At 44.0% G+C, this 144,179-nt stretch overlaps 2 protein-coding genes across 2 annotated transcripts in view; both read left to right on the plus strand.

The window, feature by feature from the left end:
* scn2b (sodium channel, voltage-gated, type II, beta) overlaps nucleotides 1-1,687 on the plus strand; it is a 62,853-nt gene extending 61,166 nt beyond the window's left edge. Inside the window, exon 4 of the mRNA XM_056282862.1 lies at nucleotides 1,453-1,687. Coding sequence (XP_056138837.1) covers nucleotides 1,453-1,649 — 197 coding nt within the window. The 3' untranslated portion in view covers nucleotides 1,650-1,687. The remainder of the gene's footprint in view (nucleotides 1-1,452) is intronic.
* Nucleotides 1,688-40,192: 38,505 nt separating this feature from the next.
* Nucleotides 40,193-108,300, plus strand: scn4ba (sodium channel, voltage-gated, type IV, beta a). Its single transcript, XM_056284031.1, has 5 exons — nucleotides 40,193-40,421; nucleotides 105,366-105,529; nucleotides 105,930-106,149; nucleotides 106,935-107,064; nucleotides 107,847-108,300. Exons 1-5 carry the CDS (start codon nucleotides 40,328-40,330, stop codon nucleotides 107,938-107,940), a joined length of 702 nt encoding a protein of 233 aa, XP_056140006.1. The 5' UTR covers nucleotides 40,193-40,327; the 3' UTR covers nucleotides 107,941-108,300.
* The last annotated feature ends 35,879 nt before the right edge of the window (nucleotides 108,301-144,179 follow it).

A 144,179-nucleotide genomic window follows, 5' to 3' on the forward strand; every position in this document is an offset into this window, starting at 1 on the left:
TGTGAATAGTACACGTGGACATTGAAACTGTAGTTAATGGTCATGGTAATTTGCATATGAAACAGATCATTGGTTTCGGTCGTTATGCAACTGCGCTGTTGATAAAGTTGGGGATATCAGCAGTCAGTTGAGACTGATGAAGTCACTTATGAGCGATAAAATCTTTCTCCCACTAAACGTTCTGTCAAGATGAACTCATTCAACTTTCTGGGATTTCCTTACCTGGATTCCTGAGCATGCAACAAAACATAATTACCATGTAGAAGTGACCGGTTTAGGATGGTAATAACTGATATAATCAGATAAAATTGCGTACTTCCTAGGAAAGTAGGCACCCAATACTTAGAAACACCTCCTCTATTACCCATCAATTAAAGTTATACTTGTAGTTGTCCAAAGTTTTGTTGGTAACAGCTCAGGTTTAATAATGTACTGTCTAGAAATTAAGAGAATACTTTCCAATATTTTTTCTTACATGGTTATTGTTCATGGCTAGACCCATTTATGGAGGGTTTGTTAAATTTACCTTAAAAACTATGGAACCATTTTTATTTAAGTTGAAAATGGACTTCACCTCTGGTGTCATGGTACATGTTCTTAAATACTGGGTGGGTACATGCTTGCAGATGTTTTTACAATTTACTCAGTGAGTAAGCTGAAACTGTGCTGTAAAAGGAAGCCTTGTTGGTTTCCGTGCTGTTACCATGTCATTGCAATATCTTTGTAATAGATTATTCCATTGTCCATGCAGTTAACAGGAACTTGTACCATATTATACGTTCCACAACATTACTAAGTAAAAGTAAGTAAAGTATAATTGCATACTTTCTAGGAAGTATGCAGTTATATCTGAGTTATTACCAACCTAAACCGGGCACAACTACACGGTACTTAGTTGACTTGATGGGTAATAGTGGAGGTTTTTCTTAGTATTTCAGCTGTAGTTTCTCTGTATTTAATTACTCAATAATATACTATGTTTACCATATACAGTTACCGGGTAAATACGTAGTAACAACCGTATATTCACTGGTTAAACTTAGTAATTAGGGGACTGTAAAAGGAAGGGGTACCAATGAGTCAGCTGTTTTATTTATTAATAACCAACAAGAAGTTGAACTCCCTCAGCATCTTTCAGCATCTCTCCTGCTTTCGCTCTCTCGCATGCTCTCTCTCTCTCTCTCTCTCACTCTCTCTCTCTCTGTCTGTCTGTCTCTCTCTCAAATGGACACACACATAAATACACACACACATGCACACAAACACGCACACACGTACCCTCACAAAGCCATGCCTATACGCCACAGGCTAACTCAGCAGCACTCTTTTTCCAGTAGCTGTTTAATCATTCTGGTAAGCTTTTAGCCAGCATTGCACTTGTCTCCATCTTTCGCTTACAAAATGCTTAACTCCCCCCCCCTTCTCTTCTCATTTCTCCTCTCCTCTCTCTAGTTCCCCCTCCCAGGGACTCAACCATCGCAGTGGCAATTGGTGCATCAGTGGGCGGAGCGTTGTCTCTGTTAATTCTTTCCATGGTCGTGGTGAAATGTCTTCGTCGACACAGGAAACAGGAACTGATGTCAGAGGAGAAAATGGAAGAAGAAGGAAAACTGGAGGCTGAGGGGGTAGCTGAGGAGGGCACTAAGTAAGACCTCCTAAAGTCCTAAATCTCAGTCCTAACCCGTAACTTGACAACCAAACCATAAGCCTTATATCATGAAACTTAATCAATATTTCAAAGCTTGCTTTTTGTACAACCATCTACACTAAAATCAGGCCCAAGGAAAATAAATCTATTGTCCTTTGCGAGCTGTGTCATGTCACATAATTGAAAAAAAAGTCCATAATAGGATGTAACCTGATGACAACATACCAGTTTAAGTTACCAGTCACTACTGCATTCTGACCCTTACATCACAATTGTATTGTATAAGGTCCATCCAAACCAGTCTAGTCAAGTCTTTCCTAGCTCTTGACTTGCAAGTCCTTCCCATCTAAACTGGGATTATTAACAAACTAATTTCTTGTGGTTAAAAGTTTGTTTTTTTTGTCCTCATTATTTGGCATTAAATATGTTGTTGTCTTTTATTGATAGACAGCTATAGCGTGGTCATTTGACTGAACCAGTGACCCCTGGAGTGTTGGCTCTTCCATCTGGTAAATGCCTGGTTCTTCTGACGCAGTGTCCGCCAATCTGGAATGTGATTTCTCTCCATAAACCTTGTAGTTGGCTCATCTCTCCATTGTGCTTTGTTAAAAGTATCTCTCAAGTGTTGCCAACTTGGTGACATTGTTACTAGATTTAGTGACTCGTCAGACCAAGTCCCAGTTATGTGTTGGTTAACTATTCATTTGTCACAAATTTTTACAGATGGATAGTAACACATGCTTTCAAAGTAGACAGAAGACTCATCAACATGCAAACCTATGGAAACAAACCTACATACATCTCATCACCGCAAAACATTATGGCAGACACGTGGGTATTAATTTACCCTGCTGTAGTGCTGGGCAATATAGCTGAAAATGTTATCATGATTTATATTTCTAAAACCAGATAATAAGGATTGTTATCGAAATATTTACAAAAAATCTATTCATGTCAAATGTAATAAGGTAATTTTACTACCGAATGAGCTCAACTGCCCTTAAACCATCTTTCTAAATGCCAGATTTGACTATTTTCCAAATCTGTCCTCGATTATTTCTATAAATACAGATCGATTAAAGTCATTTGTAAAATACAACCAGCAGAATTAAATTCTCATTTAGTCCTTTTTAATATAAACATAACATAATAAACAATACAATTCACAAGTACAATAGTGGAAATAAAATCTTTAAATACAAATAGGAAAGTGGACGTAAAGCGCTATTGTGATTTAGAAAATAACCATTTATAATTGCTTGGAGTGCAATTACAAATAATAAAAAAAGGTCAGTCCAGCTCTTCATCCATTATCTGAACCGCTTATCATGCTCTCAGGGTCGCGGGGATGCAGGGACAGTTTTTTGCTGCTAGCAAGGAAGACAAGCCTGTTAACAGTTTTAGGTTTTAATGCTTATTTCTATTTCTGGCAGGTAACGTTAGCTATCTTTCCCTGTGCCTATGTAGTTAATTTCAATCATTTTAAATTGTAAAGAATATATATATACATATATATCAACACAGATACAGGGAAAAAATTTTAATACATTGCAGGGATATTTTGGTGTATGTTGAGGCAAATTCAGTAGCTTTGTCTAGTAGCTCTTTAGTTATGGAGGGGTAAAACTCACAAATATTGAAGCAACCCCACCAAACCCGAAATAGGTAAACTAAGCAAAAAAATTATCGAAAATATAAATCAGACTATTCTGAAGAGGGTTTCCTTAAACCAGTAGAAGAACACCGACCAAGTATTGAAATGGTTTAAGGACATAGATGACAAGAGCAGACATACGTTCATATGCTTCGATATTTGTGAGTTTTACCCCTCCATAACTAAAGAGCTGCTAAACAAAGCTATTGAATTTGCCTCAACATACACCAAAATATCCCTGCAATGTATTTTTTTTTCCTGTTTCTGTGTGTTGATATTCCACTCCTCATTAGTTGAGCACTTATAACACCATTGACAGTTTCGAAAAAAAATGCTATATATATACAGTGCATCCGGAAAGTATTCACACCCCTTCACTTTCCCCACATTTTGTTATGTTACAGCCTTATTCCAAAATGGATTAAATTCATTTTTTTTCTCATCAATCTACACACAATACCCCATAATGACAAAGTGAAAAAGGGTTTGTAGAAATTTTTGCAAATTTATTAAAAATAAAAAACTGAAATATTGCATGTACATAAGTATTCACACCCTTTGCTATGACACTCAAAATTGAGCTCAGGTTCATTCTATTTCCACTGATCATCCTTGAGATGTTTCTACATCTTGATTGGAATCCACCTCTAGTAAATTCAGTTGATTGGACATGATTTTGAAAGGCACACACCTGTCTATATAAGGTCCCACTGTTGACAGTGCATGTCAGAGCAGAAACCAAACCATGAAGTCAAAGGAATTGTCTGTGGACCTCCGAGGCAGGATTGTATCGAGGCACAGATCTGAGGAAGGGTACAAAAACATTTCTAAAGCTTTGAAGGTCCCGAAGAGCACAGTGGTCTCCATCATTCGTAAATGGAAGAAGTTTGGATTCACCAGGACTCTTCCTAGAGCTGACCGCCCAGCCAAACTGAGCAATCGGGGGAGAAGGGCCTTGGTCAGGGAGGTGACCAAGAACCCGATGGTCACTCTGACAGAGCTCCAGCGCTCCTCTGTGGAGATGGGAGAACCTTCCAGAAGGACAACCATCTCTGCAGCACTTCACCAATCAGGCCTTTATGGTAGAGTGGCCAGACGGAAGCCTCTGCTCAGTAAAAAGCACATGACAGCCTGCTTGGAGTTTGCCAGAAAGCACCTAAAGGACTCTCAGACCATGAGAAACAAGATTCTCTGGTCTGATGAAACCAAGATTGAACTCTTTGGCCTGAATGCCAAACGTCACATCTGGAGGAAACCAGGCACCTCTCATCCCCTTGCTAATACCATCCCTGCAGTGAAGCATGGTGGTGGCAGCATCATGCTGTGGGGATGTTTTTCAGCGGCAGGAACTGGGAAACTAGTCAGGATCGAGGGAAAGATGAATGGAGCAAAGTGCAGAGTGATCCTTGATGAAAACCTGCTCCAGAGCGCTCAGGACCTCAGACCTGGGGCGAAGGTTTACCTTTCAACACGACAACGACCCTAAGCACACAGCCAAGACAACGAAGGAGTGGCTTCAGGACAAGTCTGTGAATGTTCTTGAGTGGCCCAGCCAGAGCCCAGACTTGAACCCCATTGAACATCTCTGGAAAGACCTGAAAATAGCTGTGCAGCGACGCTCCCCATCTAACCTTACAGAGCTCGAGAGGATCTACAGAGAAGAATGGGAGAAATACCCCAAATATAGGTGTGCCAAGCTTATAGCTTCATACCCAAGAGGACTTCAGGCTGTAATCACTGCCAAGGGTGCCTCAACCAAGTACTGAGTAAAGGGTGTGAATACTTATGTACATGCAATATTTCAGTTTTTTATTTTTAAGAAATTTGCAAAAATTTCTAAAAAACCTTTTTCGCTTGGTCATTATGGGGTATTGTATTGTAGCGAAGTTGCTACCACGTCAGAATTGTGCCAATTGTCCTGTTTTACCCATCAGGCACTGCGTGCAGATTGTCAGTTGTTATTAAATGTTTTGTAAGTGTTTTATGTGGTTTTATGTGTTTATGTGATTACTATTTGTTGTGGTGTAATTGCAGTTGTCATTCTGTTGTGTTGCATAACCTTGTAACTGAAACCCTGAACAACTTTGTTGTTCGAGTTGATGACACCCATGTAACGTATCTCATTTCGGTAAGTTTTTGTTTCTGTGTGAGTTCAATAAAGGGGCTGCAAAGTTACCTTTGACGTTTCCTCTACGTACGCCACACTGGTGTCAGAAGTGGCATTGCAGCCAATACCCACAAATCGAAGATGGCAACGTAAAGAAGAAGCTTCGATGTAGAACTCCGGCAGATGGAGGACTTCATCGAGTGTCTGGCAAAAGAGCTTTCCCGGGGAGACAGCATCGCCGCTCGGAAGAAGATGTCCCGCTGAGGAAGGGCGGACGGAGCCAGCGCCCCCAGACCTTCAGGACCCGACACGGCCGGCCGGTTCAGCGATTCGGAGGCGGCAACTGCCGCCAAGAAGTCGCGGCCTACTCTGATTTCAACAGCCGTCATGCCGCCGCCGGCCGACGCCATGTCATCGCCGGCCGCCGTTGTCTCCACCGCCGTCTCATTGCCGGCGCCGGCCGCCACCCATCCACTATCAACAGCTGCCATGCCGCCGCCAGCCGCCACCATGTCATCGCCAGCCGCCGTCTCCGCCGCCGTCTCATCGCCGGTGCCGGCCACGGCCCATCCACTATCAACAGCCGCCATGTCGCCGCCGGCCGCCGCCATTACGTCACCTGTCACCGTCACCACTTCGCTGACCAACGTCACTACAACCCCAGCACCCCCTGCTAATGTGATGCTGCCATCCCCAAGCATCTTCAAGTTCCCACGGTATGCGGGCATCACAGCCCTGGAGCCATACCTAGCTCAAGTGAAACTGGTAGCAAGTCACAACCAGTCGAGCACCCAAGACACTGCTGCTCATGTTGCCCTGGCGCTCGAAGGGAATGCGCTGCAGGTATTGCTCGACCTTATGCCGTCAGAACAGCAGGATTACGAGACACTGGCCGCTGCTTTAGACCGACGCTTTGGTCAACGGGTCTCTACTGACAGCATGCGAGACCGACTGGCCCGCCGACGCCGCCAAGAGGGCGAGACCCTGGGAACCTGTGCAGCAGATGTGCACTTCTTTGCACATCGTGGCTACCCCACCTTTGATCCAGCAGCTCGTGACGAGTTAGCCCTGAGTGCCTTCATCCAGGGGCTCACCCGAGAGAGGTTGAAGGAGCACCTCCGCATCACGGCACCTACAGCCTTCAAGACTGCATTGGAAGAGGCAGAGAGGGTGGAGGCTGTGATGGCCCCACACAACCAACCAAGACCCCGAGTGCGTCAGGCTGAGGTCCACGCAGATGAAGGAGACGTCGAAAGAGGGGTTGTCTGCCAGGCTTGTCCGTCACCACGCCGAAAGCAACCAGGATGACGTCAACCACCCTTCAGACCTTGGTCGCCTCGTGATCCATGCTACCGCTGTGGAGAAGCGGGGCACAAGGCCCGTGACTGCCCTGCCCCTGCACCACGACGCCGTAGCACTCCCCAGTCGGAAAACTAGAATGGGGTGGCACCGCGGGGAGACTGCTACCCAGCCAACCGACCATATCCCCCATTAAGAACTCTTCCCAGATCGGCAGAGTGGCCCACGCACACGGTCTCTATCTTTGTTGCTCCATTGGTAGACACCGCTGCTGGGCCCTTGTGGACACAGGGTCCACCATCTCCATTGTGCGTCCAGGGGTGCTGCCAGAGACAGAGTGGAGGCCCACCACCTGTAAAATCAGAACTGTGACTGGGGAACTAACCAGCATGCTGGGGAAGAGAGCACTGCAGGTGCGGGCGGGGAAAGTTGCAGCCACCCACGAGTTTTGGTTGGCTGAAATACAAGACCCTTCCATCATCGGGCTAGATTTGCTGACTTGCTGGGGGGCTCTGGTTGATGTGTCGAGTAATGCCATTCACCTTGGCACAGAGACCCTGGCCCTCCGGCGCCGTCCAGAGAGGAAGGTGGGACGTATCCACATCCAGCCAACTCCACCTGTCACCATGCCGCCGCCGCCGCCCCCACCTCCACTGCCAACCGAGGGGCTGACGACACTGCCCAGCCCACCAACAATGACGACGACCCTCATTGAGGCTACCATTCCTCAGACACCCTCGCCGAACACTGTTGCCGCCATCCAGGATCTGTATCAGCGGAGCAGTGAAGGGCTGGACCCTCAGCAGAGTCAACAGCTGAAAGACCTGCTCCAACAGTTCGCTGAGATTTTCGCTGCACGTGAAGAGGAGTGCACCCAGACCAACCTGGTGCAGCACACAATTGACACTGGTACAACCCCACCCATTAGACTATGACCCTACCGGTTAGCGCTTGCCAAGCATGAAGCTGCAGAGCGGATGATTCTAGAGATGGCTGCGGCCGGGGTGATTGAGCCATCCAATAGCCCTTGGGCCGCCCCTGCCATCCTGGTCAAAAAGAAAGATGACACCTGGAGGTTCTGTGTGGACTTTCGTCAGCTGAACAATGCAACTCGCAAGGACTCCTACCCCTTGCCCCGCATTGACGATGCTCTGGACCACATCGCAGGGTCACAGTGGTTCAGCTCACTTGACCTACGGAGCGGTTACTGGCAGGTGGAGCTGGCACCAGAAGCCAGACCCAAGACGGCCTTCACCATCGGTCAGGGACTCTGGCAGTTTCGTGTGATGCCCTTTGGTCTCTGCAATGCCCCCGCCACGTTCGAGAGACTAATGGAGAGGGTGCTGGCTCACATTCCCCGCAACCGGTGCGTGGTTTACCTTGATGACCTTCTGGTTCATGCCGCTGACTTCGAGCTGGCCCTAGAGAACCTCCGTCAGATCTTCCAAGCCATTCGGGGGGCGGGCCTGCGCCTGCACCCCAAGAAATGCGACCTCCTTCGACGTGAGACCAAGTTTTTGGGCCATGTGGTGGGGGCAGAGGGCATGGCCCCTGATCCTACTAAGGTGGAGGCGGTCGAGAAATGGCCAGTTCCGCGAAACGTCAGCGAGGTGCGCAGCTTCACGGGGCTCGTCTCCTACTACCGACGTTTTGTCTGCAACTTTGCCTCCATTGCCAGTCCCCGACACCGTCTCACCGAGAAGGGACGGGAGTTCCACTGGGACGACAACTGTGCAGCCGCCTTTGCCCGGCTCCGCACTGCCTTGGTCACTGCACCCATCCTGGCCCTTCCTGATCCTAAGTGCCGCTTCATCGTGGACACAGACGCCAGCAATGTGGGGCTGGGGGCCGTCCTGTCTCAGGAAGTTGCTGGGGGAGAGAGAGTTGTGGCTTACTACAGTCGTATCTTTAGCCGTCCTGAACGCAATTACTGCGTTACACGACGCGAGCTCCTGGCGGTGGTCGTGGCGTTCAATCATTTTCGCCCCTATCTCTATGGTCAGACCTTTCTCCTGCGGACGGATCATGCGGCCCTGATCTGGCTGCTCAGCTTTAAGGAGCCCGAAGGCCAGGTGGCTAGGTGGATTGAGGAGCTGCAGAGCTACGACTTCGAGACCCAGCACCGAGCTGGGCGCCTGCACAGCAATGCAGATGCCCTCTCCCGTCGTCCCTGCAAGGATTGTAGACATTGTGAGCGCCAAGAGGAGCGAGACAGAGCAATCCTCCAAGTGTCCACCACGCGGCAGGTTGAGCCAGAGGATGCGTGGCTGATGGCAATGGACAAGCAGGAGTGGCAAACAGCGCAGGATAGTGATCCCACCCTAGCCAGGGTGGGACAGTGGGTCAACGCCAAGGCACGCCCCCACTGGCAAGCTGTCTCTGCCATGTCGGCGGAGACCAAGGCCTACTTTTCCCAGTGGGCCACCTTGGCCCAGCATGATGGACTGTTGTACCGGGTCTGGCAAGCGCCGGGCCAGGGAAGAAGTGTGTGGCAGTTACTGGTGCCCAAGGACTGGCGCCAACGAGTGCTACGGGCAGCCCACAGCTCGGTGGTGGCAGGTCACTATGGGGTGGCAAAGACGCTGAACAAACTGCGCCAACGGTTCTACTGGGCCGGATGCAGGCATGACATTGAACTTTTTGTGCACTGTTGTGATGCCTGCACTGCCAAGAAAGGACCAACCAGACGCTCCCATGCCCCTCTACAACAATATCAGGTGGGGGCCCCCATGGAACGGGTTGGTGTGGACGTTCTTGGCCCATTTCCCACCACAGACAACGGAAACCGGTACGTCCTTGTGGCCATGGACTACTTTACCAAATGGCCTGAGGCGTATGCGGTCCCAGACCAGAGCGCTGCCACTACAGCCGAGCGGCTGGTGTGTGAGATGTTCTGTCGGTTCGGTGCGCCCGAAGAAATACACAGCGATCAGGGGCGGAACTTCGAGGCACAGGTATTCGCTGAGGTGTGTCAACGCATGGGGGTGAAGAAGACCAGGACAACGCCCCTCCACCCCCAGAGCGACGGACTGGTGGAGAGGTTCAATCGAACGCTCATCACACAACTCGCTATTGTCACCTCACGGCACCAGCGAGACTGGGACTGTCATCTACCCCTGGTCCTGTGGGCGTACCGGTCGGCAGTACAAGAAAGTACTGGGTGTACACCGGCCGCGCTCATGTTCGGGAGAGAACTGCGGACCCCTGTGGACTTAGCCTTTGGCACGCCCCCGGGTAATGACCTTCCCAAGATACCCGCTTTCAAGTACCTGCGGGACCTCCAACAACGTCTGGCCGAGGCACATGAGTTTGCTTGGCAGCATCAGGAACAGGCAGGTGCAAAACAAAAGCGGGCATATGACACTCGTTGTCAGGGCCGCTCCTTCACCCCAGGAGCAAAGGTGTGGGTCTTCAACCCAACCCGGAAGAGAGGAGTCTCCCCCAAGCTCGCCAGCCAGTGGGTGGAGCCCTGTGAGGTGTTGGAGCAGCTTTCGGATGTTGTGTACCGGGTGAAACTGTGTGTCCGGGGGCGGGTGGTAGTTCTGCACCGGGACCGTTTGGCACCTTACCGCCCCTTGGCTGAAGAACCTGTAGATCAGTTTAGCCCACCTGGGACGGTCCCTCCTACACCCACAGGCCCTACCAACCGGACAGACAGTGGGGAACAGGGACCAGTGCCCCCGCGGCGGCGGAGACGGCTTCCCCTTCGCTATAGGGACTTTGTTGTCGGCTGAGGACAGGCGACACGCTGGAGGGGGTAATGTAGCGAAGTTGCTACCACGTCAGAATTGTGCCAACTGTCCTGTTTTACCCATCAGGCACTGCGTGCAGATTGTCAGTTGTTATTAAATGTTTTGTAAGTGTTTTATGTGGTTTTATGTGTTTATGTGATTACTATTTGTTGTGGTGTAATTGCAGTTGTCATTCTGTTGTGTTGTGTAACCTTGTAACTGAAACCCTGAACAACTTTGTTGTTCGAGTTGATGACCCCCATGTATTGTGTCACATTTCGATAAGTTCTTGTTTCTGTGCGAGTTCAATAAAGGGGCTGCAAAGTTATCTTTGACGTTTCTTCTACGTTCACCACAGTATGTAGATTGATGAGAAAAAAAGGAATTTAATCAATTTTGGCATAAGGCTGTAACATAACAAAATGTGGGGAAAGTGAAGGGCTGTGAATACTTTCCGGATGCACTGTGTATATATATATACATAGATATAGATATAGATGTGTGTGTGTATATATATATATATCTATCTCTATAGATGGATATATATATATATATATAGAGAGAGAGAGAGAGAGAGAGAGAGAGAGATAGATATATAAATAGATATTTTTTATTTTTTGTAAAATTTCATATTGCACACACATTTTACATTCACTTGAAAGGGAAAAAGCAGATGTGACCACAAATTGTGTGATTAAATGATATAAACCGATTCTTTGACATTCTGTCACGGCAAACCTGTAAATAACTTTTACATTTTCTAATTTCCTTTTTTTTTTGTCAAGAGTCGTTCGTTCTGCGCAAAGTGAAACTGTTTAAAGGTCCCGTGAAGTGAATAATCTACTCTAATTCTTTTTAGCCCTTCATCCTGCACTAGATTTACATATATTTGACACTGCTGTAAAAACTCACCAAACGAATGTATTATCTCTTTGTTTATACGAATAATGATTTTCTCTTCCTGACGAATGTAATTTTTTTAGTTACAACGACCTGCACACTAACAAAAATGTCCGTCTTACCAAAAAAGAGAAAAAAGGGGGGGGGGACGAAAAGAAAGACAGGCGACGCTTCGGAGACAAACAAGACAAAGTGCTGAGCTGACGGTAATCAACCAAAAACCAAGTTAAGAAAGCATGACGAAGCCTATCTTGCTCTTGGGTTCACAGTGAATGTGGCGGGAGATGAGGAGAGACCAGTGTGTATTTTATGTCTGAAAACTCTTGCAGCTGATAGTATGAGCCCAAACAAATCAAGAAGTCACTTGGAGACATTACACCCCAGTCACGTCAATATGCCACTCGAGTTCTTTCAGAGAAAACATGGTGCATACCGTCAGCAGGGATATTGCTTTGTAAAAGCTGCATCAGTTAACAACACTGGCGCCATACAAGTCACATATAGAATTGCCCAGTGCAAGAAACCACACACAATAGCAGAGGAGCTCATACTTCCCGCGGCTTTAGATATGGTGTCAACTATGTTTGATGACACAAGCGCCGCAAAATGGGGCGGCGTCCGAGTGATGTCACAGCATCGCTGTCGCTATGGACGCGTCACAGGAAGTCAGACATGCGGAGCACGTTAGACAGTTAAGGATGGCTGTGTTTACACCAACTCACGTATATGCTGCCATAAATCTGATAATATTAACCCCGAATGGTGTTCCCGGTGCAAAGATTGAGGTGCACAGTAACCTGCAACTAAAAAGATGTGTAGCGAATTCGGGGGACAACGCAACCACAGGAGCTGCCGCGGCCGGGAAGCGAACCCGTATCGCCCGCACCGCAGGAGACATCGCTGACCGCTAAACTAAAGGGTCAGACTTGCCAGCTAGCGGCCAGCGTGTCTACTAATCCATGCACGTTACAGATGGTTGCAGTGTCGTGGACTGCCGAGGACAGGAAAAAAAACAGGAGTTGATTGAGTGGTTAGTTGAGGGGGTGTATCAGCTGTCACACAGCACAAGGTTTCCCATGTTCTCTTCATTTGGTTATGTAGGCTACTACACACATTCAGATTTGAAATCCAACAATTTCATATGAGGTTAAAGTACAGCTTTTAAGCGTTTAGCTTCTATTATTGACCCTGTCAGTAGCCGACTGGCCAGGGAGCACCGGGACAAAGTACCGATTGCACCCCACCCCCGCTCACGGTTTTATGAACACTTGATTACAGTTAAATTAGTGGACTTGTTTTATTAGCTTTTATTAACTTTTTAATATTTTGTTTTATTTTATAATGTTAACTTGTCCCAATAATTTAAGTGGTCTGAAATACTGGGACTATATTTTTTTTAAAGTGTTAGTTTCTAAATGGTGAATCCAATAATTCATTTATTTATTTATTTATTCGTTTATTTTTGGAAATTCTGTTTATTAATTTTCCATGTTTACAGTATAACAAGAGAGACAAACATAACTCACACCCAGTGCCACAATAAGATATACGTACATCTTACATTATCATTCACTGTACACACACACCACTACACCCTCCTGTAATGACCTGCTTTTCACTCTCACAGACGATAACACCGTTTCTGAATTAGCCGTGGAACTTCGGCATGTTTATTTCGCTCGATGCATAACGTGCACATAATCCGACTGACTCTCGTCTACCTCCCCGCTCCTGTGGCTGCTCTGTTTACTATCCCATAACTCCCTGTGTCCTTAAAGGTGTATTCCCCTAATACTGAACATCACACCTCCCACATAGCATGACTCCCACAGGCCGACATATGGATACAGAGATAGAGAATGATGTTAAGATAAAAATGAAAATATGTAAAATAATTAGTAAATTAATAAATTAAATAGATTTCATGTAATTCATCCACGGATGTGAATCCGATATGTATACAAACACCCTCTAATAAAAGCTGAAAATCTGTACTTTAACCACATATAAAACTGTTTGATTTAAAATCTTTACTTTTGTAGTATGTAGCCAAATGAAGAGAACTTATCCTTTGTACCAGACATTAAGGAAGACACTGTATATTGTTTTAGATTATGTGTGACTTCCATAATACATGTGATTTGATGCATGTAGGTCTTGAACACAGATTTTCTGGCCGAGTTTCTTAGTGAAGCTTTTGTTTACGTTGAGATCTGAGCTGGTGGTGTACTGGCTATTCAATTCAGGATCAAGCGCTGCATCGAAAATGGAAGGGACAACGTAATCGATCCATCCAATGATGATGGTAAGTGGTACCAGATGCAACTTCGTGCAATCCAAGGTCACCAACCGGCTCCTCACATCCCACTGATAACAGGCTGGAAAAGTCTGACGAGTGGCATGGACCTGCCAGAGTCATTCAGTCATGGTCACATCTACCACTGGCTGATAGAATCCATTGAGACAGACAATGCTCTTGACAATAACGTGTCAATGGACTTGCTCTTGACAATAACGTGCTGGAATTGGATCAGGGTGATCATCCGTCGGTCCTTCTCCTCCAACAAAATGCTTGGTACAGATGAATGTCATTTTATGGACTTTCTTAACATTAAATTGCTCGTGTGGACGGCCGCAAGCTCGGATCCAATGTAAACACTTCACCAGCTGCTGCTTGGGTTTCGGAAAAAGAAGGAACCGTACACCCACCATATACACCCACTATCCACGTCTCTGGAGTCACTATTGCATTCCGCATAGCAGCAATGTTTTATGTACACCATGGCACACTAGAAAGACATAGGTGAAAACGGCAAAAAAAAAATTATGCAAAAAACGAATCAAATTACAGCAAACTGCTTTTGTCTGATGTAGTCTAGTGCATCCGATGTCTGACTTCCGTTTGCTGTGAAGCTTCCGCTTCCGCTCGGGAAGGGCTGAAAATAGCTCATGGACGCGGCCCCATCGAAGGCTGTCGCTCTGTCCAATGATACAGTTGCAAGACATATATGCGACATTTCAAATGACCTTGAAGAATGAAAAACTGAAAGACAAACGTTTCGCCTTACAAGTGGACGAGGCTACTGACAGCAATAAAGACTGCTTGTTTATTGCTTATGTTCGCTTTGTCACGTCAGGGTCACTGTGTAAAGATTTGCTGTTTTGCAAGTACGTCCCAAGTAGTGTGATAGCTGATGAGCTCTTCAGGCTTCTTGACTGTTACCTGTCAGAACATGGGCTGAAATGGGAGAACTGTGCAGGCATTTGCACGGATGGTGCACAGACCTTGGCAGGGAAAATGAAGGGATTGCAGGCACTAATCAAGAGGGTCTCGCCAAATGCGCAATGGACGCACTGTCATACACAGAGTAGCGCTAGCATCAAGACAGATTAGCCATGACCTAAACGAGGTTTTGACCGATGTTGTTAGCGTGGTCCATTTCATCAAAACAAGACCCCTAAGAGTGCAGCTGTTCTCTGCACATTATGAGGAGATGGGAGCTGAACATTCAGTTGTGTTGTTTCACAGCGAGGCTAGGTGGCTTTCGCGAGGTAAAGTGTTGTCGGGAGTCTTTGAGCTCAGAGAGGGAATCCGGGTGTTTCTGGAGGCGTATACATGAAGTTGCAAGCAAGTGTAGTGATGAACAATTTCTGATGAAACTGGCCTATCTCAGCGATTTGATCTTGATTTTTGATTTTATTTTATTGGTTTGCACAAAAGGATGTGCTGGTGAGGTAAGAAGCCCAAGGAGGCTTATAATGAAGCCCCATCATATCAGTAAATCTTAATCATGACAAAACAAAAAAATAAATAAGAAATGAAAAATAAGAAAAACAAACAAAATAAAAGTAAACATTAAGATAAAGAAAAAAGAAAGATAAAAGCAGACGCATAGCTGCAAAGCAGATGCCTAGCATCTAATTACCCAACTGAGCACACGACTTCTCTTTTAATTTCCTTTTAAAGATCGGTAGGGAGGGCGTTCCACAATAAAACACCTCTGTAAAACACCTCTGTATTTCATAGAATACTTCCCTCTGGTGGTGTGACAACGGGGACATGCAAATGGAACATGCAAATGGTTTGCTTGTCTCATTGAATAAGAATGAAAATTTGAATTTTTGCACAAATATTGTTGGAAGGGGTCTGGTAGGATGTGGCCTTGATATTTCATCTTGTAAATGAAGATACATGTTAGCAGGCTGTTAATATCAAATATATTTAGTATTTTAAGTTTAGAGAATAGAGGTGAGAGCGGATCCCTGGGCTTTGAACTTTTAGATATTCTAGTGAATCGTTTTTTAATTATATGGAGTTTATGTAGATATGTGGGGTAGGTACTGGCCCATACAACATTGCAGTAAGTAAGGTAAGAATATACTAGGCTATAGCATAAAGTTAACAGGCATGATCTATTGAGAAATTGACTGATTTTCTGAATAATTCCCACAGATTTTGATACCTTTTTGGTCACAAAATCAATTTGTTCTTTCCAACAAAATTTTTCATCAACTATTACACCCAAAAAGCGAGCGGAAGGAACTATGTTGATTTTGTTGTCCTCTGTAAAGAGGTTGGCTTCATCTGGTAGTTTTTTTCCCCTGAGAATATTATAAAATTAGTTTTATATATATATAGTGATAGTTTGTTCTGCTGGAACCATTTGGAAAAGGTGAGGAGACCCAGGTTAGCCTCATCAATGAGGGTTTTAAAATTTTTGTGGGAATGTACAAGATTTGTGTCATCTGCAAATAAAAGGGGAGAAATGGAACTTGATATGGCAGCAAGATCATTGATATAAATCAAAAATAATAATGGACCAATAAATTATCCTTGAGCCACTCCACAAGACAGTACTCTGTCAGACTCACGGTTTTTAACAGAGACAAATTGTTGTCTGTCAATCACATATTATTTTTTTTTATCCAGTTAAAGATATTTCCTTGAAAACCATATCTAGACAATTTTGATAGGAATATAGCATGGTTCACAGTGTCGAAAGCTTTTGAGAAGTCTAGGAAGATTCCTATCACATACTCGTTTTTGTCTAATGCAGTGGAGATTTTGTCAGTAAGTTCTAACAGAGCCATGTATGCAGAGTGATTTTTGCAGAAGCCATATTGATGGTTGTATAGTATGTTATTTGAATTTATATGTTGGAGAATTCTTTTGTAGACTAGTTTATCAAGAATTTTTGAAAAACTGGGTAATATTGAAATTGGGCGGTAGTTTGTAAAAGAGCTTGAGTCGTCTGATTTGAAAATGGGGATGACTTTTGCAACCTTAAGGTCACTGGGGACAACCCCAGTGTCTAAAGAGATCGAAAAAATAAACGTCAATGGATCAGTGATTGAGAATTTTACCTCTCTCACAAGGGTAGTTCTAATTTAATCATGTCCTGCTGCTGATGGTTTCAGCTTGTCAGTGATGCTTAGTGCCTCATTGGAATCAGGATGATCAAATGTATTAAATGAACAAAAATAACCATCAATATAATCAAGGGGACTTCCACCCTGGCTTGTAATTTTTCTCCCAAGAGAGACAGCCACATTTACAAAAAAATCATTAAACTTGTATGCAATCTCACATTAATCAGTAACGGTTTTCCCTCCATCAGAAAAGTAAGACGGAATTTTTAACGAAGGTTTCTTTTTATTTAGTAGCTGGTTTACAGTTGACCAAGTTTCTATGATATGACTAGAAGACTCCTTGAATTTTTCGCTGAAATATTTAGTTTTTTGAGCTATTCTAAGGGGGTGATTAAATGTATTTTTATATAATTTGTACTTCATTTGGTTCGAGGGTGTAGGTGTAGGATTTGATAGGAATTTGTTACATAGTCTGTTTTTTTTTTTTTCCCTTGAGGACTTCTGCAACCCAGGGGTGAACCATCGCTTACAAGAGTCCTGGGTTTTAGATTTTATTCATTTATTTTAGTTTTTTTGCTGTGACTAATGGAAAACATTTATTGAAAACATAATTAAAGGATTGATTAAAAGCTTGGTAGGCACAATTTGCATCAGTCTGTGTATACATATTCTCCCAGGACACACCATCAAGTAGATTTTTGAAACTGGTTATATGTATTTCATTAAACTTCCGATAAATTACATTTCCATCAGATTGTTTTTTGTTTGTTTTTTTATCTTCAAGCAAGGTAAATTGGAAGATTGGGAAATGGCATGAGATGTCAGTATACGGTATACCCGATTGCAGCACTTTATTCAATGAATGTGTTAATATATTATCTATTAGTGTGGCCGATTTGTCAGTCACTCTCATGGGTTTATGGATAATATGATAAAGATAGTTTGCATCTAAATTATTTAGGAAGTCCTGAGTTGATGAGTGTGTTTCACTTTTAAAGAGATTGATATTATAATCACCGAGGATAAAACACATTTTGCCTTCTTTACTTATTTGGTCCAGTATATTTGCTATACTGTCATTAAAGTTGTCAATGTCAGTATCTGGTGGTCGATAGATAACGCCAAACGATGATTTTTTTTGCCATTGCTGGACAAAGATATTTTGATGAAGATGGATTCTATATCCTCACCCTCTGAATGAAGTGACAAGTCTGCTCACTGTATGTAATCACAGTCCCTTTGGATGTAAATTACTAACCCGCCTCCTGCTTTCTTATCTCTGGTAGAATGAACTGAGTTATACTGGGGGAGCTCATATAGACCTTTTTTGTCTTCAGAAAGCGATAATCTGTTAATGCTATATATATATTTCAAAAGCTGAATGAATTAAATCTTCAGCTTCAAGGCAGAGACAAGCACCTTCCTCACCTGGCAGACAAGATCAGTGCATTTACTCGAAAGTTTGAGATGTGGGGCAGGCAACTTGATCAAGGATATACTGATTTATTTGATAATCTGAGTGAATTTGTTGAAACCAGTGATTCTGGAGCCACCACAGCGATTTCATGTCTTAAGAAGCACATCTGTTCCCTGAGAGGATTCTTTCAAAAATACTTCCCAAACAACAGTGCTCAGTATGACTTGGGTGACAGATCCATTCAATGCAGCAGCACCTGCTGATTTCAGCTCTGCTGAAGAGGACCAGTTCATTGAGATGACATCTGACTCCACCCTGAGGCTGAGCTTACAGCTCAGACACTTGGTGAATTCTGGCTCAGTGTGGAGAGGGAGTAACCATTCATAGGACAGAGGGCTGTGGGCATTCTGCTTCCCTTCACCATATTCTATCTCTGTGAGATGGGCTTTTCTGCTGTTGGCACACTTAAAACAAAGTACAGATCTAAGCTCAATATTGAGCATGAGCATTTTGAAAAAATGTGCAATGCAAAACAGGCTGCATTTGTTCTTTTTTGTACAGATTGAACTTTATTGTTACTGTTCTAGCAAAGTGGTTTTTAAATTTTATTTCCTTTTTTTATTTGTTTTTGAAAAAGCACAGACTGATGGAGCAATCTAGTGACAAATGTCACTAGATTGCAATGAAGTGGAACTTGCATTTGTTATTTGCACAACAGAAATTACTGAAAGAAAAGTGAAAGGAATGTTTGTGATCTTGATGTTATTAAGAAAGTTAACCTTGGCCCATTTTGTCACCATTTTGTCAGGGCAGGGGACATGAAAAAGTTTCTTCCTTCAATTGGGGCATGACAGAAAAATTTTGAGAACCACTGCTCTAGGTTGACCGGTGAAAGAGCGGCACTTAATAATAATAATGATAATAAAGCAAAGTGTCACACCCAAGAACAAATGAAACAAAAATGGGGAGGGAAACAAATGCACAGGCAATACCCAAGAAGAGTAGGTGAGAAAGATGTAGACCAACATATGACCAATCAATGGCTCAAAACAGCTGGGCTGAAATCCGTAACAGAGGGCTTTATCATCGCTGCCCAAGACCAGGCCATCAAGACCAATTACTACCGGAGCAGAATCCTCAAAGACCCAGCATGCAGGATATGTGGTCAATTCCAGGAAACCATTGACCATATCGTGGCAGAGTGCCCTGAGCTGGCCAAAACTGAATACCTACAAAGACACAACAAAGCCGCCACATATCTGCACTCGAACATCTGCAAAGAATTCAACATCAACACAAAAGAAAAATGGTACGAGCACGAGCCCCAAACAGTAACAGAAAAAGATGACATCACAATCTTATGGGACATGCCAATACAGACAGATCGTGAGATAAAGGCCAACAGACCAGACATCATCATCAAGAACAAAAAAGAAAAAAGCTGCCTACTCATCAACATGTCCATCCCGACTGAAGGGAGCACCACAGTAAAAGTAACTGAAAAACTGTCGAAATATAAAGACCTTGAAATCGAGATTGAATGAATGTGGGGAATGAAAACCACAACAATACCAGTAGTGATAGGAGCCCTGGGACTTGTAAAAAAAAAGGCATGGAGAAATACACCCAATGGATCCCAAATAACATCAGAATACAAGAACTACAGAAGATCGCACTACTTCGAACATCTCATATCCTAAGAAAGGCACTATCCATCAAATAGTCTTCTACCTCATTCTAACCCTAGGCCCAAGGAATGGGCCCGGTTATGTTGTATTATGGCATGAAGTCAAAGGAAATTTGTATAATAATTCGTTTTATTTGTGGGCGCCTTTCGGAGCACTCAAAGACACCTTACAGAACTCAGTAAAAAAAAAACTTAAAAAAAACAAGCAGCACCGTATCAGACAGCATAAAACCAAAACAAAGCAGGCAATCAATAAAAAGTTGATACAACAGATATGTATAAAGTCATAATTTACACAAAACTCAATGAAGTGTGGCTCAGACTGAATATGCCAGTTTGAAAAGGTACGTTTTGAGAGGGGATTTGAAGATTGATAGAGAGTCAATGTTGGGAAGTTCATGTGGGAGAGAGTTCCATAGGCGGGGGGCAGAGTGACTGAAGGCTCTCGTCCCCATGGTAGTCAAGCAGGCCGATGGTGAAGTGAGTTGGAGAGCAGAAGAGGATCTGTGAATGCAGGAGGTTGTGTGGATATGAAGGAGTTCAGAAAGATACGAAGGACCTAGGTTATTAAGGGCCTTAAAGGTGAGGAGCAGGATCTTGAAGTCAATACGGTATTTAACAGGGAGCCAATTGAGTTGCTGAAGAACAGGAGTGATATGATCTATGGCTATGGAAGAAGCTCTGGTAATGATACGGGCAGCTGAATTCTGGACCAATTGAAGTTTATCAAGACACTTGAGGGGAAGATCAAAGAGGATAGAATTACAGCAGTTAATAGGGGCTGTAACCAGGGTGTGAGTGAGTATGGCTGTGCTGTTAGGTGTAAGTGATGGACAAAGATGATTAATATTGTGTAAGTGGAAGTATGCAGGCCGAGTAATATTGGTGATGTGAGCTCCAAAAGACAATGTGCTGTAAAATGATGACACCCCGACTCTTAACCTGAGACAATGGAGGAACTATAGAATTGTCAATAGTCAGAGAAAAACTATCAGTTTAGGCCAAAGTAGATTTAGTGCCTACTAGGAGGACCTCAGTTTTATCACTATGAAGTTTGAGGAAATGGTATGAAAATCCGGATTTAATATCTAGTAAGCAGTCAGAAAGGGAAGTGGGCAGAAGAGTGGAGGTAGGCTTGGTGGATAGATAAAGCTGGGTGTCATCAGCGTAGCAGTGAAATTGAATGCCAAATTCCCTGTTATTTCAAGATGGCCACCGCGAGGCTGGCCCTGGTTCCTGCTCTGCTGCTGTGTCTTGCAATTTTGTCTATGTTTTATGTCAGAAAAGTATCGTCTCTATGGAAATACAACTGTGAGGAGTTGTTGTACATGGATCACCACCCTGGGGAAATACTCCTAGCACAGGGAGACAGAGAACAGGGGTGCTCTCCAGGTTCAGGAGTAGGCCCTATCGGCCCCCACTACCAGCACTGATCCAATCTAACGTGCGATCCCTCAAAAATAAAATGGATGAACTTTTGTCATTAACACAAACCGACAGAGACTACAGAGACTGCTCAGCCTTCTGCTTCACCGAGACATGGCAGGATCAATCAGTCCCTGATCAAGCAGTAACCCCCCTGGTGTCACTATCTTCAGAGCCAACAGGTCAGTCAAACTATCTCACAAGTCAAAAGGCGGAGGTATTTGCCTCATGGTCAATCAGCGCTGGTGTAACAACACAACAATCCTTCGTCGCTACTGCTCTGATGATATTGAATTCATCAGTTTGAAATGCAGACCATATTACCTACCCAGAGAATTCGCTTCAATTGTATTAGTTGGTGTTTACAGTCCACCACAAGCTAATGCTAACAGCCATTAGCGAACTCTTGCAACACATTTCCCATGTTGAAAACTCCAACCCTGACACGTCTGTCATGGTGTTAGGTGATTTCAACCATACAAATCTTTCCCTCGAACTACCTAACTATGAGCAACAAGTCACTTGCCATAGCAGAGAAAACAAAACATTGGATCACTGCTACATCTCAATTTCAAATGCTTACTGTGCATTCCTGAGGGCTCCACTGGGGAAGTCCGACCATGCTGTGTTACTCCTCATCCCAAAATACAGACAAAAGCTTAAATCTATGAAGAAAACATCCAAATCTGACAAGTCCTCGTCCACTGATGCCATTGAAATGCTTCGAGTGTGTTTTGAATGCACTAATTGGAATATATTTAGTGCAGCTTGCGACTCCCTGCCACAGGGACGTCATTTATCAAGTTCTGCAAGGAAATGTTCATCCCTACCAAAACCATGACATTTTACGGCAATAAAAAACCCTGGTTCTCCAAAGAATTACACCTCCTACACAAAGAAAAGAACTGAGCATACAAAAATGGAAACAGGGATCAGTACAGAGCAGTCAAGTATAAGTTGTGTGCTGAAATAAGGGAAGCAATTCCAGCTATGCAACAAAACTCGAACGACAATTATCTTCCAGAGCAATATGGAAAACACTTAAGGAAATGACAGATTACAAAAAAACGCCCCTGCTCCCCTCCAGATAATGACCATAACCTCCCAAATAAATTAAATAAGGTTTACGCAAGGTTTGAAAAACCTATTCCACCAGCCAACCCCCTCCCTACTCCTAAAGCAATGCCAACCTTCTGTATCTGTGAGGATGAGGTGAGAGCAACATTCAAAAAGCTGAACAGTAGGAAAGCAGCAGGGCCAGACGGCATCAGTCCTGCTTTGTTGAGCCACTGTTCAGCACAATTGGCCCCAATATTTTCCACCATATTTAACACCTCTCTAAGTCAATGTACAGTCCCACAGTACTTCAAACTCTCTACCATCATTCCTGTGCCAAAGTCTTCAAAGATCACCTGTCTCAATGACTTCAGACCAGCTGCCGTAACATCTGTGGCCATGAAAGCATTTGAGCGCATCATTTTGTCACACTTGAAATCTTGCACCTCCCCAATGATGGACCCATATCAATTTGCCTATCAAGCCAACCGTTCTGTTGAGGATGCAGTTAGCATAGCCCTGCACCATGCCCTGCAACACCTGGAATCACCAAACACCTACGCACTCATCCTGTTCATAGATTTTAGTTCCACCTTCAACTCCATCAACCCATTCAAACTCTTTACCATACTCTTTATTATGAACATTCACCCAGCCATATGCCACTGGAAACGGAGCTTCCTGTGGAACAGGCCACATAGGGTGAGGGTTAATAACCTAACCTCACACCGTCTTACCCTCAGTACACGTGCTCCTCAGAGCTGTGTTCTCTTCCCCTGGCTCTTCTCACTTTAAACCACCCACCTCACATCTACGGACAGTTCTGTTAAAATAATAAAATACGCAGATGACACAACCATTCTAAGCCTCATCTCCAACAATGATGAAACCCAGTACCGCACTGAAGTAGACCAAGCTGTCACTTGGTGCGCAAACAACGACCTTTTGCTTAATACAGCCAAAACCCAAGAACTCATTATTGACTGCCGATGCATGCCAAATCCTAAACCACCGACTCTTTTAAATTCCTTGGAACATACATCAGCAATAACCTGAAATGGAAAATTAACACTGAACACATTGCAAAAGCTAAACAACGACTTTACTTTCTTAGGCAGCTTAAAAAATACCGGATCAAACATCAACTGCTCGTTCTGTTTTACTCAGCCATTATTGAGTCCATCATAGCATCTTCCATTACAGTATGGTACGGTGGTACAGACAGTCAAAAATGGAAAAAAATGCAACGGATTGTCAACAAGGCATCCAAAATCATAGGCAACCCACTCCCCTCAGTTGAATCTCTACATACTAACCGGACTGTAAAGCAAGCCAAGAAGATCACCGCTGACCTCTCACATCCTGCTCATCACCTCTTGCAGCTCCTTCCCTCAAGGAGGCGCTACAGGTCACTGTCAACCAAGACTAAATGCTTCGCAAACAGTTTTTTCCCCTAGCCATAAGGACTCTGAATTCCTCCCTATAGTCCCTCCTCACATACCACTGGCATAAATACCACCTGTATGCCTGATATGTTTATTTTTTTATTGTGTAACTGTATTGTTCGTGATAATATGTGGAGTGTCTGTTGCTGCCCATGTATGTATTGTGCTGCAGAGTGTAAAATGTAAGGTGTACCAAAAACAAATTCCACCGGCCTTGGTTGTGTGGCTAATAAAATTATCTATCTATCTATCTATCTATCTATCTATCTATCTATCTATCTATCTATCTATCTATCTATCTATCTATCTATCTATCTGAAAATGTGGCCAAGAGGTAGTAGGTAAATAATAAATAGGAGGGGTCCCAATACAGAGTCCTGGGGAACACCTGGTAGTAACAGGCAAGGACTGTGATCTCAACCTTTTAAGTTGGACAAACTGAGTGCGGCCAGAGAGATATGATCAAGGGGATGTCAGTTATTCCAACGGAAGCCAATCTTTCTAGGAGGATGTTGTGCGAGATGGTATCAAAGGCTTCACTCAGATCAAGAAGGACAAGTATGATTAAGAGCCCAGAGTCAGCTGCCATCAACAGATTATTAGTGATTTTTGCCAAGGCTGTCTCCGTACTGAGCATGGAGTGAAAACCAGACTTGAATTGTTCAAACAGATTGTTGTTAGTCAAGTGAGCGTGTACCTGAGATGCGACTGTTCTTTCAAGTGTTTTAGAAAGAAATGATGAATTTGAGATTGGGCAAAAATTATTCAAATTGTTGGGGTCTGCATCAGGTTTCTTGAGTAATGGAGTTATTGCAGCTGTTTTGAGAGATGAGGGGAAAAAGACCAGAGGTAAGGGAGGAATGAATGATATTAGTTGGTTGTTAAAGAGGATAGAGAAGGTAGACAGGCTCAAGCGTCAAGGATCGGCTCTGAACCCTTTCTTGTTTGCAATGGTGATGGACAGGTTGATGGACGAGATCAGGCAGGAGTCTCCGTGGACTATGATGTTTGCGGATGACATTGTGATCTGTAGCGAGAGTAGGGTGCAAATTGAGGAGAGCCTGTAGAGGTGGAGGTATGCACTGGAGAGAAGAGGAATGAAAGTCAGTAGGAGCAAGATGGAATACTTATGTGTGAATGAGAGGGGGGACAGTGGAATGGTGAGGATGCAAGGAGCAGAGGTGATAAAGGTATATGAGTTTAAATATTTGGGGTTAACTGTCCAAAGTAACAGGGAGCACAGGAGAGAGGTGAAGAAGAGAGTGCAGGCAGGGTGGAATGGGTGGAGAAGAGTGTCAGGAGTGATTTGCGACAGAAGGGTACCAGCAAGAGTTAAAGGGAAGGTTTATAAGATGGTTGTGAGACCAGCTATGTTATATGGTTTGGAGACAGTGGCATTGACGAAAAGACAGGAGGTGGAGCTGGAGGTGGCAAAGTTGAAGATGCTAAGATTTTCATTAGGAGTGACAAAGAAGGACAGGATTAGGAATGATTATATTAGAGGGACCATTCAAGTTGGACGGTTTGGAGACAAAGCAAGAGAGACAAGCTAGAGATGGCTTGGACATGTGTGGAGGAGAGATGCTGGGTATATTGGGGGAAGGATACTGAATATGGAGCTGCCATTGAAGAGGAAAAGAGGAAGGCCAAAGAGGAGGTTTATGGATGTGGTGAGGGAAGACATGCAGGTGGCCGGTGTGACAGAGGAATATGCAGAAGACAAGAAAAAATGGAAACGGATGATCCGCTGTGGCGACCCCTAACGGAAGCAGCTGAAAGTAGTAGTAGTAGTAGTAGTAGTAGTAGTAGTAGTAGTAGTAGTAGTAGGGAAGGTAGATAGGCTTTTACTAAATGAATAGGAAGGGGGTCTAACTGACAAGTAGATGACTTTGATTTGCAAATAAGACCAGATATTTCAGCAACAGTTGGGAGTTTAAAACTAGATAGTGAAGAAGAGAGGGGAATATAGAAGGGTGAATAAGATGAACTGTATGCAGTATTGTGTGACAAGGTCAATTGCCAATGAACTTATCAAGATGGCTAGTGTTAGAGCAAACATCGGAGAGATTCAGCCACTAAAATCAGTGACTATGAGACATATCAAAATGGTAAGTGTAGTTAGCATCTTTTATTTGTTTGTTGTTTGTTTGTTAGTTTGTAACAGGCAGAGGCTGACACAGCAGTAGCTTTGAAACATACACTATATCTATGATGTTACAGTATGTTCATGTAATGATATCGAATGACTAGACTTGCTAGCCGGTTGGCTAACGGGTCGGACCCTTTAGTCGACTGGTTAATGTAGTCGCCCGTGGTGCGGAAGACCGGGGTTCGCGTCCCAGCTGCGGTGGTTCCCGGTTGCCCCCTAAATTGGCTAAATTTACATTGTTATTATGTAATTATATACCAGAGGTCTAATCAAAGTTGGCAGAAAGATATATTCTGTCTGGCTGAGATTTGTATATTATGTGAAGTATCTGTTTATCTTGATCGCCAACCAAGTTTGCTTGGAAACTGGCTCATTGACAGAAGTCTAAAATGCAGAACTGCTCGGACGTCAGGGCAAGGCGACCTGCACCACACTTAAGTGTATGGTTCCAAGAATTTTGTTTTGGACCAAGCCTGGAAAGCACCGGAGGGGGAAACTCCTACTGCCGACGGCTCCCGACACCGCTGCCGTCATGCAGTTAGCGCCTGAACACACTATAGTGGACGCCTCTAGTGGTGCTGCCGGAGCAGTGGGGACCCACGTGAGCACGGTTTGGATTGAAGTCCTGACTAGAAAAGAGGTTTACATTGTACACCGCACTGTTTTTTGGATGAAAGACGACGCACATTGGGCTGCTGTCATCGCTTCATATGGCTGAACTTTGAAATGTGAATGCTATAGAGCATAGTTTACCGTTTGACTATTACCAAACAACTAGCAGTAGCTAGCAAACAGCTAACATAGTTAAATGCTATTTATAAGTCATATGTTACATGCAGAAAGCTTTCATTTAACTTTTGATTTAGTAAAATACATATATAACATACATACTGACTCATGTTTGCTGTCGCAGTCCTAGTTGGCATAACATCAGACTTCAAAAGTAATTTCTTGTGAAAACCAGGTGACTTTTGCATTGCAGATATGCAGTCCCTCCAGATTTGTAGGTATGTGAGCCTGACGTCTGTAAATGAATTCCAACCATTTCAGCAGTATCAGGACTTTTTGGTAGACAGTGGAAAGAAGCTCCAGGTCCGGAATGCATCCAAAAATTGCACACTCTACCATGTTTGCTGCAAAACTTCCACAATTAATTCATTCATCATCAGCCGCTTCTCTGGGGTCGGGTCACGGTAGCAGCAAGCTAAGTAGGGCACTCCAGACATTTCTCTCCCCAGCAACACCCTCCAGCTCCTCTTGAGGGATACCAAGGCGTTCTCAGGCCAGATTGGACATGTAGTCCCTCCAGCGAGTTCTGGGTCTCATCTCAGTTGGCCATGCCCTGTAAACCTCCAAAGGAAGGCCCAGGAGGCATCCTAAGCAGATGCCCGAACTACCTCAACTGGCTCCTTTCGATGCAAAGGAGCAGCGGCTCTACTCCGAGCTCCCTCCGGATGTCCAAGCTCCTCCCCTATCTCTAAGGCTGAGCCCAGACACCCTAAAGAGGAAACTCATTTCAGTCGCTTGTATCCGTGATCTCACCCTTTTGGTCACTACCCAAAGCTGATGACCATAGCTGAGGGTTGAAATGAAGAATGACTGGTAAATTGAGAGCTTTGCCTTCCGGCTCAGCTCCCTCTTCACCACAACGGTCCAGTACAATGTCCGCATTACTGCTGATGCTGCACCAATCCGCCTGTCAATCTCCCACTCCATCCTACCCTCACTCGTGAACAAGACCCCAAGATACTTGAACTCCTTCACTTGAGGCAACAACACATCCCCAACCCGGTGGGAGCAATCCACTATTTTCTGGTAGAGAACTATGGCCGCAGACTTGGATGTGCTGACTCTCATCCCAGCCATTTCACACTCAGCTGCAAACCACCCCAGTGCGAGCTGCAGGTCGAGTTCTGATGAAGCCAACAAAACCACATCATCTGCGAAGAGCAGAGATGCAATTCTGAGGTTCCCAAAATGGACCCACTCTTCATCTTGGCTGCGCCTTGAGATCCTGTCCATGAATAGCACAAACAGAATCGGAGACAAGGGACAACCTTGGTGGAGTCCAGCACCCAACGAAAACATGTTTGACTTTGTGCTGAGAATGCGGACACAGCTCTCACTTTGGTTATACAAGGAACGGATGGCTTGTATTAACTGCCCCGGGGTACACGGTCGTAAGCCTTCTCCAAGGCCACAAAACACATGTAGACTGGCTGGTCAAACTCCCATGCCCCCCTCAGCACTTCCGCAAGGGTAAAGAGTTGGTCCGTTGTTCCACAGCCAGGACGGAATCCGCATTGTTCCTCCTGGATCCAAGGTTCGACAATCGGTTGGAGCCTCCTTTCGAGCACCCTAGAGTAGACTTTACCAGGGAGGTTGAGCAAAGGGATGCCCTGATAATTGCAGCACACTCTCTGGTCCCCCTTTTTGAATATGGGAACCACCACCCCAGTCTGCCACTCCACAGGTACTGTCCCCGACATCCACGTGACACTGAAGAGGCGTGTCAACCAAGACAGCCCAACAATGTCCAGAGCCTTTAGCATCTCAGGGTGAATCTTATCCATACCCGACGACTTGTCACTGAGGATCTTTTTAACTACCTCAGAGACCTCTGCCAGGAATATGGGTGGGGCTCCCGTTAGTCTCCAGACTCTACCTCCTCCACTAAGGACGCGTTAGCCAGGTTCAGGAGCTCCTCAAAGTGTTCTTTCCACCGCTCGACAACATCCTCAGTCAGGGTCAACAGTTCCCCTCCCTGGCTGAACACAGCCTGAGTCAAGCCCTGCTTCCCCTTCCTGAGTCGCCGGGTGGTTTACCAGAACTTCCTGGATGCCAACCGAAAGTCCTCCTCCATAGCCTCACTGAACTCCTCCCACACCTGAGTTTTTGTTTCCATGACCGCAGAAGCAGCAACCCTTCTGGACTCCTGGTACCTGCCTGCTGCTTCAGGAGACCCCTGGGCCAACCAAGTCTGAAAGGCCTCCTTCTTGAGCCTAACGGCTTTCCTCACTGTCGGTGTCCACCAACAGGTTCTTAGGTTGCTGCCTTGACAGGCACCAATGACCTTATGACCACAGCTCCTGCCTGCCGCATCTGCAATAGAGGCTTAGTCAATAGAGGCGGGGAAGGCTGCTGAACAGACCTGGCAAACCCAAACGTGTAGTGAGGGTGAACTGGGAACGTCTGGCAGAGGCCCCTGTCCGTGAGGTCTTCAACTCCCACCTCCGGAAGAAGTTCTCGTGTATCCCGAGGGGAGGCTGGGGACATGGAGTCTGAGTGGGCCAAGTTCAAAGCCTCTGTTCGAACTTCCACTATGCTAATGCAAACTTGATGTCTGTACTGACATGTCTGCTCTACACAGGAAGTTTCAAGTTTCTTTACCCGCCCTGTATTTGCATATTAGACAGCGACTGGCTTTCAGATTTGCGGCGTACCAAATCTAGTTTGCCCGGGGTACATTTGAATCTTCTTCTCCGGTAAATGAATGTGAAAACACCGCTGTAGTGACAAATTGCACAGATACACATCAGTATAGTCAAGGCCAGACATTTTAGGAGACACAAACAAATATTTGAGTGGAGGGGTACTTTAATCCCCAAGGCACAGCAGCCTTCTATCAATAATTCCTTTGTTATCATTTGTCTAAAATGTCCTGTGATGGACTGGCGGCCTGTCCAGGGTGTCTCCCCGCCTGCCACCCAATGACTGCTGGGACAGGCTCCAGCATCCCATGACCCTGAGAGCAGGATAAACGGTTTGGATAATGGATGCATTTCTTTTTTTAAATTACCATGAATTGCCTCCATTCAGATCATCCTTGTCCTCTCTTTTACAACTGAATAAATCATTATGATGTAAATGTATCCATGACCTATTCTGACAACACAAAGGCACTTTGTAGAGCTGCTCACTTTCCATGCACAAGAGTTGGCAACACAGCATCTTTCTTCCAAAGTCTGATCTTTCTTTTACAAGTGTGTTATTGTGTGTTTTCTCTGATTTTGTCAAATATTAAGTAGGTTATGCCATGTTTCCTCCTTCCTATATCTGCTATAGAACCAGATTTGCTCCAGACATAAACTGGACATTTTGGATTATAAGAATATATAAGAAAAACGTATGTGCTTGAATGCAAAGGCAACAAACAGTTAGCCCAGTCACCAATATGGGTGATGTTGACCAGTAATATATCACATAATTGATGTGGATGTAATTTTTGTAAGGGGAGTGATTGAATCCATATCATTTTGATGAAGACAAGTGCGATTAAATAAACACTTTTGCACATAAAGTGTCATTTTATGTCCATGTGATAGCAGATGCTGGAAGGAGATGGTCAGAGACATGATGTACTAGACATAATTATGCCAAGGGCCACTGATATGGGAGTTTGGCTTTGGTAGTTTTTTGACAGCATTTATATTACCTGTACAAATTTGTTTCAAGCATTTGATTAATAACGTAATAATGGGCAAGCCATATGTCAGAATGCTGTTCATCCTAATATGGATTGGTTCTTTATGAGCTCAACTTTGTGAACACCAAGTTCTGTTCTTGGTGAGCTAAAGTTTTTTAGCACTTTCAAGTTTTATACCAAAGAAACTAGTGCTGTTGTCATAGCATAGCCAAACACTTTGTCAGTGCCTGTAGTTGTACCACCTGAGCTAGTGGCTGCTTTGTGTTTCTATTCTGTGGTTTTTAAAAGTAGTACAGAATTTTCCATTTCAAGATGGATAAATGTTGCTTACAATAATTAAATTTAGGATGTTCTGTTTAAAGACGATCTATGGGCTGTCTTTGGTGTTTGGAATGCCATATTAGACCATGGCAGAGTCCAAATCTTCATCCCTGGATGTGTGTGTGTGTGTGTGTGTTTGTTTAAAGTATACCACTAGTATCTATCTATCCCTCCCATTAAGAACATGCAGGAAAGAAGCTGAAAATCTATTTACTATGAAGTTCTGTGTCAATTTACAAGGTACAACCGGAAATGATCTGATGATCACAATCACTCATTTCTGTTAAAAAAAATTTCAGCCTAGCAACTAACTATAAGGTACATCAAACATCTGAAATACTTAGTATATTTTTTTCCAGGTATGGATTGTGTGGTGTAGAGTTTTGCTTCACAGGTCTGTTGTAAAACTCAAGACCAGAGATCTCTACATGGATTGCTGTTGAAATGCCACCACAATAGCTGGAAAAAAATAGACTTTCTTTTTCATTTGAAGAATATAATAAGATCTCTTGTGGGTCTTGATTCCTTTCAAAAATACAGAGACAAGACAGTGTCTCGTTCCTCACATGCTGTGTCACCTCCAAGGTGTTTTATTTACACACATATCCATTGTAAGACACTACAGAATACAGAGGAAATAAAGATAATCCAATAAGCAAACATGAAGAGGGGAGGCTTAGTCTGGTAATTGGGATTATACATCTCCAAAATGTGTTATAAAGTTTGCAGTGCCATCTAAGACAGTTCATATTTGAGGTGCATATTCTTCATGATGTTACAGTTTAAAAGGAAATGTCAACTGGTTGGCAAGGAAGGGCAAGAGTTTTCGCACCAGTCCTCCTGGGGGTAAAAATCCCCCCCCCCCAAAAAACTTACATTTTGATCAATCAAATTTTTATAAGATAAAACTAAACATTATTTCTAGATCAAATTTATTTTCTACTTTTTTTTTTTTGGTCATAATTGACTAATCGACCACTCATTCTGTAAAACAACAGTTTTTCTGTTGAGGAACATCATAGTTTCAGTAAATGTAACCTAACCATCATCTTTGTCTGCAACCGCCATCAACAACCCGTTGTGTTCACCTATACGTTAGCAGCATGAGTGTGAAAGCTTGTCTGTCGTGTTTTGCTACAGTGATGTGAGCATATTTTCTACGTCTGCGTTTTTTGAAGTGCTATTTTCTATATTACCTCGATGACTGATGATGTATTAGTATGTGTGTGTGTGTGTTGTGCCCCAGATCTTTCAGCCTTCTGGTTTAACCTCTAAAAGAGGATGAAACAGCCTTGCATCTGCAAAGCATATTGCTAGCTTTGAGTTCAAGTGGCGATACTCATCCACCTCTTCTCTTCTTTCTTTCTCTTTCAGACATGCATATCCCCTACCTGAAGACGTATAGTGTCTACGGCTTGACTCATCGTCTAGTGACCATCTGATTATGTGTGTATTTGTTTAGGAACACACGCTTGTGGGCGTTGTGTGTGTGTGTGTGTGTGTGTGTGTGTGTGTGTGTGTGTGTGTGTGTGTATTTCTAAATGTATGTGTGTTATGTTTTTCTCAATGAGAGAAGCACACTGACCACACCTTCCCACATCACATATCACTTTAGCAGCAGCTACAGCTAGTCATATACACATATCCACTCGTAACTTGCTCATTTTCCAAGCATGCCATTTTTCTAGTACACTTTAAGACAGGAACTTCTTGACCCAGCATGCCCCCCCCCCGAGCCCTGTCTACAGGAATGACATGTTAGTGCGTCTGAAGATACATTTGTTAAAAAAATAACTAGTTTTGAGCGATACATTTCAGTTTAAGTCAGTGTGAGAGCTCATGCGTTCAACTATCAGTCAGGCAACTTTCACAGTTGTGCACATGTAACCAAAAAAAATCTGAACAACAAGGTTGATCTTTACTCTCTTCAACCTCACTCTGATCCAAATATGACTAGCAATAGTCGCTACCCCAGTCAGGTGTGCTGGCAGATGAGAAATTACCCTTTTGGCCCAATTCTTTGACAGTAAAATAATATCTATATCATGGGCATTTACACCCAAAGACAAATTCATATGAAATATTATGATCATTCCTGCAGCCACCTAAGCAAACTTAAGCATTTATCCATGATGGTTGTTAAAGTAATGAGAATGACATAGGAAATAAACTGTACAGCCTCAGTGAATGTGGGCTAACACAGCAAGGACTCTATACCAAGTACTCAGCCTGACCAATAGCAAATACAACCAAGAGTTATTGAGTTAAAACATACAGATAATGTGATGTGAAACTGTATAAGCTTCAATTCAGAACAATGTGAACATTAACTGCTTCTAATTACAATGTTTATATATATGTTTATATATATAAATATATATACATCCATTATCCAAACCGCTTATCCTGCTCTCAGGGTCGCAGGGATTCCGGAGCCTATCCCAGCAGTCATTGGGCGGCAGGTCGGGAGACACCCTGGACAGGCCACCAGGCCGTCACAGGGCCTATAAATAAATATTTGACATTTATAATATATGTAATGAAATGTGAATTATCCATTATGAATGAATATAAACATTATGAGATGTTTATGATAAAGAAATGTAAAATATCTATGCGAGATGTATGTAAACCATTCGTTTATAATGGCAGAGGTAAAGACAATACGTAATGTCCACGACTAAGATTTAAACTATATGAGATGCCTTTGAAACAGCTAATACATTATTTTGGTTATTTATTGTACATGATGAATGCGTTGGAGCAAAATGACAAATTTATTATTACACTTAAAGAATGTGGAATGTTTTTGACAACAAGACTTGAACCAGTAAATAACGGTGCAATCGTTGTGATGGTGAAAATAATTGATTATGCGCCGATGGTTCATGTAAACTATATGCATGTCAGAGGTCTGCCTGGATTATCTCAATGTCCCCAAGGTTTGAACATATGAGTACACCAAATGTGCCAAAAAAGACCACATTTCTATTAATTTCAGCCCAAGCAAATTAGTATCCAAATTAAAGGTGTCGGAGGTATTTTTAAGCATACGTCAGATGATAAAAGTTCCTGAGAAAACCATTGTACCTCAATAGCAATACTTCAAATGTGTTAATTTTACACAGGGTACCATTAAGAACGAAAAACAATGTGGTATGCGTATACACAAATGTTGGCACATTGACTCTAACTATGATGGAGAGCACATGACAGTAACCTGAATGGGACTGTATGGTCGTTGTGGTTACTTTGCAGCCATCATAACCAATAACCTATTGACCCGGTTGTGTATCATGCTAAACAGGGAATGGTTGTTAATGCATCAATTTGATTCTTCAGTCACAGCACCCTGACTGATAGGAACGGTGTCTGGATAGCAATTTTTGGTTTTGGTCCGTGCTGTTAATATCCATTTCACATGATCCGGCACGTCTGATTTGATTATCTCTCAATGTCCGGTATGATTATGAACTCTACTGAGATGGAAAAGGCCAGGGAGCTGCACTGGCTAAGACTCTGTGCACTTTTTGGAGTTTAACGTGAGGGAAAATACCCTGAAGGTTAACCTGATGAAATTGATGGATTGCCAAACTGATCAAAACTGTCGCCTCTAAGCCATACCTGAATGGGAGACTCGGGTGATGTTTGCGGTATCTGCTGAGCTGCACCATGTCTGATGATACTGGCCAATCCCATGGAGCTCTAGTTTATAGTATTGACTCTTCATTTGTGTCCCAGTCAGTGTTATTCATTTGATTTTTGATCATTTCTTTTTGTGTTTCCTGGAATCTGGTGATAAAGTAATGTGTGGTTTCTTGTAAATTCATTAACACATCTCTGACATTCTGGCATCACAGAAATATATCCATGGTCACTCATTTGTTGATGTTTGATGAAAATTAGATTGAAAGTGTTGATTTAGAAAAATTGCAATTCAGAAAAACAATTAGTTGCTTCATCAAAGCTATTTGATAGACTAAATTGTTACAATTAAGCTGTGGCTTTAGTTCAGGGGAGCCCTGGTGGACCCGGCCTCTCTGTGTTGGGTCGTGCATGTCATGGCTGCAGGACCGGTGTGCCGGGATTAAAGGTGATGGCAGCTAACCGTTTGGGGCAAATCTAGAGCAATATTCCCCAAGGAAGGTTTCGCCCACAATGAACAATAACATATCATTTTTCATAATCCAATGCTAAGCACATTTATACCCAGAAAATGTGGAGAAGTGCTGCAGAAAAACAAAACAATCCAACAATACATTTATGACAGACTGAAACGTTTCATGTTGCATATATGAGATTGGTTTTTCCTGATGCTGTGGTCACACCGTGTGCCCCCATGGCTGCTTAGGTGGTTTGCCCTAAACTGTTATTTGCTTATCACCTAAAAAAAACAGAAAAAAAACAAAAAACAAACAATAAAAACAGCAACAAAATGCCAAACCAATGCTTGCACAGTGCTGCCTCTACATAAGCGGCTCTATTCACGTTATATATTTTGAAATAAAGATGATTTAGCACATTGCTGCTTTTTCACCTTGCATTATTTTGACTTTCTGAAAGCTGTGCACGCCCCGGCTCGACCACGTCATTCATTATTATGACTGTAGCAGTCTTTAGTGACAATAGCCTGCTGTATTTAGCCAGTGAATATTTTGATATTTACAGAAATATATTGTATCCATGTATCGATGGTGTTATAGGAGTTTTGCTTGATTAAAAAGCAGCCTAAAACAGGACTGACATCTGCTCATCTTTCCATATTAGTAAGTTCAGATAACCAAGTCATCGCTTCCTCTCCAGTCTGAAAACCAGAGACACGTGGTGACATCATACACTATGTGATATGGCCTTTTAAAGCATGCCTCTGCCATATGTTTCAGAAAGACACAACGCTTTCTTTTTTTCTTTACGGACACTTTGGCACCAAAGTCAGCCGACTGCTCTTAACTGATGCAGGAGCATCTGTCACTGGAAGATACCAAAGTTATGAATTAGCAGCAAAGTCAAGTGTCATTTGTTTTTGTTTTTTTCCCCTTTTCTTCCCAATTGTATCCGGCCAATTCCCCCACACTTCGGAGCCGTCGCGGTCGCTGCTCCACTTCCTCTGCCGATCCGGGGAGGGCTGCAGACTACCACATGCCTCCTCCCATACATGTGGAGTCACCAGCCGCTTCTTTTCACCTGACAGTGAGGAGTTTCACCAGAGGGACGTAGCGCGTGGGAGAGTCACGTTATCCCCCCCCCCCCGAACAGGCGCCCCGACCGACCAAAGGAGGTGCTAGTGCAGTGACCAGGCACATACCCACATCCGGCTTCCCACCCGCAGACACGATGGCCAATTGTGTCTGTAGCGACGTCCGACCAAGCCGGAGGTAACACGGGGATTCGAACCGTTAATCCCCGTGTTGGTAGGCAACGGAATAGACCACTATGCTACCCGGACGCCCAGTCAAGTGTGAGTTTGAGGTGATGGATGAGAAACCTCAAAGAACACATGACACTATCACTAAAATCATGGATCGCTCCATTAACCACAGATGAACATGACATTAAATGCACATTGTTTGTTTAGAAAACCGAAACAAAATCCAACAAATAATTTAAAACATGAACTTGGAAAAGCAAACTATTCAATTGAAAGAGTTCACGCTTGATGGAAAACCTCTTCAGCAACTATTTGCAGTGTAATAGCCGTGGCTGTATACGGAGACAGATGCGTGCACAGACAGAAGCAAACACACACACACACACACACACACACACACACTTAGATATCACTAGCCAATAATTTGTAGTGGGTCGCGAGTGTTCCCCTTCATCACTTCACTGGATTCAAACGTCTTCAATTTCGTCCCAACAAGCCACATGAATTCAAACCCTGGTCAGCACCAAGCCGCAAAGCCACAACTGAACACAGCATAGCCAGACTCACATTGCCCTCTAATTCTCTCAGCCAAATTAAACTGAGACAACATACACACAACATATACACGACATACACACAACATACACAGCTGCAACAGATGAAAACATGCCTCGCTGCCTCACCCGCAGGCTTCCAACACGTGACCTCCACCGGGAAGTTAGCTGCCCGTCCCCAAATCACACCAGCTCTGACAACAGCCATCTAACCGACACACCAGCTCCACACCGAAGCAACCCTGGGTGTGTGTGTGTGTGTGTGTGTGTGTGTGTGTGTGTGTGTGTGTGTGTGTGTGCGTGTGGGTACAGCAGAGCTGCTCTTAACCTCTGACAGGACTCACCTCTTGAGGGTTTCCTGTTCGCCACTGACAGATGGATGGACAGACAGACAGACAGACAGACAGAGACAGACAGACAACAGCAGCACAAAAACCTCAAGGACATGGAAGAGGAGAGGAAGAGGAGAGGAAGAACAGAGAGTTGAGAGAAAATGAGAGTTAAGAGGACAGAGCTGTATGGGCACAAGCTAAAAAAAAAAGAAAAGAAAAAAGAGGCGGAAAAGCTAGACATAAGTACGGGAGAGAGAGAGAAAAGGGTGGGGATGAATGGACCAGCTGAGAAAAAGTAGAAAGGGAAGAAAATATGAAGAAAGGGATGTAGAGAGGCCCACCCCTGTTCTCATCTTCCACTCAGGATGGTTTCTGAAATCTGCTCACTCACTGGCTGGCGCAGAGAGACAGAGGGGGGGGGGGAGAGGGGGATAGTGGGAGGAGGGAGAGAAAGAGTGATGTAGTGGGGTCATAGCTAGGGGAAAGGCGGTTAAGTGAATGGGGAGCAGCGGCAGGTAGGTGAAAATGGTAGAAAGGTATGAAAAAGATGGGTAGAGGTCGGAAGGAGAGGTGGCAGAATGCTCAGCGGCTGTGCTCCGACCGGGGGAGCTCCAAAAGACCACACTGCAGCATTTCACTGCCTCTGCCATCCCATCCCAGAAACAGACCCCCCCTCCCTCCCTCCCTCCCTCCTACCACCCCTCCCTCCCTTCCTCCTCCTCTCATCTCACCTTAGCTCGTTCGCCTATTCCCTTTCCATTCATCCTGCATCTCCACCAAGCCTTTCTGCCCCCCCTTCTCTGAACTTCTTGCCCTGCAACATCCCTCCTTTGACATCCCTTCTTTTCTTCTCCTCTGTCTCTCCTCCAGCCCCCCCCCCCCCATCTCTCCAGCCCTCATCAGTGTAATGTCCTGCGTGGCTCCGCCTTCCTTCGACATACAGGCTCCAAGGTCACCCTGTCCAGAGGCAGGTGTGTGTGTGTGTGTGTGTGTGTGTGTGTGTGTGTGTGTGTGTACTGTAAATATATGCAGAAATCTGTGCATGATAAACTGCTACTCATGTTCTTATTTTACTCACACACACACACACACACACACACACACACACACACACACACACAGACGAACACACACACACATATATATATATATATGACAGCAAGTTTTAAGATGGATCCTCTGACAACATCAGTGTGTGTGTGTGTGTGTGTGTGTGTGTGTGTAGTTGTGTAGCTGCGAGTGTAATTGTGTAGCTGCGAGTGTAATTGTGTGGGTGAGAGTCAAACATGATAGTTCCAGTAAGGTTAAAAAAAAAAAAAACTATCTATCCCTGTAGAAAAAGAAAGATTTTTCTGCCTAGAAACGAACAGTTATCTTGCTCTCGAACACGTAAGACCTTCTCAGAACCCGTAGTGCATATGTGTCCTGTCACTCATCTCGCTCGGCTGTGGTCTCGCGTGCGGCGCGTGCAGCTGACGCGTCACATTAGACGCCGCTTCTCCAACATGCCAAGCATACCGACCTCATAGCCTGAGTCCGCCCCATCCCAGAGCATGCTATATCCTCGACCATACATCCTGATCCCCAAGACACGCACACCTCTCTCGTCCTCCCGGAACCCCACATTTACTGTGTCCAACTGCATCCCGTGTCTAGTGGAAGGGCCCAAAATGTGCAGTGAAGAACTTTTTGCGTTTTAATTTTGAAAGCCCTTCAGAACAGCCTAGTTCGGTGCATTTCATTACGTCATTATGCACTGCACTGGTATAACAAGCACAGGTACTCGTGATACCTCATACGCGTTACGTTCTGAACATTCGTGTGCCTCACAAAGCATTTCAGATAAAACCGTAGAAGAACGAGAATTTGATTTTGAATATATGAAATTAGATTTCATCATTCCCTCTGGGAATGTACCGAAGTCCGGGCAGTTATCATAAGTCCGTTTTCTAAATCCTTAATGTCCATTCGGTGACTTTATTAAATCTATTTTTTTCTCTTTTTCCCATGAACCAACCAGTCTGCTCCTAAACCCTCACTTCTAACACAGGACACGTTGAAAAAGACCGTAGAAGGGAGGTGGGGGGGAGACAGAGAGGAGAAGGGAGGAATTTTGACAGCGACACTAATTCTGATCATACTCTAATACTTCATGCTGTCGGTCGCCTGCAAGCCTAGAAACAATTCCAGAAAGGAGAGGTGAGTGAAGGAAGAGTGGGCAGTATAGACCAAGGGGTATGGCGTGTGTATGTGTGTGTGTGTGGGGGGGGGGAGCCCATCCCACGATCTGAGACCCTCCAAAGTAAGGCTGACTCAGCTTTACTGGCCGCATTGGCTGCCTCTGTGTGTGTGTGTCTTTATGTGTATGTGATGTTTATGCATTTGTGTGTGTGTGTGTGTGTGTGTGTGTGTGTGTGTGTGTACATGCTTTTGTGCATGTGAGGAGCTGGCAGTTATAACCCCGTATTTCACTCTCAGTTCACCCTCCCCTCTCTGTATCTACCTCTGCACCGTGTGGTGTCAGCCGGGGGAGACACGCTTGCTGCTATTACGCCTGACTGCTAGCTCTGCGTCCAGGCATTGAGGCTTCTACCCTCCCTCGTCCGCACCCCCCCCCCCCCCGCCAAAAAAAAAAATCCTATGACTCCCCCTTCTGGGTGTTGACGGCCAGCCTGCCTCCCTAGCCGCTGCCGGGGCCGTGGGGCTGTCTGCTGCCATACCGCCTCGCAGTGACGGCTCTGCCTCCGCTCTCCTCTCCGCCGCTCACTTCGCCTTCTGCCTTGCTGGATAAACGCTACCGGCTCTGTCAGAGACAGGGGGAGAGACAGAGAGGGAGAGAGAGAGGGAGAGAGAGAGAGGGGGCGGGAGAGAGAGAGGAAGGGAGGGAGGGGAAAGGCGGGAGAGAGAGAACCCGCACTGTTCATTCAACTGCTGCATTCTTCCATCTGTTTCTGTCTCTCTTTTCTTCCTTCTGTATTTCTGGAAACCGGCAGGAAAGAGACAGAAGGAACAGCTGGAAGGGGAAGAGCTTCCTAAAGGAATTTATCCACCTCCCTCGCGCCCTCTGTGTGTGCGTGCGCGCACACGCGTATGTGCTTCCCCCCGCTGTTCATTGCTGGGACAGAGTGGGCGCAGAGAAGGTGAGAGGAGGGACTGAGTGCATGCAGGACTCCAGTCTCTGATTGCAGCTGCATGGGGCTCAGAGTCCCACCTCGACCAAGACACACATAAGAAACACACGCGCACGCACACACACACACGCATATTTACACAGAGCTGGTCTTCAGGGTGGACTAACTGGCAAACAGTAGGACAGACTTAAAAACTGAGAGACGGAGTCTCACACACCTACGGAGAGAAAGAGAAACAGACATACAGACAGACAGACAGACAGACAGACCGGCACACAGACAGACAGACAGACGGACAGGTGGTGTCATGGCGTCGGTAGACAGCACTGGTTCGAGTATCTCCAGTCGGCTGAGATCAGGGGATCTGCTTCATGCTGGTCTGGCAGTTACACTGCTGCTGGGTGAGTTATACTTCTCTTTCTTCCTTCAACTCTCACCTCATTCATCTTCTTCTTTTTTCCCTACTCTTATACCTTTGTGTTGAGTCAGGAGCCTGTGCGACTATCCCCCTGATATGCAGTTAATGGCTGTCAACTGCTGAGAGAAATGCTCAGTTTGTCGATACTTGTGCTCCCTCTGTGCCTTCCCTCGCTGCCTTGTTGGTTTTGTGTTTAACGCCAAGCCAACTGGGACGCTCACTGCTACAGCTTTCAACGACTGCATGCATTTTTACTGCTCCGTACCAATCTCAGCTGCTCTACCTTAAATATGCTCGCTCTCTCTCTCTCTCTCTCTGCCCCCCCCCCAATAATCTCTCTTTCCCCACTTGTAAGGCCAAAATGCGTGGCGATGTCAGTGGCGTGTCGTGTGGTTTATTTATCACCGTGTCGGGACATCATGGTCAATAACAGTTCTGAACTGATGTGAACTTGGACTTGTTGGTTTACTGGCAGGCTAGCAGGGTAACACAAAGGATGGACTGTTGTCGTCTGACTGCATCTTTGGTTTGCCAAATGGCTGGTTGGCTGACTTTTTGGTTGGGTTGTATACGTACGTAACTGATCTCTTCAAAACGCCTGAAGGTCCAAATGTGGACCAGCTAACTGTCCTCTGCAGATCATGCCATAGAAAAATGTACAACACTTGAAGTGAACACTTAACACCCATAAAAGTGTGTACACATACTACACGTCCTTGCTCACAGCGATTTTCAAACTTATAGATGTGGAAAATAGCCTCTATAACATGTCATGACTGTATAAACATTTATTTTTATTCACCAATGCCAAATAAAATTTGACAAGAAATTGTATTACTCATAAAATATGTATTAACAAAATAATTCAAGAATTCATTTGAAACTGTAAAATTACATCGAAGCAGCAAAGGGGTGTGTGTGCGTGCGTGCGTGTGTGCGTGCGTGTTGCAATAGTTTAGGTGGTAAACCAATCAAGAACATAATTTAATAGATAAGACATCAACTGCGAACCTGATGTGAAGTCTGAGCAACTAATAAATAATAGTGTGTTAATGTTAATGAGTCTCTTTTGTCACAGTAATTTCCCTGAAATCAAAAAAAAAATCTATCTGTATTTGACAACTTCGCAGATATTTATAGAATTGTCTTTATACTAACAGAATTAAACAAATTATTAGGTAATTATATGAATAAGTGCATTTTGTGTTGTGTGTAGTACAGCAGGAAGAGCTGATTTACTTGCTCACGTGACAAATGAAGCACGTCTACTTATTTTTCACATAGCTTTTTACATTTAATAATATTGCGAGTTAAACAGTAACCTGGAATTAATAGATTAAAATTATTTACAAGGGAAAATATGTAGTATTATTATATGTTCTTTTTTATCATAAAATATGAGTGAAATAGTTGAAGCCAAGACTTGGCTTGTTTATAAATAATATCAACAATTAATACACACATACATACATTCATACAGTTCGATACGTGTCAGGATTCAGGGCTCACGATTTCAACTAAATGGGATACAGCGGATGCCTTGGTAAGCAAGAGACTAAACACCACTGCAGTTCTCTATTTTTCCTTTATTTTAAGAATTAGGCCCAACATGCAAGTGGGAAAGTTCTAACAAAATCTTGTGCCATCTTTTCTTGTTGTGTAACACAACTGCTTTACTTTAAACTTAAAAACTACTAGAACGACCAAGGCAGTCGTTTTGACCATTTTGGATTTTCAAAGTTTAATAACTTTGTAAAAAAAAGAAAAGATACAGACCTGCCGCTCCCTGAATGCTCCTAAAATTGTATACATTTGCATTAATATGAGCTTCACATCAATTGCACAAAGAAGTTATTATTAGATCTACATAAAACGACCATGAGCGGTCAAAATGACAGCGCGTCATTGTCACTATTTATGACATGCATTGTTCGCGTCATTTCCTTCGCAATGTTCAGTTTTGTTTTATACATTTTAAATTTCGTAGACCTTGTTACATTTGTTAGATTAGCAATGTGTGTTTTCCGTTTAGTTTTTCGGGTATTATTTCAAACATGTCTGGGTACAGCCGCCGTTTCAGACGCACCATGACTACCACTGAGGCATTGCTGTATTTACAGGCGTTGGACAGCGGCCATTTTAAATTGTTTGAAAAATAGTATTGTAACCATCATGGACGTGTAGACCGACTAGCCCGTTGGCTAACGGGTCGGACGGTTTAGTCGACTGGTTAGCACAGGCACCCGTGGTGTCCCAGTACCATATTGAGGCATGATTGCGATCAATGAAAAACTTAATATGGTGTATATATACACTGCTCAAAAAAATAAAGGGAACACATAAGCAATGCAATGTAGCTCCAAGTCAATCACACTTTTGAGATATCAACCTGTCCAGTTAGGAAGCAACACTGATTTGTGAATCAATTTCACCTGTTGGTAAATTGTCTAATTTCCACCTTGTGGAAATTAGACAATTTGCAAGACAACCCCTATAAAAGGAATGGATTTGCAGGTGGTGGCCACAGACCATTTGCCTGTCCTCATCTTTTCTGGCCGATCTTTGGTTAGTTTTTCATTTTGCTAGTGCCCTCACCACTAGAGGTGGCATGAGGCGGTATCTGCAACCTACAGAAGTTGCTCAGGTAGTGCAGCTCATCCAGGATGGCACATCAATGCGTGCTGTGGCAAGAAGATTTGATGTGTCTCCCAGCACAGTGTCCAGAGCATGGAGGAGGTACCAGGAGACAGGCCAGTACACCAGGAGACGTGGAGGGGGCCGCAGGAGGACAACAACCCCGCAGCAGGACCGCTATCTGGTCCTTTGTGCAAGGAGGAACAGGAGGAGCACTGCCGAAGCCCTACAAAACGACCTTCAACAGGCCACTAATGTGCAGGTTTCTGCTCAAACAGTGAGAAACAGAATGCATGAGGATGGTATGAGGGCCCGACGTCCACAATTGGGGCCTGTGCTCACAGCCCAACACCGTGCAGCCCGATCGACCTTTGCCAGAGAACGTCTTGGTTGGCAGATTCGCCATTGGCGCCCTGTGCTCTTCACAGATGAGAGCAGGTTCACACTGAACACATGTGACAGACGTGAGAGAGTCTGGAGACGCTGTGGAGAACGTTCTGCTGCCTGCAACATCCTCCAGCATGACCGGTTTGGCGGTGGGTCAGTGATGGTCTGGGGAGGCATATCCTTGGAGGGCCGCACAGACCTCTACGTGCTAGCCAGAGGTACCATGACTGCCATTAGGTACCGGGATGAGATCCTCAGACCCATTGTCAGACCATATGCTGGTGCAGTGGGCCCTGGGTTCCTGCTCATGCATGACAATGCTCGTCCTCATGTGGCCAAAGTGTGTCAGCAGTTCCTGTATGTCGAGGGCATTGATGCTATGGACTGGCCTGCACGTTCCCCAGACCTGAATCCAATCGAGCACCTCTGGGACATCATGTCTCGTACCATCCGCCAACGCGATGTCGCACCACAGACTGTCCAGGAGTTGACCGACGCCCTGATCCAGGTCTGGGAGGAGATCCCTCAGGAGACCATCCGTCGTCTCATCAGGAGCATGCCCAGACGTTGTAGGGAGTGCATACAGGCACGTGGAGGCCACACACACTACTGAGCCTCATTTTGAATCGTCTTGAAGAATTTCCACAGAAGTTGGATCAGCCTATGTTCTCATTTTCCACTTTGATTTTGAGTATGATTCTGAATCCAGACCTTAATGGGCTAATGATTTTGATTTCCATTGATCATTCTTAGGTTATTTTGCTCTAAACACAGTCCTCTGTCTAATAAATAAAGATTTTCAGCTGAAATATTTCATTCATCGAGGTCTATATTGTGTTTTTAGGTGTTCCCTTTATTTTTTTGAGCAGTATATATTGTGATGTGCATGGATAAATAGCCTCGCTAGCCCTGGGCTAACGGGTCGAACCTTTTAGTCCACTGGTTAACATAGTCGCCCGTGGTGCGAGTTCGCGTCCTGGCTGCGGTGGTTCCCGGACTGCCCCCTGACTTCGCACAAAAAGTAAGGCAATTTGTGTTTGGTAGATTATATCTTTGTTGTAACAATGCTTCTTGGCAATAAATCTTACACCGTTTGAGAGCCTGTTTATTTCCCTTTTAAAAGGAGCCACATTTGTAAGGAACATGCATTTGTGGGATGAGCAGCAGAGCTGAGTATGTGGGTTGCGCCCATAAAAAATTGCCAAATCTTCTCTGCCAATGCCAAACAGCTTATTTTGCTGTTGCTGTTGACTCTTGTTTTGAGCTTCTGGTACCCAAGGGGCTGACAATCAGGTGCCTGATATAAGATTTATTGCCAAGAAGCATTGTTGCAACAAAGAAATAATCTACCAAACTCACATTTCCTTACTTTTTTTGCTAAGTTTATATAATGTAACGATCACGGAGGAATAGGCTCGCTAGCCCTTGGCTAGCGGATCGGACCCTTTAGTCGATTGGTTAACGTTGTCGCCTGTGGTGTGGGAAAACCGGGCTTGCGTCCCGGATGCGGCGATTCCCGAGTGCCCCCCAAATTCGCTACTTTGGTGTCAGAAGTGGGATGGTGAGACCGTGAAGCCATCGGAAGCGCGTATGCCCAGAGGCGTGAGGGAGCGGAAGCCCCAGGTTCACGTCCTGACAAACCCCAGAGGAAGGGGGCAATGTAATGATCACGGATGAATAGGCTCGGTAGACCTTGGCTAACGGGTCCAGCGAATTCGGGGGGGGGGCAGTTCGGGAACCGCCACAGCCGGGACGCGAACCCGTATCTCCTGCACCGCGGGCGACAACGTTACCAGTCGACTAAAGGGTCTGACCCGTTAGCCAAGGGCTAACGTGTCTACTTATTCGTGTACGATACAATGTGTGTGTGTGTGTGTGTGTGTATATACACTACCGTTCAAAAGTTTAGGATCACCCAAACAATTTCGTGTTTTCCATGAAAAGTCACACTTATTCACCACCATATGTTGTGAAATGAATAGAAAATAGAGTCAAGACATTGACAAGGTTAGAAATAATGATTTGTATTTGAAATAAGATTTTTTTTACATCAAACTTTGCTTTCGTCAAAGAATCCTCCATTTGCAGCAATTACAGCATTGCAGACCTTTGGCATTCTAGCTGTTAATTTGTTGAGGTAATCTGGAGAAATTGCACCCCACGCTTCCAGAAGCAGCTCCCACAAGTTGGATTGGTTGGATGGGCACTTCTTTGAGCAGATTGAGTTTCTGGAGCATCACATTTGTGGGGTCAATTAAACGCTCAAAATGGCCAGAAAAAGAGAACTTTCATCTGAAACTCGACAGTCTATTCTTGTTCTTAGAAATGAAGGCTATTCCATGCGAGAAATTGCTAAGAAATTGAAGATTTCCTACACCGGTGTGTACTACTCCCTTCAGAGGACAGCACAAACAGGCTCTAACAGGTACTATTTAATGAAGATGCCAGTTGGGGACCTGTGAGGCGTCTTGTTTCTCAAACTAGAGACTCTAATGTACTTATCTTCTTGCTCAGTTGTGCAACGCGGCCTCCCACTTCTTTTTCTACTCTGGTTAGAGCCTGTTTGTGCTGTCCTCTGAAGGGAATGAAATATTATGAAATATTATCAGATAACGAGTTTGTGTGATGCCTGATATTGACAAAATTGGGAGGTCTGTGGATATTAGTCTGTGTGTGTGTGTGTGTGTGTGTGTGTGTGTGTGTGTGTGTGTGTGTCTGCGTGTGTGTTTGCGTGTATGTGTGTGGGTTATCCTATTCATTAAAACTCTTAATGTGCCTCATTTTGTGAATCATTCATATTGAAAGTTACATATAATATGTAACATTGCAATGCAATTATATAATTAAAAAGGTTGTAGTATCATTGTTGTTAAGGCGGCACTATGGCCCAGTGGTTAGCACTGTTGTCTCACAGTAAGAAGGTCCTGGGTTCGAACCCCAAGCTGTCCCAGGTCCTTTCCGTGTTGAGTTTGCATGTTCTCCCTGTGTCTGTGTGGCTTTCCTCCGGGGGCTCTGGTTTCCTCCCACCATCAAAAAGAAAAAGTATGTTAGGGTTAATACTCCTGTCTGTACTCCTAACCAATGCAATAGAAAAAAAAAAGATCTAGAGTTGGTCCCCGGGCACTGCAGCTGCTCACTGCTCCTATACAATAGGATGGGTTAAATACAGAGGACACGTTTCATTGTAACCTAAAATGAAAAAATAAGGCAGCTTTCTTTCTTAAGCCACAAATGTAATCGCTTACCTGCATTCTGTAAAACGCAATGTGCTATAAGCTACATCCAACAAATCCACCATTTTAATTTTATAACTAAGTGTAATATATATATATATATATATATATATATATATATATATATGTGTGTGTGTGTGTGTGTGTGCATATATATGTATGTATGTTTGTATGTATGTGTGCATACACACACACACACACCTATACATACATACACACACACACACACACACACACACACATATATATACACAGTACATCCGGAAAGTATTCACACCCCTTCACTTTCCCCACATTTTGTTATGTTACAGCCTTATTCCAAAATGGATTAAATTCCATTTTTTTCCTCATCAATCTACATACAATACCCCATAATGACAAAGTGAAAAAGGTTTTGCAGAAATTTTTGCAAATTTATTAAAAATAAAAAACTGAAATATTGCATGTACATAAGTATTCACACCCTTTACTCAGTACTTTGTTGAAGCACCCTTGGCAGCGATTACAGCCTCAAGTCTTCATGGGTATGAAGCTACAAGCTTGGCACACCTATATTTGGGGTATTTCTCCCATTCTTCTCTGCAGATCCTCTCGAGCTCTATAAGGTTAGATGGGGAGCGTCGCTGCACAGCTATTTTCAGCTCTTTCCAGAGATGTTCAATGGGGTTCAAGTCTGGGCTCTGGCTGGGCCACTCAAGGACATTCACAGACTTGTCCCAAAGCCACTCCTTCGTTGTCCTGGCTGTGTGCTTAGGGTCATTGTCGTGTTGAAAGGTAAACCTTCGCCCCAGTCTGAGGTCCTGAGCGCTCTGGAGCAGGTTTTCATCAAGGATCTCTCTGTACTTTGCTCCATTCATCTTTCCCTCGATCCTGACTAGTCTCCCAGTTCCTGCCGCTGAAAAACATCCCCACAGCATGATGCTGCCACCACCATGCTTCACTGTAGGGATGGTATTAGCAAGGTGATGAGAGGTGCCTGGTTTCCTCCAGACATGACGTTTGGCATTCAGGCCAAAGAGTTCAATCTTGGTTTCATCAGACCAGAGAATCTTGTTTGTCGTGTTCTGAGTCCTTTAGGTGCTTTCTGGCAAACTCCAAGCGGGCTGTCATGTGCCTTTTACTGAGCAGAGGCTTCCGTCTGGCCACTCTACCATAAAGGCCTGATTGGTGGAGTGCTGCAGAGATGGTTGTCCTTCTGGAAGGTTCTCCCATCTCCACAGAGGAACGCTGGAGCTCTGTCAGAATGACCATCAGGTTCTTGGTCACCTCCCTGGCCAAGGGCCTTCTCCCCCGATTGCTCAGTTTGGCTGGGCAGCCAGCTCTAGGAAGAGTCCTGATGGATCCAAACTTCTTCCATTTACGAATGATGGAGACCACTGTGCTCTTCAGGACCTTCAAAGCTGTAGAATTTTTTTGTACCCTTCCCCAGATCTGTGCCTTGATACAATCCTGTCTCAGAGGTCCATAGACAATTCCTTTGACATCATGGCTTGGTTTCTGCTCTGACATGCACTGTCAACAGTGGAAACTTATATGGACAGGTGTGTGCCTTTCTAAATCATGTCCAATCAATTGAATTTACTACAGGTGGACTCCAATCAAGATGTAGAAACAGGATGAACCTGAGCTCAATTTTGAGTGTCATAGCAAAGGGTGTGAATACTTATATACATGCAATATTTCAGTTTTTTATTTTTAATAAATTTACAAAAATTTCTACAAACCCTTTTTTACTTTGTCATTATGGGGTATTGTATGTAGATTGATGAGAAAAAAAGGAATTTAATCCATTTTGGAATAAGGCTGTAACATAACAAAATGTGGGGAAAGTGAAGGGGTGTGAATACTTTCCGGATGCACTGTATGTATGTATGTATGTGTATATATATATATATATATATATATATATATAGTACTGTGTCATAAAGAATTTACTTAACTCACTGGATTATTTTGCTCCTTATTTGTTGAACACTTTCCCTACCATTGAGTGTTTCTTTTAACAAAGTTAAATGTATGGATGGACAGAAGTATTGGGACACACCTCTTAATCATTGAATTCAGGTGTTTCATTCAGACCCATTGCCACAGGTGTATAAAATCAAGCAGCTAGCCATGCAGTGGGTCATTCTGAAGATCGCAGTGAATTTAAGCGTGGTACTGTCATAGGATGCCACCTTTGCAATAAGTCAGTTCATGAAATTTCTTTCCTGCTCTATATTCCAAGGTTGACTGTAAGTGGTATTATTGAAAAGTGGGAGTGTTTAGGAGCAACAGCAACTCAGCCACAAACTGGCAGACCACTTAAAGTCACACAGCGGGGTCAACGGTGCTGAGGTGCATAGTGCATAAAAGTCGCCAATACTTCGTTGACTCAATAACTGCAGAGTTCCAAACTTCCTCTGGCATTAACATCAGCACAAAAGCTGTGCACCGGGAGCTTCATGGAATGGGTTTCCATGGCCGAGCAGCTGCATGCAAGCTGCACATCACCAAGCACAATGCCAAGCGTCGGATGAAGTGGTGTAAAGCACGCTGCCACTGGACTCTGGAGCAGTGGAAACGTGTTCTGTGGAGTACCGAATCACGCTTCTCTGTCTGGCAGTCTGATGGACGAGTCTGGTTTGGCGGATGCCAGGAGAACGTTACCTGCCTGACTGCATTGTACCACCTGTAAAGTTTGGTGGAGGAAAGATAATGGTATGGGGTTGTTTTTCCGCCCATACCATTATAACCCTAACCCTAACAATGTCATTGTAATGAATGAAAGGTCACGTGTTTAACTTGACCTACTCACGGGTGTACGTGCAGTGCGTGTGACGTATACAGGAAGTGAGAAGCGCATGTTATGAAGGGTATGTCGGATGAACGCTAGTAAAAGCTACGCAGTTAAGAACCTACGAAGTCGGCTCGTTCTTGAATTATTCTTATGTCAGTAAGACAAGGCGTCTACGGACATTACATGGTGTCAGAATAGTCTGTGTATCTGAACACGAGCGGTCATGCCGAAGTTTAATCCGCCGAGTGAATTCAAGTTTGACTGCCCCGTTGAATGGCCGGAGTGGAAACAACGGTTTTCGCGCTTCAGGCTCGCGACAAAGCTGGATAAAGACGACGGGGAGATTCAAGTGAGTTCGCTGATTTATGCAATGGGCAGCGAGGCTGAAAAGATATTCAGCTCGTTTGACTTCGCGGCGGAGGGTGATAAAGTGGACTATGATATCGTACTGAAAAGGTTCGATGACTACTTTATTCCCCGCCGTAACATCATACATGAGAGGGCGTGCTTCTATCAACGTAGCCAGCAGCCAGGAGAGACAGCGGAGATGTACATCCGGACATTGTATGAGCTGTCTGAACACTGTGAGTTTGGGGACAAGAGGGATGAACATATCAGAGATCGTCTGGTAGTGGGCATAAAAGACAAAGGGCTCTCCCGTCAGTTCCAGCTCACAGCGGACCTTACTCTGGTGAAAGTCATTGAACAAGTGCGCCAGGCGGAGGCAATAACAAAGCCGCTCAGCCTCCAAGCTAACCAACCAGAGGCCCAGCTGGCTAACGTCAATGTTGTCCGACTGCGGGACGAACGCCAAAACAAAAAGGGCGGACAGCGTCATGGTGGCAGCAGACCTGCAACCAACAAAGTAGATGAATGCGGGAGGTGCGGCAAGACGCAGCACACCGATGAGCGGAAGTGTCCTGCAACGAACAGTAAGTGCAACAAGTGTAATAAAAAGGGACATTGGGAGCGTGTATGTCACTCTAAAGCGGTGAGAGAAGTCACTGAAGAGGTTAAACAGCTGTACTTTCTAGGAGAAGTTGGCAAAGAGAGCAGTCAGGAAGATTGGACTGTTAGTTTAACAATAAGTGATGTACCAATAACCTTTAAAATTGACACGGGGGCTGACGCTACTGTTATCAACCAAGGGACATTTAAAAAGCTGAAGCCAAACATAAAACTGGGACCTCCTGACACATGCTTCATAAGCCCAGGTGGAAACATCAGCTGCATAGGACAGTTTCAAGCCACAACCAACTACAAGGAGAAACAATACTCCTTTCCAGTGTATGTGATCAAGCGGAGAGGCAGCTGTCTGCTGAGTCGTCCAGAGGCAGTGGAGATGGGTCTAGTGAAGCGGATGAATGAGGTCAGTGGAGTTTTCGGTTCAAGTGGACTGCTGAAAACAGACCCAGTGAAAATAGCTCTGGTGGAGGGTGCCCAGCCATACGCGGTGCATACAGCCAGACGGATACCGCTGCCACTTGTACCACTGGTTAAGAAAGAACTGCAGCGCATGGAAAATGAGGGCATTATTGAAAAAGTGACTCAGCCCACAGAATGGTGCGCCGCTATGGTGCCGGTGCTGAAACCGAACAAGAAAGAGGTTCGCTGCTGCGCTGACCTCAGGAGGCTGAATCGAGCGGTGAAACGTGAGAAATACGTGCTGCCCACTATGGAGGAAATAATGCCAAGGCTCGCAGGGTCAAAGTTCTTCACAACGTTGGATGCAGCAAGTGGGTTTTACCAGATCCCCTTGCATGAAGACAGCAGGGGGCTCACCATTTTCATCACCCCATTTGGGAGGTATGCTTTCTGCCGCCTTCCATTTGGTATAACGAGTGCTCCAGAGATTTTCCAGAGAAAGATGGCGGAAACTCTGACCGGGCTAGAGGGCACAGAGGTGTACATGGACGACATCCTTATACATGGAGAGACTGAGGAAATCCATGACCGGCGCCTAGCAGAGGCGCTGGGGGTCATTGAAACAGCAGGTCTCAAACTGAACCAAGCGAAATGCAAGTTCAAACAGAAACACGTCCGCTTCCTTGGTCATATCATCAACGAGGCAGGCATCAGACCTGACCCGGACAAAGTGGCCGGAATAGAGAACTTTCCTCAGCCCCAGAACGTGACGGAACTCAAGAGGTTCCTCGGGATGGTGAACTATTTGGCAAAATACGTCCCAGAGCTGTCCACTGTAGGTCAGCCGCTTTATGGACTGCTTAAAGCAACGACAGAGTGGCTGTGGGGACCTGCACAGAACACAGCATTCCAAGACCTTAAAGCAGCACTCGCCACCGCCCCGGTACTCACCTTTTATGACGTCACTAAGGCTACGGTGGTGTCAGCAGATGCCAGCAGCTACGGGCTGGGAGGCGTTCTGCTCCAGCAGCACAGGGAACACTGGAAGCCCGTGGCCTACTGCTCCCGACGGCTGAGTGACGCAGAGACAAGGTACGCACAGATCGAGAAAGAGTGCTTAGCCAGCGTCTGGGCATGTGAAAGGTTCGAGAAGTACTTGTTTGGGCTTGACAATTTCAGACTTGTCACCGATCATAAACCACTAGTGCCTCTCATGAACAGCAAAGACTTGGATAATGTGCCCATTAGGTGCCAGAGACTGTTAATGAGGCTGATGCGTTTCAATGCAGTGGCTGAATACGCACCAGGCAAAACTTTAGCTGTGGCTGATGCACTCTCCAGAGGCCCAGAGCAGCGCTACAGAGATGGTGCTTCTCATGATGATGTTGCAGCGCACATTGATGCCATCGTGTGCCAGGTGCCTGCCACACCTCAAAGGATGCAGGAGATAAAACAGAGCACGGATGGGGATCTGCAGCTCCAGACAGTGTTGGGCTTCATCAGACACGGCTGGCCTGAGTATGTCGATAAAGTGCCGGAGACAGTCAGAGACTTTTATCAGGTGAGAGGGGAGTTATCTGCGGTAGATGGTTTAGTCATCAGAGGCAGTCGTATCGTCATTCCCACAGAGATGAGGGAGGTGATCTTAGACAGAATACACGACGGGCACCAGGGGATAGTTAAGTGCAGAGAGAGAGCTAGCCAGTCAGTGTGGTGGCCCAAAATGACAGAGCACATTACAACAAAGATACAGCAATGTCAATTCTGCAGAGAACACAAGAACACACAGAGAAAAGAGCCTTTAATGTCAAGTGAGCTCCCATCCAGACCATGGCAGAAAGTTGGTATAGACCTGTGTGAGTACAAAAAGCAAAACTACTTGATAGTGTCTGACTATTATTCCAGGTTTTTGGAGATCCTAAATCTACCAACAACTACTAGCAGTCAGGTTGTAGCTAGGCTGTAGGCTACATTTGCACGTTTTGGTATCCCTGAAATTGTAGTTAGTGATAATGGGCCACAGCTAGTTTCAGAAGAGATGAGGAGGTTCAGTGAGGATTATGATTTCATCCATGTGACTTCAAGCCCACACTACCCCCAGAGTAATGGACAGGCAGAGAGGGCTGTTCAGATAGCCAAAAGCATATTAAGGCAGGAAGACCCTCTCCTCGCCCTGTTGACATACAGAGCTACACCCTCTTCTTCCACTGGAGCCAGTCCAGCGGAATTGCTCATGGGTAGGAGACTCAGAACCACCTTACCCACATTGCAGCATAACCTGAAACCGGCCTGGCCTAAAGAGGAACTGATCAAAACCGCTGACGCCGCAGCCAAATCGAGGCAGGCTTTCTACTACAACCGCAGGAACGGCGTGCGGACACTGCGCCCACTGAACTCGGGTGACGCAGTACTCACCAAACCTGATGGACAGAAAACATGGACAATGCCAGCAGTTGTTCACAGTCAGAGCTCCACTCCCAGATCCTACATAGTGGAGACAGCTCAAGGTGAACATTACAGAAGGAACAGGCGCCACCTGTTGGCCACACCTAAAACACTCACCTTTGTCAGCAGGGATCCTGACCATGTCACTCCAGGGGAGAGTGGAAACACGGATGAGTCCTGAGCAGCAGAAATGCCAACTTCCACACCATATGTTACTCGCTCTGGCAGGGTGAGCAAGCCTGCAATCCGGCTGGATTTGTGAGGCGTATGGACTTGTGTACTGTGGGGGATTTTTTATTTTTTTGTGAAAAGGGGGGTGATATACAGGTTAGAAAATCATCTTAGAGGGGGAGATGTAATGAATGAAAGGTCACGTGTTTAACTTGACCTACTCACGGGTGTACGTGCAGTGCGTGTGACGTATACAGGAAGTGAGAAGCGCATGTTATGAAGGGTATGTCGGATGAACGCTAGTAAAAGCTACGCAGTTAAGAACCTACGAAGTCGGCTCGTTCTTGAATTATTCTTATGTCAGTAAGACAAGGCGTCTACGGACATTACAGTCATATATGTAGTCTTATTTAGATTAACAATGAGACGACACAATAACTCAGATGGATAGCACGTTGATTCAGCTTGGCTCTTTTTACTGAATGGGCTAGACCCCTTAGTTCCAGAGAAGGGAACTCTTAATGCTTCAGCATAACACGCCATTTTGGACAATTCTATGCTTCCAACTTTGTGGGAACAGTTTGGGGAGTTCCCTTTTCTGTACCAGCATGACTGTTTCCCAGTGCACAAAGCAAGGTCGGTTAAGACATGGTTGGGTGAGTTTGGTGTGGAAGAACTTGACTGGCCCGCACAGCCCTGCCCTCAACCCCACTGAACACCTTTGGGATGAACTAGAATGGAGATTGTTCTCATCCAACATCAGTGCCTGACCTCACAAATGCTCTTCTGGATGAATGGGCTAAAATTCCAACAGACGCACTCCAAAATTTTGTGGAAAGCCTTCCCGGAAGAGTGGAAGGTATTATAGCTGCAAAGGGGGGACCAACTAAGTGTAATCGCCAGGTGTCCCAATACTTTTGTCCATACATACATACATACATACATACATACATACATACATACATACATACATACATACATACATACATACATACATACATACATACATACATACATGTATGTATGTATATGTATGTATATATATGTGTATGTATGTGTGTGTGTATATATATGTGTGTGTGTATATATACATATATATATATATATATATATGTGTGTGTGTGTGTGTGTGTGTGTGTGTGTGTGTGTGTGTGTGTGTGTGTGTGTGTGTGTGTATATATATATATATAGTGTTTTTTTCCGAAACTGTCAATGGTGTCGCGTGCTCGACTAATGAGGAGCACAATATCAACATAGATACACAAAAAACCTTGTGAAAAAAAACATTAGCAGCTGATGAGTGCGAGACGCACGAAACAGGCCTGTACTGCTATGCATTAAAATCTTTTTTCCTGTATCCATGTTGAGATATACACTGCTCAAAAAAATAAAGGGAACACATAAGCAATGCAATGTAGCTCCAAGTCAATCACACTTTTGAGATATCAACCTGTCCAGTTAGGAAGCAACACTGATTTGTGAATCAATTTCACCTGTTGGTAAATTGTCTAATTTCCACCTTGTGGAAATTAGACAATTTGCAAGACAACCCCTATAAAAGGAATGGATTTGCAGGTGGTGGCCACAGACCATTTGCCTGTCCTCATCTTTTCTGGCCGATCTTTGGTTAGTTTTTCATTTTGCTAGTGCCCTCACCACTAGAGGTGGCATGAGGCGGTATCTGCAACCTACAGAAGTTGCTCAGGTAGTGCAGCTCATCCAGGATGGCACATCAATGCGTGCTGTGGCAAGAAGATTTGATGTGTCTCCCAGCACAGTGTCCAGAGCATGGAGGAGGTACCAGGAGACAGGCCAGTACACCAGGAGACGTGGAGGGGGCCGCAGGAGGACAACAACCCCGCAGCAGGACCGCTATCTAGTCCTTTGTGCAAGGAGGAACAGGAGGAGCACTGCCGGAGCCCTACAAAACGACCTTCAACAGGCCACTAATGTGCAGGTTTCTGCTCAAACAGTGAGAAACAGAATGCATGAGGATGGTATGAGGGCCCGACGTCCACAATTGGGGCCTGTGCTCACAGCCCAACACCGTGCAGCCCGATTGACCTTTAGCAGAGAACATCTTGGTTGGCAGATTCGCCATTGGCGCCCTGTGCTCTTCACAGATGAGAGCAGGTTCACACTGAACACATGTGACAGACATGAGAGAGTCTGGAGACGCTGTGGAGAATGTTCTGCTGCCTGCAACATCCTCCAGCATGACCGGTTTGGCGGTGGGTCAGTGATGGTCTGGGGAGGCATATCCTTGGAGGACCGCACAGACCTCTACGTGCTAGCCAGAGGTACCATGACTGCCATTAGGTACCGGGATGAGATCCTCAGACCCATTGTCAGACCATATGCTGGTGCAGTGGGCCCTGGGTTCCTGCTCATGCATGACAATGCTCGTCCTCATGTGGCCAGAGTGTGTCAGCAGTTCCTGTACGTCGAGGGCATTGATGCTATGGACTGGCCTGCATGTTCCCCAGACCTGAATCCAATCGAGCACCTCTGGGACATCATGTCTCATACCATCCGCCAACACGATGTCGCACCACAGACTGTCCAGGAGTTGACTGATGCCCTGATCCAGGTCTGGGAGGAGATCCCTCAGGAGACCATCCGTCGTCTCATCAGGAGCATGCCCAGACATTGTAGGGAGTGCATACAGGCACGTGGAGGCCACACACACTACTGAGCCTCATTTTGAATCATCTTGAGGAATTTCCACAGAAGTTGGATCAGCCTATGTTCTCATTTTCCACTTTGATTTTGAGTATGATTCTGAATCCAGACCTTAATGGGCTAATGATTTTGATTTCCATTGATCATTCTTAGGTTATTTTGCTCTAAACACATTCCTCCGCTAATAAATAAAGATTTTCAGCTGAAATATTTCATTCATCGAGGTCTATATTGTGTTTTTAGGTGTTCCCTTTATTTTTTTGAGCAGTGTATATAGCACATACACTCACCGGCCACTTTATTAGGCACACCTGTCCAACTGCTCGTTAGCGCAAATTTCTAATCAGCCAATCACATGGCAGCAACTCAATGCATTTAGGCATGTAGACATGGTCAAGACGATCTGCTGCAGTTCAAACCGAGCATCAGAATGGGGAAGAAAGGTGATTTAAGTGACTTTGAACGTGGCATGGTTGTTGGTGCCAGACGGGCTGGTCTGAGTATTTCAGAAACTGCTGATCTACTGGGATTTTCACGCACAACCATCTCTAGGGTTTACAGAGAATGGTCCGAAAAAGAGAAAATATCCAGTGAGCGGCAGTTCTGTGGGCGAAAATGCCTTGTTGATGCCAGAGGTCAGAGGAGAATGGCCAGACTGGTTCGAGCTGATAGAAAGGCAACAGTAACTCAAATAACCACTCATTACAACTGAGGTATGCCGAAGAGCATCTCTGAATGCACAACACGTCGAACCTTGAGGCAGATGGGCTACAGCAGCAGAAGACCACACCGGGTGCCACTCCTGTCAGCTAAGAACAGCAAACTGAGGCTACAATTCGCACAGGCTCACCAAAATTGGACAATAGAAGATTGGAAAAACGTTGCCTGGTCTGATGAGTCTTGAATTCTGCTGCGACATTCGGATGGTAGGGTCGGAATTTGGCGTCAACAACATGAAAGCATGGATCCATCCTGCCTTGTATCAACGGTTCAGGCTGGTGGTGGTGGTGTAATGGTGTGGGGGATATTTTCTTGGCACACTTTGGGCCCCTTAGTACCAATTGAGCATCGTGTCAACGCCACAGCCCACCTGAGTATTGTTGCTGACCATTTCCATCCCTTTATGACCACAGTGTTCCCATCTTCTGATGGCTACTTCCAGCAGGATAACGCGCCATGTCATAAAGCTCGAATCATCTCAGACTGGTTTCTTGAAGATGACAATGAGTTCACTGTACTCAAATGGCCTCCACAGTCACCAGATCTCAATCCAATAGAGCACCTTTGGGATGTGGTGGACCGGGAGATTCGCATCATGGATGTGCAGCCGACAAATCTGCAGCAACTGCGTGATGCTATCATGTCAATATGGACCAAGCTCTCTGAGGAATGTTTCCAGTACCTTGTTGAATCTATGCCACGAAGGATTAAGGCAGTTCTGAAGGCAAAAGGGGGTCCAACCCGGTACTAGCAAGGTGTACCTAATAAAGTGGCCGGTGAGTGTATATATATGTGCTGTTCAAGGTCAAGCATTCACCAGCCTTACTTTCCTGCAGGTTTAATGAGGAACCTATAGGCCTGCAAGTCTAATGGTCTTTTTCAGTCATTTGAAAAGGTGATTGAATGAACGCTCATGCTCTGCTGCTCTTGTCCCTGACATTGGAAAAGACACATAACTTCTGCTTTAAATGCCCAGGCTTACGTGAGGGGGTCGGTCACAGAGGCATTCATGCTGTTGGTGCCACTTGTTTAGAGTTGTGGCTGTGACATATAGTCACCAGGAGGCTCTGAAAAGTCACAAGATCTACTGATAAAGTAACCAACGTGGCAACAGTAGATGGCCATGATAGCCATCATACAAGCCACAGTTGGTCACTCTTTCTTTGTTTTTGTTTTTCCCTCGCGTAAATGGCAGTCACCTGCAATGACGATTAATGGTATTCGCTTCCAGGTGGCTTTACAGGACTCAACACAGGCAGAAATGTAATACTTGGTGTATGATTGTGAAATGAACAAAAATGTCTACAGTATATTGCAAAAGTGTCCTATGCAAGATACTGATGGTGGTGTGGGCCTATTAAGGGAATTTTGTAATGTACATGTCATACAATTTTTTTTAAAGACCAAATATGGTGTTGGTGGTGATTTTATGCAGGCTAGCACAAAATAGAGGCAATATGGTGCCAAGCACATGAGATTACAAAGGGTATATATTTTTGCCCTATACACAATGGCTTTCTATTGACTTTAAGGACCACCAAATGACCAAGGTTAGTACCACTATGTCAAAATCACAGTAGCTGAAGTTCAAAAAACAGATTTCAGTCCTTCTTGACATTAAATGTTTGTTGTTGGAAGACAATTTCAGGTGTAAATTCCAGGCTAGTGAAATATAGCACTCGCATAAATCAAAAATTTACTTGGGTTGCGATTTACTTACCTAGGCAAACCACTCAAATATGTCCAACATGCACCATGTAAAAGTAGTAAGTTGCATGATACTGCAATATGCAAAGCACTGGCAATGGGTATCTTGTTCACAAAATGTTTCCACCATGAAAGCTGGACTTCACAATTACCTTAACCTCCTATCAGGACATTTTTGGGGTTTCCACCTCATCAACAGCCTGATCTTTTTATATCTATTCAGAAGTAAGGATTTAAATTCCATGATATTTGTAGTATGCCAGGGTTTGTATGCTTGTGTGTGAACATGTTAACGATAGTAAATGTATGTGTACACACGTTTTTTTTCTCCCATGTGCAGCACAGATGTGGACAGCTCCCTTCAGTTTCATAGCTGCTGTTGTGATCCTTTGTCCTGCTGTCATTCTTTCTCCTTGGATAGGACATCTCACTGAGCTTTCTCTTCCTCCCCCTCCCTCTCTCAGACCCTCTGCTTCTCCCTTGTGTATCTATCCATCCTATCTCCATCACGCTCTACCACCTCTATCACTTCCTTCCAGGATGCTTCATACTCATCTCTCCTCTTTCTGGTCCCTTACCTGACCCTTTTCTTCCAAGTCCTCTGTTTCACTCCTCTTACCTCCACATCATCTCTCTCTCTCTCTCTCTCTCTCTCTCTCTCTCTCTCTCTCTCTCTCTCTCTCTCTCTCTCTCTCTCTCTCTCTCTCTCTCTCTCTCTCTCTCTCTCTCTCTCTCTCTCTCTCTCTCTCTCTCTCTCTCTCTCTCTCTCTCTCTCTCTCTCTCTCTCTCTCTCTCTCTCTCTCTCTCTCTCTCTCTCTCTCTCTTCTTTTGCTGTAGGAGGTAATAGTGTCCTCAGTTCTCTATGGGTTACTCAGAAACACATTAACCCATCCCTGGCCTACTTTACACAACATACCTCACCTTGACTGTCAGGCAAGGACACACACGTACACACGCACACGTACACACGCACACACACGTTGCACTTTCTTCATTCCCATTATGTTCAGCATTTCAGATATTGATGTTGTCCAAATGGGGCAGAGATATCTGATAGTGGAGCTAAAAATACCTCACACTTCAGCCTTTTACTGTTATATGTACACACACACACACACACACACACACACACACACTGTGTGTGTTTAGCAAACAAATGTACACAGACTCACATACTTAAGCACATGCACACAAATATAAAATATATGAATACCGCTGGTGTTTTCAGAACAAATGTTTACAACAGAGTAAAGAAGAGGAAGGGAATGGAGAGGAACTGGATAGTAGAGGAGAGACTTTAAATGAAGGAGGGGTGAAGCTATTTTGAGGTGTGAGGGGGATGTTCCCTTCAGCTTTATGAACCTCATGCTTTCAATGTGACTAAAGACAGTGGGTGGGTATGCTACTCTTGAATCTCCTCTTCACTCTCAGTTGCGCTGAAGATAATGGGAAATATTTGTGGGGGACCCAAAACATGTGTCCCGTGTTTTCTGCTGAAGTGTTCCTGACTATTGAATTAACATTGCGTCCTTTAGAGTAACTAAATTCCAGACCATTTTAGTGCGTTTGCTGACATCTACAGGTTAAAAACCATTTAAAGTTTAAAAACATACCCAGCTGGTCTTGGTAATTGTTAGATGGACTGCATTTTATGGAGCACTTTTCTAGTGATGTTAGCATAGCAGGATAAACACAGCTAAATCAAACAAAGTGATTATTGTTATTTGCTGCAGCTGTGCTAATTCTGCTATGTTAATATCACAGAGTATCAAGACCAGCTGGGCATGTTTTTAACCTATAGATTTCAGCAAACTCATTATTATGGTCTAGAGATTAATTACTCTTTAAATATGAACTACGGAGTATTTTCAGCCACTAGTAGCACTTAAGCAAAGTGGGTTCCCACACCTGAGCAGAAACAAAACATTACATGATTTTCAAGCACATGCATGAGGATGCATACACACATACCATTGGATTGGATTGGATACTTTTTATTGTCCTTGAGGGGTAATTTTGTTTGCAAACAGTAGTCAGCACAACCAATACACCATAAAATAAATAAATAAAAGACAAACACATATAGCATACAGTAGATGTGAGAGGCATCGTTAAGATCTTGAAACATTGGGGGCTCAGTCCAGTCCAGAAATCTTTATATTTTCACCTGATAATTGCACCATTTTCCAGTTATTTCAGAGTGCAATTAATACAATATGTTAGACACTGTGCTCTACCAAAGGGTTTCTGTCAGGTGCATAGGCTAGCTTTCACATGAAATCAAAAATAAACAAAATGAGTGCAATCTGAGCTCTCATTCAACTGTTTTTCTTTTCAGCAGCAGGAGTAAAGCCCCGAGAAAAAAATAACAGCTTTGATATTAATGACTATGCTACATTGTATGTTGCTAATGCTTTGTTCAATTGTGAAAATTGATCAACCCTGATCATCGCCGTGGATTGGTTCTTGGACTGCCTTCATACCACCATCAATCTGGTGGGTGACTCACTTTTGGAGCACATTTCCCGTGGAGCTGCGAAGTCAGGACGCTGAGCTTGACAACTCCGTCATAGAAGATAATCAAAAAAACCTACCAGCTCATTTGCCAGGAAAATTACTCCTCGAAATTGTCGTCCCCCCCCCCCCACCCAAACGGCGGTCCACATAGCCAGACCAGTTCATTTCCAAACATTTCCTCATAGTTTGTTTACATAAGCGTGTTTCAATTCACTAGAACTGCAGGTGGATTAGCGCCCCACGCTTTAAAGAGACTGACATGCCCTTTCTAAACACATTTTTTTTAACACTGGGAGTTTGAATCATAACCGATATAGGTGTGGTTTTAGGAATTCAAAGCTATTGGCTACCGTCTTCCTGGGTGTTCTCGTGGGTGGGGCTCGGTACCACTCGTCACTTGCCGTAGGAAAAAAAATGGTGGTAGGCCGACGGCACGGCAGTACAATACAACTTGGCGAAGAAGATGTTCAATGATACAAATAACTGTTAGATATATAGGTGATAGATGTTTAGATAATTAGATAGATAGATAGATAGATAGATAGATAGATAGATAGATAGATTGCAATACGTCGTATCAACATCGATAATAAAGTCTCAGCAAAATCGCACAAACTCAATCCAAGTAGCTAGCAGCAGTAGAAGAACGGCTTCTCCGTGGTTTTATAGCATCAAGCTATGGACACACCCTCTATGCAAATTGACTGGTGTCTACGTATCCACCGGCACAATTTGTCATTGGACACCATCTACAGTCAACCACAGATCTCTCTCGAGTGGCCGCAGACGCGCTGTTTTTGGCCACTGAATTTCGCCGTGGTCACATTCCAGCTCGGAACATAGCCTATCAATAGCAATTTTCAGATTTTGATGTCAGTATCACTTTAAACAAACATGCGCAACCGAAACCCTATTATGCACACACACACAAACAGCACCAGTCCCACAAACAGCAGGACTAATGAAGGCGCTTCCTAAATCCAACAGGAAGAGGGGTGTCTGAATGCAAAAGCAAAGGTTGCAAATCGTTCATCCGGGTAGCACCTTTCAATGCAAGAAAACTGAGAACAGATGACAAGCGTCTTGAACTAACTCGCAAACAATTTCAACAAATGCCATATATGTATACTAGGCATAGTCAATCACAACATAACTCATGAAGATGACCCAGTCGTCATACAACTCGATTGCACGCTTATAACAAGAGCCTGGAGGAATTCCAACGGAGCTGCTTCTGGGGTGTTGGAGTATTAATAAGCAACAGCGCAGAAATGGCACTGGCTGAAGTGAAACCCGTGAACAACAGACTTCTGACCATCAATCTCAGTAGCAATCCTAACGCCACAATAGTTATCAACTATACACCTACAGAAGGCAGTGAGAGGGCTGAGAAACATTACGAAACATTGACAGATGTTGTGAACGACATCCCAAAACATCACGTCATAATCGATTGTGGAGATTTTAATGCTCACATGGGAAAAGAAATAGCGCAGCATTCATTTCATAATCAAATCAACAGCAATGGAGACTACCTACTTGAACACGCAACACAATGTAACCTACATATCACAAACACAATGTTTGAGAAAAAGAGAGGGAAGAAATTGACATTCCCATCAGACATGAATGGAAGCAAGTCACAAATTGATTTCATTCTGATTAACAAAAAAATGGAAAAATTCTCTGCACGGCTACGAAGGATATAGTTGTTTCAATAGTATGGGCAGTGACCATAGAGTAGTAACGGCTAAAATATGTCTGAGTCTCCGTACGAGCAAAAGTCCAGCAAAGAAAAAAAAATACTACAAATGGTCATCACTCAGAAATACTGAGCTTCGGGCTCTTCTTCTGCCTCTTCTTTTTTATTGGCGAATTGCAACCAGATGGAACATTATCGCCATCTACTGTTACATTAAAGAGTTCTTAATTTATATCCTTCCCATCAGGCCAGTATCCTTGAGAAAGGTGAACATATATTTAAGTAAATCATTCCCAGTGTTCCTTGTGAAAATTGAGTTTAGGTCCATGTGCATAATTCCTTTTTGTTCCAGTATTCCAGTATAGTTTGTAGTATGAATCTCTCTCTTGCATATGTTCGGCAAATAAATACATGTTCTACAGTCAGGGCAGCATGGTGGCGCAGTGGTTACAGCAAGAAGGCACAGTGGTCACAGCAAGAAGGTCCTGGGTTCGAGCCCCGGGTCGTCCTCTGTGTGGAGTTTGCATGTTCTCCCCATGCCTGCATGGGTTTCCTCCAGGGGCTCCAGTTTCCTCCCACAGTCCAAAGACATGTAAGTCAGGTGAATTGGCTATACTAAATTGTCCCTAGGTATGAATGTGTGTGTGTGTGTGTGTGTGTGTGTGTGTGTGTGTGTGTGTGTGTGTGTGTGTGTGTGTGTGTGTGTGTGTGTGTGTGTGTTTCGGCCCTGTGATGGCCTGGCAGCCTGTCCAGGGTGACTCCCCACCTGCCGCCCAATGACTGCTGGAGTAGGCTCCAGCGACCCTGAAAGCAGGATAAGCGGTTAAGATAATAGATAGATGGATGTTCTATAGTCTGGTTGGCGGCAGACATCACAGTTCCCAGTTTGATGTTTTGCGATGAGTTGCGATGAAGAATTTAGTCTTGTATAACCTAATCTTAACCTGCTAATGATGTTCTGTTCTCTTCTGCTCTTCCCCCAACATCTTCTCCTACCCTTTTCCTTGTAAAAATTAGGCCTATGTCTTATATCACAGTGACAGATGGAGTACCCCCCCCCCTTCATTTCACTGCATGTTTTACTTTGTATTTCTGTGCATGTGACAAATAAAGTGCTTGAACTTGAACTTGAAACTTGAAGTCCTTTCTACTCCTACTTCCTGTTGGATCTGGTACAGATGTCTTCCTTTTGAGTATTGTCCCATAATTCCTGCCATTGTGCCTTGATTTTGTGCCTTATAAATGATTTTGTTTCCGCTTTGCTGATTGGTACTGACAGTTCTACATGACTTGCTTTAATCTGTTTTTGGCCAGTTGCTCCACTGTTTCGTTACCCCTAATACCTACATGAGCTGGTGTCCACATAAACGGAACATCTATTCCCAAGCTAACAATCCTGTATATTAGCTGTAATATTTCATAGGGAATATATTTGTTGACAGTTTGAAGATGTATTTTTAAGCTATTTAATGCTGCACTGGAGTCTGAGCAAATTAAAACTCGCCTAGGTTGAATTTCTTCTACCCACTGAAGAGCTAATGAGATAGCAAGCATTTCTACTGTATACACTGCTAAGTGATCACTCACTCGCTTTTTCACTCTGACCTTTAACTCAGGAACATAAAATGTATGTTTCCATTCTCTGTATTTTTGGATCCATCAGTAAATATATGTATATATTGTCCTTATATTTCACATATAACAGTGTTCACATAAGCCTGCACATTGATTGCATTTCTTTTTGCATGTAAACGATCCAATATAGAGAAGTCTACTACTGGTTGAGGTAGTAACCATGGTGGAACAGCTGATATTAAAACAGTTTGACTAATATTCCAGTCTTTGATTCCGGATTCCTTACATATATCTAAGATACCAACACAAAACACTCTTTTTAAGTTTGGTGCTTTCCCAACTAATATCTAAAATCTGTTTTGGAGGATGTGAATCTTTATGTCCCTGCAGGATTGCCCAGTAATTAGCCATTAACTGTCTCCTCCTTAAATAAACAGGCATTTCTCCTACTTCTGCCTGAAGTGCTGAAACTGGGGTAGACTTGGCTGCTCCACAACACAACCTTAATGCTTGAGCCTGGATTCTGTCTAGCCTTTTTAAATAAATACATGCAGCTGAACCAAACACAATAAAACCATAATCTAGGACTGATTTAATTAAAGCCGTATAAGTGCTCATTAAAGCAAGTGTATCAGCCCCCCACATAGTGCCTGCCAAGCATCTCATAACATTAAAAACTTTTTTTACATTTATCTTCTATTTTATCAATGTGATTTTTCCATGTGGCCGTCTCATCCACCCATATTCCAAGGAATGTAAATTCTTTCATGTTCCTTAATCCTTGGCCATAGAGTTTTAAACTAACATCTTCCCCTACCCTTTTCCTTGTAAAAAAAAATACAGTTTCTGATTTTTCTACTGACAACTTAAACCCCCTTGTCAGAGACCAGTTTTCAACTTCTATAATTGCCTCCTGAACTTTTTCCACAACACATTTTATATTCCTACCCCTTTTCCAAAGTGCTCCATCATCTGCAAAAAGTGACTTACCAAAATCTGGATCTGCCTGCTTATATACACTACCGTTCAAAAGTTTGGGATCACCCAAACAATTTTGTGTTTTCCATGAAAAGTCACACTTATTCACCACCATATGTTGTGAAATGAATAGAAAATAGAGTCAAGACATTGACAAGGTTAGAAATAATGATTTGTATTTGAAATAAGATTTTTTTTACATCAAACTTTGCTTTCGTCAAAGAATCCTCCATTTGCAGCAATTACAGCATTGCAGACCTTTGGCATTCTAGCTGTTAATTTGTTGAGGTAATCTGGAGAAATTGCACCCCACGCTTCCAGAAGCAGCTCCCACAAGTTGGATTGGTTGGATGGGCACTTCTTTGAGCAGATTGAGTTTCTGGAGCATCACATTTGTGGGGTCAATTAAACGCTCAAAATGGCCAGAAAAAGAGAACTTTCATCTGAAACTCGACAGTCTATTCTTGTTCTTAGAAATGAAGGCTATTCCATGCGAGAAATTGCTAAGAAATTGAAGATTTCCTACACCGGTGTGTACTACTCCCTTCAGAGGACAGCACAAACAGGCTCTAACCAGAGTAGAAAAAGAAGTGGGAGGCCGCGTTGCACAACTGAGCAAGAAGATAAGTACATTAGAGTCTCTAGTTTGAGAAACAGACGCCTCACAGGTCCCCAACTGGCATCTTCATTAAATAGTACCTGTTAGAGCCTGTTTGTGCTGTCCTCTGAAGGGAGTAGTACACACCGGTGTAGGAAATCTTCAATTTCTTAGCAATTTCTCGCATGGAATAGCCTTCATTTCTAAGAACAAGAATAGACTGTCGAGTTTCAGATGAAAGTTCTCTTTTTCTGGCCATTTTGAGCGTTTAATTGACCCCACAAATGTGATGCTCCAGAAACTCAATCTGCTCAAAGAAGTGCCCATCCAACCAATCCAACTTGTGGGAGCTGCTTCTGGAAGCGTGGGGTGCAATTTCTCCAGATTACCTCAACAAATTAACAGCTAGAATGCCAAAGGTCTGCAATGCTGTAATTGCTGCAAATGGAGGATTCTTTAACGAAAGCAAAGTTTGATGTAAAAAAAATCTTATTTCAAATAAAAATCATTATTTCTAACCTTGTCAATGTCTTGACTCTATTTTCTATTCATTTCACAACATATGGTGGTGAATAAGTGTGACTTTTCATGGAAAACACGAAATTGTTTGGGTGATCCCAAACTTTTGAACGGTAGTGTATATATAATTTAGCATAATTGAGAACAGAAGAGGACTAATCACACTACCCTGAGAGGTTCCATTCTCAACTACATATCTCTCTAAAAATGAGTTCCCAACGCGAACTCGAATAGCACAGCCAAATAAAAAGTCCCTAATCCAATTGTATACTTTACCTCCAACACCCATCATATCCAATTTTATTAAGACTCCTTCCTTCCACATCTTGTCATAAGCCTTTTCCACATCAAATAAATTAGCTACAACACACTCTTTATTTACGTGAGCTTTCTTGATGTCAGACTCCAGGCATAACAATGGCTCTAAAGTGTTACGCCCTCTTCTAAACCCACTCTGACATGAAGTGATTAATTCATTCTTTTCTATGTAATATGTCAACCTTTCTGTAACCATTCTTTCCATAATTTTGCATATGTGTGATGTCAAAGCGATAGGCCTATAACGAACTGGAGTGGTGGGTCTTTCCCAGGTTTTTTGACAGGAACAATGACAACCTCTTTCCACACTGTTGGAAGCTTGCCTTCCTCCGAGATCTAAATGTAGAGCTCCAACAGCCTTCCTAATACAAAATCACTTAATTTAGACAACATTATATAACATGCATTATCTTTCCCAGAGGCAGTAATTTTACACTTATTTAGTGCCCTTCTCAACTCATGAATCAAATCAATTTTATTTGTATAGCCCAATATCACAAATACAAATTTGCCTCAGTGGGCTTAACAGCAAAAGGTACATTTAAAATACTCTGAGATACATTTCTTTTCTAATATAAATTTGGGGTGTTCATCTAACATTTGCTGCTGCTTGATCTTACCTTCTTCTGTTAAATTATCTGAACTATGGACTTTAACAAAGTTCTTGGCTAACATTTCTGCCTTTTCCATATTATCAAAAGCAAGTTCCCCTCCATTTTGTAACACATGTAGATTTCTTTCCTGTCTGATACCCCTCATCTTTTTAATCATTCCCCACACTTGATCTAATGGTATTGTCCTCCCAATATTTGAACAGAATCCTCTCCAACACAACCTTTTTGCGCTTTTACAGTTTTTCTTACCAATGCTTGCACTTTCTTTACAATCTAATACATTCTGTAAGGATTTCATCTTTTTAATTTCCTAATTGACCTGTTTCTATTTCGAATTGCTTCAGAGCATTCTTCATTCCACCATGGTACCATCTTAACACATTTATTAAGCCTACCATTTTTCCTCAATCGCTTGAGTTGCACCTTTAATAACACCTGAAGTAATATGTTAATTTATTTCATCAAAATTTCCTGACATATCAATCTTACCAATCTCTGAATCAGAAATATTAGTAAATTATTCCCAATGTGCCTTACCAAAATTATATCTCTTGATACCATCTAGCTGAACCATATTACTCATATCAAGCTTGATTACAATCAGATAATGATCACTGCCAATGATGCTATTTGTCAATACTTCCCAATTACTGGCAGTAGCTAGTTCACTAGAAACCAAAGTTAAATCCATAGCAGACACTCTTCCATTTCTAAAACCAAGCCTAGTATCTTGCCCATTATTTAAACAAACGAATCCTTTTGATTCTATTAGCTCCTCTACTACCTGCCCATTATAATGTCATCTCCCCTCCCAATAAAGTATTATGAGCACTAAAATCACCACACCATATTACCTCATTTCCTTGTTCAAGCCTTTCTAATTCTTCTATCTTAAGTCTTTTACAGTGATTATATAGATTTATAACAACAAATTTCCTTTTATTCACCCAAAACTCTACAACCACTGCTTCTAGATCAAAATTGTGATTAATGAATAACCTAACATAAGACAATCCTTTGATAAAGATTGCTCATCCCCCTCCCTGGCTTGTCTTATTGAATTGTACCCCCCTAATATTCAAGTCCAAGTGTGGTTTCAGCCGTGTCTCTTGGATGCAAATAACATCTGGTTTCTCACTTAACTGTTGTATATACTATGATTTAAATTCCTGGCCATTCGCAATAAGCCTTCTAGCATTCCATTGTAGAATAAAGAGAACCATTATACTAATCACCAAATTGTGAGAAGCCATCATCGGAATCTAGCATATCATGTAACATTTCTACAGTTAAATCCTTTACACTCAAATATTCATCTGCTGCTTCCACTATAGTCTTCAGCCTTGACCACTTTTTTGTCTGTTGTAAAGTAACATTTACAAATTTCCAATAAAGGTGATGAAGTGGTGCTTATCCATAATCAACGTATCGTCTTTTACTGCACACTTATGTGAACATGTCATAGGACTCGCCTTCTGCACCTGTGGTAGTTTGGGAAAATATCTTGTAGAGATTATGTTTGTGGTTAGCTGTGAATTTACTGCCATGCTTAACGATACGTGCTTTGCTGCTTCAGCATATGACACCTTGATTTGCACTTTGTATATCTGGATTTCCTTTGCTCCTTTTAGTACCTCACACCCTTGAAATACTGCACTATGCTCTCCACCAAAATTCTTACATTTTAGCTTGGCATCAACTGCACATTCATGTTCTCCAGCATATCTATTACGTCTTGATTTGGCTTTACACTGATCTGCTACATGTCCTATTCTCTGACACTTAAAGCATCTCAATGGCTTAGAAACATATTCTCTGACAGGGAAACTGATGAACCCAATCATTACCTTCTGTGATATATTTCCCTCAAACTGAAGGAGAACTGACAAACTGTCGACCAGTTTACCCTGATATCTAGTTGGAAGACGCTTCATTACCAACATTTCCCCCCCTTTAATTTCTTTCCCGAGTTCTTCCAGACTGATATCGAAGGGAACCTCACTTATCACTCTACAAGTCTTCTTATTTGTCCGAGGAACATGACTTTTAATTTGGACTCCATTCAGCGTCTTCATTTTTAATATCTTATTGCGTTGAACGGCATTAACAACACTTAACAACAATCTTCCTTTGTTCAAAAACCTTGCCTGCTTAATAGGCCCAATCTCATGTTGAATAATTTTTGTGAGTTTCACTGGATGTAACTGGCCACTAAAATGATCTCCAAACTCAATAATCACTCTCATCTCCCACCTTCGCTTTTTTCAGACCATTTTGTGTTTCCGACTCACTGTCACTGAACATTGAATTCTTCTTCCTAATTTTTTTCGACCTTACTTCAGTCCATTCTCTTTGATCTTCTTCCAATTCACTAGGCACTGGTTCACTGTTTTCAGTTTGCTGCTCTGGGACTCAAACACGCCATTCTCCCAAAAACCTCTCGACCTGTAGCACCTTCCTTCCTCATCCCTAGCTTCAGAATCTGTACCTTCTCTCTCAAAGTCCAGAAGCAAAAAGAGCGCGGACTGGTGCATTGCATAACTTCCGCCCACAATGGATGAATCCATTACAATCAATTCTCCCTAACACCAAATATCAGCTTTGATATGTGATGCACAAATGTACTTTGTAATGACCTCTGAATTTTATTTTTTGACCATTAAATAACACCGTGTCTTGTAAGGTAAGAAATTAATACAAAAACAAGGGAGTTTACCCACACAATAAAACCGATAGACTTGGCCACTCAACTCCTTCAAAATAAGAGACATCTGTAATTATGTGTGGATCAAAATAAAAGTATTTCCCAAGCAGTGATGGGCAACATGATCCAGAATGGTCGCGGTGTGGGGTGCAGGGGTCTTTGTTCCAATCAAGCAGTTACACACCTGAGTCTACAAATCAAGGTCCTTAGTAAAGACTATTAGTTGACTAATACAATCAGGTGTGTAACTGCTTGGTTGGAACAAAGAACTACACCCACACCAGCCCTTTCTGGCTCATGTGTTGTGGTTTATTTAGACGACATTCTAGTTTTTTCCCGCTCTCTCAACGAACACATCCAACACATTCGCCTGGTGTTGCAGCGCCTTCTGGAGAACCGCCTGTTTGTCAAGGCGGAGAAGTACACTTTTCACACCCCCTCACTGGAGTTCCTTGACCACATTATGGAGGCGGGGCGCATTAGGACCGACCCTAAGAAGGTTCGAGGCAGCGTTGAGTGGCCCAAACCCCAGAACCGGACAGAGCTGCAACGCTTCCTGGGTTTTGCGGGTTTCTACAGGAAGTTCATCAAGGACTACAGCCGCATCGCCATGCCCCTCTCAGCCCTCACCTCCACCCTCCGCCAGTTTGACTGGACCCCGGAGGATTAAACCGCCTTTACAGACCTCAAGAGGAGGGTTCTCCGAGGCCCCGGTGCTTGCCCGACACCGGATCCTACCCGCCAGTTCGTGGTGGAGGTGGACGCCTCTGACTCTGGGTTGGGGGGCGGTCCTCTCACAACGCTCAGCAGAGGATCACCGTCTGCACCCCTGCGCCTTTTTCTCCCGGCACCTCACACCAGGCTGAGCGCAACTATGACATCGGCGACCGGGAGCTGCTGGCCTGTCCACGCCGCCCTGGCAGAATGGAGACACTGGCTCGAGGGGGCGGAGCATCCCTTCCTGGTGTGGTCAGACCACCGGAATCTGGTGTACATCCGGTCAGTTAAACGGGTGAGTGACCGCCAGGCCCGCTGGGTGCAATCCTTCAACCAATTCAATTTCATGCTGTCCTATCATCCAGGCTCACAGAATTCCAGAGCAGATGTGCTCTCTCGGCTCGCACCCGGGGGCGTCTACGAAGAATGGCACCCAGGAGGGTGCCCTGGACATGATCTTGCCTCCGACCCGTGTTGTGGGCGTCGTCACCTGGGCCATCGACTCTCTGGTCAGGACCGCCCAGCGAACTCATCCCAGCCCTGGTAATGTTCCCCCTAACCGTTCTGTTTGTGCCTGCCCCAGTCTGCTCCAGGGTTCTCGAGTGGGGCCACTCCAGCCGCTTCACCTGCCACCCTGGCGCCTCCAGGACACTGTCCTTCCTCCGGCAGCACTTCTGGTGGCCTACCATGGAGGCTGACGTTCGGGAGTTTGTGGCGCCGTGTATCACCTGCGCCCTGGAATAAGACCTCCCATCGCCCCCCTGCTGTCTCCTGCATCCCCTCCCAGTCCCCAGTCGCCCCTGTCACACATCTCCCTCCCTGGACTTCGTGACTGGACTGCCGTGTCTCAGTTCAGGTAACACAGTCATACTCACCATTGTCAACCGTTTTTCCAAGCAGGCCCATTCGTGGTGTCGTGTCCCCAAGCTCCTGTCCTCCGCCGAGACCGCCGAACTGGTTGTCCACATTAATACCCCCTATATATTAACCCAAATTCCAAATTATCCCGGACATTGTTTCTGACCGTGGTCCCCAGTTCTCTTCCCAGATGTGGCAGGCCTTCTGTAGGGGGATTGGGGCCATGGTCAGTCTCTCTTCTGGTTTCCACCCTCAGTCTAACGGACAGGCGGAACGCACCAATCAGAGCCTGGAGTCTGCCCTGAGATGTGTGACCACCAGCAGCCCCTCGACCTGGAGCAAGGACCTGGCCTGGGTTGAGTATGCTCACAACACCATGATTAGCTCTGCCACTGGAAGGTCTCCTTTCGAATGTTCACTGGGCTACCAGCCCCCCATGTTTCCCCAGCAAGAGACTGAGGTGGCGGTCCCTGTCAGCCAGGGATCATCTCCGCCGATGCCGCCGTATGTGGAGGTCTGCTCGTGCCGCCCCTGCTGCGAGCCAACGACCGGTTCCCAACGCTCCTCTAACCAGCATCGCATCCCAGCCCCAGTCTACCAGCCTAGTCAGCGTGTCTGGCTCCTGGCCAATGACCTCCCCATCCCAACAACCTCGCAAGCTCGCCGCTCACTACGTGGGACCCTGCACTGTGGAGAGGATCATCAACCCCACTGCGGTGCGTTTGTCTCTCCCTCCTTCTCTTCCCTCCCTTCGGGCACACCCCGTGTTTCATGTTTCCAAGCTGAAGCCTGTGTCTGTCAGTGCCCTCTCCCCACCTGTCGCAGCCCCGCCTCCTCCCCGTGTACTCCAGGACGGCGACCCGGTCTGGCCGGTCAGGAAGCTGTTGCGTGTCCGCCGCCGTGGGAGGGGCTTCCAGTACCTGGTGGACTGGGAGGGCTACGGTCCGGAAGACCAGAGCTGGGAGCCCCGGTCTTACATCGCCGACCCCGCCCTCCTGTCGGACTTCTACCTGGAACACCCTGACGCCCCTGGACGGTCGCCCGGTGGCTCCCGTAGGAGCGGGGGTACTGTTGTGGTCCAGACGCAAGGCGCATCTCCGCCTGAGTCTACCGACAGGGTTCAATCAGCATGCTCGTTGAGAGCGCAGCCACGCACCAGAGGCTCATCGGAAATCAGCGCACCTGAAGCCAATCTGCAGCCAGCTATAAGAGAAGACATTGACGTGCAATCGGTGCCAGATTGTGCCAACTAGTATGCTAGTTACCAAGTAGATCGCTAGACACTTTGGCTGTGTTTTTCTCCTGCAATTCCTGCGTTGTGATTCCTGAATCTAACTCCGTGTCTCTCTCCCCCGTCCTCCCAGAACCCCCGGTGCTTCTCGGGCTCCGTCTTCCTCACGTCCCTTGTGTTCCCCGGACCCCTCCCTTGTGCTCCCACGCTGCCTCCCGCAGAACCCCTACTCCTGGACTTGCGCTTCACCAGCATGCACACGCACAAACACCCTCCAGTCATTTACATTCCTGCACACACGCACCACACTCGCCCTGCACATAAACACATAGTCTTTTACACACCCCACATCCAGGACTCTAGTTGCACCATACACATCCCGCTTTTCCCTTCCCTGAATATAAATAAACGTGCCTACGGGACGGGCTTGACCCTGCCGGACCCCTGCACCGGTTCCTTTCCGACGTACATCATGTTGCCCATCCCTAAAACAACATCACGCTGCTACATTCACCCCAAATTATTTTACGCTACATTTTGTACAGTGCTCACATCAATACCCTCCTCAACAGAAAAAAACAGAACTTTATTAAATTGCCACTCTGTTGTGTTCTATGCATACACCAGTAAGTGGCACCAATGTTATGAATGCCCTGTTGCCTGTAATGTAAGTCAGAAGAGAAGAAGAAATGCTTGATCATGACTACTGTGCTCCGAGCTTTACTTACTTACTTACTTACTTACACTTACTTACTTACTTATACATACACTGCTTACACAACACGCATCCAAACATTAAAAATTGGCGACGAGTTCTGTGCCCACTCTACTGAAGATAGCTGCAGTTACACCTTTTTCTACACCTTTTTTGCCGTGCCCTGGTGAGCCTCCGCTGCCATTCAACACGTGGTTGAAAATGTTCCGCAACTATCTGCAAGTGGTTGCCATGAACACAGACGACTAGCCGGATACTCGGAAATGAATATTACCTCTACACTGATTGGGGACTGAGGGCCAGAGACTCTTCTATACACTGCCGGACCAAGGTCGGACCCTGGAAGGTGCTGTAAAAGCCTTAGAAGCACATTAACTCCACATCAGAACATAGTGGCTGAGCGTCATGCCTTCAGATAGCGCGCTCTCCCAATGAATCTGTGCTACTGTACGTTGCAGCATTACTTAGCATCTACGTGTGAGTTCGTAAACTCGGATGAAATGCTACGAGATCAGTTGGTGGAAAACGTTTTAAACCATCGCGTACGAGAGAGACTGCTCCTAGAACCAGACTTGACGTTGCGAAGAGTCATTACAATTGCAACACAGATGGAAGCGTTGCTGAGCAAGCTAAGCTCATTGTTGTTGAGCGCTCAACGCCCGTGCAAGTCTGTGTCTGCACGCCGCCGAAGCCTCCATCTGTATCGCTGGCTGCTCCTTCTCGTCCTGCTCTGTCTCGCCCTGCTGCTACTGTTTCTTCTCGTCCTACATCCATCCAGACCTGCTACCGTGGTGGATCTGATCGACATCTTGCAAACGATCCATCCTGCCCCACTGCCTCCACTCAATGTAAGCATTGCAACAAGACTGGACATTTTGTGCAAGTGCGTCGGTCTTCACGAACACGCTCTGTGCACGAAATTGACTTGCCTGAAGTTCAAATTCTCTACTTGCATGAACATACAGCAACTGACGAATCCTTTGCACAGTTAACATTAAGACTACGACTGCTGCAGTGCCTGTGGAACTGACGGTGGATTCGGCCTCCTCCGTCTCTATTTTGCCAATACATATCTACGAAAAATACTTCAAAGGAGAACACCTGCAGCCTCCTACAGTAAAGTTAGTTGCGCAAAAGGATTTGTGCATAAGGTGAAGATCTCAGAGACTGTTCCACTGTACGTCAGAAGTTACACCATCTGCCTTCTGCCTGCTGCCACTGACAAGTTTTCCAAAGGAATTGAATCGAGTGCAACTGGACTTGGTATATATCTGTGAAGACGTTTCGCCTCTCATCCAAGAGGCTTCAGCAGTTCGTGCCTCTCTGACTAGACCAAGCTAGTCTGACTGGCTGGTGATGAAACTCAGATATTTATCCTCTTTGGAGTCGTTATCAGAGCTATTGATGTCCATGGCTCTTTGTGTTCCGATGTTTAGCAACGCCCGTCGTTATCAGAGGTATTGATATGCATGACCATAACTATGACCTGGATGAATGAGAACATTCACAGACATTAACCAGAGTTTGTAGCTTTACTCTCTGCTGCTGGTCTGTCTGCTGTCTCTCCGGATGAGTGCGCTGCTGCCTCTGCTTCCTGCCCTGAACTGAGAGCTTTACACTCACAAATCACGGATGGTTGGCCTCCTTCCTCTGCTGCTGTAAGTACAGTCCTACGTCCATTCTTTTGTCTGTGTGATAAACTGATTGTGCAAGACGATTACATTTTCCGAGGCTTAAGACTAATCGTTCCTGTCTCACTGCATCACACCTTGGTTGGGCTGGCTCACAAAGGCCACCAAGGCACTGTGAGAACTGAGCAACGCCTCCGCGAAGTCTACTGGTGGCCAGGTATGAATGACCTAGTGAACACACAGATTAAGAGTTGCCTGTTGTGCCAGTTTTCAGACAAGACTGCTGCTCCCTCTGCTGCGACGTTACAACCCGTACAGTTTCCATCAGAGCCATGAGAAAAGCTAGGCATTGACGTGGTTGGTCCTTTCAAGACTGCTGCTTGGGACTGCCACTTTGCACTCACACTAACTGATTATTACAGTAAGTGGCCTGACGTAGCATTCATGGCCTCTGCTACTATTGCAAACATCATTGCTTTTCTTACATCAGTCTTTAGTAGATTAGGTAATCCATATACCATCATGGCTGATAATGGATCTCAGTTCTTGTCCACGGAATTCACTGCATTCTTAAAAGACCGTGACATACAGCACATCTGCACTTCAGTGTACCATCCAGCTGCAAATGGAGCAATTGAACGCTTTCACTGTGTACTCAAGTCATGCATCCAGTCCACTATCCTGCAAGAGAAGCCGTGGGAGATTACAGTCACAGACTTCCTACAAGTGTACCACACCACGCCACATGCCACCACCGGAGTGTCTCCGTTTGAGCTAATATATGGCAGAAAAATGTGCACACGCCTCAACATTCTCGCCCCACCACTGACGAACACCAACTCTGATGCGCTTCGTCAGAGAGCGTCCTTTCATCAGGGAAAAGTGAAAGCTTACACTGACTCCAGATGTGGAGCACGATTGCCTGTTTTATAAGAGGAGGGCAGAGTGTGCATAAGAAAGCCTACACATGTTCCTAAGGCGCACCCACAATACACTCAGCTGTTGCAGATTAGAAGATCATTCCACAAATTTCTATTGCTGCTTAGAGTGTTAAATGATATGATTCTCCATTTTTATTATTCTATTCCTAACAGTTACCAATGATATTTTAGAATGTTAACAGTATGCTTCTTTTTATTACTATTCTCATTCCTAGCGATAACGCTTTATGGTATTGAATGCTGATGTTACTTTCGAGTGCTTAAGGTTATGCACTTATTCTTAATTATAAATTATATTGCTAGCTATGCTAGGTTGTAGGTTCTGTTAATAGCATAGTATTATCTACATAAAGGGGGAATATGTTGTGTTCTATGCATACGCCAGTAGGTGGCACCAATGTTATGAATGCCCTGTTGCGTGCAACGTAAATCAGAAGAGAAGAGATTAAGAAACGATTGCCCATTGCTACTGTGCTCCGTGCTTTACTTACTTACTTATACTTACTTAAACATACACTGCTTACATAACACACATTCAAACATAACACACAGTGTCACATGTAACCTGGTGTAATCCCTTCATTCTAAACCACAAAAAGACTGATCAGCTGAAAAGCTTTCATGTAAAGCATGGGTCTCAAACTACCAGCCCGCAAGGCAGTTTTGTACGGCCCCACTATGTTTTTAGATTTATTGAGAGAGCCGGACCGCGTATCCATTTTGCATACTACTTATTTATTTATTTATTTATTTTATTGTTTCTGTGTTTCTAGTACTAAGTACTGTAAATGTTTATGGAGAGGTACAACATTACAGTGACTAATATTTACGAAATCAGTTAGTCAGACAGATGATCCGCTGTGGCGACCCCTAACGGGAGCAGCCGAAAGTAGTAGTTAGTCAGACAGTAGTTCACATTACAGCTGTATGCATTGAACCTGAGCTTCTCCAGTAAAGTTCCGTTTTTGTTAATAAGTTGGCTGCCTATTTGTATTACACACGAGAACACCACAAATACTCATTTAAGATTAATCATAAGGCCAGTTGCAGATGACGTAGCCTAATGTCAGTTTTGTTCTCGTTCTCTCTCTCTCTCTCTCTCTCTCTCTCTCTCTCTCTCTCTCTCTCTCTCTCTCTCTCTCTCTCTCTCTCTCTCTCTCTCTCTCTCTCTCTCTCTCTCTCTCTCTCTCTCTCTCTCTCTCTCTCTCTCTCTCTCTCTCTCTCTCTTCTCTCTCTCTCTCTCTCTCTCTCTCTCTCTCTCTCTCTCTCTCTCTCTCTCTCTCTCTCTCTCTCTCTCTCCTCTCTCTCTCTCTCACACACACACACAGATACACTGTAGCCAGGCAACGCAAGCGCATAAACCCCACAGGCTAGCCCACTGCAAAATATCTCACATGAGCTTGCTAATATAATGTAAATCGTCACTGCTTGCAAGATGGTTTGTAAAAATGTCACTTTCAAAAGCCAAAAGAAAAGTTGACTAGGAGCCTCGACAGTTCCAAGAGAAATGGAAATGTGACTACTTCTTCACTGAATTTAATTTGCTAGGAAAGAGTTGTTATCCTGAAGTATTTCAATCTGAAGTGACTAAACATGCAGAGGAGTATGATCGGTTCAAAGGCGAGCCAAACAAGGCTGATGAATCTGTCAAAGCTAGCTATGTGGCAAGTGTAGTAAATTGAGTGTTAAGGCATGAATGCCTGTAGATGGAAATAGAGGCCTAGTTATACTAGAGTAGACATCTATTGTTAAGCAGTGAAGTAGAGTGTGCGTACATGAACATACTAACGCCCTGTGTTAAGACCTGTGTTGTGTTGTTAGTAAACAGATTTGAGTTTACTTAGGCTGTCCGTGTATCCTTCAGATAGGATATCACAGTAAGCGAGGCAATAGCAAAGGCTCTTAAGGAGGGACAGTTTCTGAGACACTGCATACTGCAGGTAGCGAATATCGTTTGCCCGGAGAAGGCATCTTTATTCAGAAATGTCAGTCTCAGCCCAAATGCAATGGCAGAATGGATCAGCGAGTTGTCAGGTGACATTTACAGATAGTTGTGCACACAAACGATTTCACGCACTATTCTTTGGCACTTGATCAAAGCACAGATGTAAATGACAATGCTCAGCTCGCTATATTTGTAAGGTGTATCAATGACCGTTTTGAGTTAACAGAAGAACTGCTAACTTTATATCCAATGCAGGGAAAGACTACAGCCAATGATATATTTCATGTGCTGTGCAATGCAATTGAGGGTGCTGGTCTACCCTGGAATAAATAGGCTGGAATCACCACTGATGGTGCCCCGTCAATGACGGGGAGAAAAATGGGCTTGTAGCACTCATTCAAAGAAAGCTGATGAAGGAGAATGTAGATCCCGCAATTGCACTGCACTGCATCATTCACCAGCAGGCACTCTGCAGCAAATGCTTGAAATTTGACAGTATGACTGTTGTGGAGAAATGCATTAATTAGAGCAAGAGGTTTACAACATCGTCAGTTCTGTGTGTTTCTGGAAGAAATGGATGCAACATATGGATAAGTGTTGTACTTCACAGACATGTGCTGGTTGAGCAGGGGCAGTGTCAAGTCAAGTCAATTTTATTTGTTTAGCCCAATATCACAAATTACAAATTTGCCCATCTCTGAAACATCATCACACTGCTACATTCACCCCCACTGTTTTACGCTAGATTTTGTACAGTGCTCACATTCACTACCCTCCTCAACCGGAAAAAAAAACAAAAACAGAACTTTATTAAATTACCAATCTTAGTGTCACATGTAACCTGGTGTAATCCCTTCATCCTAAACCACAAAATATTGATCATCCTGATTGTCCTGAGAAGGTTTTTGAATTGAGGGATGCGATCAGAGAATTCATGAAAAAAGGCAGGCTACATGTTTCTGAGCTTGATGATCCCAAAGGGCTCATGTGTCTAGCTTTCTTAGTTGATATCACACAGGCACTTAACACCCAATTTGAAACTGCAGGGGCCAGACCAACTTGTCACTGTAGTATTTGATAATGTGAAGGCCTTCTCTGTGAAACTCAGGCTATGGAAAACACAGCTCACAGAGAAAAGCTTTGTCCACTTCCCAACATCCCAGTCAATTATTAATGATGCTGGCAGTCAATGCTGATAAGTATATGACTGCCACTGACAATCTGCAGCAGGAGTTTAAGCATCACTTTTTTTTATTTTAAGACTCACAGCACCACTTTCCAGTTATTTGCAGATTCCTTCTTCTTTGATGTGAGCAGTGCTCCAAACACATTTCAAATGGATCTCACAGACTTGCAGTGCAACACCGAGCTCAAGGCAAAGTTCAGAGAGACACAAGAAAAGCAGGAGATGCTTGGACAATTTCTCAGAGAGCTTCCCAAAACATTTGCACAGTTGTTCAAACTGTTCAGGGAGGCCATGTGTCTTTTCAGCAGCACTTATCTGTGTGAGAAACTGTTCTCAACTATGAACTTTAATGAATCAAAGCATTGGCCCAGACTGACCAATGGACATCTCCAGGCTGTCCTCGGAGTGTCTACTGCACAGTCCCTGAAAGCAACTATGCCTCACCTGTGTCAGGAGATGAAATGCCAGGTTTCTGGCAAGAAGTAGGCTAAATATGTAGGCCTAGGCCAGACTAATCTATGTATATAATTATCTTTTCATGTCAAAACTCTGAAAAGAAAAAAAACTGCTATTTGCAGCTGTTCCTATTAGGGGTCACCACAGAAGATCATCTGTTTCCATTTCTTCCTGTCCTCTACATCTTCCTCTGTCACACCAGCCACCTGCATGTCCTCCCTCACCACATCCATAAACCTCCTCTTTGGCCTTCCTCTTTTCCTCTTTCCTGGCAGCTCCATATTCAGCATCCTTCTCCCAATATACCCAGCATCTCTCCTCCGCACATGTGCAAGCCATCTCAATCTTGCCTCTCTTGCTTTGTCTCCAAACTGTCCAACCTGAGCTGTCTCTTTAATATAATCATTCCTAATCCTGTCCTTCTTCATCACTCCCAATGAAAGTCTTAGCATCTTCAACTCTGCCTCCTGTCTTTTCGTCAGTGCCCCAGTCTCCAAACCATATAACATAGCTGGTCTCACAACCATCTTGTAAGCCTTGCCCTTAACTCTTGCTGGTACCCTTCTGTCACAAATCACTCCTGACACTCTTCTCCACCCACTCCACATTGCCTGCACTATCTTCTTCACCTCTCTTCTGCACTCCCTGTTACTTTGGACAGTTGACCCCAAGTATTCATACTCGCATGTCTTCATCACTTCTACTCCTTGCATCCTCACCATTCCACTGTCCTCCCTCTCATTCATGCATAGGTATTCCATCTTGCTCCTACTGACTTTCATTCCTCTTCTCCCCAGTGCATACCTCCACCTCTCCATGCTCTCCTCAACCTGAACCCTACTCTCGCTAAAGATCACAATGTCATCCGCAAACATCGTAATCCACAGAGACTCCTGCCTGATATCATTGGTCAACCTGTCCATCACCATTGCAAACAAGAAAGGGCTCAGAGTCGGTTCCTTGATGTAATCCCACTTCCACCTTGAACCCATCTGTCATTCCAACCGCACACCTTACCATTGACAGACTTCCCTCATACATATCCTGGACCACTCCTACATACTTCTCTGCACTCCTGTCTTCCTCATACAATACCACATCTCCTCTCTCGGCACCCTGTCATATGCTTTCTCTAAATCCACAAAGACACAGTGTCACTCCTTCTGGCCTTCTCTATACTTCTCAATCAACATTCTCAAAGCAAACATCAAATCTGTAGTGCTCTTTTGTGCCATGAAACCATACTGCTGCTCACTAATCGTCACCTCTCCTCTTAACCTAGCTTCTATTACTCTTTCCCATATCTTCATGTTGTTAACTTCATGCTGTGGCTGATCAACTTTGTACCTCTGTAGTTGCTGCAGTTCTGCACATCGCCTTAATTCTTGAAAATCGGTCCCAGTATGCTTCCTCTCCACTCCTGAGACATCCTCTCACTTTCCAAGATTGTGTTAAACCATCTAGTTAAAAACTCCACTCCCATCTCTCCTAAACATCTCCATGCCTCCACAGGTATTGCATCAGGACGAACTGCCTTTCCACTCTTCATCGCTGCCCTCACTTCCTCCTTGCTAATCCACTGCACTTCCTGATTCACTATCCCCACTTCATCCAACCTTCTCTCTCTCTCTCTCTCTCTCTCTCTCTCTCTCTCTCTCTCTCTCTAATTTTCTTCATTCATCAGCCCCTCAAAGTACTCCTTCCACCTTCTCAGCACACTCTCCTCACTTGTCAGCACATTTCCATCTCTATCCTTGATCGCCCTAACCTGCTGCACATCCTTCCCTGCTGGGTCCCTCTGTCTAGCTCAGCCATTCTCAACTACAGTAAAACGATGGATCGGTTTTTAAAGAGAAAAGGTGATGGAGGTGAGATGTCTGCAACAGCTAAGATACCGAAGCATGCGGTCAGAAAATACGACCCTGAATACATTACGTTTGGATTCACAATGGCAGGTAGTGATGCAGGGCCGAAAGCACATTGTGTCGAATGTGGCGAAGTCCTCTCACATGAATCATTAAACCCATCAAAGCTGCAGAGACACTTAAACACAAAACACCCCGGATGTGTTGGAAAACCAAAATAATGTTCCCAAAGGAAGCGAGACGGGCTTCAAGCACAACAGAAGCCATGAGTACGCTAACAACGCAATCACAAGCTGTTCCGAAAGCAGTTACCTGGTGGCTGCTCGTGTAGCTCGTAGCAAGAAGGCATTTACAATCGCAGAGGGTCTCAGCTTGCCTAGCGCCGTGGACATGTGCCGACGGGGGGAGGCTGCGGCGACGACAATCCAGACCGTGTCGCTATACGTCCATTTCACGCCGCGGCCATCTTGGATTTTTAAAAAACCAAGCGGTGGGAACTTAGCCACGCCCCCTTCTTACTCAATCGGAAATCAATGCAGCTGGGGCCAGCAGCAAACATGGTTTGGACTACCAACCTCGAGCACCTACCGTCATTTACCACAATATGAAAACTAAGCTGTTTAATCACAATAAAATAAAAAATAAGATACATTTCATTTTTATACTGTACATTCAATATTTATACATTAGATTGTCCCATCTACAATATTTTCATTCTTTGTCCTTTAACTTTAACAAAACTGTTGGTTCATTTTAAACTAAAATATGTTCGGTCAACTGTCATTCTGTTGTAGCAATAAACTGGAACTCGCTACCAACTCAAATCATCAGTTGTTTACTAAACTAAGATAGTGATTGCTCATCTCAAGGTGTGGGCTAAAAAATGGGACTGTACTGAAATTAAGTTAAATATGTTTCAATCTATCTAAGGTTTGTGTGCACTATTTTCTTGTCAGCTGAATTTAACAAAGGTTTAAAACAGTGGTCCCTGAAAATGTGTTAGGAGAGCACACACAGTCCACAGTTGGTTGACTGTTCCACTTAGTGAAAGGGGTATGACTCCATCAAAAATGTGGTACTCCTTTATGCGTCTTATTGACCGTTCGACGTGTATTCTCAAGCCAGCAATACTCTGTGTGTCTGTGAGCTCATCACAGCTAAACTGTCCACTTGGGCCTAAAAATGCAGGGATGACAAGTTTTACATCTATTTCATCGAGCAGGTCTTTGATAAGGAAGCCCTTATTGGCCATGACCTCATCACCTGACTCTAAGAGGTTCAGAACACCTGACCTCTTAGTTATCTCCTTATCAGAAATATATCCTATGTATAGATTACTTACCAGGCTAACTGACCCTGAGGGAGTGATCCCAATTAGGGATTTCAGTGTAGTGTTACTTTTATAATGGGAGTATGTCATGGTGTTCAAAACCTTCGAACTAGCTGTCTCGATGCGGATCTCTGTGCAGTCTAGTATCACTCTTGTGTTTGGGTAGAATTCCCTGAATACTGGTGGCATTAGCTCGTCTACTGCTGCTCTACTAGGCCATATTGGGAGGGTCCCTAACATAAAGAGCAAATAGTTGGCCCACGTCGTACAGTTCCTGCGGACTGTGGCCGGCGACACATTGAATCGTACAGATAAATCCAGAGCAAAAAAGCCCTGCCTCACACGGCACAAGAACAGGATAAACTGATCAATCAGCGATAAATGCTCTGCATGGAAGCCAGACACAGAAATGTGTTCTAGGTTATGGCTGTTCCTTTGCATTTGAGTCCATCGCACCATGGACTCTGCAGTAGGCTGTAAAGCTAGGAAGAGTGCTTTGAGAGTGTGGTAATCCTTAAAACCAGTGTAAAACCTGATCAGATTGGGCGCACACTGGAAGCGTTCTAGACCAAAATGCTCACTTTTCAGCTTATTTTCGTCCTCCAGGAAAGCGATGCGTTTCTTTACTGCGTCAAGCTGATCTTCCACAGAAAGGGGCTTCAGGTCGTAGTCATGATCAGGTAGAGTCGCCCAAACTTCACTGGACACATGAGGATATGTCATACATGTGGGAAGCAATATAAATCCACACATTTTCCTCTTATCAAGATGATGTGTCAGAACAGAGCTATCCACTATTGAAAGATTAGTGAATATGTATATATATATATATACATATTATACAATGCAGTAATCTACATGTTTGAAAAATTGTATTGTACTGACAGTAACAACTCACCTATCTCCCTCATGTTCCTCTTCATGTTCCTCTTCATCTTCTTCCCCTATTAAGTCACCAATGCGACTACAAACGGGAGCAAACATTTTTCAACGTCAAACTTCTGTCTCCCTTCTAATGTTTTAGTCACAGTGAAACTGGTCACCCAAATATTATTTAACTGGCTGTACATCGTGCAACCTCTGCAGCTCAATGCATACAGTAACGTTAAATGTACATGCAACCTCTGCAGCTCAATGCATACAGTAGGCCTACATGTACATAATGTCTGTTGCAATAATAGCAGGAGGAGTAAACATTTAGCCATATGGCATCTTAATGTGTCAGTTGAATTTAGGATGGTACACAGCAGTACGACATGTTGCTTCCAGCAGTGTTTTCAATGAAGTAAGAAGGGGGCGTGGCTAAATTCCCACCGCTTTTTTTTATCCAAGATGGCCGCGGCGTGAAATGGACGTATAGAACGACACAGTGAGTAGGAGATTTGTTGATATAAGCGATGACATCGAAAGCCAACTTCTGGAGAGAATAAAGGCAAGCCCACATTTTACCAAACAATTGGACGAGTCCACTGACGTTAGCAACGCAACTTTATTGCTGGTTTTTGTGAGATACAGCTGGGACGGTAATTTTCACGAAGATCCTTTTCTTTTTCTTTTTTTGCAAAGAGCTTCCCACCAGAACCATGGCAAACGAATGCTTCCGCTGCCTTAATATTACTTCACTGAAAAAGGACTAGTGTGGCGATACACATTTGAGGGTAGAGTCACCAGGGGCCGCTGCTCCTTTTAGTCCATGGGCCAGAGCCTGTGGTGGACACGTATTGGGGACAGAATTCAACCCAGGAACTAAGGGTTACGTCATGGTTGCCCTGGCAGGTTAACGCAGGGTTAAGTTATGGTTGTCCAGCCAGTTTTCTGGTTATTCTTGCCACCTCCGCTCAGTCGAGCTGTGGTTTAGTTGTCTCTCTGATTTACCGTGGATTAAAGAAAGTTGCCTACACGGCTAAAGTGTGAACCTACGGTCTTCTCCGTTCCTTCGGCTCTACACTGGTGACCCCGACGTCGGTTTTCGGATAAGTTTTCTGAAACCACACACATTATGGCTACGAACGCCGTTGCAATTAAACTGCCGGAGTTTTGGGAGTCTTCCGCGGCTACATGGTTCGCGCAGGCTGAGGCACAGTTCGCGCTCAGAGACATAACAGCAGACGAGACCAGGTACTACTACGTAGTGGCAGCGCTGGGGGGCGCTACGGCTTCCAGGATAAGCGGTTTCATAACCAACCCACCGGCCGATGGTAAATACGCCGCACTTAAACATATCCTCCTTGAAACTTTTGAACTGTCAACAACGGAGAGACCACGTCGCCTCTTCGCAATTCAGGGCTTGGGAGATGGCAAACCATCGGAGCTAATGAGCAGGATGTTAAACCTACTGGGTCAAGAAAAGCCATGTTTCCTGTTTATGGAGCTGTTTCTGCGCAACATGCCGCCCCACGTCCAGACTGCGCTCGCTAACTCCACCATCACTGATCCCCGTGAGCTGGCAAAGGAGGCTGACCGATTCTTCGTCGCTACACAACGTTCCTCCCATGCCGGGGTGCTGGCTCCTACCTTCACTGGCCCCCCGCCGACATCGCGGGCGTGGCCCGACGGTGGCGCCACAGCGTCAGACCGCTACAAGCCCTCTGGACTCTGTATGTACCACGCTCGATTTGGTGCGAAAGCTAAACGGTGCCGTTCCCCCTGCAACTACAGGCCGACGGGAAACGAGAGGGCCAACACTCAGTAGTGGCCATGAGTGTTGGCGATACGAGCAGGCTACTCTTCATCCTCGACACCATCTCCGGTCGGCGATTTCTTTGTGACACGGGCGCACAGAGAAGCGTGCTCCCTGCTACTGACGTCGACATCATGGGCGGGGAGCGGGGCCCCCAGTTGGCGACGGCTGACGGCAGCCCTATCCACACCTACGGCGTGCGGTCTGTAGAACTGTGTTTTGGTGGACAACGTTTCACGTGGGAGTTCGTCATGGCCAATGTAACGCTTCCCCTCCTCGGAGCTGATTTTTTGTGCGCTTACGGTTTGCTAGTGGACATTCAGAACAGCCGTCTGGTCGATGCCTTAACCTTCTCCTCCTTCGCATGTACGCGGAGGGAAGCGGCCTATGCAGGTCTAGCCAACTCTCTCTCAGAGGCAGACAAGTTCAACCGCCTCCTCGCTGAGTTCCCTGACCTCACCCAGCCTACCTTCTCTGCACCCACCGCTAAGCATGGGGTGGAGCATCACATTGCTACGAAGGGGCCCCCGGTCTACGCCAGAGCCAGGCGTCTCGACCCCGCCAAACTCGCCATTGCCAAGTCTGAGTTCGAGCACCTGGAACGCATGGGGATCATCCGCCGCTCTGACAGCCCGTGGGCGTCCCCACTCCACATCGTCGCTAAGCCTGATGGAGGTTGGCGCCCATGCGGGGACTACCGCCGACCAAATGACGCCACCACGCCCGACCGCTATCCTGTCCCGCATATCCAGGACTTTTCTGCAAACCTGTCTGGCAAATGCGTCTTCTCAAAAGTCGACCTGGTCCGTGGTTATCATCAAGTTCCCGTGCACCCCTCAGACATCCCCAAGACAGCGGTGACTACCCCATTCGGCCTATTTGAATTCCTACGAATGCCATTTGGACTCAAAAACGCGGCCCAGTCCTTTCAGCGGCTGATGGATTCAGTGCTCCGTGGCCTTCCTTTCATCTTCGTCTATTTGGACGACATACTCATCGCCAGCGCCTCCGAGGAAGAACACCTGTCCCATCTTCATGCCCTCTTCACACGCCTCAGCCAGCATGGGCTGATCGTCAACCCGGCGAAGTGCCGGTTCGGGCTGACAGCCATTGATTTCCTTTGGCACCGCATCACTGGGGACGGGGCAGTCCCCCTGCCCTCAAAGGTGGAAGCGGTGGCGGCCTTTCCGCGCCCCCAAACAGCTCGTGCGCTCAGGGAGTTCATCGGGATGGTGACATTCTACCACCGCTTCATTCCCCGAGCCGCCTTTATCATCCGGCCACTGTACGAGGCGCTGAAAGGCATGTCCCCCAACCAGGCGGTCGACTGGACAGCAGAGCGGGACCGTGCGTTCACCGAGACTAAAGCTGCGCTCTCCCAGGCTACCCTGCTAGCGCATCCTTCACCTACAGCGCCTATTTCCATAACCACGGATGCATCGGACTATGCTGTTGGTGCGGTTCACGAACAGTGGGTGGGGGGGGCTTGGCAGCCTTTGGCCTTTTTCAGTCGCCAGCTTACACCCCGAGAGCGCAAGTATAGTACTTTTGACAGGGAACTCCTCGGTCTCTGGCTCGCCGTCCGGCATTTCCGTTTCCTGCTAGAGGGCCGCGAGTTTACTGCGTACGTGGACCACAAGCCCCTCACGTTTGCCATGTCCAAGACGGCCGAGCCATGGTCCGCTCGCCAGCAGCGACAACTCTCCTACATTTCGGAATTCACTACCGACATCCAGCACGTCGCTGGTAAGTCTAACCAGGTAGCTGACTGCCTCTCTAGGGCAGTGATTGGAGCGGTCCACCTAGGCCTGGACTATGCACAGATGGCTGCTGACCAGGCCACGGACCCGAGCATCCTCCGTCTCCGGACCTCCGACACGGGGCTCCGCCTGCAGGATGTTCCTTTCAGCGACACAGGTGTCACCCTCCTGTGTGACGTCTCCACAGGACAGCCCAGGCCCATCGTCCCGCACAGCTGGCGACGCCCCGTATTTGAAGCTGTGCACGGCCTCTCTCATCCAGGCGGTAAGCCATCCGTGCGTCTGACCTCTGCTAAGTTTGTGTGGGAGGGACTTAAGAGAGACGTGAAAGCGTGGGCCGACTCGTGTGTTGCCTGTCAGCGGGCTAAGATACACCGCCACATTAAGGTGCCCCTGGAACGCTTCGCAGTGCCGGAGAGACGATTTGACCATGTCCACGTCGACCTGGTTGGTCCCCTACCCCCCTCCCATGGGTTCACCTACCTCTTCACTGTGGTGGACAGGACTACGCGCTGGCCTGAAGCTGTTCCCCTGGCATCCACGACGTCTGCTGATGTGGCCCGGGCTTTTATTGGGTCATGGGTCTCACGTTTCGGTACGCCTTCCGACCTTTCATCTGACCGCGGGCCACAGTTTACCTCAGAGCTATGGAATGCTGTGGGTGAGGCTCTGGGCGTCAAGCTTCATCGCACTACCGCCTACCACCCTCAGGCGAACGGCCTATGTGAGCGCTTCCACCGGTCCATGAAGGCTGCGCTTCGGGCTACTCTCAAGGACTGCAACTGGGTCGACAAGCTCCCATGGGTCATGCTGGGCCTGCGGACCGCCCCGAAGGAAGACCTACAAGCCTCCTCTGCGGAGCTGGTGTACGGCATACCGCTGCGAGTCCCAGGCGATTTCATGCCCAATGCAACGCATCCCTGGTCAGCTGTGGACCAACGAGCCTCCTTGCTGGACGGGGTCAGAGCTTTCACACCCGTCCCTACCGCCCAACACGGCGCTCCGGTGTCCCAGGTGCCCCCAGGTCTGCAGTCAGTGGACTACGTGTTCATCCGTCACGACGCACACCGCCCCCCTCTGCAACCCCCTTATGACGGCCCCTTCCGCGTCCTGGAACGGGGAACTAAGCACCTGGTGGTGGATTTTGGGGGCACGGCCAAGCATGTTTCAGTGGACCGAGTTAAACCCGCACACCTGGACTTGACGCAGCCGTTGGAGTTAGCCCAACCTCCTCGTCGCGGTCGTCCCCCGGCTCCGCCTCCTCCCCCCGTGGAGGCCCGAGCTGCCTCTTCTGCTCCTCAGGCCGACCTCCACAGGCCCGCGTCAATGCCTCCCAGAGACACTCCGGCCCCTGTTATCCGGAGCCGCCGCGGACGGCCTGTCGTCCCCCGCGCCTGCCTGACTTTGATTACTAGGGTGAATTCTGGGGGGGCTCATGTGGTGGACACGTATTGGGGACAGAATTCAACCCAGGAACTAAGGGTTAAGTCATGGTTGCCCTGGCAGGTTAACGCAGGGTTAAGTTATGGTTGTCCAGCCAGTTTTCTGGTTATTCTTGCCACCTCTGCTCAGTCGAGCTGTGGTTTAGTTGTCTCTCTGATTTACCGTGGATTAAAGAAAGTTGCCTACACGGCTAAAGTGTGAACCTACGGTCTTCTCCGTTCCTTCGGCTCTACAAGCCCAAAATTTCCTATTTCGGTACACTCAAGGTGGCAAAACTTACTTATAAATTTTGAAAGGATCCATGTCTGTAGATGATATTTTGGTATGATAACCATTCCTGAGTGGCAGCTGTATCACAGTTATCAGCTCATGAAGTTAACCACCCCCTAAAGTAAATTGCATTTTAGACGCTGGTGCATATCCAGGTTTAGCCTCATGGTCAGGACATTTTTCAATGTTCTATAATATTGTCTTTGGTATCATTTTAAAGGGGACCTTCTTAGCTTTCATTCAAGCCCTGTTGTGGATATTTCTCACAAATATAGAGGTCACTTGAGCTCTTCAACCCGTCAATAACACAAATCTTTCTGCAATGTTCGCCTAAACTATATACTTTCTTTTAGCCCTGTGGCATCTAGGAATATCAGGGACACAAAACACAAAAACTGGAATACTCACAGGACTGTAAAGATTCAGGAAATGTATAAGATACCCATACTATTTCATTGTGTGAGGTGACTGTGAACCTTAAATTAGAAGGGCATTATTACTAAGAAACTAACTAGACCAAAGCCAGTTAGTCCATGGGTCAGACCAGATATCGATATCACCCAAGGTGACACAACTTCACTGGTGCCATTTTATTTGGTACACTAACAGAAGTAAAATAATACATGATAACCTTTCCAAATGAGCAGCTATTTCATTTTTCTTTCAGGAAACCTGTTTCTGTGCCTCTCACGATTGTGTATTTGCCCAGATTTTTACAAATATAGCATTTCAACACCCCTGGTACTGATTAGCCTAGCTTAAACTCTGGGACAGTTCTTAGTTGGCCAACAACCAAGGATAACCAGTACTGTGTACTTCCATTCATTGTGCTAAGCTAGGCTAACGTGCAGCCAGATAGCTTTCTACTAAACACATATAGAGGAAACTGGTATCTATCTTCTTGTCTCACTCTGGAGAAGATTGTAAGCTAATTTCCCATAATGTTAGCATGTTCTTTTAATGTATATGTTAATATGATTAGTTAAAGTGGCTACGAGGAACTTTCATCTTGTGTTGATTTTAGCGGCCTCATGTGGACAAAATACAGCTGTTGCATAGCAACTAGGTAATGTATCTATTTGTGGCTATGTAAGATAAATAATGGTAATATGACGCAGGTGAAGCAAAGTAAACTTTGTTTTAGTAGTGTTCATACACCTAAGTTACATGTATTTGTTTGTATGTGGCAGGTGAAAACTGACTGAATATGGCCACTGGTGAACAAGCAAGTTTTTACCCAATACCAAAGCGCCCACGGGTGGAGTGCATTATCCACTGTTCTGATGATACAGATAAGCTGGTTTCACTACAAAGTGTCGACTCATGGAGAACTCTGCTCAGGGCAGCTCAGATACGAAATCATGCACCAGTTTTGAAACTGGCAAAAGACATTCCTGAGGGACAGATTCCAGGAATCTACTACCACAGAAAGTGTCGCAGTATCTTCACTATGAAGCAAATTCTTGATGGCCTCCTTGCAAAAGAAAAGAAAAGTTGTGTCTCTGCTGAAGAGAAACAATCTAAGAGAGTAGCTCGACATGCTCCAAGTACATCTAGGACTTATGATGCAGAGTGCATATTTTGTCAGAAAAACAGCAAATATTGCAAGAGACAGAATACGAGAGAAGTACTGGTGCAGTGTCGAGAACTGCGAGCTGATGCAAAGATCAGGAGTGCAGCCACAAAGAAAAGGGACAGCAGAATCCTTGCCATTGTGAGTAGAGACCTTGTAGCAGCTGAAGGGCACTACCACAGGTCATGCTATAGACTTTACACCAAAGAAGAGGTTTCCAAAGGAGAGGTTGCCAGCAATGAAGATGATGATGCTGCAGCCCAGTATGAAGCTGCTGTGAATAAGGCATACAATGAGCTGTTCCTCTTCATCAGGATGGAGCTTTTTGGCAATCCTCAAGTGATGACAATGACTGATCTCTCTTCTAGACTGGTAGCTTCAATGAACTCCCAAGGCATTGCCCAAGTCAAGGAATCAACCAAGAAGCACATAAGGCGAAACCTGGAGAGTGAGTTTGCTGGAGCCTTGCAGATATTCCCTGATGAGAAAGGAAAATTCCTCCTCTATCCCGATAACTTGTCCATGAGGGAACTTGCCAAAGAAAATCAGTCTCTCAAAAGGGAGCTGCAGACCCTGAAAAGTGTCAGTGCACAAGATGTTATAGCCAAAGCAGCCATCAAATTGAGAGCAGACATTAAAAGTCAAGATGTTCCTCAAACCTGGCCGCCTGAAGTCAAACCAGAAGCAGAATGTCCTACCATTCCAGAGTCGCTCATTATCTTCCTGTACTCTCTCCTCACAGGCTCAAATGATCCTGATCATGCATCCCAGAGAGTGCAGTGCCTTCTGCAGTCATTTGGCCATGACATAGTATATGCAGTGACATGTGGAAATACCAAGCCTTCCAAGCACATTGTTCTGCCATTCAGTGTCAAATCGTTGACAGGAAATGTAGAGTTGATAAACATCCTCAACCGACTTGGTCACAGTGTGTCCTATTCACAGATGGAAGAGATCAACACTGCCCTGTGTCTCCAGAAACTCTCATCATCAGGGAGTGGCATTGCCCTTCCAGCTAACATCCATCCTGGCATATTCACAACTTTAGCCTGGGACAATATCGACCGTCTTGAAGAAACTGTCAGTGGTGAGGGAACATCTCACAGAGTCAATGGGATTGCTGTGCAAGCAAAGCCAGTCAACCCACTTCCTGTCCAACCCATGCCCACTGTTCCCAAAACAAAGAAGAGAAGCATTGATGGACCCCCACCAATGTTACCAACTTACAATGCTGGACAACGGGTAGGGCCACCACAAAGCAAAAAGTCAGATGCCGATACTGCAGCCAATACTACGCTTGCCAGAGAGAAAAACCTTCTTTGGGTCCTAGCACGCATGTCGCAACAAGAAGAACAGTCAGTCAGCAGCTGGACAGGCTTCAACATCCTGACTCGAGGAGAGATGACGGTCATCCCTGACAATATAGGCTATCTGCCTACCATCAATGCTCCAGCGACACAAATGTCTACTGTCAACGAGGTGCTTAACCAGTCACTGAGCATCATGCAGTGCTTAGGCCTGAGGAAGATTGTCTGTGTCTTTGACCAAGCCCTGTATGCGAAGGCTGTCGAGATCACATGGAAACACCATGACAAGTTCCATGATATCATCGTTAGGCTTGGGGTATTCCACACCATCTGCACACTGCTGGCAATAATAGGAAAGCGTTTCCAAGATGCTGGACTCAAAGACCTCTGCATTGAGTCTGGCATGATTGCAGAAGGCTCAATTGCTGGTGTTATGGATGGCCGCAAGTACAACAGGGCAGTGCGACTACACAAGCTCCTGTATGAGGCTCTCATGCGACTGACCTTGAATGGTTTCCTGTCCTGGTTGGAAGAAACTCACAGGAATGACATGGTTCACCTGAATGAGACACTGAAGACCATTGACAGCCTTGGGAAAGAAGTCTCACAACATGCTTTGAAGGAGGTCCTCGAGAACAGCTCTTGTACACGCATCATGGATCTATTTGAAGTCTACCGTGAGTTCCTTAGAGGTGGAAACGGCAGCCTCTCGAACTTCTGGATGTCCTATTTGGACATGGTTGAAATCTTGTTGGGGCTCATCCGAGCATCCAGAGAGGGAGACTGGATGCTACACTTGGCTAGCATTCGAGCAATGATCCCATGGTGCTTTGCTTATGACAGGATGAATTATGCACGCTACCTCCCCTACTACTACGCCCAGATGTCTGAGCTGCCCATCACACACCCAGATGTGTACACAGAATTCATGGAAGGAGGCTTCTCAGTCCAACTGGGCTCCACCAATCCCTTTGGCCGAATCCCTGTTGACCAAGCTATAGAAGAAACGGTGAACAAAGAGACTCAAACAGCTGGAGGGACAAAGGGATTCAGCTTGAAGCCAGGAGCTGTGACCAAATATTATCTCACAGCTGAGTATAGAAGCATGTACCTCAGACAGCTGAGAGACCTGACAGGTCAAGGCAGGTGCAAATGGTCTCATCCAGATCTACAGAGTCCAAGGATCAAGAGAGATGAAGCAGATGTCCAGTCTCTCATGGACCTTATGGAGAATAACTGGCTCAATCCTATGTCCCCTGATGAGATTGATTTGGTTAGCCTCTCCACTGGCAACATGGCTCCACCTGATGTGACCATAGATCTCTTGAGAGCTCTTGAGAAAGGAGAAGAGGCCTACCAAGCATTCCAGCAAACAAGGTTAGATGCAGACCCACCACCTGTGAAATTCCACGACAAGATGACCAAGCAAAGTCTGAAAACATTCTCCAATGTCAGCACAAAACAAGCTCATGGAAAGAAAGCACAGGATGTGGTTCTGAAGGCAGATAGAAACCTTTTCAGTCACATGATCCTGGTGGCTGAAAGCAGGAAGGTGAATCTGAAGGATGTCCTTGCCTACCCATTGGGCCCACTACCATGGGCACTGGCAAATGCTGATGGGTCCTTACGAAAAACAAACAAGGCTGCACTTGCCAGAGAGCTTGAAAAGAATGTATCTCCTGCAGAAGACATCCCAATCCCATCTACTTCCATCATTGATGGGATGAGCCTGGTCCAAAAAATGAATGGCAACAACAAAACCTTTGCACAGGTGGCAGAGTCAGCCTTGACCCAGATCCTCCATGAGGGAGCACAGAGTGGGAGGATTGATGTTGTTTTTGATGTCTATCACCAGACTTCGATCAAAGATGCTGAACGACTGAACCGGGGTGGAGACATCACTCTCCAGTACAAGAATCTTGCAGGGGGACACCACGTCCAGCAGTGGAGAAAATTTCTGTGCAGTTCCTCCAACAAGACCAGTCTCATCAAGTTTCTGGTGGAAGAGTGGAAACTCCCACGATACAGAGCTATGCTGCATGCCAAGGTGTTGTACTTGACCTGTGAGGAAACCTGCTACAAGTTGACAGAAGATGGGTGTGAGGAAGCAGCAGAACTGCACTCCACACATGAAGAAGCTGACACCCGTCTGCTCCTGCATGCATTGCATGCAGCAAATGCGGGCTCAAAGTCAGTTATCATCACAGCTGAGGACACTGATGTCATGGTGCTTTGTCTTGGCTTCCAGAAGGACATCACCTGTCCCATCTACCAGAAGTGTGGGACTCAGAACCGCACACGGTTTGTCGACATCACCAAACTGGCAAGTTCACTTGGAGACAGCATCTGTGACAGCCTAATTGGCTTACATGCCTTCACAGGCTGCGACACTGTCAGTGCATTCGCTGGTCGAGGGAAGCTGAATGCCCTGAAGATAGTGAGAAAGCACACTTCCTGCCAAGAGACTTTTAGTCAACTGGGACAGACATGGAATGTGAGTGATGAGCTGTTCCAGAAAATTGAGCAGTTCACCTGTCGGATGTATGTTGCTAATAGCAGCACTGCTGAGGTGAACAAACTGCGTTACCAGCTCTTCTGCACCAAAAGCGGAGAGGTTGAGTCCAGCCAGCTGCCACCATGTAGAGACTGTCTCTTTATACATGTTCAACGAGCCAACTATCAGGCAGCAATATGGAAGTGCTGTCTGCAGGCTAACCCTGTGGTGCCAAGCCCTACTGAGTATGGATGGACAGACGATGAAGGCAAGCTGGCCATTTACTGGATACGCTCCCCACCTGCACCAGATGTGGTCTTGGAAATGCTAACATGCAAGTGTGTGCATTCATGCAAAATGCCAAGCTGCATGTGCCTGTCAAATGGACTTCCATGCACAGACATGTGCAGGTTACAGACCTGCAGTAACCAAAAACAGCAGGATGGTCCAGAACTGGACTTTGAACTTGGGGAGTCAGATGATGAGAGAAACGAGCAGTTTGATGAATGACAGTGTGATGATTCTGATGGTATTACTGTGGTAGTAGTCTATTGATGCACAGGATGTTGATTCTGGACTTGGTTACCCAGAGCTTGATAACAATAATGTAACCATATTCACATATACCCATTACCCTACCCATTACCATTACATATACCCACTAATGATATGGGATTACATGTATCATTGACTAAGTATATGTAAATGTCAATGTTGTTTAAAATAGTTCATTACCTCACTATGGTATTCCTTTTTATCATGTATTTTGATTGTGTATTTAAACAAATGTATAGAGACCAGTTTGTGACCTAACTGGCTTTGGTCTAGTTCTCATTTAAGGCTCACAATCACCTCACACAATGAAATAGTATGGGTATATTATACATTTTCTGAATCTTTACAGTCCTGTGAGTATTCCAGTTTTTGTGTTTTGTGTCCCTGATATTCCTAGATGCCACAGGGCTAAAAGAAAGTATATAGTTTAGGCGAAAATTGCAGAAAGATGTGTGTTATTGACGGGTTGAAGAGCTCAAGTGACCTCTATATTTGTGAGAAATATCCACAACAGGGCTTGAATGAAAGCTAAGAAGGTCCCCTTTAAAATGATACCAAAGACAATATTATAGAACATTGAAAAATGTCCTGACCATGAGGCTAAACCAGGATATGCACCAGCGTCTAAAATGCAATTTAGTTTAGCGGGTGGTTAACTTCATGAGCTGATAACTGTGATACAGCTGCCACTCAGGAATGGTTATCATACCAAAATATCCTCTACAGACATGGATCCTTTCAAAAATTATAAGTAAGTTTTGCCATCTTGAGTGTACCGAAATATCGTCTGGCCCATGGACTATTTAAGGCAGACATTTTAGAGTGCTGACGTGGGCACTGCTTGGCGTTTCCGGGGAGCCATGTTTGCAGCGGCCAGCGGATAGCAGGTTGCTACGGGGGATTGTGCTGTATCGGTGTTGTTATGTGTGGCGAGTAAATGGACTCGACTCGATCTCTCCGTCTCCTCATTCCTGCACTCCCACGCTACATTGGAAACATTGTATCGGTGTCTGCACGAACGGCGCTGCATCGATAACAGGAATACATCGTGGTGTTGTCAAGCAAATCCAGTAGAGGGCACCGGAGGCGAAGTGGACGCATTGATTCTTACATCGGGAAAATCTGGCTACGAAGAAGTCACCGGCGCTGCATGACGTCATGAATGTGGCTGTGAAAACTGTCCACTACTATATTAAAAAACGCAGTCAGCTCGAGATGTTTTGCTGCTCTGTGTGAGAGAATGGGTGCATATCATGTGCAACTCTTTGTAGCGTGCATGGATAAGTAGACACGTTGGCTCTTGGCTAACGGGTCGGACCCTTTAGTCGGCTGGTTAACGTTGTCGCTTGCGGACTGGGAAATATGGGTACGCGTCCCGGCTGTGGCGACGGTTCCCGGGCTGCCCCTCGAATTCGCTACATCATGTATCACAGTGAAGTAAGGTGGCTTTCAAGAGGACATGTGCTTAATCGCCTGTTTGAACTGAGAAAAGAAGTGCATGAGAAGCAGTCCCCTCTGACAGAGCATTACATCGATGATTACTTTTTGCAAAACTAGCCTATTTATCAGACATATTTGATCAGTTGAATCAGCTGAATATGTCAATGCAAGGAAGAAACGGCACCGTGTTTTTGGTTTCAGACAAAATTGAGGGGTTCAAGAAAAAAACTCATCCTTTGGAACAGGAGAGTGAAAGAGGGACGAATGGATATGTTCCCACTCCTGAGTGAAACTTTGGAAGGTTCTCCTCCTGTTAACATTTCCAATGTTGTCACCCAGCATTTAACTCAGTTGTCAAATAAATGTTCAGATTACTTCCCAGAAGACCCCCGGAATGGAAATCTTTGGGTCTTAGACCCGTTCTCAGTGGATCCTGCATCTGAAGACATGGCCCTGTCCACTGTGTTGGAAAACCAGCTGATGGAACTATCAGCTGACTGCAGCCTGAAGCTTCAACTCACACAAGTTGACCTTGCTTTATTCTGGATACTGGCTGCCAATGAATATCCCTCTCTGTCACAACGAGCAATCAAATTTATGTTGCCTTTTACCACCACATACCTGTGTGAGTCAGGGTTTTCCATTGTGACTGTCACAAAATCAAAGGCTAGGAACAGACTGCAAGTAACTTTGAATGCTACTCTGAAAATCAGCCTCTCACCCATCCCACCCCAGCTTGATCTGATCATTTCTGAGAAGCAACCCCAAGTATCTCACTGGGGGCAAATAGAATATTTAATTCAACCATTGCAGCTGACAGTGACATAGCAATCATTTACAGGTCAGAATACCCCTTTATTTATTTATTTATTTTTAATAAGGTTTTACATTTATTTCGGTATGTGGGCCCTGACTGTCTTGACACATATCCAAGTGAGCCTTGAGTTACAAAAGGTTGAGAACCCCTGGTCTAGCCAATCAGTACAAGCCCTTTTCTCATTCCTTAGTGTCTAACCTCTCATAAAACTCACCATACACCTTTCCCTTTGCCTTTGCCACCTCTCCACCGCTCTCTTTACTTTACGCTGCATCTCCTTGTACTCCTGTCTACGTCCTTCATCTCTCTGACTAGCCCACTTCTTCTTTTCCAACCTCTTCCTCTGTATACAAATATACAGAGGAAGAGTATGTATACTTTGCTGTACTTCCTCATTCCACCACCAAGTTTCCTCTGTCCTAATGACACACCAAGTACCTTCCTAGCTGTCTCCCTCACTATTTCTGCAGTGCTTGCCCAGCCATTCGGCAACTCTTCACTACCACCCAGTGTCTGTCTTAACTCCTCCCTGAACTCCACATATCAGTCATCTTTCTTCAACTTCCACCATTTGATCTTTGGCTCTGCCTTCACTCACTTCCTCTTCTTGGTCTCCAAAGTCATCCTACAGACCACCATCCGATGCTGCCTAGCTACGTTCTCCCCTGTCACCATCTTGCAGTCTAATTAAATTAAAAAACAAAGTGAAGGCTATATAGTCAAACATTTTTTTCTTTATCTCTATTGCACCAGCCCTCGTCCATAAGACCACCTGTCAAGTGGCCCCCAGGTAATTTGAGTTTGAGACCCCTGCTGTAAAGGATCAGGAAAGATAAGGGGTAGCTAATTCCTCACCTAACCATAGAAAACCATGCCATGTACATAGTTATACTCGTGAATTACACCCAAAGTTACCAAGTTCTGTCTAATCCAATAGACAGCGATGACTAAAACAGTCGGTAACTCTCAATATGACTCAAAGGAAGTCAGAGAGCAAAAAACAAAATGAAAGAACGAGAAAAAAATGGCATAAACTTCCTACACTAAGATGATAGTAAAGTCTTGACTCTTTGTTTGGACATTATCTGAATAAACATGTTAAATGGTTTGGAAAGTCTACCCAACCTGGTATGAATCCCCTCCCTTCGAGTATCACCAGATACACTCGACAGTCAGTGGCAGTGGCCGGCTCAGTCTCTCTCACAGTTCAAGTTACTGCTGATGGCCAAGGGGTCCCACAGAATCACAAACGGACCCATTGAGCCAAAGCTCTACAAGTCAGAGTACCAAGTCCAGGAGCTGAGGACTTTACTACAGAGCTCTGCTAGCCGCAAAAGGCAGAAGAAAAAAACAAAGAAGGGCTCTAAGACAGCAGAAAATGCCACTGGGCAGCTTACAGAGGACACAGAGGTGGCAGAATAACCACTGCATTCCCACACATACATATGTACATACATATACACACATACGCAACACCCCAAAGAACGGCAAAAGGCAGCTGAAAGTACTGGTGATGGCCAGTGGGCCCCACAGAATCACAAACGGACCCCTTGAGACAGAGCTCTACAAGTCAGAGTACCAAGTCCAGGATCCAGAGCAGCAAAAGACAAGATAAACAACATCTCCCCAGACTTTTACTTCTCGATGCCCATCATACATTTAAAGGACTGGGATTTCTAAATTAAACTGTTGAGTTCATTATGTTATTGTTGGAATCAGTTTAATATTCAAAAACCCTAGTTTGCCATCAGTGCTTAACCCTTTACTGCATTTGAAAGAAGCATGAACGAAATCCATCCATCCATTATCCAAACCGCTTATCCTGCTCTGAGGGCTGCGGTGATCCTGGAGCCTATCCCAGCAGTCATTGGGCGGCAGGCGGGAAGACACCCTGGACAGGCCATTAGTCCATCACAGGGCCAAAATGTTTTTTTTTCTTTTAACTAAAGATGCCTAATAGGAAATAAAGGCTTTTGTATGTTTTTGCATATTAACGATAATGATTTACCTACATGAAGTTGGCACCCCATGTAATCAGAACATGAATAAAAATATTATCGATCAAAAAAATTACTAAAACCTCACAACCAGGGAGAGTCCAGGGTGTCTCCCCACCTGCCGCCCAATGACTGCTAGGGATAGGCTCCAGCATCCCTGCAACCCTGAGATCAGGATAAGTGGTTTGGATAATGGATGAATGGATGGAATCCTCACAACCCATATAAACATATATATTTTTCAAAGGATTCCATTTGTCCAGAATCTCCTTGACTAAGCAACAGAAGGCTGGCATAGTTCAGCAACAGTTGTGGTCGGCTTCTGCTAACCAGTCAACAGGTCACAGCACTTGTTTTGTAGCGGGGTTCACTCTGTGTTGTGTATTGCCAATGAAAACTCTTTGACGACTGAATAGATGGTGTCATGTTCACCAGCCTGTATTAAAATAATTGTAAGATGGCGATGAATACACAGGTCTCTATCATGAACATCTCTACTGTGCCTTCTCAAAGTCCAGAAGCAGAAAGAGCAAGGAACATTTTGTGTACACCCACCCAGTGAGTGTGACACCAATATATTTAAAATTACATGTACTTTTTTCCTTGAAATATAAACAAAAACCGCTCCAATATTGTGTAAAAAATAGTGTGCAATGCTCCTTTAAACTAAATTAAATTAAATAAAAACGAAATAATATAAACCCAACATACCTGTATTAGAATAATTGTAAGATGGTGATGAATACACAAGTCTCTCTCATGAACATCTCTACTGTGCCTGTTAATCACCAACAACACTACTCTCAATACATGACAGAGCTAGAAATCTTGCAAACGGTGCACCCTCTCACTATATAGCATGACTGGGCAATGACAAGTGCGAAAAGTTCCTTTCATATTTTCTACAAGTTTGATGCCCAGAAATTAACAACAAAGGACATGAGAATTGCATCACAAAACATGAACTAATTACAGTTATCATTAACATTGATGGTAAGTAAGAAATACTATTTACGTAGTAGTTCATAAAAAAAAAATAATGATAATAATAATTATAACAGAACACACGAATGCATACATTCTCTAAGTCCAGATGCAAAAAACAGTGCAGACTGGTGCGTTACATAACTTCTGCCCACAATGGATGAATCCAATACAATAAATTCTCCTTAACACTAAATATCAGCTTTGAAATGTGGTGCACGAATTCTATTTACTTTGTAATGACTTCTGAATGTACTTTTGACCATTAAATAACATCATGTCTTGTAAGAAATTAATACAAAAACAAGGGCAATAAGGCCAATAGACTTGGCCACTCTGCTCATTCAAAATAAGATTCATCTGTATGCCTAGTAGTGCGGATCAAAATAAAAAGTCTTTGCTTACATTCTAGCATAACAACATCATACTGCTACACTGAGGTCACACCAAAGGACTGTATCTGGACTGCCAACTCGACGGTCGATCCTGTCGGGCCCTGGTAGATACAGGGTCTACTATTTCCCTGATGCGACCTGGTGTCCTCCCAGGCACCACTGGCCCACTTTTGGTGGCATGATCACCAACCAACACCCAGCTAATGACGGTGACAGGAGAAAAGGCTGGTATGAGAGGGAAGAAGTCACCGCAAGTACAGACTGGAGACCAGGAGCTGGCACACAAGTTCCGGCCTGCCAACATCTAAGACCCATGCATCATCAGCCTGGACCTGCTGACCCGCTGGGGAGCCCGTGTTAACATGTAGGAGGCAACCATCACCCTCGGCACAAAGTCCATGGCGCTCCGATCCAGCCAGGAAAGGAGCGGGTTCAGGGTCTGGCAAGCCAGTCACCGAGCAGCCGTTGCTCAACAGGCACAGAGCCCCGGTGCAACATTGGGGGGCCATTACTGCCAGCAGCAAGTGGAAATGGGCCAGATAACGCTGATGGTGGCGGCCCTCCAGACCACCAATAACAATGAGCGGTGGTTCCCGTTAACCATGCAGCAACTGAGGCAGCAGCAGGAAGCAGACATAACCCTGGTGCTGGTGAGGGGCTGGCTGGAGACAGGGCAGCACCCCGAGTGGACAGCTGTGTAAGTGCTGGGGCCTGAGGTAAAGGCTTACAACTCTCAATCGGGCAACTTTGAGCTCTACGACGGGTTGGCATACTGGAGGTGGCAAGCTCCTGGACAAGGGAGCCCTGCAACTATTGGTACCCTGTGTGTTCCATCCCCAGGTTCTCCAGATGGTCCATGGCTCAGTGGGGGCGGGGCACTACAGGAACCCTCAGACCCTCCTCCACCTCAGGGGGTGGTTCTACTGGCCTGGATGTCGACGAGATGTGGACTGCACGTGGACTGCACGTGGCGTGCAGTACTGTGATTCCTGCAACTGCCGGGCCTGGGCCATCTCCGGAGTGTGGCAGGAGAGGGCCTATGACACACAGTGCCTTGGACAGGCCTTCATGTGACGGAACAAGGTATGGGTATATTGTCCTGTTCACACAAAGGGGATTTCCCCCAAGCTTCGCAGACACTGGCTGGGGCCCGGCAAGGTCATGGGCCAGCTGTCTGAGGTAGTGTACTGGGTACGCATGCCCGGCCAGCAGTGCATGTTGGTGCTGTACCAGGAACGACTCTCCCCATACCGCCCCCCCCCTTGCTCCACCTGTTGTTGAGGCCGGGGGCGACAGTAGCACACCATGCTCTGATCAGTGTGCCTCTCCCCCAGTTGCGCTTCCTGTGAGCCCCAGGTGGCCTGTTTCGAAAGCAACAACACCCTGGACATTTGAGGGATTAAGCATTGGATGATGGGGTCATTAAGGACCCCTCACGTGGGGGCTATGTAGCAACCACAGGAGGTGGTCACTCTGACTGTCGACAGCTCTGCAGTGGGGGCTTGCAGGGGCTCTTGGGACTTTTAATGTTCGGGTTGAAATTGTTTAATTTATGTGTTCAAATGTTTGGTTCATGCTGGACTGTGTTGTTGTTTGGGGGTTTGACTCGAACTGGGTAGAGGACTGTTTATGTGTAGAGGACTGTTTATGTACATGTTTATGTGTAGGAGCATGACTTGGACTGACGACTCCAGTGGTGACCTCGGGGGGAGCTCGTAATATTAGTTCTGATCAGTGTGTAAATAAAAGAGCGCTCCTGGGGTCATGCGGTGTATGGGACACGGGAGCTGCTATTAAAAAGAGTTCTCTGCCTCTCACCTCATTGTTACATGCCGGCTTGCCACAGTATTCTGCAAAACAACTACTCTTACAGGTACAATTTATTAAAAAAAAAAAAACTCAAGAACATGTAACAGATTAAATCTAATGCGTTACTACCCATCTCTGTCAGTGAGCAGGGTTGTACTGGGGAAGAAATTCAGCCCTGGACTTATCTGCTGAGAGCTGGGGGGGTCTTATCTCTGCCATTCTCAGCCACCTTTAGCGGTGTCTCCCATTTGGACTTGGAGACTTCCAGTCTGTATTCAGTACAGATGTTCCTGTACACTATCACAGCCACTTTGTTAAGCCTTTCAGTGTACACATTCCCAGCTAGCATTTTATATCCTGTTACTAAGTGCTGGACTGTCTCAGAGGTGTCGTTGCACAACCAGCATTTTGAGTCTTGTCTGGTGTGGTAGACCCTGCCTCATCCAGTCTGGTGCTGAGTGCTTGTTCTTGTGCTGCTATGATCAGAGCCTCTGTGCTGTCCTTCATTTCAGCATTTTCTAGCCACTGGTAGAATTTCTCAATATCAGCCACGTCTTCTATCTGTCGATGGTACATCCCAAGGAGGGGCTTGGTCTTCCATGTTACCTCTTCTTCTTCCTCCCCAGTCTCTGTCTTATGCTGCCTGATGTATTCACTCAGCAGTTCATCCTGGGGGCCCTCTTTCTGATGTACTCATGGATATTCCTTGTTTCATCCTGGATAGTGGCTCTGACACTCACTAACCCTCGGCCTCCATCTTTTCACTTATCATATAGACTCAGGCTAATTGACTTCGGGTGGAACCAAAGTGTATTGTGAGGCGTTCCCTTGTCCTGATATCTATGACCTTTGCCCTTTACCTTCTCCTTTGGCCAGCTTATTATTCCCACGGGATATCTGATAACTGGTAGGTCATATGTGAAGACTTGGATCTTATTCTTCCCATTGAGCTGGCTTGTCAGGACCTGCCTCTCTCTGGAGGTATTTGACTGTAACGGACCTCCTTGCTGCCTCCTTGTGGTTTCCATTTGCCTGTGGAATACCCTGTATGTAACTGCCCTGTATGTCTGTTATTCTATTCTGCCATCTTGTTATTCAACCCCTTCATTTCTCACCACCTTTCATCTTTTTGCCACCATTCGACCACACTTATCCAGTCCGATTGACATCCTGATGTCATCACTGTAGATCCTGGTGTGGATCAGCGAGTCAATGTCTTGCTCATTCCTGGCATACAGCTTGATGTCATCCATGTATAGGAGGTGGCTGATAGTAACTCCACTTCTGAACCTGTATCCACATCCACTCTGACAGACTCTTGTCAGAGCCACTGATAGCCTGGCCTTTATGGCTGATGGCTGACTAAGGACACAAATCTTTTATCATGGAGGAGAAACAGTAGAGGGATTCATGGCAACTTCACAATGCAGCAAGGAAGTTGTACATAAATTGATATAGAGGTACAATATTGATGAAGTTCCCCCTACACACACACACACACACACACACACACACACACACACACACACACACACACACACACACACACACACACACACACACACACACACACACACACACACACACCCTGTCCAATGTGTAATGTGATCTTGAGCAGGTCAGTGCGGTGGAGTCTTTATAAATAGCCCGTGTGTGTGAAACCAAAACAACAATCTGAGAATTACAGCAGCTGTCACTGCATAAGCACCATAACCCTCCCAATAAATTAAAACCAATACCAACAGATTAGCAATCTAGTGTCAGAAATTAAAGGGGAGGATTTGTATCGCAATGCAACACAACTTTGGAGGTTGACATTGAGCATTGTTAAAATCATTTTTCACATATGACCTCTATTGCACCTTTCTCACCCACTTCTTCCTCCTCTGCCTTTTCTCACTTCCAATCACTTTCCCTCAAACTTTCCAACCTAATTAATTTCATCTCAACCCTTGTCGTCTTTTTTCTTTCTACTTTTTCCATTTGTTACCACTACATATTACTCCATTTCTTTCACTCGCCGTTTCTCATTATAATGCCAACAATCATTCCATCTCTCCTCCTTTCTATTTCCCTGCAACCTGCTCTCACTTTTCTCTGTGAAGTTGAGGATTATAAGAGTGCCAGAGTCTTCTCTGACTCCCATCACTGTGAATGGAGATAGGGATGTGACAGTCAACAGTTGTGCATGTGTGGAAATAATCCTGGTCTGACACATAGAGATATTGTCAACCACATTATATCAAAATCAACCAGAACGTGTCTGTCACTCCTATGAAATTATTATGGGAAATGATGCAAGTTCTACATAGTAAATACAACAGTAATGATGGTTTGCTGACCCTCATCCCATTCTTTTATTGATGGATGGTGGAATTGGTGATGAATGAATAAATAACGTATGAGACAAGTATGGGCTGCAGTCACACTAAGTGAACCCACTCAAATTTCAAATTCAACTTGAGGAAAAAAAAGAAGAGATTACACATCCGTTGCACTCATCTTTCCAAGCCCTTTCAGCAGTGCACTGCCACAGGGAGCTTATCATGCAGACTGCTTCATGTAAACCTTCCTTAAAGAGGTCTATCCTCCACCAGGGCTTGGTGGACAAGCAAGAAGATGTAAATATAATATTCGTCCCATGACCTTTATGTATAATACATGTATTGCTCTTAATATCTAGCTGTATAAGCTGTTTTCTGTAGCCCCTGCATTTTGTTTCTTGCATTTGCATGTTTCTATACTAAGCTCCCATTTCATTTGCGTCACATGTATGTGTATATGCACATGAACTATTCTATAATTCCTAAATTCCCTCTTTAACCCCTGTCCTGTTGTGCTCCCACCATTAAACACCTGTCGTTCTCTCTGTTGCTCCAGGGGTATGGTGTGTTGGTGGTTTGGAAGTCTCCACTGGAAAGGTCTCTTTCCTTAGAGCGATGAATGGCTCTACTGTCTTGCTTCCCTGTACCTACTCCTCATGCATTGGCATCAAAAACCTCTATTTCCGCTGGGACTATAATGACAATGGAACTATGATCAAGGTAGACCTAGCCTACACACACACACACACACACAAGTACATGTACAAGCACAAACGCATGCACACAAAAATTGTGACGGCGTCATGATTTGATGTGAATTTCATACACACATCATACCTGTATGCACATGAATGCTTATATTTTCTGAGAGATGTGTGCGTAGGTTTATTTCAATTTGACCTTATCTATTTAGCTGTAACTTTTTCTTTGTTCTTTCTTCCTGTGGTTTATCTGGTTGTACACTTGCACCGGCCTCCTGTCCCAGCCCCTGCATTATCCACTGACGTACACACTCTTCCATCCTAACTCTGGTCTATTCAGCGTATCGGGTTGCATTTTTATCCACACAATGCACTAAATAAATGAAGTCTGACTGATTAACGTCTGTATGTGGATGCAGCTGTGCGATGCAGTGATCCCCGTCGAGGGTATTGAGCCCAAGGTCAACGTGGAACACAGTCGTGTAGAGTTTGTTGGCACCTCAAAGGGTAATAACATCTCCATCCTGCTATGGAACATCACCTTTGACGATGAGGGAGAGTACGTCTGCTTTGCCAGGAATCCTAAAGAGAAGAACCGTAACCACAGTGCCATCTACACTCTTATAGTAGTGGACCAACGTATGTTAACCACATATATTACAACCGCAAACACAGACATGACTTTGAAACATGACAATTTACTTAAATGGTACCACTTTACAATAATTCATAGTTAATAAAGGGTCAATGTGGGTACTAATTGCATCATTAATGTTGATAACCCATTTTAATGCGATATAAATCAGTAATAAGATCTTATAACATGTTAACAAAAACTCATTTGTGTTGCCGGGTTGGTAGGCCATATTTTACCAACATGAGAGAGTCTCGATAGACATTCTCCTTGGAAACAAAGTGACTGGTGAGGACTGCCAATCTGCTTTCTCAGCGAGCAGCGTACAAATAAGAGTAATAAATAAATTGTAAATGTCATACTAGATATACTCAAAAGCAGATTTTTCACATAGCAGTGACGGCAGCTGTAGTTGCAGTGGTTAAGTTTTGGGTTAATAGGTCATGGTTATTGAGGCTGCCATACCACAGTTCAGCTATCTTCATCCAGTCATATGGTTTCCGAGAGCATGTCTGTGGAGACTCTCCCCACGCCGGCTCCCAACCTGGCAACCCGAAAAGTAGATTTTATTGGTGCATTACAACATCTTATCACTGATCTATTATGCATTAACAAATGAGTTATTAACCATAAATACAGTGGGTAACAACCAAGTACAAAACCTTTATAAAATTGTCTTATTGTGAAGTTCTTCAAGTTAAACACAAGATTGTGTAACTACAGTTACACAATCTTTCTTCTTTCACAGTCCTTCTTTCCCTTTCTCTCTGTGTCTCTCTCTCCTCTACAGTGAAGGAGGCTGACAACACTTTGACAGTCATCATTGTCTCTGTGCTGGGTGGCGTCATTGGCTTGGTTATCATTGTCATGGTGATAAAGGCACTGGTTGTTCACTTCCTGCTAAAGGATGATGAAAAGAAGTAAGAGAATAGCTGAAACTGCCAATGGTAGTTCATTAAACATTACAAAATAAAGGAGAGTATACCAGAAGTTTATATAACACACCTTTTGTTTAAGTCTATATCAGATTTTTTTTTTGGTACCCTTGTGTTTTCTAGATAGCTGTTTTACCTCTAAAAGTCTCCAAAAGTAATAATCAGGGCTGTAAAGTCATACTTACAGCCTTGATTTACACGCCTCCCACTAGACTTGCAAACAAAAGTCTTGAGTATGGTTAAATGTATTGATGGGGTACTTATTGGAGTGATGAAGGCTAGCAAATATTTTCAGACGTCCTAAAACTCACAATCCATGAGTTTACATCAAAACCAGCCAATTTTTTTTCTTTCTTTTTTTTTTGCTTGAATTTTTTTTTCACTCAGTTGATTAAGAACTTTCGTCCCTGAGATTGATTTACAGTCAGACTTGCTTATGTACATAAAAGTGAAATTGTAAGAGCCGGTTTCAAGCAGTTCACATCAGGTACAGTGCTAGCATAGAGAGGGGACACATGTTCAAGGTCAACATTTCGAAATGATTAATTTGTGATAGAGAATGAGTAAAATTTGTACTGAAATAGAATTCGAGTTTATTTCAAGTTGATTTAATAGAAATCTTTACATTCTGTTTAAGGAATGTGATTGGTTTTGAGAATTTCTCCCTGCTATGCATTATTACACCTACCACAAATGCCAAGTCTTTTCCCGCCTTGTATCTCAGCATATTTCTTCATATAGCTTTTGTTTCTGTATTCTCCATCCAGTAAAGAGTGCCTGGTGAGCTCCTCAGGGAACGACAACACAGAAAATGGACTTTCAGGGGCCAAAGCCGACAACAAAACCACACCAAAGGCATGAACAAAACGAGTATGTCTGTATGTTTGCGTATGTGTCAGATAAATGTATACATACAGAGAAAATATTGTTACCAATGGACTGTTTTATCTTACTAGTGGCTAAACTAATAGAGCATATAAAATGTATATTTTAAACCATGCTTGAGATTTGGAAGGTGTGAAACGTGTAGAGGCCCAAGATCGCTCTCGCCCTACATGGCAACTGCCGTGTATTATTCTGCAGCCTGCTTTAACAAACTCTGTTCTACTTTGAATTTTAGGGAAAAAAAAAACAAAAACCTCTGACTCTACTTCTACAATAGAGCCTCAATAGTCTCCACCCCATAAAAGTTTTAGAGTGGGAATGTGATGGTTTTTAACTTGTCTCTTCCTTATGAAAAGGATTAAATAAGGGTTGCCACATGCATCTTGGAGTGTTTGACGGTCCCATGTGACGTGGGCAACCCAAAGAGGGCTTTACTGTAATGTGTATTCTACTCCGGACGTAAGAGAAAGCATAGATTTCCATCCTCAAAGCTCATTGCATATTAAATTTATCATGAGGGTAATCATTTCTACCATCTTAGGCCCATACAAACATGTCTTCAGCTCAAAACATGTAGTAAAGAAAAGGCCTACCACCCCTTTAAAAACGCTTCTCACATTTTCCTTTTGCAGGTTTCTATTTCAAACAAACATGTATGAAAGGCCAAACATCTGGATTAGCATAGTCTGTTTAAAACGCACAAAGCTAACTCCTTTTGGTGTTTTCATATTATGTTTCAGCCTTTTATTCCACGGTAAAATCTTGATAGTCTGTGATATAAACTTTTTTCTTTCTTTTTTTTTACTTAAGTAATGTCCAACAGCCATTTTAAAACAGGCAACCCTCTCAATTTGGAAATCTGACTCTACAGTAGACAACCTCAGGATATCACAAACGACTGGAGTAATGACTATAGAAAAGACGAGAGGAAAAGACATCAGTACTTGTGTACAGCTGATGGAAATCTATTCCCAAGATGGGCCACAACCACCATGGATGAGTTAAAAGTAAGTCAAGCTGGCTTATCCAGCAGTTTCATTTAATGATTTTCCGCAAGAGGTATGGGAAGAATGAGGCTCTAATGTAGTCTACAACCCTAATCCTCCATGTCAGCCTTGGACCCCTCAAAACACACACACACACACACACACACACACACACACACACACACACACACACACACACACACACGTTAAGCACTAGAAACAAACACTATTTACTTGCCAAGATCCACTGCCTTTATCTATCAACTGCCATGGTGTCAAATGAAGAACAGCTCAACTCCTGCCAGCCAAACAGTTGACCCTTCACCAACCTGTCAACCCTATTTCGAGTTCAACAATGTCTTTTGTTCCCAAACCTGAGCCAATATTTTGCTGAGAAAAGGAAAAATGATGTTCCATGCCAGCCAATAATGTATACCATGACAAGCCATCAAACCGGACAGGTGAACCTGTGCGGTGTGCTGTGCTGGGTTGTCTCGTATGTGCAAGGTGTTGCTATGAACCATGTTCAGCACACCCGGACGAACTACGACGTTTGAAACGTTGTACTGTAAGTAACATGGGCCACGGCTTTTGCATTGTACGATTGGATTTAGATACATTATTGATTCCAACCATGGCCTACTGTCTGTCCCATGCCAGGTTCTTAGCAAAACACTTGTTGAACACACCTCTGCCCTTTAAACCTGAACTTTAACCTGACCCTTTGGCAGTAACGCGACCCTTGACCGTAACCACTGCCATGGCAATCTGAACTTTACCTTCCATGTTTACTGCTGGGTCCAGGTTTGACAGAGGAGTGAGAGAGGTCTTTGCTTATCAGTGTTAAATAAATAACTACATAAATAAAGTAGAAGTGGCATTTGGTGCAGCAGAGCTGACAGAATTAACTCGGCTGACCAGTGGGCTTTTCAGGGCGACTGATAGATTCACTTCTGCACCGGTTTGATTGTTTTGCTTTAGATAAAACACAGGTGCCTGTTCTGCTTTGTGCTTCCTCCGCTGGTGGGATGAGAAAAATCACACATGATTAAGAATAATAGAAAAAAAAAACTAAGACAAAGAAAATTTTTTAAAAAAACAGACCCCCAACCCTCATGACAATCCCCAGACAACCCAGCTCCCTATCGAAATAAACAAACTTAAGTCATGCTGCTTCTTACCAATAATAACCAATGCATTTTTAGCATGTGCACATTTTATATATCTTCATATAAATATGTATATTGTCGAGTACCACAACATGGAGTTACTGTAGTTTTGTTTGTCTCTGGCCCCATCTGACCCTTCACATTTAACCTCATCTGGTAGTGCCCTATCGTTGTCTGACCTCTATCTTACCAATACAGCTCCACATTAATTTACAGACTAGCAACTAGCAAGTTTGACTGAGATGACTCTACTATGTCATATAGCTACTGGCTGGAGGAATCTGTGAGGCTGGAGAAGGAAAGGAGAAATATACTTGTCAGAAGGAAAGACCGCCTTAATCTATCATTGGGAGCACCGCCAAACGGGTGCAGGGGTTGCACAGTTTGCACAATGGCATTCAAGTGAAACAAAAACAGGGAAAGAAACATAAGCAACTCTCACGACACCATTATTTCCATTATACGTTTCATTGGTGGTATGCAGATGGTAACTGGCCACCCTCCAGTCAAAACATTGCTCTTCTCACCTTGAAGCAACACTTGCAATACAGACTGAAGAGACTATATTTGTAGACAGTACTAGCAGGATACTTTATGCACTGGTAGAGATGGTGCAGCTCTGGGAAGTATCATGGGGATAGAATATACAAAAGTACACTTAAGATATGTGGATATTGTACAGGAGGAACAATATATAACTGATCACAAGGATGCCAATACTGGATGAACATTGCAATATCCCCAAATTCAGCCAGTAATTTGTTTCTACTTGCCAATTGTCCCATTTGAAAAACTTGGAACTAACAATAGTTTGGTACAGATTTATAGGACTTTGGTGAAGCAGTCAAGACATCAAGACATATTGAAGAAAATAAAAAAAGAGCCTTCAAAATAATGCAAGGAGCCATGTTCATCTTAGAAAAGATGTTATGATGTTAACACTTGGTTTTGTGTTTGTTTTGCTTTGTTAAGAGTGAAAACAACAACTAAACAATGCCCTTAGACTATGACATAAATGGCGCTGTAGACAATGTCCACCGAACACTTGTTGTAATTCAACTACCATTGTAATCTCTTGGCCATGGGCGAGCCAAGTGCCATAACAATCATGGGAGGACCAGGGCCCGCTCCCGGTGGTTTTATTCATACTCCATTGGAGCAGCCACTTCTCAATGGCTGCCGCATGACCAGCCACACCCTCACGCATAGCTTAAATTTAGGGACACAAACACACACACACACACACACACACACACACACACACACACACACACACACACACACACACACACACACTCTATCACATGCACATATGATACATAGGGCTCTAGTTTCCAGGTCATAGCGCAGTCGAGGGCGCTGGCACTAGTTCACGGCGCAAGTTGGCTCTAACTGGTGGCCAATACTTGTTTGCTCATTTTGGGACATACTGTGCTGGCGGGCGCAACAGAGGGGCAGTTGTAAAAGGGTTGGTTTAGAAGGAATAAATGATCAGAAGGAGTGGTGGGGGCTGTCTTCAATTATGGCCAATCAAATCAGCTCCTCGCATTCCCTTTAAAAGCAGCACGCTCTCTGTCATGGCGAACCGACAATTTCGTAATGACTGGTGGAAGTCCAGAGCGGCTAAGGCAGAAAAGCTTCTGCCAGGAGAAAATGGATGTCGTTGTGGAGGTGCAGAGTCACCATGTGCGCACACAACAGACATTAACACCAATTCCAATGTGATATGAGACAGCACGCAAAAATAATTATTTGACAGGCTACCGTTTAACGTGTCTTTGTTCTCACCAGCATCTTTCCCTCTTTCCTGCGCTTTCTATGAACACAGCAGGAGACCTTACAGAGTTGCACTCACGAACCATTAGCCGAGGCAATCAGTTTGTTCTTTCAGGTTGAACGAGGTTAACTGAAATATCAAAATCCCGGTTACCATGTTGTTACCATGTGTATGCACACTGACTTTTACGTTGGAACGATACATGTGCAGATGTTTTGTGATTAAAAGGTTTTAGAGCAGTGGTCATTAGTTAAATTATTTATGAAACAGGTCAACAGAACATACACAAAAGTGGCGTGTGTGATTTTGGATAAGTCTATGCTTAGCGCACCTTCGCCTAAAGTCTGGAAAATACCACACAACGCCTGCGTCTGCGCTAAGACGTGGCCTGGCCAGGTGGAGACGCAGGCGTGATATTTGATCTTGACACCAAACTAGCACTGCGCCACCTGATTTTCACTGACACACCCTCTACTACGCCCCCACAACCATTTCGGCGCAAGTGATGTCATGGCGAGCCAGGGGCGTGGCCACGTGGGGGCCAGGGCCCCATTGGTCAGAGCACGGCCTCCCCGCTGCCCTCCCGCCCCCACCCCCTTCCCCTGTCCCGAGTGGTAAAAAACAAAAAAACAAACAAACAAACAAAAAAAACGCCTGCACAGAAACAGTCAAATGGAAGCTGAAATACATGTATTATTATTATTAGCCTATTATTATTAAGTTAAAAGGACTATCATAATCTTCAAAAGTAGTTTTACAATAGTTTTGACAAGTGCCACCCTAATTAAATGGCTGGCCCCAGCTGGCCCCCCCCAGTAAAGAAGTCCTGGCTACGCCCCTATGCCAAGCCCGGAAATTAGCACCCAGGCGAGAGAAAAACCACCTTGCGCCCAACGAAACTAGAGCCCATTAAGCGTAGTACACTTGATTACTACCAATACAGCACTGTACCTTCAAGAAAACATAATGGCTAAACAGCCATACGTCTTAGAAATGGCTTCATAGTCATACTGTAGTAATTTTATCTGGTTTATCACCAAACTAAAAGTTAACTTACACATTGTTAGACAATATCTTTCTTCAACTTTGACTGAATGCTGACAAAGGCAATGTCTCTGCCTAAATGTTTTGTTTTTGTTGTCGTTTTCATCTGAAAGGAACTTTTTTTTTAAAGCATTCATGTCTGTCAGTTTGCTGCTCTCATACCATCAGAGTGCATTTTCACTCTTGCTTTCAGTGGAAGCAATAACACAATCATTAGATTATGCAATAACCTATTGCACTTTATAGCTGTGTGGTCTGGCTGTGTTGGCACTCTGTCCTATGCACTGATCACTCTACTAATGTATGTATCTGCACTATGCTAATGTATCTCCAGTGGACTAAATGTGTACATTAGATTCATGGATTTACATTAGATAGATGTATCTGCATTGGATGGATGTATAGCAGATTCCATTCAGAGCTGGCATCAAAACCCCAAGGCAGACGTATATATGTGTATACTGTATGTAACATAGTATATAGACATAAGACACAAGCCGGTGCTGGACATATCAAATTTATTACACTTTAGAAGCATTCATTCTGGCGGATTGGTAGAAGTCCTAAATGAAGATCATGGATTTTGTGGCCCACAGTTGTAGTCTCATTTCTATATCTATTTTTATTTCATGGCTTTATAAACAATTGAATCGAAGGGTCTTGGTTCCAAATGCACACAGCAAAAACAATACTTCTTAATACTTACAAAAACGCAATGCTTCTTACCACAGACTGAGTCTTAGATACTAAAACTTTTCAAAAATTTTAGTAAGTGGTATGAAAAAAAATCTGTTAGCTCTTTTATGTTAATATAAGGGATCATAGAGCCTGTTAATAACACCTGTGTTGAAATGTGGCTTGCTGTCGAGACCCAGCTGAGGTAGATACTATATTTGCTCTGGGATTTTATTGCCACAAATGACTGGGATCAGGGCTGATGTATCTATATAAGAATGATGTGCAGACGAATCTGTGATGTATGTATGTAGAACATAAGCTAGTGGTTTGTTAGAATCACTGTAACAAAGTACTAACATTGTAACTGTAGGGTGTTACAATGTGTCACAGTATTCTTGTATTGTAAACCTATGAATGTTCTGAATATGAGAAAGCGGTACACACACACACACAAACAAAAATACACACAGACAAACAAACATATACACACCCTCGTGTGTGCACACAATTGCTTCTTTATCCAGTTCAGTACATGTCCCTTTGCAAAGAGGACAAAATCTTAAAGGTTTTCCTAAAGTAAATAGCAATATTGCTGGGTTGTTCTGTCTGTCAGTGTGGCTATCTTACCCCTTATATAACGTATAGGTGGTCACATGACAGGATTTTTAACCTAAAACTCATGCGGAAAAATCTGTTTATTGCCACAAATCCCTATTTTTTCTCCCTGTAATTTTGCCAAGCTTTTTAATTGCTCTTCAATTTCTTGGGGGTGAAATTTGTCACCGCTGCCTTGCTTTGTTTATTCTTTCCCCTCTGAGTTTTGCTCTGTCAGCTGAAGTAAAAGCCTTTAATAGTCTGAAGGTGATACAGCCGACAAAGGCCAGTCTATTACCCCGATTATAACTGTATTAGTGACCAGATGTTGCAGGGAGCTGAATGGGCTGCACACTGCTGGTGAGGTCTATGATGTACCAGATGATAATCCTATATCCGATATGACGTGAGTGCTGTTTAGATGGAGATTCAACACAGCTGTCCTCATAAAAACATAAGACGGCCATGTTTATTTTTCTTTTTGTTTTTTTTTTAACCAAAACTGGCATTTGGTCATATCTTTTCTTTTTACATGCAAAAGCCCACACACTTTTGTCCTGTAAAATCTGACCTGCTCCAACGTCTTCTTAGGAATGTTTGGTCAGATACGTGAGCCCTGAGATAAGTTGACTCCCTCTGCAGATACGGCTGTGGTACTGAGTGTCATGTGCAACACTGGGGGTTCCCTGCAGTGGTGCAATACACCAGAGTAATACAGCGACGACTGCCACCCAGTGGTAGAATGCCATAATGCTTCCCCCTAGCGGCAGAAAGAGGATGCCAGCCCCGAACCAGCACGAAAACAAATGATAAACTCATGACAATGTTGAATCTGAACCCATCACGAACCCATTCAGCATCAAGCGCAAAACTAAACCCCTTGCATTTTCCTCTTACAATACCCCATTTGCACGTGCAATAAGCTTACATTGTTTGACATTTTAGTGGATTTTAAGGCAACAAAACTATGATTACAAGTAGAATAAGAGGAAAGTAAACACTACATTTTCTCTGTTTGTTTTTTGTTTTGTTTTTTTAATTACCTTTACATTTGAAACCTCGACACTTTTACTCTACCCTAAAATTTGTACTGATAATCTTGGAGGGACAGAGATTATGATTTTTCACCTTTAAAAAAAACAACAACAAAAAACCCAAAACGGTTTTAACCTAAAATTAACCTCAATTTTATTTGTGGAATTTCTATTAAACAATGTACTGCTGTTTTGATTTCATTATTTCCTTATGCATTCAGATTTCAAGTTTTTGGGGAGCCTGTATAGCACAAAGTTAAACAGGAAAGCAAAACAAATGAATGGGAAATTTAAATATAACAGCAACAGAAAACTGCTTATACTTTTGCTGTTGCCATTTTGATTTCATTTTTCAGAGCAAGTTCTGACTTTCATATGATACTGAAGTACTTGTCAGTTCCTTCTCTCGTTATTTTAATGTAGCTTTTTGAGACAGAAAACAGAATTTAAAAAAAAATGAAAAAAGTTAGTTTCTTTGGGAACCTTCTTTCCATTCTAGGGTTGTAAATTTATGATTTTAAAAAAAGCTATTATCATACTTAAATGTATAAAAATGATCAGGATTTATGTTCAGTACATTTTTAAAAAGGTATTTTAGGGACCTTCCTAAATTATCATGAAATATTACAATAAGAGTTTCTTAGAAACCCACTGATCTCTGTTTTAACAAACATACAAATATTATACATCCATGTGTTTACACATTAAACTAAAATTGAAAGGGGCCACGTATGTGTAAGAAATGGCCAACTGTCGAATTCATACTCCAAACAAAGAGGGGGAAAGCATACTATTACCAGAAAGTTGGGGTCAAATGCATAGTATCTCCCGAAAGTATCCCCCCCTCCCCCACACAAACGCATCACCCCAACACCACCATCACTCTCAGAATGATTACTCACGGAATATAGCATAAAACTTACATTTTACAGCGAATCTGCTATGGCGTTGTCAAGTTTTTTCTCCTTCATGTGATCTGGTACGTTACAGCCAGCATTACTCGATCTTACTAACAATCTTACTAATAGATCATACTAATCGATCTCAATCTTACTAATCAAGCTTACGCCCAAGATGACATCACACTAATCGTAATGTTTCTGCGTTCTACGCTGTTTAAACGATATGAGTGCAGCATCAAACTTCATCCCATTACTTAACAAGAGCTGTGTCTAGCAGTGGAGAGCAATGCCAATGTTACTTCTTGTTTTGTTTCTATTTATATCACTTTTTCCCCTTTGCCACTGAACATTGTTTATTACCGAGAGTAGATGGTGTTTGTGGTGGTAATAATGGTCGCTTGCCAAGAGCTTAAACCAGCATTGCGTTTACTGTTCCATTCATTGGCTACCTGTCCTAGATGGTCTATCCGGGGGGGCAGTATCCTCTGAGCAGCATTACTTCCTCCTCCTCTCATGTTGGACTGAGGGCACACTGGATGATACAGTGACTCGCTATCGCCTGTTGAGGTACAAAGTGGTATTACTGGACGGGACGGCGCTAGCTGGTTAGCATGCCAACTTCAGTAGATATCTCTGCAAAACAACACATAGACGTCTTTGACATGACGTCAACTGCTATTTCTTCACATTCTGCTGATAATTTTAGTTAATTTTGAATCATTTAAACTAAACTAATTAGCCCGTTCACCACTGAGCTCATACGACATATTAAGGTAAAAATGTGTAATCCCTCTAAATCAGCCCTTAGAATAATCCTAGCAATATTTGGAAGATATTAGGAAAAAATTCAGATAAATCTGCTGATCTCTTGGGGACATTGTGTTTTGTGTTGATCCCATCATCAACTATTTTACTAAACATTACAAGATATTCATTAAAAGCCATTGAAAAAGCCACCTAACTAAGGCTAAGGCCAGCAATTTTATCTATAGCAATTAAAAGTGTTATAATTATTATACAGCAGAGTTATAATTATTCATAATGTGTACAGTGATAAGTAGTAACTCGCAAGATTAAAAGTGTTATATTATGGAGTTTAAGTTGTTTATTACTATGAATAGATAATTTTACCGAGCCTATTTCTAGTAATTAGAAAGTAATTACAAAAAGTGCTTTGGTCCTTAAAATAATACAATTATTCCTTGTAGTCAATGACAAATTCCTCGAGTGGGTATGGCCAGTATGGACTTTTACCTCAGACACATTGTAACAAAAACAATTCATGTAAGAATGTCTGCTACTTCTTTCAAATTGTGTCTGGCTTTTGGTCATAGGAGGGAATAATATATGATTAACGATAGCAACAGTGCTGAAATAAGATGATCCTAACAATAAGCAGATTAGTTTACAACTTAACTCCCTTAATTCCATAGTTAGTATTTTTCTTACTGCCAGAGCAGCAGAAACTCACACTGCCAATCCAAGAGTTTGACGTCTGCTGTTGTTACCACACTACCACTATAACATAAAAGTCAAATTTTATACAATCCTATGTTGCAGTGAAATATCACACTACTTACATATTCTGTACAATATTTGTGCTGGTGACGTTATTTGACTAAACTGTATTTGATGTCTAACTGTTGGCACAAGCTCCTAGGCCTATTTCAATGACTCTGTAGTTCTGATGGCTGAAACTACTACTGCCAAGCCAAGAGTTTGATGTCTGCTCTCTGTTTCTAACATTCCACACAAGTCAAACCCAAAAAGTTGATATTCTCGTGGTTTATTTCAACAAACTGCTCCTTTTAAAGCTAAACCAAGATGTTGCTAAGCGTGGAGCAGTTTTAAGTACACATACTGTACTTTAATGGGCTTGTACAATATTGTCAGGATGTTGTCAGTAGTGAAGCTGAAATTAAAGCTGGCAATAAAAAAAAGGCTTCCATAGTCATAAGCTCCTGTATATGAAGCACTAAAGTATGAAAAATGCACAAAATTTTGATACAGAATTTGTGATAGTGAATTTTGTTAGTAAGTCAATGGTTATGCCAATGCCAGCATACCCGACACCACAAAACCTTTTTCCAGCTCAATGAAGCATGATGTGATTTTGCATCACAACACATTGTGTGACAGTATAATACTACACACCCTAGCAAATTGCCGCCTGAAACACTGTTTGTGAGAGATCTCACTGACCTAGGCTTAGCTGGCTTGCCTTCAAAATATTTCAAATTATTAGAGGCACTAACCTCTCCACCAACTCTCACTGGAATCCTGCATTTCAAACATTTTCAAGTTTTTTTTACACAACCAGCCAGTGTAAACCTTATTCAGTCTAGACGAGACTTAACCCATCTTATCTTCAACTTTCTAAGGTCAAATACATTGCACAGTGATTGTATTTTATAGAAAAATCTTTCACTATTTAATGAAAATCTTAGAAGGAAAAATAGCAAATTAACTCAACTTGCTAACTGTGCAATGATCCCAGTGCAGTCCATTCGCCATATGCAAACACACACACACACACACACACACACACACACACACACACACACACACACACACACACACACACACACACACATGCACAAAACTGAAAACATGAAGTTTCCTGGATCAAGTCATTGACTCTAGTAAATGTTCAGCTCTGTCTCAGTGTTTGTAACCATGTTGCTCATAAACATGATGCTCATGCTCCTTCATTACTATGCACCTCAAAAATGTTTGTTTTTGAATTGATGTAAAAATGCATACTGGAAATAAAATGTTATTCAAAAATCCCAGACATGAGAGTGGTTGTATCTATGTGATTTAAGTCTACCTCATTTCTTAATGCTTAAAATCATCCTCTGAGGACTCACGTTCTGAATCTAACCATTGAGTTGATAAAGACTGTAACCAGCCGTCTGTGTGTGTGTGTGTGTGTGTGTGTGTGTGTGTGAGTGATCGGGCAGCACTGGCAAAAGTGGCTGAGAAATCTAAGGAAGGATAAGAATCTATTAAATGCTGTTTGCTAATTATTTTTCCAACGGCTTTGTCAACAGAATATTATCATTATTATTAATATTATTAATGATAATAATATTAATACATTTTATGTGTGGGTGCCTTTCAGAGCACTCAATGACACCTTACAGAACACAGTAAAAGACACAAGCAGCACTGTATCAGAGAGCATAAAATCAAACAAAGCAGGGTAGACAATAAAAAGTTAACACAACAGATAAGTATAAAATCATCATGTGCACAAAACTCAATGAAGCGTGGATCAGACTGAATATGCCAGTTTGAAAAGGTACGTTTTGAGATGGGATTTGAAGGTTGAAAGAGAGTCAACGTTGTGAATGTCTTGTGGGAGAGAGTTCCATAGGTAGGGGCCAGAATGACTGAAGGCTCTAGTCCCCATGGTAGTCAAGCGGGCCGATGGTGTAGTGAGTTGGAGAGCAGAGGAGGATCTGGGAGTGCGGGAGGGCATGTGGATACGAAAGAGTTCAGAAAGATACGAAGGAGCTAGGTTATTAAGGGCTGGATCTGATTTTTCTTCGAGCTCTGTATCAGTTGAAGGATAGCAAAACCTTCATGTATAAAACTCAAGAAAGGTTTGATTGTCCCTTTTGGGTTTTAAGAATCTCATCAGCTCTTATAATGGAACTGATCATGGCTTGACCATACATCTTTCATAATCTTTTTTTTATTATTATTATTATAATGGATCATAGTAGAAATATTGCCTCTGGAATGGCACCTTGCAAATTTATAACATATCCAAACTGTCCCCAAATGTCCAGGACCTTTGACTTTGAGGTGTTCAATTCAAAGGCTCTTCAGGATTAACATAACCTGCAATTCATTGCCAGCAAACTACGCTCTGTCTTCTGACCATAGGGGTGCCATTGGTTAATTGATCTTTCCTTCCTATTTTCCTTTTAATATAAAGGTTTGAGACAGCTGTGTGAAATGCAATTTATAAACTTGACGATAATACTATAGTACTGTGGTGTATTGACCTTTCACAAAGTACCGCCCCAGAACAGTGCTTGTCCATGTTCTAAACATGCAGTTGGATCCATGGTATTTCTTCCTCTCCTGAAGCTACTCTGGTATTTAGAAATATAACCTTTATTTTCTATGTAAGATGTTAACGTTGTCCCTTCCCATCCACCCCTGTATGTCTGTGTTATGTTTATCTGTAATCTTGTTTCACCACCATTTATTGTAAAGCGACTTTTGAGTGTTAGGAAAGTGCTATATAAGTTTGATTTATTATTATTATTATTCATCTTTCATTTATCATTTTCTCCATTATTTTTTATGTTAAAGCAATTGGTCTATAATTCTCTGGGTTTGTACAATCCTTTCCTTGTTTACGTATTGGAATTACAACAGCCTTCTACCAGCTTTGTGGCAATTTCCCACACTCCCAAACTTTATTATATAATTCCAATAAAATTCCTTCAATGGTTCACTAAGATGGTTTATCGTAACAGATCTGATCTTTTCCTGGTGCTGACATCTTGGTTTTCTTTAGAGAGCAGTCCAGTTCTGTCTTTGTAAATGGCTTGTTTAATAGGTCATTGGAGTCTTCTTCTTGCTGTAATAGCTCTTCATTCTCTGCTATTGTATTTTCCCTTCCTCTTTTCCCTTCTTCACTAATATTGTTAGAACTGTGAATTTTAACAAGTTTTAGCCAACATCTCGGCATTCTCTTCATCTCTCACTGCTGTTACCTCACCATCATTTAATACTGGATACCCATATTCTCTTTTAATCCCATTCATTCTTTTTATCATTCTCCACATTTTATCAATTTCTGTTTCCTTCCCCACTGAGTTACAAAATGACCTCCAAAATTCCTTCTTTGCATTTTTTATGATTCTTCTTACATTTGCTTGCATCCTTGTATATTCAGTAAGATTCTGAAAACTGATTCCTTTCAATATTTTAAAAGCTTTCTTTCTAGACTTAATTGCTTTATCACATTCATTTGTCCACCATGGTACAATCTTCTTTTTGTGCTTACCTCCCTTCATCTGAATGAACTTCTTTCCAGCCTCTAGAATATCTTTACAAACAAAAACATTTGAACTATCAATATCTTCATTAATATCGATTGTTTGCATTTCTTGTTCACTGATATACGTAAATTTCTCCCAATCTGCACCAATGAAAGACCATTTCGGTAACCCATCAGTATTGTGTTCTTCCAAACCTAACCCTAATTCAATCACTATAGGATAGTGGTCACTTCCTACAGTCGTTCCTCTAATTACTTCTCAGATTATTATAGGGATTTATTTAGGAAAGAACAGATTGATGAAGACGGCATAGGACAAGTGTTAGATAAGGTGAAGGCCAGAGTAAGTGATAACGATAGAGATGTGTGACGGAGACATAGGGACGGGAGGAATAGACGCAGTAATAGCAGGGTTTGGTAGGAACAAGGGTCCAGGGATAGATGGTTTAACTGATGAATTATACATAGAGTTTAGAGAGGAATTAGTGCCAGTGTTACATAGATTAATTAGGTGGATAGAAGAAAAGAACGAGATGTCAGGTAGTATGTCAACAGAGTTAGTCAGCATCATTTACAAGAAAGGGAGTAGGAATAGATTAGAAATCTATAGGCCACTTAGCATGTTAAATGATGACTATAAAATATTAGCAAGAGCGTTAGCCAACAGAATCAAAATAGTTATAGGAACGGTGGTGGGAAACACACAGGCTTACAGTATACCAGGTAGGGACATAACAGACACAATAAGTAGCAGAGACACTACTGACTTTATGAAGGGAGACAAAGGAGGGATAGTTATTAGTTTAGATTTGAATAAAGCATTGATAGGGTAGATAACGGATATTTATACAAGGTCTTAGAGAAATTTGGTTTTGGGCATAGGCTGATAGGCTGGATCAGAAGAATGTATGATAGGGCAGTTAGTTGTATTAAAATCAATGGGATAGTCACAGACACATTTAAGATAGAGAGGTCAGTCAGGCAAGGGTGTCCCCTATTGGGTCTGCTGTATTCCTTGTCGGAAGACGACCGGCTGTGGAGAAAGTGTGGGAGAGGGTTATGAATGAGATGGATGTAGGCAGGATACGGAGAAATCTGATAGTGAAGTGGAACAGTATTGAATGTGAAAATGTTTACTTTTTATTAAGGCATGATAGGGTATTCAATAATCTAATAATCAGTAAGTTTGATGTGAATGTGAAGAAAGAATGTAATGTATGTGGTGTGGGAGTGGAAACATTTATGCTTGTTGAATGTTGTGAGCTGGAGGGATACATGTTGAAAATGAAGGAATTAATAAGTAGATGTTGGAGAGGTGGGTTTGTTGACAGAATGAAATGGAGAGAATTGTGGTTGTTTGGGGTGACTGGCAAAGTTAACGGGTGTAATGTTAATTTATCAAACTGTATTTTAAGCCATGCAAGGTTTGCTGTCAAGCTAAGGAGGAATATAGACCATTACGAAAAGAGGAAAGCTGAGGTGTACAATATTTTTAGGAGTATAACGGAAAGATACGTTAATATGTTGTATGGTTATGTTAGAGAAGAGTTTTTTGGTGGATTTGTGGAGGGGAGCACTTTTGTTGTGATTGGGGAAGGAGGGAGGGTGATGTATACTGTGTGTGGTGTATGTGTATTTTTTGTTTGATTTGGTGGGGGGGTCTGTAGGCTGGAAGCCAAGCCAAGGCCTGAAGGCTATCTCACTGTTTTCTGTTTTGTCTACCTGTGTTGAAATTTTTGATTCTTGTCCTCTTTGATTCTGTAGGGTTCGATGGGTTTGTGAAATGTTTTATTTCCTTATTTCAGGGCCGGTGCGGCCGGGTAAAGACTGCGGACCCAAAAGCAGACTCAGGGACAGAAGATAGGTTTAGGTGTTTTTAAATCAGGAGAGCAGATAACTTAGAAGCCAAACATGGAATTAAGGAACCAATGAGGTAGTAAAAAGACAAACTCAAAAATATCAAAAATCCTAGCAATGGTACAGGCAGGGATCAGGCAGATATCCAAAAGGTCAAAAAACAGGCAGAGTTCGGTACACGGGTGAGCAAGGAAACACAGAAAAGGTACAGGCAGGGATCAGGCAGATTTCCAAAAGGTCAAAAACTGGCAGAGTTCGGTACACAGGTGAGCATGGAAACACAGCAAAGGTACCGGCAGGGATCAGGCAGACTCACGTGGCTAAACAGGCAGAGATTGGCAACAAAAGACAAAGCAGAGCAAAGTGTCCAAGACAATAGGCGAAAACACAATCCAGATGTAAGACTCTGGAAACGGGTTATAAAACAACTGGGCTAAATAATCTAAAATAGGTTGGGCTAAAGGAATTGGAAAAGAATATTATTCAGACAACAGTATTATAAAAGAGAAACATGGCCGGCATTTATTAAACATAGTAATATCAACACAAGTGCACTTTGAATGGTCAATAAGAAAAATAAGAAAGAATAAGGGTCAAACCCCTTTGGTCTGTCTGTAATGTCTTTTCAGTGTGTGGACTCAGAGCTCTGGTCAAAAAGGGAAAATATGAATAGATAAAAGTCTGAAAATACCCGGGTAGTGTGTGTGTGTGTGTGTGTGTGTGTGTGTGTGTGTGTGTGTGTGTGTGTGTGTGTGTGTAGTGTTCATTCAAAAAAATAAAGAGATCTCCAAAACGGTCTTATCTGTCTCTCCTGGTCGTCCTCAATGAAGAAGCAAGACGCCACTCTTCCAAGTGCTGTACACGCCTCGTGGGTCACAGGGCTCGCTGCTCCTTTCTCTTGGGGAAGGAATCCAGTACACAAGAAAACCAACCTGCATACCGCAGGGTAGAAAATAATAAGTCTCTACTCTCTAAAGCACCAGATCTGGAATATTTGAATCAATCTTTCACATTCCCAAATAACAGAATTAGGAAACAAAACGAAGCTAGTGAAGGTCCTTGCAGCTAACAAGTACAAATCACAGCAGAATCATATCACATTTCACATTCATATTAAGCTATAGGATATAGGCTATCTGAAAATCCTCCGATTGGTTTTTGTGATGAAATGTTCTCGGTTCTCTTCAGTTCTAGGCCTAACAGGCCTACATATTATAAGACAACTACTATGCTACTACAGTGCATGGATAGAAAAAGACAAACAACATGGCTAAACTAGCACATGGTTAGCTACTGTAGAAACTCACCGGAGAATCCGGGCAAAGAAAGAAAACAGGTCTCCAAGCAAGCAATCCTCTCCAATCCAAACGGCATTAATTAACTTAAACTGGTAAACTTAAATGAGTAAGGGTAACAAAGGCATAAATGTTGTATCTCTGTTCCAGCTTCTACGAGTTGGGCTTTTGTTCATTCGTCTGCAGCTCAAGAAAAGTCTGCAGTTAATCTGTTTCAACTCTCGTTCTGATCTGACAAGACCTGGTAATTTTCCATTTGGACAGGCTGCTAGCGCCCTCTACATGGGACTGCTGGAACATGCAGGGACATGCATTAACTCTTTCTACATCCTCCCCTCCTGAATCATTATGCATCCTTGCATACGGTAAACTACAAGCTAAACTATATCTGAGGACATAGGTTTTAACTGACATATCAGAAGTAGTATCAAAGTCAAGGGCTTGGGAGAATGCTTGGTCTAAGCCTTATAAGAAGAACTGCATGACTAAGACTAGGGGGTTCCCTAGAGTAGGGTAAGTCCATTTTTTAGGGGCTGTTCTCTGTCTGGAGGACCTCCTCAGCTCTATCTCTTCATCTTGGGCAGGGTCATCACCTTCTCTGGGATGAAGCATTTTGTCGTCCTCTGATTCCTCTGTTGTTTCCGATTCCTGTTCCTTTGTGTTTTCCTCTACAGACTGATCATCCTGGCTTGTGTCCTGTGTCTCGCTTCGGATATCCTCAGCTTCAACTCCTACAACCTGATCCACAGGTAAGTACTGTACTTGGTTTCTTTCCAGGATACCATCCATCTGAACGTCTCGAGATTGGAATGTCGGAGCATCGGGATTAAGTGAGCACACTTCCTGTCTTGGTTCAGCTTCTTCGCTCTCTTGGCTAAGTCCAACCTCCCATTGGACTTCCTCCTCTCCTTGCTCTTCTGGGTCAGTGGATCGTCTTCCTGAGCTGAACTTCTCTTGCTCCTCTTCATGTGTCTGACCATGCTCTATCTCAATAATGACTGCATCCCGCAAAGCCTGGGATTGGGGAAAGTAATAGTCAGCATCATCTTCATTCTTGAGCATCTGCTCATGGTCAGGAGGACCATAATCTACTTCGACAGTTGGCTCGTGCTGAGGGATATCTTTGCAGGGCTTCCGCTGATGGAGTTCCACTTCTTCAGCAGTGGACGGCAGGAACCCACAAGGCAAGAGCAAGTCTCGATGCAACACCCATTCAGGCCCTTCTGAGTTCTCTGGCAAGACAACGTAAACCGGGGAGTTCTTGATCCACTTTACAACTGTGTAGATGGTTTGACTCCAGCGGTCAACAATCTTATGCTTCCCGTGGATCCCGACGTTCCTCACTAGGACACGGTCTCCAGTCTCCAAGGCTGATTCTCTGACTTTGTTGTCATACCTCACTTTATTCTGCTGAGCATTCTTGGCGCTACATTCTGTAGCAAGCTTGTAGCTTTCTTGCAGCATTTCCCTGAGTTTTTTTCACAAAGTCGGAGTGAGACACTTTGCTGTTTCCCTCAGGGTTCAACACGAAGATGAGATCGAGTGGCAGGCTTGGTTGTCTCATGAACATCAACTGGTATGGAGAGTATCCAGTTGTGTCGTTTTTGGTGCAATTATATGCGTGAACCAATGGCTGCACAAAATCTCTCCACTTCACCTTGTCTTCCTCTTCGAGTGTTCCTAACATCTCCAGAAGGGTCCTGTTAAATCTCTCCACAGGATTCCCGGGTGGATGATAAGGAGTTGTTCTTGTCTTTTTGATTCCGAGCAGGGAGCACAGTTCTTTGATTAGAGTGGACTCAAAGTCACGTCCGTGATCGCTGTGCAAGCGCTCTGGAAGTCCATAGTGAACAAAGACGTTGTTCCACAGGGCTTTTGCCACTGTCTTCGCCTTCTGGTCTGCTGTGGGAACCGCTACCGCATATTTGGTAAAATGGGCTGTGATGGCCAAGATGTTTTTAGTCCCCCTTCCATCTGGTTCCAAGGAACGGTAGTCCATACAGACTAGTTCCAAGGGGCGGCTTGTGTTGATGTTTACAAGTGGAGCACTTCGTTCTGCTCGAGCTTTCCTTCGGGTGCATCTCTCACAGGTACGGATCTTCTCGCTCACATCCATGGCCATACGAGGCCAATAGAACTGTGTGCAAACCAGATCTAAGGTCCGGTCGACACCAATGTGTTCAACATTATCATGGAGACCATCAAGTGCTGCTGCTCTGTGACTTCTGGGTAGAACAAGCTGGTAGGAAGGTTCTCCCATGCTGACACGCTTCCTGTAGAGAACTTCATCGTTCAAGACCAGCTGTTCTCTTACTCTTGAGCATTAACTGGACCTCTTGGTCTTCACGCTGCCTAAGTCCGTAAGACAGATGTCTTCCAGTGTTCAGGATGTTTATAACCCTACCCATGATGGGGTCTTTTCTCTGCTCAAGGGCCCAGTCTTGCTATGACATACAAGGAAGGGTACATGATCCAGGGAGATCGGGTTGACAAAAATCTTCAGGAACTGCATTGGCATGGATGGCAAGACATTCTACTGCGATGGGCAAGTCATCGTTCCCAAGCTCTATGTCTGAAGCTTGTGTGACTTGGTGTCTCTGGCACACAGCTTTAACAGCCTCCTCCGGGAAATCAGGCTCTTTCCATTGCTGAAGAAACCGAGAGATAAACTGCTCGATACGGTCATCCTCATCCCTGGAACTGAAGTCAGTGTGGTCTTCAGGATGAGGATGCCTTGAAAGACCATCTGCATCTTGGTTGTTCTTCCCAGCTCTGTACTGGATGCTGAAGTCAAAACTGGAAAGAGCCGCTAACCAACGATGTCCTGCTGCATCTAGTTTAGCAGACATCAGAGAATAAGTTAGTGGGTTGTTGTCTGTCACTATTGTGAATTTAGCTCCGTAGAGGTAGTCAAAAAACTTGTCAGTGACAGCCCAGTTAAGAGCTAGGAACTCAAGTTTGTGTGTGGGGTATCATCGTTCACAGCTTGAAAGTCCTCTGCTGGCATATGCGATAACTTGCAGTTTACCTTCCTGTTCCTGATACAGGGCTGCCCCAAGTCCATGGAGGCTTGCATCAGTGTGCAATATGTACGGCTGTTTCGGGTTTGCAAAACCAGGGATTGGGGCAGTGGTGAGCTTGTGAATGAGCGACTGAAATGCTCCTTCACACATTGGGGTCTACTTGTCATCAAAAGGCTTCCTCAGGTCTGCGCTCAGGCCTCTTAAAGGGTTGCCCCTTTGTGAGCTTGACCTTCTCTTCGGTGGAATGTAGCCAGCGGTCAAGTCGTTGAGGAGTCGTGCTATTTTGGAGTAGTCCTTTATAAACCTCCGGTAATAGCCTGCGAACCCAAGGAACGATTTGAGCTCCTTGATGTTCGTAGGGCGCGACCAGGTAGTCATGGCAGAAATCTTACCAGGGTCTGTTTCAACTCCGTTTTCTGATACGACATGGCCTAATGACTTAACAGAGGTTCTGAAGAACTGATATTTCTCGGGGGACAGTTTTAACCCAAACTCCTTCATCTTGTCGAGTACTTGCATCAGACGCTCTTCATGTTCCTCCAAAGTACTGGAAAAAACTATGAGGTCATCAAGGAAGACCAAAACCTCCTTGAGGTTCATACTTCCCATACATTTCTCCATCACCCTCTGGAAGGTGCTAAGCGCGTTTGTCACTCCGAAGGGCATTAGGTTGAATTCTCAGAATCCCATCGGCGTCACGAAAGCAGTTTTATGCTTATCCTCTTCTTCCATCTCTACATGATAGTATCCAGATTTCAGATCCATGACAGAGAACCATTTGGAGCCTGTCAATGCAGTGAAGGTTTCCTCAATATTTGGCAAGGCGTATGCATCTTTGATTGTCTGATTGCTTAACTTTCTGTAATCTATGCATAGCCTGATTGCTTCACTCTTCTTTTTTACGACTACAATGGGAGACGCAAAGGGACTTGAGGATTCACGGATGATATTTGCATCTTGAAGCTCTTTGAGATGAAGCCTCACAGCCTCATAGTCAGACGGGTGGATAGGCCTTGGCCTCTGTTTAAATGAAGTGGGGTCTGACAGACGGATGCGATGCTTGACTGATGTGATGTGACCACAGTCAAGGTCAGAGAGGGCAAAGACTTCAGACACTGAGTTCAACTTCCTGGTAATCCTCTCTCTCCACTCCTCAGAAAGAGGGGAATCTGTGAAGTCGAAGGTGACTAGGTTTTTGGAGTCAGGTGAGCAAATGGTGCCACCTACTGCATCTGTTGTAGCAGATTGGGATGCATCACACGTCTCAGGTTTGGGGGGGGCATTTCTTGCGTACCCGGTTAAAACCACTTTCTCTCCAGCTGGGACAACAACACATTTGTTGCTCTGTAGCTTCACTTTTCCAACTTTTCCGTTCTGTTGATAGATTTTGAATCTGTTGTTACAGATTTTTCACTAGAGCAGAGTAAGCTCCTTCTATCTTGAAGTGAGGGTATTTCTCTTTGTGAACTTCACATCTCCTGTACAGGACCAACGCGTTGGTGCCTATCAGCACAGGGACATCTGTGTTGGTTCTATAGTCAGGCACAACGAGTGCTAGAGTGTTTATTTCCTCAGACTTTCCTGCGATATCTTCAGGGAAAAGGAGGCGGACCTCGATGTAGCCAAGGTTAGGCACGGCTTGACCACCAGCCCCCTCCACTTCGAGTATGTCATTGAGAGGCAGGATCGGCTGTGATGTAAGGTAGTTGTCATGGAAGGACTTCGACACTGTGGTAACTTGTGAACCTGAGTCAAGGAGACAAGTACATGGAGCTCCTGCAACGCTTACAGTTGCAGTGCAGCGGGGACCTATCAATCTGCCCAGGACATCTTCAGGTGACCGGATTTGCGTATGGCTGTCACAGTTGGCCTTCTGCCTTCGATTTGGTGTGGGCTTCTGTTGAGTAAAATGGGCTCCAATCTGTCCCTCTACTGGAACCCGGTCCAGTTTAACTGATGACTGTTCTTTGTCTTCCACTCATCTTGCTTCACCTTCAACTCTTTGTATTTTTGGTCTACCAGCACTTTGTTTGGGGGATTCTCACATTGTCTGGCGATGTGGCCGTTGTCACCACATTTAAAACAACCATGCTTTTGGCTCAGGCTTTGAAGCAGTCTGGTGATGAACTTGAAGTTCGGCTTGGGCCCTGGCTTCGGGCCTCTCTTGGTGCTCATCCCGTTTGCGCTGTTTCTGTTTCCTCTGTGATTTCTTTTTACTGAGTTGCATCTGTAAGTCAGCAACTTGTTTCCTTAGGTTCTCTGTCTCTGCGATGTAAGTTTGGAGAACACCTGCATTCTGATCACCGCAGGGAGATATCTCTGACACAGACTGCATGTGTAGAGTGGATTTGACTTTAGAGCTCCCAAAGTGACGCTGCATGCGTTCCATCTTGACAGCTTTCCTATCTTCCTCTGTTCTCAGAAGCAGTAGTAACTCAGAGAAGTCGGGGGGGGGGGGGGGTATCGGCTTTGAGCTCTAGCTGTAAGGTTAGGATGAGGGAATGGTCCCAACATCCACGCCGGAACTACTTCAGCAGCTGCTTATCAGCATCAGCTCTCTTTACTCCATTTCTCTGCATAGCCATGCTGAGGAGTACTTGGAGTCTCCGTAGAAACTCTTGAGGCTTTTTCACCTGGGTCCTGATGAGTACTGAGGAACCTGGCAAAGATCTCCTCACCATCTTCAACCAGTCCGTAGGCTGAGTCCAGTACTTTGACATATTCCCGTGAGGATGAGTATGAGCCAAGCTGTTTCACAATGTCTGAGGCAGGTGGCAACAGACTTTCCAGTATCTTCCGGCGTTGTGTGTCAAGAGGAAGGTCTTCTTGGAACATGAGCTCCACATGAAGGCACCATGTCTCGTGGTCTGCTTCACCAGGGGGTTTAGGCACCCTTCCTGAGAAGGACCGTAACCATTTGGACCTCTGGCGTGGGACGAGAGACCCATCGTTCTTGATTACATGCTCAACAACTATGCGTTGGATATCAGATGGGTTCAGAATGTCAGCACTCAGTGCTCTGGGAGCATGTGTTGGAGCTAGCTTCTTTGGTTTTGTCACTTTCTGGATTTTGGGGGTAATGGAAGAGGGGATAGGCCCAGCCTTAACTAGTTTTCTGGGTGGGTTCTGGATTAGGGGGGCTCTGCTATCGTCAGAGTTTGTGTCATCTGTGTCACCAGAGTCAGAACTGTCACTAAGGTCAAGGAGTTTCGCCTTGAGTGTAACAGGAGTACTGCTAGTGGCCTGAGCTATTTTATCTATGCGATCTATGCGCCACATCACTTCTGGGTCTACCACACTGGGTAAATCTCTGGGGAAGTTAGGGCCTAAGCTAGTGACAGTTTCTTCAGACTGAAACGCAAGAATAACTTTGCTATCACCCTCTTGTCCTATTTCCCTCACTCTTACCACTTTAGCTACAGCTCCAATTATGCTACCAAATCGAATGATTTGTTCCATCTGTGTCTGCTTCTTTTATACCCAGTACAAACACAGATTTCTTTGCATCTACTCCGTACTGTTGTTCAATATTCATGATGGTATGGCTTCACTGGTCAACGTAGAAAGAAAATTTTAAAAATTGAAATATCCAATCAGGCCGGCAAAATAATAATAATAATATTTTTTGCACAAATCCTCCTTGGCTGGCTCGCCACTTATGTAAGACTCTGGAAATGGGTTATAAAGCAACTGGGCTAAATAATCTAAAATAGGTTGGGCTAAGGAGGAATTGGAAAAGAATATTATTCAGACAACAGTATTATAAAAGAGAAACATGGCTGGCATTTATTAAACATAGTAATATCAACACAAGTGCACTTTGAATGGTCGATAAGAAAAATAAGAAAGAATAAGGGTCAAACCCCTTTGGTCTGTCTGTAATGTCTTTTCAGTGTGTGGACTCAGAGCTCTGGTCAAAAAGGGAAAATATGAATAGATAAAAGTCTGAAAATACCCGGGTAGTGTGTGTGTGTGTGTGTGTGTGTGTGTGTGTGTGTGTGTGTGTGTGTGTGTGTGTGTGTAGTGTTCATTCAAAAAATAACGAGATCTCCAAAACGGTCTTATCTGTCTCTCCTGGTCGTCCTCAATGGAGAAGCAAGTCGCCACTCTTCCACATGCTGTCCACGCCTCGTGGGTCACAGGGCTCGCTGCTCCCTTCTCTCGGGGAAGGAATCCAGTACACAAGAACACCAACCTGCATACCGCAGGGTAGAAAATAATAAGTCTCTACTCTCTAAAGCACCAGATCTGGAATATTTGAATCAATCTTTCACATTCCCAAATAACAGAATTAGGAAACAAAACGAAGCTAGTGAAGGTCCTTGCAGCTAACAAGTACAAATCACAGCAGAATCATATCACATTTCACATTCATATTAAGCTATAGGATATAGGCTATCTGAAAATCCTCCGATTGGTTTTTGTGATGAAATGTTCTCGGTTCTCTTCAGTTCTAGGCCTAACAGGCCTACATATTATAAGACAACTACTATGCTACTACAGTGCATGGATAGAAAAAGACAAACAACATGGCTAAACTAGCACATGGTTAGCTACTGTAGAAACTCACCGGAAATCCGGGCAAAGAAAGAAAACAGGTCTCCAAGCAAGCAATCCTCTCCAATCCAAACGGCATTAATTAACTTAAACTGGTAAGCTTAAATGAGTAAGGGTAACAAAGGCATAAATGTTGTATCTCTGTTCCAGCTTCTACGAGTTGGGCTTTTGTTCATTCGTCTGCAGCTCAAGAAAAGTCTGCAGTTAATCTGTTTCAACTCTCGTTCTGATCTGACAAGGCCTGGTAATTTTCCATTTGGACAGGCTGCTAGCGCCCTCTACATGGGACTGCTGGAACATGCAGGGACATGCATTAACTCTTTCTAGGGCAGCTAAAATCATGGGGGTTACACAGAGACAGGCATGGGTCAAAAATCAGGAGTCCAAAAGTAGTAAGCATGAGGAAGATCTCCCTCCGAACGACGCAACAATCTAGCAAGGAGTGTAGCTCCTTGCAGCATGGCTTAAAAAGCCATGGCTGACGAGGAAAGTGGCAGCAGGTTTGGTAGAGCAGGAGCGGTTTGTTGGCTGTCTCACATGTCCATCAACCAGGAGACAGGGCAGAAGGGAAAACCTGGCCTGGGGTGCACGGAGCAGCACATGCACGCCATGTAGCAGGCTAGTTCGGCCGGACTGTGACACCGTATTGGTCTGGTATATTTGTGTTGTATTTTGAATGTTTTTTCTATAAAGGAAAAAGAGAAAAACATACTTCTCACGAGCAAACACCTGTCAATGAATCTGACACTAGTGTAAGATCTAATGCCAATTCTATGCCTGTTCTGATATTACTTCTTGTACCACTTCCATCATTTAGACACATAAGATTTTTTATTCTCCATTAATTCTTCAATCACCATTCCATTGTCTTCGTTACCATTACCCCATAACATGCTATGGGCATTAAAATCACTACAACATATAATTTTCCCTCCTAAATGTACAGTGAGCGCATCCATTAATTTTATCGAAAGCTTCTTACATGGACTGTAAAAGTTAACAACTTTAACATTTCCCTCTTGTCCAAACTTCAATTACCAAATATTCCAACTCTGTTCCTTTCCCCAAAACTCTATACTGCATCCCTTGCTTCAAAAATATAATACACCCTCCTCCATTGCCCTCCCCTCTATCACTGCGGAAACTATCATATCCTTTGATAACTAGGGATGCCCCCCGAAACCCGGTTCTAAACGGGAACCGGTTCTAAATTAGTAAAAACCGGAGCATTTTTAAGATCCGACGTTTTCGGTTCTGCTATCGGTAGTCGGTAGGTACTCGAGAAATCATGGAGTGAGATTTATATTGTGGCAATTGTGTTTTTCGAAGAATTTAAACGTCGCGAACATAATCTTGTTTGCCGTTTTCTCCATCTCTCTGTCTCGCTCTCTTACTGCGCGAGGGGCGGGGCTGTGCTGTGCTCCACACACTCGCTCACACACGCACAGACAGCTCTGCTCAAGGGCTCGTCATGGCGGAGAGAACTAAACGTTCAAAAGTTTGGGTATATTTTTCAAAAGTCGATGACAACAACGCTCGTTGCCACAAGTGCAACAAATCATTTGCCAGTAAGGGAGGCAATACAAGCAATCTGTCGAAACATCTTTTGTCGAAACATGGTATTAATCTGCAGAAATGCGGCGTTTTCCACTGCTTTGCTCGTAGTGTTCCATCCACGTCCACTGCAGGTAAGCCGTATGAGCCATAGATACGGAGTTAGCTAGGCTAATAACGAATTATTACGAATAGGCCAATAAATAAAATATAATTGCTTAGCTTATTGTTTAGCTACAAATATATAAGCCATAGATACGTAGTTAGCTAGGCTAATAGCCGGGGACACTATAAGTCAGGAGAGATCACGACTCCTGCCGGAGAAGGCAGATATGTTGATATTTCTGCAGAAGAACTGTTAGGATAATGTTCTAGGTTCTTGTTTGTTTGAACTTCCGTTAGCCTTTTGCTGTAAAAATTTATTTTTAATATATTTTTTTTCTTTATCTTTATCTACTTTTATTTTTTATCTTATTTGTTGTTGTTGAATGTTGATTATAAAGTCTATAATTCAGATGCATTTAAAACATTGCTGCTGCTGTTGCTGCTGAATAAATAATATTTGTTTATATTTATATAAAGTTATATAATAGAATAATAAAGCAATGTCGATTCTGTTAATTGTCTTTTTTCTTGCATAATAATCAAGAAGAACCGATAAGAGTATCGTTAAAGTACCGAACCGACAAGCAGTACCGATAAGAGTAGTAGTATCGATAAAATCCTAACAATACCCATCCCTATTGATAACAAATTCTAATTCTGGTTTAAGCCAGGTTTCCTGAACACATATGATTTCTGGTTTCTTTTTAAGATCTTTAATGAATCATTTAAACTGTTGGCCATTTATTATCAAACTTATTGCATTTCATTGCAAAATAATCAGATTGTCCTATCACCTGGTCCTCCTGCCTTTCCATCTGCTTCAAGTCTTTTATTAATATGCTCCCAGGATACATCTTTTATACCCAAAAACTTCTCAGCTCCCCTCACAATTATTTTAAATTTCTCTGTTTTGTGTTTGACTTGATCGGAACAGTTGATAACATAGGCAATGAATAGAATCAGTTTATTCACTGTCAGTGCTGTGTTAGTTTTCTCTGTTTGACCAACTTCTGATCTCAAAGGTTGATTAACTTTGTCCATTTCATCCCTTCTCCTTTGTCCTTGTGCCCTCTTCACTGCTTCTGCAAAGCTTGTGTTGCTAACAGCTTTCACTTGCCCAACTTCCACAGCCCTCTTTCTGACATCACAACCACCATATGTTACCCTATGTTGTCCACCACAATTGAAAAAAAAAATCCTGCACATTATATTTGCAATCTTCAACTCTGCACCCCTCCACATTTGGGACAGCCCTGCTTTCCTTTGCAAACTGCTTCTTTATGCCATATCACTGGCATTTGTAACAGTGAAGTGGAGGAGAGATATAGGCCTATCTGGAAAGCTCATATATCCGATTTTAACTTTTTCAGGAATTACAGACTCCTGAAACTCCAGAAGCACATACAAGCTATCAATTCTTTTGCCATTAATTGTTTTCGGCAATCTCTCTATTCTGCTCACCTCACCCCCACAAATACTACGTTTGAGTCTTTCCAAATCTTCACCCACAGGAACACCTGTTATCACTCCCCGTGTCACTCTACTTTCACCGAGAATCCTTGTAGCACCCAATAATGTAATAATTTCCAGATAATGTAATAAAATTTGCACTGAACTTGATCGAAAATGTAATAAAATCCAATAATGTAATAACTTGATCAATAATGTAATAAAATGTCCTGACTGATATTGTGATAAAATGTTCACTGATAATGTAATACTTTATTACATTATAGGGAATTTATTACATTATCAGGAGGGTCTTTTTTCCCCCCAGAACTGATAATGAAATACTTCTGACCGATAATGTAATACTATGTTCATTTTCAGTCCAGAGTTCTACATTTTGTGTTTTAAGAAATTAAGACTGTTATATACATTGGATTTGAAATGATTATTTTAAAATGCAGACTTTGAGCACCATACAGCCATATGCACATGGGCAGAAATTCAGGGACATGCAATTACATCCTGGTCTTATTGAGTGGGAGAACAACATATGTGAGGATCCAGAATCCCAGGTCAGATAAGCTTCTGAGCAACACTGGAGACCCCAGGTAACTGTTCTCTAAACCTTCCTCTTTACTATCTATACCACGGATTTCCAACAAAACACTGCCTCATAAAAATAACTACAATCCAAGAATACAACTTTCAGCAACACTTCATTCATTTCAAGTGACATAGTGGTCGGTTGAAATATCCTGTCATAATGACATGTTATGAAACTTTCAGCATCAAAATGACATAGTACTTATGATGACAATCATCATTCTGTTTGCTCCTCATCTAACTACGTATAAAGGCAGGAATCTCTGTCTGCCTGTTAGAGTTAATTTCGCGCATGTGTTACCATGCCCACGTGAGATGACTGCCTTCCTCAGGATCGGGCAAGCCACATCCATGCATGACATGAGGAGATGCATGCTTTGGACGGGCAATGCACTATATATATATATATATATATATATATATATATATATATATAATTTAACCAAGAAAGTCCCACTGAGATAAAGAATATATAATGAACAGACAGTCATTTTGGCCACTAGGTAGAGCTCTAATGGAGCTAAACCTCTTTAATACATCCATGAGCTAAACTGAAAATACCCCCAGCACTAGCTAGCTAGTAGCTATATTGAAGTTTGAAGTTGAATTGAAGTTAGCTACATCAAAGCATTGGTGTTCTTTTCATTGAAGTTTCCTTTTCATTTGGCAAGGTACCGTATGAAATGTCACATCATCAATTCCTGCATATTTTTGTAGGTTATCAGAAAGGCTTGATAGGATATTCTTTGAGACAAACATACGTCACAAGCTTTAAGCGAATATGTTGGAGGTGCAAAAAAATGCTTCTTGCGTGGATTTATATGGCCAAATGCCCGTATGTTTGTCTCAAAGAATGAGGATAAAGTGGTAGCATTCAGGCTAGATGTTTTTATTGACTACATGCTATGTTAGGCTACATGCTAGTTAGAAGTTGATGCTTGTTGATGCTAGCATGTTGTTAGAAGTTGATGCTATCATGTACTTAGAAGTTGATGCTTGTTGATGCTAAATTCTTATCACATTAGCCAAGGCTAGGCTACTTATTTAATAACTTAAGATTCTATAGTATATCAGAAGAGTTTGATAGGCCATGAGGATAAAGTAGTGGACTAGATCTTTTTTTATTGACCATGTGTCACGTGCTAATTAGAAGTTAATTAAGTTTTCACTTTATATTAAACAAATACGATTGTTTATGTCTGCATACAAAGCCAGCCTGTAAAAAGGTGTTTGGATAACACACTACCATCCTGTTTTGAAAAGTTTGCATTAACACAAAGGAAAAGATGACATTGAACATTTATTTCACAGAATTGGCCCAATGAGGCTTCTTGGACTGATTTTGATCCTGGCCCGTGTGCACGGGTTATGGTCATCGACCATTGGATGAGGAGAGCTACAATGTCATTCTCAAATTGTTGAAAGGTGAGTTCAATGTCCCGGCTGCAAGGCGAACAAGAGTACAACATGATGCTATAATCAGGTTTTGGAGGAACAGAGACCAGTTTTCCTTGGATGATGATGGCCAGACTGTCCTTTTTAATGGGAAGATTGTCATTCAGAAAGACTCTACCCCAACACTGGTGATGAAAGGCTTAGAGAAAACAAAAGGCTCTGGGCCAAGAAAACTCACGGCGCGGCTTAGGGAACACTACACAGGCATTAGTGGGGACAGGATTCGGCGTGCTCTAGATACATCGAGACAATACCAACACCTTCAGGCCAGATTTGTGAACAAGCCCATCCTGAAGCCAATCAGGGCTAAGAGCGTACAGACCAGACACCAGATTGATCTTGCCGATATGAATAAATGGAAAGTATGGTAAGGCAAAGCCACATATAGATATATCCTAATGGTGCAAGGCGTCTTCAGTAGATATATCTGGCTTAAGCCACTGAAATGGAAATGTAGCAGTGAAATAGCCAAACACTTGTCTTCGATCTACAGTGAACATGATCCTCCTAAAATAATACAACATGACCAAGGTAAAGAGTTCCATGGTGCTGTGAGGGAACGTATGCAGTCCCTCAAAGTGAAGGTCATGTAAAGTGCCCCTTATCATCCAGAGTCAGGGAAAAGTAGAGCGCATGCATCAATCATTGCATAAAAAGATATTGCATGACCTGCTAAACCTACAGTGAGAAGGAGTAAACTGGGTAAGTCATTTGCCAGTTTATGCCAAAGTACTGAATGAGGACCCAAAGAAGACACTGCACTGGGCTTCACCTTTTGAGGTCTACTATGGCAGAAAGAGTAACAATGTCATGCAACCTCTGGACTGTGATCTTACAGAGGTGGAAAGAGAGACCCATCCAGGTGATTCCAGTAGCACTTTACCTACCAAGAGACAACGACAATCATTTGACAGGAGAAGATTAATGATTAGGCAAAGAGCACATCGAGCAAACGAGAAATGCATGAAGAGACTAATCCTCAAAGCCTCAGGATCCACACCAGTGTCAATATACTGTGTTGGTGAAGAGATTTTGGTAAAAATAAAGGACACTAAGCATCATGTCACCAAGAAGTACACAGTTATACCTGGCACCATTGTCAAAATAAATTTGATGTTGTCCAAGTACAAGGTACAATATCAAACACAAAATGGCTCCAAGTAGAGATGGTTTTCAGTGGCTGACATCACCAGTATCACACATGGTAAAGAAAAAAGCAGAAGGAAAACTTTTCATCAGTTGACAATACCTACAAGAAAAACCTTTCTCTTTGCCAATACCCACGCAGAGCATGTCCAATCATTCATTTCCTCTAGAATGACAGTGAAGCTTGATCCTCTCCCAGATGGGAGCTGCCAGTTTGCAGCTATGGCTGACCAGTTAGCAGACCTGGGAATCTTTTGGTGACCTGCAACTCTAACAGAAGAGATTGTATCCGATTTGGTCGCAAATCCTTTTGCTATTGATGGTACATCATTATCTTGCTTTGTAGATGGTGGTAATTGGAATGACTACATAAGCCATATGGGTGAGGTTGGGACCTTTGGAGATCACATCACTCACCATCGAGTTGTTCAAATATTCAATATTCAGTTTCTGAATATGAGCAGTGGGACTGTTCAGTCTCAGTAAAATGTCCTTCAAACAGGTAAACAGTGTCTCTGCTGTAGTGTCTGGGCAGTTATAAAATCCTAAAAAGTCAGTGTGTCTCTAGATCCTTGTCATTGTCAACATACTGAAGGTCAGCAGAAAAACTGTTCCGCAGCGCTGATATCTGTTGTGCCATCAACTGTTAGTCCGTAAAAACCACAGCCTGGTGCACAGGATACCACTGTCCTTTGAACCAAATCCGCAAATTGAGCGATAATCTCATTTTGTATTGTGTTGTTAACCCAGTTGTCTCGCCTCGTGAACCATTCTCTCTCATTGGGTAAATTATAAGTCCGCTCCAACATTAATTCATAGAGAATGTCGTCGCGCATTGTGTGTCCTCTAAATGGCAACCCCATTCTCCCGAGAAAAGAAAAGGAATGGAACAAAATCTCCAGCACACATCTTGCCGTCTGTTGTCTTTTAGCTACACTATCTGAAAGAGGGACACTTATTGGCGTTTGCTGTAACCCAGGCCGTGTTCGGATAGCATGTGTGTGTATTGGCGATTTCTCATGCAAACTGAATTTAGCAGTTGCTTTGCGCCAGTTGGAAACTCCTCTCTCCACAAAAAGCTTATCACCATGCTCTGAAGACACTCGCTTTTTCTGCACAGCCGGAGGCATGCAAAACAAAAACGCTCTCAGTCTCTGCACTGTAGTGTAGCCATCTCCACTTATCAAACCGGCCAGGTTGAAAAGAATGGGAAAAGTTTTCCTCTCCAAAATGCCTACCAGGGAAAAGGTGGTTACGAGGCTGGCAAGGATGCGCCAACGGTGGTTCTTCTGCAGCTGTGCTTGGTTTTGAGCTGTGGGCATTAGCTCCCCCCTCTCCTTTCTGCACTTAGGTGCTCGCGCTAGCTTCATCCCTTTCTTGAGAAACATCAACAACGTTAACGTTAGCTCCGAGCTCTCTTGGCCAAGAGCTTGCCGAGGTACTTGGGCTTGAGCTATTACCGAGTCTGTTGTTGTCCGTGGTTGTTTTGGATGTCGATTTTGGGTCTTTTTGTGGAATTCAAAAAGAAATCTGATATTCGCTTTTGTGCCGCCATAACACTATTTCCTGTTACTTGTCTGTCTGCTCCTGATGTAACATCCAACCGGACTGAAAATTTGTAACCTAAGATCGTCTATAAGCCACATGCTATAATTAAAATATCGTCACAATATGAACATAACCAACAAAATTGAACGAAACATTTTTTTTATTATATATTTATTTATTGTTGTGGACGTGCAGATCTCCTTTCCTCCATCAGGGTGTGCTGCATCACCCTCAGCACCCCTACCTCCCACGGCCTTATCCAGAAGTGACTGTTGGCGTGCTTCCTGACAAAGATTTCCTCTCTGTTGCCGTCTGGTCCCTTCTTTCGGACCACGAACTGTTTCTACAGAACTGACGCTGAACTGTGAGTTGGACTTTCTGTGTCTTTGCTCTGTTGAGGATAAGGATGTTGTCGGCCGCACCGCACCCAAGCGACATATAGACATGCAATTCTTTTTTTTTTTTTTTGGTTGTCTGCGTTGGCCAACTGTGGTGTTTAGAGTCTAGTTATGTAATAGATCTGAGTCTGCTATAACGAAATAGTGGTAAAAGGGGGAAGAAATGGGGATTTTGCCAAATAAATTTAAGAGGATTTAAGTTTTCACATTCTAATATTTTGGTATAAGCCAATTTAGTTTTGCATATTTTTTCAGGTAATTAAGCGATTTACTAATTTTGGCAAAGCTTATTTTGTTTAATATTAATTCAAAAGTTACTATTTGTAATTTTAAAGGGATCGAATGTGTTGTATTTTTTTCATTTCAAATAAACATATATTATTTGAACATTTCAAAAAGCCGTCAGTAAACTGTTAGTTGTTTCATTCAAGAGTGATCTGGGGTCAGTTATTTAAAATGCAACATAGTCAGTGTGAATTTGGATCTACTGCTAAGTTTGGCAGTTTTGTTATTAGCAGAGTAAGTTTCACCCAAAACAGGCAAATCTTCATGGTAGCTACCTTAGGAAACCAAACCCAAACATCTCATCATTCCAGCCCAAGGTGAGTTATAGCAACCTGGGCATAATATATAGAGTGGTGGGGTGCTACAATAAGAACAAGACAATCCTGGGCGTAGTGGGCGTGGTGGAGGTTCAGAGCAATAGGTCCAGGTCTTCTGAGGCAAAGGGACAGTGGTTGTTTAGTAGACATCTGGCAGAGGGGACGAAGCTGTCTCACCTCTATTTTTCTTGAAGCAGAGAACGTTATATCTCCTGCCAGACAGTATGATCTTTAAGCAGGTGTTGAGATTGTGTATTGTGTCCCTGTTAACCTTTCCTGCTTTCCTCACTGCCCTTTGGTCGTACAGCAGTTGGAGGCCCACATACCTTTGTCTGCAGATCTTAGACCCCAGAGTGGTCATCCTCGGCAGCTTGCTCTTGTTGGGCTCAGAAAGCCCTCCATACCAGGCCAAGAAAAAGAAAGGAGGCTCTCAATGTGGCATATGTAAAAGATGCAGAGGATGGGAGGGGCTACACTCAGATACCTCAGTCTCCATAGTAGATAGGTTCTCTGCTGGCATCTCTTGACAATAATCATTGTGTTGTGATTGAAGGGGGCAGCATGGTGGCACAGTGGTTAGCGCAGTCGCCTCAAAGCAAGAAGGTCCTGGGTTCGAGCCCCGGGGTAGACCAACCTTGGTTGGTCATCCCGGGTCGTCCTCTGTATGGAGTTTGCATGTTCTCCCCGTGTCTGCGTCGGTTTCATCCAGGGTCTCCGGTTCCCTCCCACAGTCCAAAGACATGTAAGTCAGGTGAATTGGCCATACTAAATTGTCCCTAGGAATGAATGGGTTTGTGTGGGCCCTGTGATGACATGGCGGCTTGTCCAGTGTGTCTCCCCGCCTGCCGCCCAATGACTCCTGGAATAGGCTCCAGTATCCCCACAACCCTGAGAGCAAGATAAGCCGTTAAGATAATGGATGGATGGATGTGATTGAAGGTCAGCCTGCTGTCGAAGGTGGTCCCCAGTTGAACATATATTTGAAGCACAGGTGCATCGGAAGCAAAACAAATCTCTCTTTTTTTTTCTTTTAATGGTAACCATGCTTGTTAGTGTTATTATATCATATTCAGTGTTTCCAACAGGTCTGAAATATGCTCATGGTGGTAGCCAGCGGAACGTGCCGGCATTACCTGCTGGCATAAAAATGGTCTACTACATGTGACAAACAACAAAGACACATGATCTTTAACACAATATTTTGATTTATTGAATATTTCTATTAATTTCACGTTTTTTTTCCAGATCCAACCCTCAACACTCTCCTCCATCTACCCGCATGGGAAGAATAAGACAAAGTAAAAAAATAAAAATAAAAAATAAAACACTAACATGTACAAAGATGTGTTTTTGCATAATTATTTTGTATAATTTAAATTATTGAATATTTTTCAAAATAAAAATTCTCCCAAATTATGCAAAAGCACAATTTTACAAACTACGTTTTGTAGTATAACCAACAGGAAACCGCTGATGTTTGTTATCATTTTGGGGGCACCACATTATATAAGAGTGAAGTTATTGGGCGTCCGGGTGGTGTGGCGGTCTATTCCGTTGACTACCAGCATGAGGACAGCGGTTCGAATTCCCAAGTTACTACCGGCTTGGTCGAACGTCCCTACAGACACAATTGGCCGTGTCTTCGCGAGGGAAGCCGGATGTGAATATGTGTCCTGGTTGCTGCACTAGTGCCCCCTCTGGTTGGTCGGGTATTTGGCTGATTTCTGTCTAAATACATATTGACTAATCTGGCGAAGTACCGGAAGTTAAAAAGTTGCCATTACAATACACGTGCGTTTGAATGCGAGCTGTGCTAAGAATTGTACAATTTTCTGCTTTTATTTTTTTAACATTGTTCAACATTACATTTGACAATGATGTCTATGAAGTCGGGAAGAAGCTGTGCAGTTCTCGGCTGCTCCTACAGTAGTGGCAAACATCAAGTTTGGAAAAAGACTGAATGTGAAGTACACAACCCTTTACTTCATGAAGATTGCCCCTGTCTGAGACCATACAGCTTACATAGAGTCCCTGGCCGTGCAGAGGACCAAGATATTCGCCGGACATGGATTAAGAATACCAAAATAGAGGCCTTTGTTCCAAATAAAAACAGCAAGGTAGGTTTTGGTTAACAGTCGACAATCTATATTCATCTCACAATGACTAACGTTAGCATGCAGCTGCCTCGCTTAACATGGTGAAACACGTCTTTAAGCTAACACTGCTTAGCTTACGTTAAGTTAGTTAATGTTCGTGGGCTGCGGTGATCATACATAATAAATTAACTCAATCAGCTAACTGGCGTTATCGTGAAAACATATAACGTTAATTGCTCTAACGTTAACTGGCATCCCTATGTTTAATAGTGGAAGTGATTTTTTTTTTAACCATGGAAAACTTGACAGACAGTCAATAAGTCTAGCTACATTTTATGTCAAAGTTTTTCATCAACTGACGTTAGCTGAATTGATTTAGAAAATCGACAATCTTTGCAAAAGCGTACATTTCTTCACTCAAAGAGTTGTTTTCCCATCTCATATTGCTGTGTGATATCGAGAAGATTTGGGTGGCATATTCAAGGGTGGGTTTTAAGTTGATTTCGATAGGTGCAAAACTATTTCTATGACATGAAATGCAGTGTAATGTAATGGACAATTTGTCCTGGGTAAGACGCTAAACTGCAACCGCAGGCTGTAGAGGGGGTAGCACCTTACCTCAGCAAGGGCCCTTTGGCTAAGGACGATGTCCCTGCTGATAGATCTGGTCCTCCTGCATGCCTGTATGGTACTTCCCATGGTGCCCAGTCCAGCCAACACATTGGGATAGAAGGGAACTCTGATTTCAAATCCACCTGCTCCCTTGTGGGTAGATGCCTCTTTAGGCAAAGGCTAGGAGAAAGAAGTACTCTGACAACAAAACCACCTGCTGCCTTGTAGGTTGATGCCTGTTTAGGCAAAGGCTAGGAGAAGGTAACTTTGAATTCAAATCCCCGGGCACAGTCTACCCAGCTGTCAGTACTCGGAAAGGGTAAACTAAAGGTAAACCATTCCCCGGGCGCTGCACGGTGGCTGCCCACTGCTCCTACCTACACAGCTAGGATGGGTTAAACGCAGAGAGTGAATTTCATTGTGTGTAAAAATGACAAATAAAGTGTATTTTGTATTCTGTACAATATTTTAGGTAGTATTGTTGAGTTATTGTGGTATTTGTTACTCATCCTCATTATTCTTACCACTCTCAAGATGTGTGGAATTTCTTTGCAGAGTTAATTCAACATTACGATGGTTGTTAATGGACTGTGAGTATCGGACGGATCCTTTTAGAATGATGTGTTCATTATCTGGCAGTGTACTGCTACACCCAATGTGACTCTTGTCCTATATTAGGTTTTACAGCCAGCTAAACTCTCCCTTGCA

Source organism: Lampris incognitus, chromosome 7 (assembly GCF_029633865.1).
Source record: "Lampris incognitus isolate fLamInc1 chromosome 7, fLamInc1.hap2, whole genome shotgun sequence".
NCBI lineage: Eukaryota > Metazoa > Chordata > Actinopteri > Lampriformes > Lampridae > Lampris > Lampris incognitus.

Coding starts and splice junctions, on each gene's coding strand:
- scn4ba (XM_056284031.1), top strand. CDS start 40,328: ATGGCGTCGGTAGACAGCACTGGTTCGAGTATCTCCAGTCGGCTGAGA. Junction 40,422..105,365: donor GGCAGTTACACTGCTGCTGG/GTGAGTTATACT, acceptor CTGTTGCTCCAG/GGGTATGGTGTGTTGGTGGT. Junction 107,065..107,846: donor CTAAAGGATGATGAAAAGAA/GTAAGAGAATAG, acceptor TTCTCCATCCAG/TAAAGAGTGCCTGGTGAGCT.